Here is a 144,179-nt window from a genome sequence, read left to right as displayed (position 1 = left end):
GTACTGTATCTTCAATATTGCAAAAGTAATGGCAAATGTTAAAGTTTGTAAAGTTTGATGCAAACCAAAAAACCAACAGAAAGGGCAAAAAACAATATGTCTTCCACAAAAATATCTGCGTCTAAAAAAGCGCATTGATTCTCAAGAAAGACCAAATCTGAAAGATACTTGTCATGGCCCGTATTTTTCCGCATTTTATCGGAATGCAAAAGGTGATTTTTACTGTAACACCAGCTATATGTGTACTTCGTCATACTACATCATTCGTATCAGCGTTTCATAATGGTTCTCTTTGTGCATGAACTATAAAATTGAATAAGACGACATAGAACCATCCGAACGCTCGCATCTGCTTTCTGAACTGTCAAAATGCCACCAAAAAAATAAATAAAACCCTGTCAAGATCAATTATCTGTGAAGGCTGCATTTGGAGTTGTCGAAAGTAATGAACATGTAGCATCATCCAGAGCGTCAGCGAGGCAAGTACATCACGTAACCTTCAATTTCGTATTTTAACCAACTATAAGTTATTTGCCATTATGCAAAAACTTTTTCAAAATAGTAGATGTACTTGCATCGCTGATGCTCTCGAATGATGTTATAACAAACTCGAAACTCAGTCTGTTAATGTTATGTGTTTTTAGTTATAACAGTTACTTTTAGAAACAAAAATATTTATGAATCATTAAAAATGCGTTGATTTTTCAGTTTTTTTATTAAAAATTTGAAAACCAGCGGCAAAAAGCTCAATGTTTTTGGAAAAAGCTCATTGTTTCAGCACATGTGTACTTTAACAACTCATTGGTTAAAAATGAAAAATTATCACTGCCCATATTTCCAACTACATGCTTAGCATTACTAATGAATAAAATTTGACTCAAGAAACAAAAAGTTAGGGGTCATCCAGGTCCAAACCTTTACATTTTCATTTTTTGAAGATATATCAAGATGGCAAAAACAGACACTTAAACACAACAGTGCAAAGATTTCACCCATGTAGCCATCAAGAATACCGGTAATCTTTAAAAGTGTGTACACATTGTCCTCGGTAAATGGTTGTTTATTCATACTTAATACAACTATATTGAATGTTATTTTTGAAAGTAACTGCATAGCACATTTGGTTATTTTATGATTTGTGCCCAAATGCATATGAATAAACTGATATCAAATGTTCAAGATAAAGAAGTTGCTATTAATTAAAGTGTTTATAAAATAAAAAAGATTTGTACAAGAAGTTTTTTAAGAACACCAAAGTTTAAGTACAAATACAAACAAAGCTAAACGTCGACACAAAGGCACGAGAAAACCTTATAATAAAAATATTTTAAAGTATGCTATTTATACTTAGGTGTTAAGTCAATGAATTAAATATGAAGTTGCTAACTTGCTGCAATATTTAAAGGCTTACCTCAAATATTAACATTGGAATGACAAGCAGGGAATAGCCTATTGCAGTTGTCAGATTCCCCCTTCTCCGGTCCCGCAGAATGTTAGGTGTCCGTGACAACAGAATCGCCAGAATGATGGCATAGATGACGCCTATCAATGACACACACATCACGATCCATATTGGTATGAACACGATCTGCAGAAGGAAGGATGTCTGTTAAAGCATATTTTGTGCATACCGGTACATATTTTTTAAATATGAGTATACATTTAAAGTCTGTTCCTTGATATGTTCAAATGTTTAAAAAAAATCAGCTTTCAGGAAAGCATAATTTTCGTATCACTTTCTCAGAGTATATATATATTGAAAGCATTAATATATAAAATAAACAAACAAAAACAAACATTAGCAGTCCATCTTACTAAACATCAAATGATACATTTATCTTTTGACACATTTACAAACAAGAGATGTGTTTGTCAGAAACACAATGCCCCCTGCTGCGCCGCTTTGAAGCCATATATTTGACCTTCGACCTTAAAGGATGACCTTGACCTTTCACCACTCAAAATGTGCAGCTCCACGAGATACACATGCATGCTAAATATCGAGTTGCTATCTTCAATATTGCAAAAGTTATGACCAAGGTTAAAGTTTTGGGACAGAATGACAGACAGACAGAAAGGCCAAGAACAATATAACCCCGATCATTCGATCCGGGGGCATACAAATTTACCTAATGACGCATTTACCTGTGATACATTAACCTTACAAGATAAGTATTGATGCAAAGCATCAAAGGGCGTTGGGAATTTCAGTGTAAAAGGCACTCAATGAAGTTACATGGAAAGATTTTTGTTCTACTGTAAATATTCATATATTGGCCGATTATTTTATACAAAATAGAAAAAGATACAGGTATAACCATTATCTATAATGTTGTGTTATAACACCCAAATAACCATTATTTATGATGTTGTGTTATAACCCCCAAATAACCATTATCTATGATTTTGTGTTGTAACCCCCAAATATTTCATAGTTCATTTTGTTTACATTGGTTTCCTTCTTTTTACTGGCATTCGTGTGCAGTTTTCATTAATGGAACAGAACTGTGTAGGTTTTAAAAAATCTGCTTCATCTTGTACGCGTAATTTCATATTTTTCTCAACTTCAAGGGGAGATGATTCTGAACTTATTCTTACGTTGCTCATTTACCATAGGGGTTGAGTACTCATTGATATGAAAACACTGTAAAAGTTTGAAAAAAAAAATTTGAATGAAAACTGTAAATTGCATAAAGAAGCTGCATTTCACAATACTTCGAAATTCAGTAAAAGATCATAATAGATTTATTGCTCCGATATTCATCATTTTCAGTAGGGTTCGAGTAATACTGATATAAAAACACTTAACAAGTTTGGAAAGATTCAGTCGAAAGTTGTGAAATCTTTTAAACAAGTGGAAATTGTTTATTTTGTCAAATTTAATAGAAAAAAATTCTGGACTTATTGTCCCGATGTTTCTCATTTTTAATGAGGTAAAAATGCTCATTAATATGAAGACACTGTAAGTTTGGAAAGAATCTGATGACAAATGTTGACATAATCACCTAACCAAGCAGTTTTTCACTTATATTTTTAAATTCAAAGAGACATAATTCTGAACTTATGGTCCGATATTGCTCATATAGAGAGTTTGGATTGGGTCCTCATTGATAAAAAAAACTTGTGCAAGTTTGGGAGCAATCGGATGAAAATTTTGGACTTCGAACAACGATTTCAAAATTTCTCAAATTCTAAGGAAGATAACTATGGACGTAATGGTCGGATAATGCTAAAGGGCCCATACCACCTGGATAGTAATACTTGTCGCGCTTTGCGCTCTATATGTGATTCTTAAAAAAAACTCCAAGGAGTGCTTGACTCTAGGGAAACCGGTTGCTGGGACACAGCTCCTCCTTGATAAGAGGCTGCTTCCTTTATCGCAACTCTATATGTGGTAGGGATAGTACTTAGGGCCTATGATAGACAACCATAAAAATACACAGATAATAGATGTATTGCTTGCATTTATTTGTTAATATAAAAACACGTGTATTTTTGTATAAGATATATAAGTGATGTAAGAAATTTTAATTAACGTTGTCACCACGCGGCATCCATTTATTTTAATGAACATGTCTAATTGTAGTAAAATGGATTTTAAAATGTCTACATAAAATAAAGCTTTATTATATTTATTAACTAACAATTTATTAAAATTGTCAGCCGCCGGACATTTCCGTTCGTGCCGGAACCCGGGATTGAACCGGGGGTCTTTAGATGATTGTTGCGTAAACAACTTCAGTCTAACGCTCTCCCACCCGAGCTATTCCAGCTGACATCATTTATGTATTGCTATTTGGTGAAGTTGTGTATAGCGATCGTTATTATATGTCTATTATTAAACTAATACATTGTACTTTTTCGAACCACTACGCCTTCCAATAAACTTGCTTGCGCGATAGGTTGTCAAATATCGTACTACATTGATTCTCCACTAAATAAGCAAATTAAAAGAAAAACACAAAATAAATATATTTTGATTATGTTTTGTTTTTATACAAAACCAGAAAGTTTCGCATATTTGCCCAGTCCCTGTGATCTTTCCCCTGTGATCAGTTGTGGATCAGTTATTAATTAAAACAATTAGCTTTGCATTATTGGCAATAAATGTTGTGATAAATGTAATAGGCACAAATGCAGTACTTATCTTCACTAATTTACACACAAAAATCACCACTATGCAAGATATTCTTAAAACAAAAATGTATACATTGATCCGTAAAATAACTTCTCCTCCCATAAGCGAAAAAAAATGCATTACATACTAGTCGCCGCTCTCCAGAGCGACGCAAATGAAATATTTTCATTAAGATACAAACACATTATGAACAATTACTTAATAACATATTTACTTTATGACACATCAATATTATGACTCATTTATCTTATGCTATATTAACCTTATGACAATTTTATGACACACTAACTTTATGATACATTTACCTTATGACACATTAACCTTATGATACATATTTTATGATACATTTACCTTATGAACAATTTACTTAACGACAGATTTACCTAAAGATACATTTACCTTATGAACAATTTACTTTACGACAGATTTACCTAAAGATACATTTACCTTATGAACAATTTACTTAACGACAGATTTACCTAAAGATACATTTACTTTTTATACATGTACCTTATGGCACATTTTCTTTATGCAAAATTAACTTAATGACATATTCACCCTATGCTACATTTACCTTATGACACATATACTTTATGACACATTTACCTTATGCTACATTTACCTTATGACACATATACTTTATGACACATTTACCTTATGATACATTTTACTTATTACACAATTATCGTATGACACATTCACCGTACGACACATTTACCTTATGATACATGTTACATATGACATATTTACCTAATGATACATTTACAGTACAACACATTTACCTAATGATACATTTACGTTATGACACATTTACCGCATTTCACATTTAGGTAAAAGTAATGCTACTTACAACCCAGCTCCATGTTATCACATTGTCTAAGCGAAGGGCTAGGAAAATAAACTGCAGGATGTTCACAGAACAAAACAACTCCAACTGAAATGTACAAGTGTTGAACAGGGTAGTACTGGTCCTTGTATACAGTGTGAAACATTCTTTTTAATGCAAAAGATTTTTTTTATCAAAGTTGACAATTGAGAAAAAGTTAATAGTATTTTGTAGTCAGTCTTACAACAATTGTAAAATGACAACATGACTGTTCAACAAATTCATATAACAGTCCAATCTAATTACCTTTTAATATGTTGAAACAATGAAAAAATTTAAACTTATAATAAATTTAAGAAAGTCGTAGAAAAGGCAGCAAGATTTGCAGTTAAATAATGAACATATCATTCACCAGTCACTAGTCATTCTTTAATCGAGAAGTGCTGAAATTACTGCAATAGAAAACTGCAAATGAGCTTTACCCTGTGAAAAAGGGGTTTAATGCATGTGCATTAAGTGTCATCGCAGATTAGCCTGTGCAGTCCGCACAGGCTAATCAGGGACATCACTTTCCGCTGAAACTTGAAGAAGAGACTTTCTTGAAACATAAAATATCATTAAAGCGAAAAAGTCGTCCCTGATTAGCCTGTGTGTACTGAACACGCCAATCTAAGATGACACTTTATGCACATGCATTAGACCCCTTTTGCACAGAGCACAGCCCAAATATATTACGGATCCAAAATATGGAGGTGCAGAAGTTCACATTCTGGCAAAGATATTTGTACAGTTTGAGTCTTCTCATAGTGTTACTTTTTGAGTTAAGCCGAGACAAAAATCCAACATATCAAAGAAGGGACAAGGTCATATCTTTATGCACAAGACAAATATCCAACAGATCAAAGAAGGAGCATGGTCATATCTTTATGCACAAGACAAATATCCAACAGATCAAAGAAGGAGCATGGTCATATCTTTATGCACAAGACAAATATCCAACAGATCAAAGAAGGAGCATGGTCATATCTTTATGCACAAGACATATATCCAACAGATCAAAGAAGGAGCATGGTCATATCTTTATGCACAAGACATATATCCAACAGGACATCTTTAGGCATCTCCTTCCCCTCTTAAAAGTGGGGGCATAAAATGGAGTTAAAAACACTACAAAGGCTGCCCACCTCAAAAGAACGCTCATTTTTAATTGCCCATACACAAAACCCTATGGCCACAATTGACATGAACATCAAGGGTATGAAGACGAAAATCCATGAGTGTCCATTCGTCTGCAGGTTGTCACAGGCCAATACATCAAACACCAGTAGCATCAGGTGCAGACTTGTTGTGATGACCATTGCCTTGAACTGCACAAAACTGTCACCCTCTAACCTGGTATGGAAAACATTAACTGAATATAATTTTGTGAATGCACATGTTCAAAAATTGACAAAATGACTATTAAAGGTGCATAGCCATGGTTTACATATACATGTATACTGTATTGTTTTTTCAAACAATGCATGAAAAGGATGTGAGAATCAGACATGTCCTGAAAGTATACGCTTGACATGAGATGGGAGACATTAAATTAATAAACAATGTACAATAGTGTATAATATTCTCTTCTTTTTGGGGGCTTAAAAATACTTCCTCTTTTAAAATGGGTGCATTAAATGGTTGCTTCACAAAAAATTATCTTGTTTTCGTCAACTCTCGATTATTTATTAATTTTCATACTAAATGAAGATTGTCTTTGGTCGCTCTTTTATTGGGCACAGGAGAATTAGAAGCAGCACTTAAAGCGTTATGAATGAAGTGTACCAGCAGTATATAGTGCCCCATGCATGTGAACTATCAATGTGTACCAGCAGTATATAGTGCCCTATGCATGTGAACTATCAATGTGTACCAGCAGTATATAGTGCCCCATGCATGTGATCTATCAATGTGTACCAGCAGTATATAGTGCCCCATGCATGTGAACTATCAATGTGTACCAGCAGTAGTGCCCTATGCATGTGAACTATCAATGTGTACCAGCAGTATATAGTGCCCCATGCATGTGAACTATCAATGTGTACCAGCAGTATATAGTGCCCCATGCATGTGATCTATCAATGTGTAACAGCAGTAATGCCCCATGCATGTGATCTATCAATGTGTACCAGCAGTATATAGTGCCCCATGCATGTGATCTATCAATGTGTACCAGCAGTAGTGCCCCATGCATGTGAACTATCAATGTGTACCAGCAGTATATAGTGCCCCATGCATGTGATCTATCAATGTGTACCAGCAGTAGTGCCCCATGCATGTGATCTATCAATGTGTACCAGCATTATATAGTGCCCTATGCATGTGAACTATCAATGTGTACCAGCAGTAGTGCCCCATGCATGTGATCTATCAATGTGTACCAGCAATAGTGCCCTATGCATGTGAACTATCAATGTGTACCAGCAGTATATAGTGCCCTATGCATGTGAACTATCAATGTGTACCAGCAGTAGTGCCCCATGCATGTGATCTATCAATGTGTACCAGCAATAGTGCCCTATGCATGTGAACTATCAATGTGTACCAGCAGTACATGTATATAGTGCCCTATGCATGTGAACTATCAATGTGTACCAGCAGTAGTGCCCCATGCATGTGATCTATCAATGTGTACCAGCAGTATATAGTGCCCCATGCATGTGAACTATCAATGTGTACCAGCAGTAGTGCCCCATGCATGTGAACTATCAATGTGTACCAGCAGTAGTGCCCCATGCATGTGAACTATCAATGCGTACCAGCAGTAGTGCCCTATGCATGTGATCTATCAATGTGTACCAGCAGTAGTGCCCCATGCATGTGAACTATCAATGTGTACCAGCAGTAGTGCCCCATGCATGTGATCTATCAATGTGTACCAGCAATAGTGCCCCATGCATGTGAACTGTCAATGTGTACCAGCAGTAGTGCCCCATGCATGTGATCTATCAATGTGTACCAGCAATAGTGCCCTATGCATGTGAACTATCAATGTGTACCAGCAGTATATAGTGCCCTATGCATGTGATCTATCAATGTGTACCAGCAGTAGTGCCCCATGCATGTGATCTATCAATGTGTACCAGCAGTAGTGCCCCATGCATGTGAACTATCAATGTGTACCAGCAATAGTGCCCCATGCATGTGATCTATCAATGTGTACCAGCAATAGTGCCCCATGCATGTGAACTATCAATGTGTACCAGCAGTAGTGCCCCATGCATGTGATCTATCAATGTGTACCAGCAGTAGTGCCCCATGCATGTGATCTATCAATGTGTACCAGCAATAGTGCCCCATGCATGTGAACTATCAATGTGTACCAGCAGTAGTGCCCTATGCATGTGATCTATCAATGTGTACCAGCAGTAGTGCCCCATGCATGTGATCTATCAATGTGTACCAGCAGTATATAGTGCCCTATGCATGTGAACTATCAATGTGTACCAGCAGTAGTGCCCTATGCATGTGAACTGTCAATGCGTACCAGCAGTAGTGCCCTATGCATGTGATCTATCAATGTGTACCAGCAGTATATAGTGCCCTATGCATGTGATCTATCAATGTGTACCAGCAGTAGTGCCCCATGCATGTGAACTGTGTACCAGCAGTAGTGCCCCATGCATGTGATCTATCAATGTGTACCAGCAGTATATAGTGCCCCATGCATGTGAACTGTGTACCAGCAGTAGTGCCCTATGCATGTGAACTGTGTACCAGCAGTAGTGCCCTATGCATGTGATCTATCAATGTGTACCAGCAGTATATAGTGCCCCATGCATGTGAACTGTGTACCAGCAGTAGTGCCCTATGCATGTGATCTATCAATGTGTACCAGCAGTATATAGTGCCCCATGCATGTGATCTATCAATGTGTACCAGCAGTATATAGTGCCCTATGCATGTGATCTATCAATGTGTACCAGCAGTAGTGCCCCATGCATGTGATCTATCAATGTGTACCAGCAGTATATAGTGCCCCATGCATGTGATCTATCAATGTGTACCAGCAATATATAGTGCCCTATGCATGTGAACTATCAATGTGTACCAGCAGTAGTGCCCCATGCATGTGAACTATCAATGTGTACCAGCAGTAGTGCCCTATGCATGTGATCTATCAATGCGTACCAGCAGTATATAGTGCCCTATGCATGTGATCTATCAATGTGTACCAGCAGTAGTGCCCTATGCATGTGATCTATCAATGTGTACCAGCAGTATATAGTGCCCCATGCATGTGAACTATCAATGTGTACCAGCAGTATATAGTGCCCCATGCATGTGATCTATCAATGTGTACCAGCAGTATATAGTGCCCCATGCATGTGATCTATCAATGTGTACCAGCAGTATATAGTGCCCTATGCATGTGATCTATCAATGTGTACCAGCAGTATATAGTTCCCTATGCATGTGATCTATCAATGTGTACCAGCAGTATATAGTGCCCCATGCATGTGATCTATCAATGTGTACCAGCAGTATATAGTGCCCTATGCATGTGAACTATCAATGTGTACCAGCAGTATATAGTGCCCCATGCATGTGATCTATCAATGTGTACCAGCAGTATATAGTGCCCCATGCATGTGATCTATCAATGTGTACCAGCAGTAGTGCCCTATGCATGTGATCTATCAATGTGTACCAGCAGTAGTGCCCCATGCATGTGAACTATCAATGTGTACCAGCAATAGTGCCCCATGCATGTGATCTATCAATGTGTACCAGCAGTAGTGCCCCATGCATGTGATCTATCAATGTGTACCAGCAGTATATAGTGCCCCATGCATGTGAACTATCAATGTGTACCAGCAGTATATAGTGCCCCATGCATGTGAACTATCAATGTGTACCAGCAGTAGTGCCCCATGCATGTGATCTATCAATGTGTACCAGCAGTATATAGTGCCCTATGCATGTGATCTATCAATGTGTACCAGCAGTATATAGTGCCCCATGCATGTGAACTATCAATGTGTACCAGCAGTATATAGTGCCCCATGCATGTGAACTATCAATGTGTACCAGCAATAGTGCCCTATGCATGTGAACTATCAATGTGTACCAGCAATAGTGCCCTATGCATGTGATCTATCAATGTGTACCAGCAGTAGTGCCCTATGCATGTGATCTATCAATGTGTACCAGCAGTATATAGTGCCCCATGCATGTGAACTATCAATGTGTACCAGCAGTAGTGCCCCATGCATGTGATCTATCAATGTGTACCAGCAGTATATAGTGCCCCATGCATGTGAACTATCAATGTGTACCAGCAATAGTGCCCTATGCATGTGAACTATCAATGTGTACCAGCAGTATATAGTGCCCTATGCATGTGATCTATCAATGTGTACCAGCAGTAGTGCCCCATGCATGTGAACTATCAATGTGTACCAGCAATAGTGCCCTATGCATGTGATCTATCAATGTGTACCAGCAATAGTGCCCCATGCATGTGAACTATCAATGTGTACCAGCAATAGTGCCCCATGCATGTGAACTATCAATGTGTACCAGCAATAGTGCCCCATGCATGTGAAATATCAATGTGTACCAGCAATAGTGCCCCATGCATGTGATCTATCAATGTGTACCAGCAGTATATAGTGCCCCATGCATGTGATCTATCAATGTGTACCAGCAGTATATAGTGCCCTATGCATGTGAACTATCAATGTGTACCAGCAGTAGTGCCCTATACATGTGATCTATCAATGTGTACCAGCAGTATATAGTGCCCTATGCATGTGATCTATCAATGTGTACCAGCAGTAGTGCCCCATGCATGTGAACTATCAATGTGTACCAGCAGTAGTGCCCCATGTATGTGAACTATCAATGTGTACCAGCAATAGTGCTCCATGCATGTGATCTATCAATGTGTACCAGCAGTATATAGTGCCCCATGCATGTGATCTATCAATGTGTACCAGCAGTATATAGTGCCCCATGCATGTGAACTATCAATGTGTACCAGCAGTAGTGCCCTATGCATGTGATCTATCAATGTGTACCAGCAGTAGTGCCCCATGCATGTGAACTATCAATGTGTACCAGCAGTATATAGTGCCCCATGCATGTGAACTATCAATGTGTACCAGCAGTAGTGCCCCATGCATGTGATCTATCAATGTGTACCAGCAGTAGTGCCCCATGCATGTGATCTATCAATGTGTACCAGCAGTAGTGCCCCATGCATGTGAACTATCAATGTGTACCAGCAGTATATAGTGCCCCATGCATGTGAACTATCAATGTGTACCAGCAGTAGTGCCCCATGCATGTGATCTATCAATGTGTATCAGCAGTATATAGTGCCCCATGCATGTGATCTATCAATGTGTACCAGCAATAGTGCCCTATGCATGTGAACTATCAATGTGTACCAGCAGTATATAGTGCCCTATGCATGTGAACTATCAATGTGTACCAGCAGTAGTGCCCTAAGTATGTGAACTATCAATGTGTACCAGCAGTATATAGTGCCCTATGCATGTGATCTATCAATGTGTACCAGCAGTAGTGCCCTATGCATGTGAACTATCAATGTGTACCAGCAGTAGTGCCCTATGCATGTGATCTATCAATGTGTACCAGCAGTAGTGCCCCATGCATGTGATCTATCAATGTGTACCAGCAGTAGTGCCCTATGCATGTGAACTATCAATGTGTACCAGCAGTATATAGTGCCCCATGCATGTGAACTATCAATGTGTACCAGCAGTATATAGTGCCCCATGCATGTGAACTATCAATGTGTACCAGCAGTATATAGTGCCCCATGCATGTGATCTATCAATGTGTAACAGCAGTAGTGCCCCATGCATGTGATCTATCAATGTGTACCAGCAGTATATAGTGCCCCATGCATGTGATCTATCAATGTGTACCAGCAGAAGTGCCCCATGCTTGTGATCTATCAATGTGTACCAGCAGTAGTGCCCCATGCATGTGAACTATCAATGTGTACCAGCAGTAGTGCCCCATGCATGTGAACTATCAATGTGTATCAGCAGTAGTGCCCCATGCATGTGAACTATCAATGTGTACCAGCAGTAGTGCCCTATGCATGTGAACTATCAATGTGTACCAGCAGTAGTGCCCTATGCATGTGAACTATCAATGTGTACCAGCAGTAGTGCCCTATGCATGTGAACTATCAATGTGTACCAGCAGTAGTGCCCCATGCATGTGAACTGTCAATGTGTACCAGCAATAGTGCCCTATGCATGTGATCTGTCAATGTGTACCAGCAGTAGTGCCCCATGCATGTGAACTGTCAATGTGTACCAGCAATAGTGCCCCATGCATGTGATCTATCAATGTGTACCAGCAGTATATAGTGCCCCATGCATGTGAACTATCAATGTGTACCAGCAGTAGTGCCCCATGCATGTGATCTATCAATGTGTACCAGCAATAGTGCCCTATGCATGTGAACTATCAATGTGTACCAGCAATAGTGCCCTATGCATGTGATCTGTCAATGTGTACCAGCAATAGTGCCCCATGCATGTGATCTGTCAATGTGTACCAGCAATAGTGCCCCATGCATGTGAACTGTCAATGTGTACCAGCAATAGTGCCCCATGCATGTGAACTGTCAATGTGTACCAGCAGTAGTGCCCTATGCATGTGAACTATCAATGTGTACCAGCAGTATATAGTGCCCCATGCATGTGAACTATCAATGTGTACCAGCAGTATATAGTGCCCCATGCATGTGAACTATCAATGTGTACCAGCAGTAGTGCCCTATGCATGTGATCTATCAATGTGTACCAGCAGTATATAGTGCCCCATGCATGTGAACTATCAATGTGTACCAGCAGTATATAGTGCCCCATGCATGTGATCTATCAATGTGTACCAGCAGTAGTGCCCTATGCATGTGATCTATCAATGTGTACCAGCAGTATATAGTGCCCCATGCATGTGATCTATCAATGTGTACCAGCAGTATATAGTGCCCTATGCATGTGATCTATCAATGTGTACCAGCAGTAGTGCCCTATGCATGTGAACTATCAATGTGTACCAGCAGTATATAGTGCCCCATGCATGTGAACTATCAATGTGTACCAGCAGTATATAGTGCCCCATGCATGTGAACTATCAATGTGTACCAGCAGTAGTGCCCCATGCATGTGATCTATCAATGTGTACCAGCAGTATATAGTGCCCCATGCATGTGATCTATCAATGTGTACCAGCAGTAGTGCCCCATGCATGTGATCTATCAATGTGTACCACCAGTAGTGCCCTATGCATGTGATCTATCAATGTGTACCAGCAGTAGTGCCCTATGCATGTGATCTATCAATGTGTACCAGCAGTAGTGCCCTATGCATGTGATCTATCAATGTGTACCAGCAATAGTGCCCTATGCATGTGATCTATCAATGTGTACCAGCAATAGTGCCCCATGCATGTGATCTATCAATGTGTACCAGCAATAGTGCCCCATGCATGTGATCTATCAATGTGTACCAGCAATAGTGCCCCATGCATGTGATCTATCAATGTGTACCAGCAGTAGTGCCCTATGCATGTGATCTATCAATGTGTACCAGCAGTAGTGCCCCATGCATGTGAACTATCAATGTGTACCAGCAATAGTGCCCCATGCATGTGAACTATCAATGTGTACCAGCAGTATATAGTGCCCTATGCATGTGAACTATCAATGTGTACCAGCAGTATATAGTGCCCTATGCATGTGATCTATCAATGTGTACCAGCAATAGTGCCCCATGCATGTGATCTATCAATGTGTACCAGCAGTATATAGTGCCCCATGCATGTGAACTATCAATGTGTACCAGCAATAGTGCCCCATGCATGTGATCTATCAATGTGTACCAGCAGTAGTGCCCCATGCATGTGAACTATCAATGTGTACCAGCAATAGTGCCCTATGCATGTGAACTATCAATGTGTACCAGCAGTAGTGCCCTATGCATGTGAACTATCAATGTGTACCAGCAGTAGTGCCGTATGCATGTGAACTATCAATGTGTACCAGCAATAGTGCCCTATGCATGTGATCTATCAATGTGTACCAGCAATAGTGCCCCATGCATGTGAACTATCAATGTGTACCAGCAATAGTGCCCCATGCATGTGATCTATCAATGTGTACCAGCAATAGTGCCCTATGCATGTGAACTATCAATGTGTACCAGCAGTAGTGCCCCATGCATGTGAACTATCAATGTGTACCAGCAATAGTGCCCTATGCATGTGAACTATCAATGTGTACCAGCAGTAGTGCCCCATGCATGTGAACTATCAATGTGTACCAGCAGTAGTGCCCCATGCATGTGATCTATCAATGTGTACCAGCAATAGTGCCCTATGCATGTGAACTATCAATGTGTACCAGCAGTAGTGCCCTATGCATGTGATCTATCAATGTGTACCAGCAATAGTGCCCCATGCATGTGATCTATCAATGTGTACCAGCAGTAGTGCCCTATGCATGTGATCTATCAATGTGTACCAGCAATAGTGCCCCATGCATGTGATCTATCAATGTGTACCAGCAGTAGTGCCCTATGCATGTGATCTATCAATGTGTACCAGCAATAGTGCCCTATGCATGTGATCTATCAATGTGTACCAGCAATAGTGCCCCATGCATGTGAACTATCAATGTGTACCAGCAGTAGTGCCCTATGCATGTGATCTATCAATGTGTACCAGCAATAGTGCCCCATGCATGTGATCTATCAATGTGTACCAGCAATAGTGCCCTATGCATGTGAACTATCAATGTGTACCAGCAGTAGTGCCCCATGCATGTGAACTATCAATGTGTACCAGCAATAGTGCCCTATGCATGTGAACTATCAATGTGTACCAGCAGTAGTGCCCTATGCATGTGATCTATCAATGTGTACCAGCAGTATATAGTGCCCCATGCATGTGATCTATCAATGTGTACCAGCAGTATATAGTGCCCCATGCATGTGATCTATCAATGTGTACCAGCAGTAGGGCCCCATGCATGTGATCTATCAATGTGTACCAGCAGTAGTGCCCCATGCATGTGATCTATCAATGCGTACCAGCAGTAGTGCCCTATGCATGTGATCTATCAATGTGTACCAGCAGTATATAGTGCCCCATGCATGTGATCTATCAATGTGTACCAGCAATAGTGCCCTATGCATGTGAACTATCAATGTGTACCAGCAGTAGTGCCCCATGCATGTGAACTATCAATGTGTACCAGCAGTAGTGCCCCATGCATGTGAACTGTCAATGTGTACCAGCAGTAGTGCCCCATGCATGTGATCTGTCAATGTGTACCAGCAGTAGTGCCCCATGCATGTGATCTATCAATGTGTACCAGCAGTAGTGCCCCATGCATGTGATCTATCAATGTGTACCAGCAGTAGTGCCCCATGCATGTGATCTATCAATGTGTACCAGCAGTAGTGCCCTATGCATGTGATCTATCAATGTGTACCAGCAGTAGTGCCCCATGCATGTGATCTATCAATGTGTACCAGCAATAGTGCCCCATGCATGTGATCTATCAATGTGTACCAGCAATAGTGCCCTATGCATGTGATCTATCAATGTGTACCAGCAGTAGTGCCCCATGCATGTGATCTATCAATGTGTACCAGCAGTAGTGCCCTATGCATGTGATCTATCAATGTGTACCAGCAATAGTGCCCTATGCATGTGAACTATCAATGTGTACCAGCAGTAGTGCCCTATGCATGTGATCTATCAATGTGTACCAGCAGTAGTGCCCTATGCATGTGAACTATCAATGTGTACCAGCAGTAGTGCCCCATGCATGTGATCTATCAATGTGTACCAGCAAGAGTGCCCTATGCATGTGATCTATCAATGTGTACCAGCAGTATATAGTGCCCTATGCATGTGATCTATCAATGTGTACCAGCAATAGTGCCCTATGCATGTGAACTGTCAATGTGTACCAGCAGTAGTGCCCTATGCATGTGAACTATCAATGTGTACCAGCAGTAGTGCCCTATGCATGTGATCTATCAATGTGTACCAGCAATAGTGCCCCATGCATGTGAACTATCAATGTGTACCAGCAGTATATAGTGCCCTATGCATGTGATCTATCAATGTGTACCAGCAGTAGTGCCCTATGCATGTGATCTATCAATGTGTACCAGCGGTAGTGCCCCATGCATGTGATCTATCAATGTGTACCAGCAGTAGTGCCCTATGCATGTGATCTATCAATGTGTACCAGCAGTAGTGCCCTATGCATGTGATCTATCAATGTGTACCAGCAATAGTGCCCCATGCATGTGATCTATCAATGCGTACCAGCAATAGTGCCCCATGCATGTGAACTATCAATGTGTACCAGCAGTAGTGCCCTATGCATGTGATCTATCAATGTGTACCAGCAGTAGTGCCCTATGCATGTGAACTATCAATGCGTACCAGCAGTATATAGTGCCCCATGCATGTGAACTATCAATGTGTACCAGCAGTAGTGCCCTATGCATGTGAACTATCAATGTGTACCAGCAGTAGTGCCCCATGCATGTGATCTATCAATGTGTACCAGCAGTAGTGCCCTATGCATGTGATCTATCAATGTGTACCAGCAGTATATAGTGCCCCATGCATGTGAACTATCAATGTGTACCAGCAATAGTGCCCTATGCATGTGAACTATCAATGTGTACCAGCAATAGTGCCCTATGCATGTGATCTATCAATGTGTACCAGCAGTAGTGCCCCATGCATGTGAACTGTCAATGTGTACCAGCAGTAGTGCCCCATGCATGTGATCTATCAATGTGTACCAGCAGTATATAGTGCCCCATGCATGTGAACTATCAATGTGTACCAGCAGTAGTGCCCCATGCATGTGAACTATCAATGTGTACCAGCAGTAGTGCCCCATGCATGTAAACTATCAATGTGTACCAGCAGTAGTGCCCCATGCATGTGAACTATCAATGTGTACCAGCAGTAGTGCCCCATGCATGTGATCTATCAATGTGTACCAGCAGTATATAGTGCCCCATGCATGTGAACTATCAATGTGTACCAGCAGTAGTGCCCCATGCATGTGATCTATCAATGTGTACCAGCAGTATATAGTGCCCCATGCATGTGAACTGTCAATGTGTACCAGCAGTAGTGCCCCATGCATGTGATCTATCAATGTGTACCAGCAGTATATAGTGCCCCATGCATGTGAACTATCAATGTGTACCAGCAGTAGTGCCCCATGCATGTGAACTATCAATGTGTACCAGCAGTAGTGCCCCATGCATGTGAACTATCAATGTGTACCAGCAGTAGTGCCCCATGCATGTGAACTATCAATGTGTACCAGCAGTAGTGCCCTATGCATGTGATCTATCAATGTGTACCAGCAATAGTGCCCTATGCATGTGATCTATCAATGTGTACCAGCAATAGTGCCCTATGCATGTGATCTATCAATGTGTACCAGCAATAGTGCCCCATGCATGTGATCTATCAATGTGTACCAGCAGTATATAGTGCCCCATGCATGTGATCTATCAATGTGTACCAGCAGTATATAGTGCCCCATGCATGTGATCTATCAATGTGTACCAGCAGTAGTGCCCCATGCATGTGATCTGTCAATGTGTACCAGCAGTAGTGCCCCATGCATGTGAACTGTCAATGTGTACCAGCAGTAGTGCCCTATGCATGTGAACTATCAATGTGTACCAGCAGTAGTGCCCTATGCATGTGATCTATCAATGTGTACCAGCAGTAGTGCCCTATGCATGTGATCTATCAATGTGTACCAGCAGTAGTGCCCTATGCATGTGATCTATCAATGTGTACCAGCAATAGTGCCCTATGCATGTGATCTATCAATGTGTACCAGCAGTAGTGCCCTATGCATGTGATCTATCAATGTGTACCAGCAGTAGTGCCCCATGCATGTGAACTATCAATGTGTACCAGCAATAGTGCCCTATGCATGTGAACTATCAATGTGTACCAGCAGTAGTGCCCCATGCATGTGAACTATCAATGTGTACCAGCAGTAGTGCCCCATGCATGTGAACTATCAATGTGTACCAGCAGTATATAGTGCCCTATGCATGTGATCTATCAATGTGTACCAGCAGTATATAGTGCCCCATGCATGTGAACTATCAATGTGTACCAGCAGTATATAGTGCCCTATGCATGTGATCTATCAATGTGTACCAGCAGTATATAGTGCCCCATGCATGTGATCTATCAATGCGTACCAGCAGTAGTGCCCCATGCATGTGAACTATCAATGTGTACCAGCAATAGTGCCCCATGCATGTGAACTATCAATGTGTACCAGCAGTATATAGTGCCCCATGCATGTGATCTATCAATGTGTACCAGCAGTAGTGCCCCATGCATGTGATCTATCAATGTGTACCAGCAGTATATAGTGCCCCATGCATGTGATCTATCAATTTGTACCAGCAATAGTGCCCTATGCATGTGATCTATCAATGTGTACCAGCAATAGTGCCCTATGCATGTGATCTATCAATGTGTACCAGCAATAGTGCCCCATGCATGTGATCTATCAATGCGTACCAGCAATAGTGCCCCATGCATGTGAACTATCAATGTGTACCAGCAGTAGTGCCCTATGCATGTGATCTATCAATGTGTACCAGCAGTAGTGCCCTATGCATGTGAACTATCAATGTGTACCAGCAATAGTGCCCTATGCATGTGATCTATCAATGTGTACCAGCAGTAGTGCCCTATGCATGTGATCTATCAATGTGTACCAGCAGTAGTGCCCCATGCATGTGATCTATCAATGTGTACCAGCAGTATATAGTGCCCCATGCATGTGAACTATCAATGTGTACCAGCAGTAGTGCCCCATGCATGTGATCTATCAATGTGTACCAGCAGTAGTGCCCCATGCATGTGATCTATCAATGTGTACCAGCAGTAGTGCCCCATGCATGTGAACTATCAATGTGTACCAGCAGTAGTGCCCCATGCATGTGAACTATCAATGTGTACCAGCAGTATATAGTGCCCCATGCATGTGAACTATCAATGTGTACCAGCAGTAGTGCCCCATGCATGTGAACTATCAATGTGTACCAGCAGTATATAGTGCCCCATGCATGTGATCTATCAATGTGTACCAGCAATAGTGCCCTATGCATGTGAACTATCAATGTGTACCAGCAGTAGTGCCCCATGCATGTGATCTATCAATGTGTACCAGCAGTATATAGTGCCCTATGCATGTGATCTATCAATGTGTACCAGCAGTAGTGCCCTATGCATGTGAACTATCAATGTGTACCAGCAGTATATAGTGCCCCATGCATGTGAACTATCAATGTGTACCAGCAATAGTGCCCAATGCATGTGATCTATCAATGTGTACCAGCAATAGTGCCCTATGCATGTGGTCTATCAATGTGTACCAGCAGTAGTGCCCTATGCATGTGATCTATCAATGTGTACCAGCAGTATATAGTGCCCCATGCATGTGAACTATCAATGTGTACCAGCAGTATATAGTGCCCCATGCATGTGATCTATCAATGTGTACCAGCAGTAGTGCCCTATGCATGTGAACTATCAATGTGTACCAGCAGTAGTGCCCCATGCATGTGATCTATCAATGTGTACCAGCAGTAGTGCCCCATGCATGTGATCTATCAATGTGTACCAGCAGTATATAGTGCCCCATGCATGTGATCTATCAATGTGTACCAGCAGTAGTGCCCCATGCATGTGAACTATCAATGTGTACCAGCAGTAGTGCCCCATGCATGTGATCTATCAATGTATACCAGCAGTAGTGCCCCATGCATGTGATCTATCAATGTGTACCAGCAGTATATAGTGCCCCATGCATGTGATCTATCAATGTGTACCAGCAGTAGTGCCCTATGCATGTGATCTATCAATGTGTACCAGCAGTAGTGCCCCATGCATGTGAACTATCAATGTGTACCAGCAGTAGTGCCCCATGCATGTGAACTATCAATGTGTACCAGCAATAGTGCCCCATGCATGTGATCTATCAATGTGTACCAGCAGTATATAGTGCCCCATGCATGTGATCTATCAATGTGTACCAGCAGTATATAGTGCCCTATGCATGTGAACTATCAATGTGTACCAGCAGTAGTGCCCTATGCATGTGATCTATCAATGTGTACCAGCAATAGTGCCCTATGCATGTGATCTATCAATGTGTACCAGCAATAGTGCCCTATGCATGTGATCTATCAATGTGTACCAGCAGTATATAGTGCCCCATGCATGTGAACTATCAATGTGTACCAGCAATAGTGCCCTATGCATGTGATCTATCAATGTGTACCAGCAGTATATAGTGCCCCATGCATGTGATCTATCAATGTGTACCAGCAGTAGTGCCCTATGCATGTGATCTATCAATGTGTACCAGCAGTATATAGTGCCCCATGCATGTGAACTATCAATGTGTACCAGCAATAGTGCCCTATGCATGTGAACTATCAATGTGTACCAGCAGTAGTGCCCTATGCATGTGAACTATCAATGTGTACCAGCAGTAGTGCCCCATGCATGTGATCTATCAATGTGTACCAGCAGTAGTGCCCTATGCATGTGATCTGTCAATGTGTACCAGCAATAGTGCCCCATGCATGTGATCTATCAATGTGTACCAGCAATAGTGCCCCATGCATGTGATCTATCAATGTGTACCAGCAGTATATAGTGCCCTATGCATGTGATCTATCAATGTGTACCAGCAGTAGTGCCCCATGCATGTGATCTATCAATGTGTACCAGCAGTAGTGCCCCATGCATGTGAACTATCAATGTGTACCAGCAGTAGTGCTCTATGCATGTGAACTATCAATGTGTACCAGCAGTAGTGCCCCATGCATGTGATCTATCAATGTGTACCAGCAGTAGTGCCCTATGCATGTGATCTATCAATGTGTACCAGCAGTAGTGCCCCATGCATGTGAACTATCAATGTGTACCAGCAATAGTGCCCCATGCATGTGATCTATCAATGTGTACCAGCAGTAGTGCCCCATGCATGTGATCTATCAATGTGTACCAGCAGTAGTGCCCCATGCATGTGAACTGTCAATGTGTACCAGCAGTATATAGTGCCCTATGCATGTGATCTATCAATGTGTACCAGCAGTAGTGCCCTATGCATGTGAACTATCAATGTGTACCAGCAGTAGTGCCCCATGCATGTGATCTATCAATGTGTACCAGCAGTATATAGTGCCCCATGCATGTGATCTTTCAATGTGTACCAGCAGTAGTGCCCTATGCATGTGATCTGTCAATGTGTACCAGCAGTATATAGTGCCCTATGCATGTGATCTATCAATGTGTACCAGCAGTATATAGTGCCCCATGCATGTGAACTATCAATGTGTACCAGCAGTAGTGCCCTATGCATGTGATCTATCAATGCGTACCAGCAGTAGTGCCCTATGCATGTGAACTATCAATGTGTACCAGCAGTATATAGTGCCCCATGCATGTGATCTATCAATGTGTACCAGCAGTAGTGCCCTATGCATGTGAACTATCAATGTGTACCAGCAGTATATAGTGCCCCATGCATGTGAACTATCAATGTGTACCAGCAGTAGTGCCCTATGCATGTGATCTATCAATGTGTACCAGCAGTAGTGCCCCATGCATGTGATCTATCAATGTGTACCAGCAGTAGTGCCCCATGCATGTGATCTATCAATGTGTACCAGCAGTAGTGCCCTATGCATGTGATCTATCAATGTGTACCAGCAGTATATAGTGCCCTATGCATGTGAACTATCAATGTGTACCAGCAGTATATAGTGCCCCATGCATGTGAACTATCAATGTGTACCAGCAGTAGTGCCCTATGCATGTGATCTATCAATGTGTACCAGCAGTAGTGCCCCATGCATGTGATCTATCAATGTGTACCAGCAGTAGTGCCCCATGCATGTGATCTATCAATGTGTACCAGCAGTAGTGCCCTATGCATGTGATCTATCAATGTGTACCAGCAGTATATAGTGCCCTATGCATGTGAACTATCAATGTGTACCAGCAGTAGTGCCCCATGCATGTGAACTATCAATGTGTACCAGCAATAGTGCCCTATGCATGTGATCTATCAATGTGTACCAGCAATAGTGCCCTATGCATGTGATCTATCAATGTGTACCAGCAATAGTGCCCTATGCATGTGAACTATCAATGTGTACCAGCAATAGTGCCCCATGCATGTGAACTATCAATGTGTACCAGCAGTAGTGCCCTATGCATGTGATCTATCAATGTGTACCAGCAGTAGTGCCCTATGCATGTGATCTATAAATGTGTACCAGCAGTAGTGCCCTATGCATGTGATCTATCAAAGTGTACCAGCAATAGTGCCCCATGCATGTGATCTATCAATGTGTACCAGCAATAGTGCCCTATGCATGTGATCTATCAATGTGTACCAGCAATAGTGCCCTATGCATGTGAACTATCAATGTGTACCAGCAGTAGTGCCCCATGCATGTGATCTGTCAATGCGTACCAGCAGTAGTGCCCCATGCATGTGATCTATCAATGTGTACCAGCAGTAGTGCCCCATGCATGTGAACTATCAATGTGTACCAGCAGTAGTGCCCTATGCATGTGATCTATCAATGTGTACCAGCAATAGTGCCCTATGCATGTGATCTATCAATGTGTACCAGCAATAGTGCCCTATGCATGTGAACTATCAATGTGTACCAGCAATAGTGCCCCATGCATGTGAACTATCAATGTGTACCAGCAGTAGTGCCCTATGCATGTGATCTATCAATGTGTACCAGCAGTAGTGCCCTATGCATGTGATCTATCAATGTGTACCAGCAGTAGTGCCCTATGCATGTGATCTATCAATGTGTACCAGCAATAGTGCCCCATGCATGTGATCTATCAATGTGTACCAGCAATAGTGCCCTATGCATGTGATCTATCAATGTGTACCAGCAATAGTGCCCTATGCATGTGAACTATCAATGTGTACCAGCAGTAGTGCCCCATGCATGTGATCTGTCAATGCGTACCAGCAGTAGTGCCCCATGCATGTGATCTATCAATGTGTACCAGCAGTAGTGCCCCATGCATGTGAACTATCAATGTGTACCAGCAGTAGTGCCCTATGCATGTGAACTATCAATGTGTACCAGCAGTATATAGTGCCCTATGCATGTGATCTATCAATGTGTACCAGCAGTAGTGCCCCATGCATGTGATCTATCAATGCGTACCAGCAGTAGTGCCCCATGCATGTGAACTATCAATGTGTACCAGCAGTAGTGCCCCATGCATGTGATCTATCAATGCGTACCAGCAGTATATAGTGCCCCATGCATGTGATCTATCAATGTGTACCAGCAGTAGTGCCCTATGCATGTGAACTATCAATGTGTACCAGCAGTAGTGCCCCATGCATGTGATCTATCAATGTGTACCAGCAATAGTGCCCCATGCATGTGATCTATCAATGTGTACCAGCAATAGTGCCCTATGCATGTGAACTATCAATGTGTACCAGCAATAGTGCCCTATGCATGTGATCTATCAATGTGTACCAGCAGTAGTGCCCTATGCATGTGAACTATCAATGTGTACCAGCAGTATATAGTGCCCCATGCATGTGATCTATCAATGTGTACCAGCAGTATATAGTGCCCCATGCATGTGATCTATCAATGTGTACCAGCAGTATATAGTGCCCTATGCATGTGATCTATCAATGTGTACCAGCAGTAGTGCCCTATGCATGTGATCTATCAATGTGTACCAGCAGTATATAGTGCCCCATGCATGTGAACTATCAATGTGTACCAGCAGTAGTGCCCTATGCATGTGATCTATCAATGTGTACCAGCAGTATATAGTGCCCCATGCATGTGATCTATCAATGTGTACCAGCAGTATATAGTGCCCCATGCATGTGATCTATCAATGTGTACCAGCAGTAGTGCCCTATGCATGTGATCTATCAATGTGTACCAGCAGTATATAGTGCCCCATGCATGTGATCTATCAATGTGTACCAGCAGTATATAGTGCCCCATGCATGTGATCTATCAATGTGTACCAGCAGTAGTGCCCCATGCATGTGATCTATCAATGTGTACCAGCAGTATATAGTGCCCCATGCATGTGAACTATCAATGTGTACCAGCAGTATATAGTGCCCCATGCATGTGCACTATCAATGTGTACCAGCAGTAGTGCCCCATGCATGTGAACTATCAATAAAAGGACTTCAGTGTCGTAAAATTTATTTTAGTTGTTGTTGTATGCCTAATTCGTAATCCCACAGGAGGTTTTAAATAATTTTTTGATTTACATATCCCATTGTAATGAGCAAATATGAATTGTTTCAATACATAAATACATTTCGGGGGAAATGCCATCCCTAAGCCTGTTTATTATTCACGAGAATTTTAGTTGCATCAAAAGATGAATGGATACCATAAGTGTGCATGTAATTCAATGCTTTAAGTATTTAATTGTCTTCATAATAATACACATGTTAGTAGACAAATAATACGAAAAATTATTGTATACAGGAGCTAATACCGTTAACTACATTTGTATTTACAGGTACAATTATTATGAGAATGATGAAGAGATAATTGGCAAATTATCTGTTAAAACCTTAAATAATCAGTTGAAAATGTATTGTACATGTTACTATTTACAAGGGTTAATAATTCTTTTCAATAAACGAAATAAAAGATTTTTTTTGTAAGATTAAAATATAAACATATTAATCATTGACATTAAATAAAAAAGGTCCCGTTCATCCACTTGAATGATAGAAAGGTACCAACAAAAACAAAATTGGTGTTAAAAGGGTGATATTTTTAACACTGGAACTGTCACAGCAGTGTATTTAAAAAGGTTTACTCCATCTAATTTGTTGGCAAGTTATATAAAATATTTCAAAAGCTATCAAAGTCACCTACCTGCAACCAGTATTATAGAGAGGCAACACATTAGCCTTGTGTGTGAGAAAATGTGTATGAGAGAAGATGCATCTTATTAAGTATTAAAATGAAAGAAATCTTGTGAACTGTTTAAAATCATCCCACATGATGCCAATACCTGTAGAGAGGGTGCTTGAACCACACATAGCTGCCAACAATGGCGCCGGCAATCACAAAAAACTTCCATATCCAGATAGGTAAGAAGATGATCCAATAGTTCCATTCTATCGTATTGTCCAATCTCAGAGAGAACAGCAGTGAAAACACCAGCAGGCATGTAAATATCACAAATTTGCTGCAACATACAAAAAATACATTATTCAGTACATTTAAGAAAACTGTTTTTGTTGATAATTACAAATTGTGATGTTCAGGGTTATCCCCACTTTGTCACAAAGCAGACTCTCAAATAATAACAGTATACTAATTTGTAATTGTTCATAATTTATACAAATTGTTTTACCAAATGAAATACTATAGATAAATTGTATATTTGTTTATTTTCTGAATGTATAAATGCATGACATTTAAAGCAAATATATAAAGAACACATGTGAACAAGTTTGTTTCATTAAATAAATGATTTAATCATGTAAACAGCAGTAATATGGTAACCACCAAAATATTCAATTAAGCAACCTATATGTAGCAACACATCCACTTTCAGCCAATTACATTAATGAAGAAAGACAACAATGCATGTTTTCATTCTTTTCTGTTTTTTAGAGCATTTTTCACCTTTTTATTACCGATAACAAACAATACAATAAGCTATCATAATCACGCAGATTGTAAGAAAAAAGTCACATTGTTCGTTGGATTTTAGGAATTTAATACAATATAAGTGTTTTCCATCATGATAAAAAAGAACTTGTCCAGTCGGAGGACAAGACACAATATTTGGCTTACATGTATCTAGGAACAAAAGTCACTTGTCAGGAAGAGTCAAAGTGACCTGTCCCAAGAAGAACTATTAATAACAGCACTGCACAATGTCACCTTCTAATTATTGAAATGTTTGTCTTAAATTAAAATTACCAGTAAACAAATAAAAATGGTTAAATGTGTAAAAGAATCTAACAAGGTCGCACAAAGCAATCTTCCCAGTTTCCACAATTCATTCTACCAGTATTATGGAAACCCAAAGAGCACACTTTCCACAATTCATTCTACCAGTATTATGGAAACCCAAAGAGCCATCTCCATAAAAGCATCTAGAACATAGTAAATAAAATAAAAAATCTTACCACAATATTATTTTACAAATTTTCTTTTGGATATATTTTTCTGCATTTATTTGGTAATGTGTTCAGTATAAAATATTTCTGCCATGTTTTGTAAGTAAATAATTGTAGACTGCTGCTTCAAAGTACCCTGAATAATTAACACTTTTTGTTATTGCATCCAAAATAATACTATGTGCATAAGCAAATATTCTGACGTTAACCCGTTACCACTTTGATACATATTTTACCCATATGTAGTCCCAAAGGAAAATAAATTAAATTTAAGACTCAAGTTTTCGAGGCTTCATTTCCAACATTTAGATATTGGTGAGCAGCAAACAGCATAACACCTGAACCTGTTATTAGCAATAGACTGAGTTAACTGTGGAGGCATGTATATATATACTAACAGAGTGGCACTGGGTATGACTCATGCATTCAATTAAAGGCCTATACTGTTACAACCTGCGAGTTACTCGCAGGCTGTTCTGGTTTTATGCTGTTTGCACAGCTTCACTTTCTTCTAAGTGGGAAAGGGTTAAGTGCAGTAAAAGATTTATATATTTTAACTTTGTTGTAAAGCGCTGCCTAAATCCACCACATTGGAAATGTGTTTAAACAATATTTTTAAAAGAAGTGAACAGATTTCAAAAAATTGCATCAAAATCAAAAGTTCAAAAATAAAAGTGAAAGCCTGGATTTGCCAACCCTTAAAAGAAGTTTAAACTGCTAGAAAATACTATTTTTTATTGAAAATAGAAATGGCTTTTGAAAACAGATTACACGATGTACATTAATAATGTAAATTGTGTAATCTGTTTTCAAAAGCCATTTCTATTAAGTTTAAAAACAAAACAAAACATTTTTTAAACAGAGTTAATTTGCTAGATTTTTTAAAGGTTCGTTGTTGAGTAAAATCGTAACTCCATAATTGCTTTACCGCCATTAATGCTCCCTTTTGTTTTATTCAACCTTAAATAATAAGCAGCCTCCCATGTTGATTGACTATAAATACTTCAGAGTGTTTTGATTATAATTAATTTGTAGAGCTCTAAAATTGATGCCATAAGTAATCGAACAAACTCATGTGCTTCTAAAGCATGATGGTCTTGATTGATTTTTTTAATCAAACGTGCACTTATGTCTTAATTTGCAGTTTTCCTTATAAAAAGGAAATTACCGAGAGCGTTTAATATAAATAATGGTAAACACACATAACATGTTAAATAGCCTTTACAGGCTTGGCGAAATTGGAAAAAATCTGCCGGTCATCCGGACAGGAATTTCAGAAAATGTGCCGGTCCAAAGAAAATTTAGCCGAACCGAAAAAAAAACAACACAACTATAACTATACATAAATGAAGTACATTACAGACATAACCAGATCAAGGGTTAAGGTCGTAATTGTACGAATACACACTTTTTACCCATTTTCAGGAGTTCTAATTTGTATATGAATACAATGTAATCTGAAAGTTTGAAATGGAAACTTCCTTCCCATAACATTGACATCGATTCCCAACCAAAATACAATAAAAATGTAACAATAACTGCATGCATACAAATTTCACACACTGTATAAATTACTTGATAATCCTTGTCAATAATATGATCCAGAACTGTAATATTTGACAGAAAATTATGTCAGAAAATTACCGAATTTGTGTTGAAGAATTGCAAAAACTCAATCGGTTGCCATTTTTCTGAAGTGTGAAGGACATACATAACTTATTGCGTTATGGGAATCTACGATGACGCGTTAAGTAGACTGCTGTATCGATTTTAATAGCGGCGTGAAGGAAAAAGAAAGCGTGTTCGCGCACAGTCTATAGAGTTTAATATCGGGAATGGCATTTTGTTTGGAAAAAAAACGTTTGCCACGAATTTCGCCAAACAATGATTCTTATTCGCCAAGTTTTATAAATTTTAATTTGATTTTTCAACTTGGAAAAAATTATGATTGTTTGCATTCATTTCACATTTTCCCGGTTGCAAGGACCGACATTCTTGTTAAACCTGCGAGACCAAAAGGAAATCTGCCGGTCAGGACCGGCGGACCAATAATTTCGCCAAGCCTGCTTTTATCATGAAACTAATGAGAGATCTCAAAACTAATCAGCCACTGTATGATAAAAAGATTGGCCCCATGTAGTGCTGCAACAATATACCGGTTTATCGGTATATATCGCAATACGCAATCCGCATATTGTATTGCGATACGAATTTCATCATACCGGTACGAAAATTCTACAAAAATTCATCCACATTTCGTCAAGAAAATCCAAAAATAATTATATCATTATAAGGTAAACAAAACAAATTGGTGTTTAGTAAAAATAAATTGTTGCCTAAAAATAGCATTCTAAAAATTATATTATAAGTAGAAGCGTTGTTACATGGGAGTCCGCAAGATCTGCTTTTGCATTTAATACTGTTAAATTTAAGATGAAGCTTGTAGAAATACGTAAAAAAATAATTATATAATCCAAATAAAAATTGATGTCATTATAAACAGAAGTAATAATGATCAATTTTTTTTTTTACAGAATTCTGATAAGTTATACGACGGGCTTTTTAACAACCACAATTCTTGTTTGGTTGTTATTCTTAATGTAATGGGAATATCCAATGGACAAAATGGCAATACTAATATTTCATAGCAAAACGCTTTGTTAAGCCAAAAAAAAGAGTAAATTGTGTTAATAAAGCATTTTGTAAAAAAAAGGCTAGAATTGCCAATAGGATATAACTAGAACCTTAACATACAATACAAAGGTCATGTTCATGTAATTAAGTTGGTTTTGGTGGCAGGGCCCTCAAGCTGTCAAATCCACGGCCGAAATTCGGCCGCATTCCCCCCCTGAAAAGTATACATTTTTCCCTTTTTTGGGGGAAAATTCCCCCCCCCCCCCAAAAAAATAAAAAATTTTTTTAGATAGATGTTTCTCATGATTAATAATTCTATTTTAATTTAATCTTGTCAAACATACTAAATTATGAAAAAAGCAATCAATATAGTGCAAACATGTACATATGTTATAATTAGAGAGTAAGTAAAATATCCCCCCAAAAGGGAAACACCGCGAAAATTCCCCCTGCTATGGGTAGCAACCCGCTTATCCTAAAATGGATTGAGGGCCCTGGGTGGTGTTTAAGCTGGCGAGTTATAATTCTGGCACAAGCTAGCAATATATTTCAATATATTGCGGGTTATTGAAATGACAATAAATTGCACTACGGTTTTGGTGTATTGTTGCAGCACTTGCCCCATGTCATGTATTTACTGACTTAAAGTTAAATATTGTACAAATTGCAAAATTAATAAAAAAAATTGTCATCGTTATAAGTGAACTAATCTATATTAATAAAAACCAACAAACAATAAATAAAAGATATTTTTATCACAAATAGAAGTCTCGCTTTTATTTAATATTAAACAAGAAGTTTAATAGTTTAAAAGCAAGGCTACTCCCTGAGCTTTGGATTGGCGAAGCAGATTAAGGCAATAAGGACAGTGGCAGAACAAGGAACTGCATCAACATTTGCTTTCAAATAAACGTATATAATCGTATTCATTTCTAAAGTATACCTTGGATTAAAGTCTTGAAACAAATTTGTGAGATTCACCATCTTCCATCGTATTTGTATGATATTTTGATTGAACAAATCGATAATTAGTTATTATTATTATGTTGTTGTTGTTATTGGGTCGCCTTGTTATTGTTGCGCTTGTTATTACACACTAATTTATCGTTTACACCGCTTATTTGTTCGCAGCATATTCAGTGTAAGTTATTTTGATAGAATATTGCGTTGATTGTGCGAAAATTAGCCGGAATGGATCAATCTATGCAAGATTCATAAACTACAATAATATGCAATGCAACTTGTTTAATTTACATTAGCTCGCTTGTGTGCATTTTGTGCAAATATATTTCGGTTTAAGAAAGTGGGTGGGGAATGTAAATAAAAATAAACACTTATGGTCACAATATACCAAAAGATTTCCTACACAAATTCAATGTACAAGCAATAACGTTAAAGAAAAATAAAGTCAAACTTTTGCGCATAGAGACCCTCATAACCATACCTTTTCTCGAAGAGCACTCCAAGCCGAATTGATTTAAGCAATAAAAAAGATAGGTCACCGTCATGCTGTATGCAAGAAAGAACTCGTCACGAATCAAAATTCACTGTTTTACGGGCATCTATTTACCGGCTTCTATCCAGTTCATGAGGGTTTCCCGTCATCTGTATACAGTGTCCGACAAATTTCTTATTTTTCAGGTAGCCCACTGGGCTACCAATAAAAATATTTGGTAGCCCATAAAATTTTCCTACAAAATGATAAAAGGCAGGTTTTCATCTTTATTTTATTTCTTCATTTACATATACATAATATGTATACATACATATACATAAAACAGCAAGTAGTCTGATGTACACAGGCAATATCGTAAATTAATGTTACAGTACAGGCACCGTGTACTTAAATGTAAATGTACCAAAGAAAACCATATACTACATGTAGATATTACATGTACATGTATGTGCACGTGTATGTGTACTTAAATTCGGACAGCACGTTAAGTGGTAAACGTAAATAAAGCGTTTAGATGATCAATACTATTGACTCGTATGGTGTTAATCAATGCAATTGCCCTTTTTAACAACAAATACCTAGTTTCAAGAAATCAAGAGTATTAAATCATTTATTTACTTGTGTCCAACTTTATAAACTGTCCGAATTTACGTATTGCATCCGTATGTTACGACACTTGTGTGCAGTCAGTATACAATACAATAATTGTTTCAATAATGAAGGAACTGATACAGCGTAACGGTAACGATACAGCCTGTTTACATGATATTTTATTAAGAAAAAATGTCAATGCCAAATAAATCGCGAGATATCCCGGTACTTTAGTTGAAATTCACAACGAAACTTTTAATGGACATAAAATGATCTCAATGTTGTACCCGCTAAGAAAATTTTATTTACAAATAAATACATCCACGCCAATTTTCGCGCGCTTTTTATCAGGACAAAGAAATTCATTTCTTTAATGAAGAATTTTGTAACCTAAAATAGCTGTACACAACGCGTGCAAACCGTGGCAGGTTATTTACGCATGTTGCAATACAACGGTCCTGATTGGGAGCTTATTTCATCATATCTTTAAATAGAACCATATGCCAAAATTCATTTGACACTTTAGAAAATGTCAAACATTTGTGTTTATGACTCTTATCGTCTATATTACCCACCCATAATTTGGTTTTAAAAATATAAATCGGGCATATATGGGATTATTGATTAACAGTCGATTAATCCAATTATTAATTGACAATGCAAACTAATTAGCAGGTGTTAACCGCGTTCACAAAGTTGTAATTAACATTCATTTTCGGTTTCGTTACCGCTTTGAAGAATCCGCTATTGTTTTGATTTATTTAATGTTTGGCGTCCTTGGATATTTAAAGACATCAAAAACGTTGTCGCTATTACTCATTGTTGCTGTTAACAAAGAATTCCAAACTGCGAAATGATGTTGCATCATGTGCGCCAACTATCCAACCGGCTCTCATTATATTATTAACAGACGACAAATGTTGATTCTGATTAAATGATTACTAGAAATGGCGCGGCAGAGGCCAACGCGTATCCCCACGCCGAATGTTTGACCTAGGTGTGCCCCAGGGTTGGTAATGGGGCCATGCATAGCTGAGATTGACCGTATTGTCATAAGAGAAGTTCATCATCAATTAGAAGTGAATTGGTGTAGAAATGAAGAAGTTATAGTAAAAGGCAATTTTGGGTGGGTGTGACATATGTGGGCAGGGCGCCCCAGGGTTGGTAATTGTGCCATGCATAGTTAAGATTGACCGTATTGTCATAAGAGAAGTTCAGTATCATTTTGAAGTGAATCGGTGTAGAAATGAAGAAATTATAGTAAAAGGCAATTTTGGGCGGGTGTGGTCTATGTGGGCGGGGCCCCAGGGTTGGTAATGGGGCCATGCATAGTTGGGATTGACCGTATTGTCATAAGAGAGGTTCAGTATCAATTTAAAGTGAATCGGTGTAGAAATGAAGAAATTATAGTAAAAGGCAATTTTGGGTGGGTGTGGTCTATGTGGGCGGGGCGCCCCAGGGTTGGTAATGGGGCCATGCATAGTTGAGATTGACTGTATTGTCATAAGAGAAGTTCAATATCAATTTGAAGTGAATCGGTGTAGAAATGAAGAAATTATAGTAAAGGCAATTTTGGGTGGGTGTGGTCTATGTGGGCGGGGCCCCAGGGTTGGTTATGGGGCCATGCATAGTTGAGATTGACCCTAATGTCATAAGGGAAGTTCAGTATCAATTTGAAGTGAATCCGTGTAGAAATAAAAAAGTTAAAGTAAATGGAATTTTTTGGTGGGTGTGGCCTATGTGGGCGGGCGCCCCAGGGTTGGGATTGGGGCCATGCATAGTTGAGATTGACCCTAATGTCATAACAAAAGTTCAGTATCAATTTGAAGTGAATCCGTGTAGAAATGAAAAAATTATAGTAAATGGAAATTTTTGGTGGGTGTGGCCTATGTGGGCGGGGCGCCCCAGGGTTGGGAATGGGGCCATGCATGGTTGAGATTGACCGTATTGTCATAAGAGAGGTCCAGTATCAATTTGAAGTGAATCGGTGTAGAAATAAAGAAGTAAATGTAAAATAACCTAAAAAAATGAGTGATAATTTCTGACGCGGCCCCACCCCAACCGCTATAACTTTTGACCCAGGGGTCAGATCAAAATTCCAAATAGTGCAGGGTCGCACATATGCTCATAGCTACCATGTGTGTAAGTTTCAAGGTTCTAGTGCTTTTAGTGTAGGAGGAGATAGTGGCCAGGACGGACGGACGGACAGACGGACGGACGGCGGAGATAACCACAATATCCCCACCTTTTTTTCAAAAAGCGTGGGGATAAAAATACACTGTTACTGTTTAAGACATTACCGCAAGTGATCGGTGACTGATAAGATAATTGATTGCACTTTGTTATCGGATTATAAGCAATACACAGTGTACAAACACATGGTCAGCATGTTTACTCTACGCATGTCTGTCAATAAACCGGGCTACCGCTCTTATAGATTTATAGTAGCCCGGCGGGCGTCAGCTGGAAAATTTCAGTAGCCCGATGAAAAATTTCGGTAGCCCCCGGGCTCCGGGCTATGGATTTGTCGGACACTGTGTCTAAGTCTTTTGTAGTCTCCAATCTTCAGATAAAAGAGTGAATTTATAGTAAACAACAATGTTTTCCCTGCCACATGCTCACAGAAATATTATAAAATTAAGTCATGGCAAGTGACCAGATAGAGAACCGTGTCTTCAAATAAATGATGTTCATGTTTTAAGAGAGTATAGCATTGCACTCCAAAAAGATTTAGTATATTGTAACCTAAAGTTTAATATATCCATGTTTTTCCCGAGAGCTTTTAAGCTCCTATGCCTTATCTTCCATATATAGGTTGCTTGTAATTCCAAATGTTGTGATTATGATGTGCTTGTTTTAGCTCGGCAGTAATTTTAAAATAAATAAGGACACATGAAAAAAAGGAATTTCATTTCTTGATATTTTTCGGCCAGGATTTTCAAGAATCTTTAAATATTTTTGGTTAATTGATAACTTAAGGTAAATAACCTTTCATATAATTATACATAATTACCTTTTTGAAAATAAACAACAAACAATGAATGTTTTGACACCCATTATATTTGAAGTATGCAAAGCCGAAAAAATATCAAGAGGGTCCGCTATATACGCTGTCTCGTAATTAAATTAACACCCTGTCTGTGTTATAAACAAGTGCTGGTTGGGAGCATGCCATTAATGGGTATTTCAATCAAGCACTCACACCCCTGAAGAGGCTTAATCAAGGTGTCAAAGCTTCAAACAATGACTTCTCTATTTTTGTATTAATTCCAAGTGAAAGACAACTAAAATCAAAAATGATTATAACAAACATGTAATGGAGTACAGTGCTTTCCACAAGATTTTTGTCAGGCGCCCCGGGGCTGATAGGGGTGGTTCGGGAGGGGTGTACCCTCCTGACATTGATTTTTTTTAATTAACATGTCAATTCACGTTCTGTGATGCGTTATAACTCAAAGAAAAACAGCATCAAAAGATGTCATTTGGTACGCTATGACTCTTCAAGAAAATTCCCCAGTCATTTAAATATATATATATATATTTTTATATTGTTGAATTGTTTTTAAACTTTCCTGCACAGATAGTAAAATCCCGACTCTAACGATTCCCCAATACATCCGTTTCAACCCGATTCTATTACTGTATACTTACTAATTTTCAAGTTTCTATTTATAACCCGATAATCCAGTTTATTCCGTTTTTATAAATCACTTTCTGGTTAATATTTACGAAAAAAGCTCTAAATTATTTCTTTAACACAAACCTTGCCATTTTTCTATAGTATGAAATAAATTTAAAGTGACTATTTAACGTCTTTAATGTACTGTACTGTACTAGTTACCAGTTTTAACGGAAATGGTTTAACTTCTTGCTAATCAAGCTGCGATAAACTCTTACTTCATGCCTGACGTCAATAAAAAATAATGGTCGATAGTTAACCCTCATAAGCATTCGCGTAACCGATTGGACAATGAACATCACAGTTTGATGGCTGGAAAGTTACATCCTTGTCAGCATTTAAATGACTGTGTAATGTGGCTAGAATAATTGATACGCACGTCTTATCAGTGGATTTCCATTACCCCATGTGGGGTTTACTGCGATTACATGTACTTGTGAAAGTAGGTACTGAGTGCTCTTTTAAAACAGGGAATATTGATACACTGATAGAGAAACCTTGATTTTGTTTGACAATCTCCACTTTCTTTTACTGAAAAATACACTGATCGGAAAATTTCAAGCCCTCCAGGACTCTGATTTCGAAATTCAAGCGCCAACGAGGGATCGTTAAATGGCCTGTGGAAAGCCCTGGGGTAAAATCAATCTACCTTTGTCAAACTGAACAAGATCTGTTACTCTCTACCACTAGCAATAATGCGCTCCAATTCAGATGCAATCGATGAAATAAGCATGATGAAACAAAATTAATGAAATATTTACCATTCACTCTTTCGTATCCGTGCTTGGAAATCATATGACCCCGAAAACGAGACATTGTCTTGAAAGTTTTTGGGCACTCTGTACACTGGTAGACACCCATTGATTCGATTGCTTTTGTCACTTTTACTTTCTTACACGGTTTAACATTCTCAGAATCATCACTGCTACATGTGTAATCACCTAACAATTCGTCTAAAACCAAGTCGTCATCATCCCAGTGAAAAATAATCCGATTTTGAATAGTTGGACATGATGCACTGATGTCCAAATACGAAATGATCTGCGTAACACCGACCGTGATTTTTAAGAATCTCTAAATAAGATTAATTAGTTGATGATTTAAGGTACATAACCTTTCATATCATTATACATAATAACCTCTTTGATAATAAACAACAAAAGAATGTTGTTCACACCCATTTTATTTGAAGTGTGCAAAGCCGAAAATATCAAGTGGGTCCGCTTTATACGAGGTCTAATATAAATTTATCACCCTTTCAGTGTAATAAACAAGAGCTGAAATTGTTAATTTATTAAGCTTCATTAATAGTAAGATTTATTGATATGTTTCGTTAACAATATATTCTATAAAAAATATAATAATCCTGGCAACGGAAATTTAATGGTTGGTATCTAAGCAAAAGCATTATTGCCAAGACTGTAGCATCATTTCGGAGCGTTATGACCGCAAGCTGCTTTCGTACAAAGTCATTCCTTATTTACTTTCATTTTAAACCCATTGTTTTTCTATCGTATACAGAATTCTATTCTCCTAAGCAAGATGTAGTTTTAAAAACTGAACTCCTAATATAAACGTTACATATCTGTATAAAGTATGACCATGTTTACCGTAAATATAGATTCTAAAACGGTATGATATTTGCAAAAGTTAGAGTTATAACTCGCAGGGCTGCCCAAATTAGAAGTTAAACTTCATATATATTTATATATCTGAAAACTACGAAATGTAGGCTTTCTAATGATATATAATTTGTCATAATCAGCCAAGAAATAAAAGTAAAATTAAAAAAAAGACGTTAGTGGGTACATCAAAATGTATAACCTCGGCGCTTCGATGTACGCTAATCGATAGCTAATGGTTACGTAACAAAGTATTGACAAGGTTTAACGCGCGGGGGTAAAACATGAAATGTGTATTTCTCGTGTTTAACTCGCTATACATCCATTAATAACAACGGAAATATACTAAAAGTTATATTTTTTTGAAAGAGGAATTAATAAGCAACAAGATAATGTATAAACCAATAAAATCGGATGATTAGTTTTTGTATAAATTTGAATTGACTACAGTAAGGGTCAAATACCCGTTTCAGCTCCTGTCAATATACGCTCCGTGATTAATATAATTTCTTCATTTCTGTTCTCATTTTAGGTTGATTGTTCAAAGAGCAATATCTTGTTTATTATAGGCTGTCTGGTGTTGTTTTTTCTAAGGGGTTTCATTTATAGCACTCATTTTTTAATGTTCATATCCTGACAGGCATTTTCTCGCTTCATCTTTTTTAGTGCCCTTGACCTTCTAAGTTGGGGTAAACATTTAAAACCAAATGCAATTAAGTGTTAAATAAGTTAACAGTTATTTTCAATTACAAACAACTTTTGAGGTTTTGTTTCACAGTGGACATTGTATGGCATCTTAATTGGAGATCCTAAACTTTAATGTTATTTATGCTTTCCAAAAAATTGTGTTTACAAAATTCCCAAATTATATAACAATGAAAGCTCTAGATGTTGTTATGTTTTAACAAACTTCACTTCTTTGTGCAGGTTATGAGGAAATGGCTTCCCATGAACACCAAGAATACAGCACATATAGTGAGACAGGAAATCAGCAGAGTGCTTTTTATAGCAGAATAAAGCTTAATAATGATGATGAAATACGCTTGAGTGATCATCAAGCTCAGGAACTTGTTGGAAAGGCTGAAATTCACTCGCAAAATTTACAAAGTCAGCAGCTTTCAGATCAGCAAAACTTGGCATCACCTTCGCAAGTATCCTCAACAACTTCTACCAATCTTTCAATGGTTGCACGATCTGATGACATGAACTCCAGTGGGGATGATCTGGATTTGTCTGGTGACACTTCTAAGCGACACTCTGATAGGCAACATATCTGCATGACCTGTTTCAAAGCTTTCCGAAATAAACCTCAGTTGAGTCAACATGAACTTGTGCATAACAATATGCGTAAGCATGTGTGCAGCTATTGTGATAAGTCCTTCAAACAGATCTGTCATCTGAATCAGCATATGCGTGTTCATACAGGTTTGAAGCACAGTTTGACTCTGATTGTGAAATTAAGTGGTTTGTTGAACAAAGTTTTTTTAATCAATTGAAAATTTTAGTTTCTCGACTTACCAAGTTTTGAACAGCTGTTACGTGTTTATGTATAAAATAAAAGATTACAAGATATTAAAATAGTAAGGTCTTTTTATAGTGATTTTATTCCTCCAAATTAAGCACTTTCATAGAAAAAAAGTTTCTTTTTTGGCTACTTTCCTCAACTGAGCATTTTCTTTCATCTTGTGTTGTATTGCAACATGGTCCATTCCAGGGGAGCGCCCATACAAATGTGACGTGGAGGGTTGTGGGAGATCATTTGCCCAGTTATCAAATCTGAACCACCACAAGAAGAACCATGAGGAACATGTGAAGCGCGATATCGCCCGTCAGTTTAGATGTGAGGTGTGCGACCGTAGTTACGCAACTAAACAGAGTCTCAATACACATATACAGAAGGTGAGAAAGTGTTCAAAGGGTGATTTTATATTGTGGTCACCATATGACATAAAATGTTTATCAGGACCACATCTTGGCAAAGTTTGAATCAGGGTCCATTGTGTTAATTAGTCCCCTACCGGTTTCACCGGAGGGGACTTATGGTTTGCACTCCATCTGTCTGTCAGTCTGTCTGTCACACTTTTCTGGATTCTGCGATGACTTAAAAAGTTCTTAATATTTTTTCATGAAACCTGGAACATGGATAGATGGCAATATGAACAGGGCCTCAATCCAGGAGAAGTGGGTCACTACCCTCATGAGTGGGAATTTTCGCGGCGTTTCGCTTTTGGGGGGATTTTTTTTACTTACTCTCATTATTACATTTGTACATGTTTGCACTATATTCATTTCTTTTTTCATAATTAAGTATGTTTGACAAGATTAAATTGAAATAGAATTGAGATACAATAATCATGAGACACATTTTAATATTTAAAAAAACATATATTTTTTTTAATTTCAGGATGAATTTTTCTCTCCAAAAGGGGAAAAAGTATACTTTTCAGGTGGGAGTCTCGGCCGCAGATTTGTTAGATTGAGGGCCCTGATGGACATTATGCACATCATTTCATTTTGTTCCTACGTCTAAAATTCTGGTTGCTATGGCAACAAATAAACTAGAAATACTGCTGAAAATGGTGGTTTTCTGGATCCTGCAATAACTTTGAAAGTTCTTAATATGTTTTCATGAAACTTGGAAAATGGATAGATGGCAATATGGACATTATGCACGTCATTAAAATTCTGATTGATATGACAACAAATTAAAGAAAAATTGACAACGGTGGAATTTCTGACAATGGTGGAGCCGGTAAGGGACTTTTATTGCTTGGCAATAGTCTTGTTTCTTTTAGTTCACCAGGTCAAATCTTAAAAAAAATTGTTGCTACTATAAATGACACATTTATGATTCATTCATAATGATTAGTTTGACAATATGTGGCCTGATTTTTATCCCCCCGGATGGCGGATGGAAAGATCGGGGGCATATTGTTTTTGGCCTGTCTGTCTGTCATTCATTCATTCATTGTGTGTGTCCCAAATTTTTAACCTTGGTTAAAGTTTTGCAATAACTTTTGCATTATTGAAGATATCAACTGGATATTTGGCATGCATATGTATCTCATGGAGCAGCACATTTTGAGTGATGCAAGGTCAAGGTCATCCTTCAAGGTCAAAGGTCAAATATACGGCTTCAAAGGGGTGCAATTGTGGGCATTGTGTTGCTGACAAACACATCTCTTGTTTAATCTGGGTCAGTCAGGTCCAAATACCAGGTTACATGGTTGAATGTTGTAAAATCCTTGTAACCACTCTCGAGGCCATATTTATTACCCAATCTTAATAAAACCTGTATATATGGCTATAGTAAAATCTTTTTAACACTCTAGAGGCCACATTTATTGTCCAATCTTCATGAAACTTGGTCAGAAGATTCATCCCAATAATATCTTGGACGAGTTCGAAAATGATGCCGGTTGGTTGAAAAACATGACCGCCAGGGGGCGGGGCATTTTTCCTTATATGACTATAGTCAAACCTTGTTAACACTCTAGAGGCCATATTTATTCTCCGATCTTCATGAAACTTGGTCAGAAGATTTGTCCCAATGATATCTTGGATGAGTTCAAAATTGTTTTGGTTTCTTTAAAAACATGGCCATCAGGAGGCGGGGCATTTTTCTTTATAAGGCTATATATGGCTTTTGTACATGTAAAACCTTAACACTCTAGAGGCCACATTTATTTTCCAATCTTCATGAAATTTGGTCAGAAGATTTGTCTTATTGATATCTTGGATGAGTTTAAAAATAATTACGTTTGCTTGAAAAACATGGCTGCCAGGGGGCGGGGCATTCTTTCTAATATGTCTATATATGGCTATAGTAAAATCTTGTTAACACTCGAGAGGCCACATTTATAGTCCCATCTTCATGAAACTCGGTCAGAAGATTCATCCCAATGATATCTTGGATGAGTTCAAAAATGGTTTTGGTTGCTTTAAAACATGGCCACCAGGGGCAGGGCATTTTTCCTTATACATGTATGGCTATAGTTAAACCTTGTTGACACTCTTGAGGCCACATTCATTGTCCAATCTTCATGAAATTTGGTTGGAAGAATGGTCTCAAGGATATCTTGGATGAGTATTGTAAATAAATATGTTTGCTTGAAAAACATGGCTGCCAAGGGACATTTTTCCTTATATGGCTATAGTAAAATCTTGTTAACACTCTAGAGGCCACATTTATTGCCCAATCTTCATGAAACTTGGTCAAAAGATTCATCCCAATAATATCTTTGACGGATACAAAAATGATGCCGGTTGGTTGCAAAACATGGCTGCCAGGGGGCGGGGCATTTTTATGCCCCCGGTAGGGTGGCATATAGCAGTTGAACTGTCAGTCAGTATGTCAGTTTATCGGTCTGTCCTTTTTCCGAAAACTTTAATGGCCATAACTTTTTCAATATTGAAGATAGCAACTTGATATTTGGCATGCATGTGCATCTCACGGAGCTGCACATTTTGAGTGGTGAAAGGTGAAGGTCAAGGTCATCCTTCAAGGTCAAATGTCTAATATATGGTGTCTGTCCGTCCGTCCAAAAACTTTAACATTGGCCATAACTTTTTCACTTTTGAAGATAGCAACTTGATATTTAGCATGCATGTGTATCTCATGGAGCTGAACATTTGGAGTGGTGAAAGGTCAAGGTTATCCTTCAAGGTCATATGTCAAATATATGGCGTCTGTCCTTCCAAAAACTTTAACATTGACCATAACTTTTTCAATACTGAAGAGCTGCACATTTTGAGTGGTGAAAGATGAAGGTCAAGGTCATCCTTCAAGGTCAAGGTCAATGGTCAAATTTTGCAATATTGAAGATAGCAATTTGATATTTGACATGCATGTGTATCTCATGGAGCTGAACATTTTGAATGGTGAAAGGTCAAGGTCATCCTTCAAGGTCAAATGTCAAATATATGGCGTCTGTTCGTCCGAAAACTTTAACATGGGCCATAACTTTTTCAATACATGTAGGGGTATTGAAGATAGCAACTTGATATTTGGCATGCATGTGCATCACATGGAGCTGCACATTTTGAGTGGTGAAAGGTGAAGGTCAAGGTCATCCTTCAAGGTCAGAGGTCAAATTTTGCAATATTAAAGATAGTAGCTCGATATTTGGCATTCATGCATATCTCTTGGAGCTGCACATTTTGATTGGTGAATGGTCAAGGTTATCCTTCAAGGTCAAAGATTAAGGTCAAAGGTCAAATTTTGCAATATTGAAGATAGCAACTCGATAGAGGCCACATTTATTTTCTGATCTTCATGAAACTTGGTCAGAAGATTTGTCCCAATAATATCTTGTTATCTCAGGTGAGCGAATTTGGGCCTTTCAGGCCCTCTTGTTTATGAAGTGTTATCAATGATCCTTAAGTTTCATCACTTAGATAAATATAGTATTTCGCCACATAAGGTGAATTCAGGCTTATATTCCTTATGTCACGGGCATTGGTTATATTTCTGAAATGGTGAAAACAGCTCTGCTTGGTAAATGGTGAAATGTTAAGTGATTCAGAACATTTTAATTTTTGAAATTTGTATTGGTATGTCTGTTTTAGACTGACCAACTGGCAGCATACACAGTGATTCATTTTGAAATCTACATCAATGAGTCCCTGGGACTCACATACTAGTATTATGAAACAATGGATATAAACTAAAAACAATGGGTCCCAGATTGTGTCTTTGTAAATTTGTTACAAATAATCTTCTTAACATGATACGCCTTAGCCAGGGGCTCTTTTATATAATTTTACAGCTAAAAAACAGAAAAAGGTTTATAGCAAGTCAAATCTTTATTTGTTTTACTTTAAATAACAAACAGTGAAACATATGACATCTTAAACGGAGGACTTCTTACATCTTTAACATTTTGGACTGACTAATGTTTTAATAAATTGGATGACTAGTGTTTATAATTTTTTGGTCAAAATAAGCTCTTTCAAACAATATGACAAAATACAATTTCTGCTTTGATCAAAAGGTTTACACCTTCAATACAGATTTAGTGTAACAACACTTATACTGTATTTAAGGTGGATAGCCTTCTCGCCTTGTTTCTTTCCAAACAGGGACAGCTTTTTCCATAAATTCATTCCGGGCAAAATTGCACAACTTCACTCTCATAAGTTTGTCTTGTTTCCCTACACTTAACCTGTTCCTGAATTAGGTCAAGACCTTATTCTGTACAGAAAAACCCCTGTCACATCCTGCAGTATGAACAGCAGATGTCTGTGTTGCTATATGTACATGTACTTACATTCTACGCTACATGGGACGGAATACTGTACGATCTGTATTACTATTATGTATGTACTGTATAAAAATAAAAGATGCTTTTTATTTCAGAACTTCAAATTTTTAATTGTCACTTTAGAAAAAACAACTGATCAATTAATCCAGAAAAGTACATGTATAATAACATCGCTTTACTATATAACTGTCTGCGCTCACATTAGACGAACACAAAATGTGTTTTCCGCCATTTATTCTTCACATTTAAACCACATGGTTTACATCGAGGCTGCATTATCAATAAATATCTACACAGCGAGTTTAAATTGTTGAGGATTAATTTTGAAAAGCTTTTTGGGTGGCATTTTCTTTGTTTATCACCCGGGACAGCCAATTAAATGTCCAACAAACTTTTAATAAAACGCCGTAACTGATTGGATAATTGATATATTTCAACCAATCAAAATACGTGTATTACATTTCGAATGTAGAAATGTTACTTCTGTTCTACTTTTCAAAACAGTCTTTACATGTGTTTCGCTTATCTCCACAAATCGAACTCTGTATCATGAACAACTTTGACGATGTTGAAAATCGTAGTTTTTTAATAATGCGTCCCGAGTACGCACATGTTTGAGAATGATGCGGCCCCAGAAAAAATGTGCGTCTGGCACGCGAGGACGCACATCAAAATGAATCACTGCATACAATTTTTTTGCGGCAAATATTTGAGGAAAAAACGTTTATGACTGAAAATTATCTTCAGGTTCATAATGTCATTGATAACTAAATCATTTATTTATATTGCAGCTCCATACAAATTTGAAATCCCCTGAGGGCTCTATCACCAGTCCGATAGTTTCACCATCACCTGTTAAAAAGCGCAAAAGTGTCTCAAAAGACCTGCAGGCTTCCGAAATCCAGACTAACCTCCCAGAGATTGAAGATGCCTTCATGTTGGAATGCGAAAGCATAAGTGACCATGACCCAGACGATGACCTTCCCACACAGGTCAAGGTCAAGCCACGGTTCATGGCAACAAAGTCCAACTTGATGGTGAGAATCGGAACGCCTTCAGGGGAGAGGGATCGAAACCAAGGACCCCGCACAACTCTGCCACTACCGTTCTCCCTCAACCAAGGATCTCCCGTCTCTACGGGTCAAAAAGGTCAAGATAGTTTTGTTCCATCTATGTCGGGTGTTCAAATGTCTTTTTCGCAGCTTGCTTACTCACAGTCTAACGTCATAATGAGCCCAAGTGAGCAAAGGGCATTGCGCATGGCATCGGAGGCTGAAAGAAAGGTAATCCAGTCTAGGCTTCATGGTAAGGAATCAGACGGAGCGTACTTACAGTCGGATCAGAGATTGCTTGCAAGGCACGGAGAGGGCATTGATGAAAGAATGCAAAAGTTTTCTGATGAGGGTTTTCTGCATTCCTCGGAACATCCAACTCATAATCTTTATGACAAACTGCATAACCTTCATGAGAGTAGGTCCATAGAAAACTCACAGTTGCCTGTGTCAGCTCATATGGCCCCTAATGAGGTCCCTTCACGGGTCACTCATCACTATCCTAAAATGTCCAATCAGGACCACGAACAAAGGGTTTCTGACTCGCCCCATTCTTTCAGTCATTCTTTCAGTACTAACGATAGGCAGGGTGAATATCAGTTAAATCAATACTAACATCCATGTATTTATGCGAAATGCTTTTGCATGTAGCATCATAATGTGCTTTTAGTCCTTTAAAAAGTGCTATTTTCTTATGATTTACGTATATATATGTATACCCTTTTTGTTGTGTTGTGAACTATATTTCATTTTATGATAGCAGATATGCAGCATTTCTGGATAAAAATAGCAAGCTTTTCTACCTGTCACTGAATTGATGTTGTTGTCTTCGTTATAATTATAAACTTTTTTGGGAGGAAAGGTAAGATATTCTAACCCATGAGAACAGTACAAAAAGGCCTGATCAGCATAAGGTTTTTACTTTCATGTTTATAGATTCTATCATGGGAAACATTGAATTTATAGAATTTCAGTTTAAACAAATTCAATGAAACCTGTATATCTGAAGGCCACCCTTATTAGTTAATATGTTGACTAAATGCATGTAGATATATAGCCCTTAGTGCATGGAGAGTATATATCTATAAATATATATGTTTTATGTATAGCAGAATCCTTGTTATGGTAACAAAATACAGATGCAAAATAATGTGTTCTTACCTGGTCTAGTTTTCTCAAATATACTAAAGTCTGTTTTAATCGGATAAGCTGACTTTTTCTTTTAAGTTGTGTCGATGCTTTTTCAGTCTGCAGGAGTTGATAGCTGCTTTTGGTGTTGTTGCTTGCGTGCATTTTGCCTGCATCGTCTTTCTGCCACGCTTCATCTTGATCATCGCATTCAACATCACCTGACTTCTGCTTGCTGCCTGCATGTTGATGTATTATCAGGTCTGCTTGCATGCAGATGTATTATCAGATATTGGTTTTGTTTTATTTCATAAACAATGGCTTATACACCATGTAGATATGATATATGCTGTCTTTCTACTAGCTGTTTTAATTAACTAATCAAAATAATAATAAATGTATAATCATACTGCATGAATATACCATGATGTATTCTTTTATATTTTAGTTGACACAATAATTGTTTGGACAGATGGCTTGTCTAAAGCTCAATTCAGGGTGTAAATGTTTACAGGGGTTTGATACTTGTGGCTTGATTGAGTAGTAAAACAAAAACAGTATAAAATTGTCAACAAAGGGTTAAGGAACATAAAATAATCCCTTTCTCTTAGATAACATTGACTTTTTATGCTTAGTGATCAACATACTTTACTATTTGCATGTTTGTTGGAATCATCAAATTATATTTAAGCATGTGCATAGCTTCGCCTTTCGAATCTTTTTCGTACAATGAAGGTAAATGTAAGGATAAAGGGCAGTGTCAGATTCACACGCATTGAATACTTAATTCACACATGATAAATCATGTTTGGCAATCATAATTATTGTGCCTAACTTTGACAAGATGTGTTAGTTTACCTTTGTTGAATTTAAGACGAGCCAGACGGTATATATTTACAATACTTAATTTTTATTACACCCCTGGTAAACTGATTTATGATTTCCTAAAAGGAGTACATGGGAAATCTTAAGGTGTACTTTTGGGGACACATACTGTATACTGCCTAGGAAATATGTGGCCTGTGAATGGTGAGTTGTTTTAGTGCCCCTTGCTCTTGTGCAAATCATTCCGCTATTGTTCCCTGTGGGTTACATTTGAACAGTAAACATGACAAGGGGCTTCAGAATCTTTTCACTGATTAATAGCTGTCAAATAGTATTGAGCAATTCTTTTAAACAAGCCTCGAGGTATAGCCCAGATTGAAAAATCAAAAACTATTTCAATGCTATTCATGCTTTTTGAATTCCATTTTGTGTATCAATCTATGTATACCCCAAAGTCCAACCTATGATTTTAACTTTATTCCTTTTGGGGAGAGGCATAACAACTTTTACTAACCTGGCCTGGTGGATTTCTTGTGAAAGCTGAATGTATGCAGTATAATTATGGTACCTAATTATAGCTTTCTTATTATCTAGTCTGTTAAGTGTTATATTCAAATTTAATCATAATGTGTAAGGAGCTTATTCATAGATAGTTATGTTAGTTTGTTTTTTAAACAAAGTAGGTGCGCTATTGCCAATAAATCAAAAGTTAGGTTCTCAAAGGTTTGCATGTTAAAAAATATTAAGTGCTTATACGTACATAAATGAGCACATTTTACATAAATATATACTATGAAACAATGACTGACAAATATTTTGTTTGATTGTAAATGTTGAATGATATTTAGCTTCTTTAATATTCCAATACATGACTCAATCTAAAACACACAGGCAATGTCTATTTTTAATGAATCATTTTTAATGATAATATAGTAGTTTGTTAACGAGTTTTTTTTAGTGAAGTGAAGTTTTAAACCCTGGTTATCTCAGATGAAAGTATGGTGCAATGTCAAACAGAGATGAAAGTATGGTGGGCGGGTGTGCAATGTCAAACAGGTTAGATGAAGACCTAGCTTTTCATCACATTTGGGGCAAATTAGATCGCGGTTAAGGTTACTTAAACAAGATAACCTTAAAACAGATTGTTTTCCCGTCAATAAATTTTGCTCGCACCTTTCTTGCTAAAACATAGGATAAAGCAAGCTTGCATTAGGACCTAGTTTGGGATTGTACACGAGACTTTTTGGCCTAAGGTCAAGGTCACTTTTCCTAAAAATAAAAAATTGGATTCTTAACCCTTTCCCATTAGATATTTATTTTGATGTGTTTGTAGTCTCTTATAAAGTTATATTCTTACTAGATTCAAGTTTTAAAGGCTTCATTTCCAACCCTTAAATACTGACAAGCAGCAAACAGCGTAAAATCTTAACAGACTTTGAGTTACTCGCAGACTGTTTTGGTTATATGCTGTTTGCACATAGCAATTTTCACTCTGACTTTGAGTGGGAAAGGTTTAATAATTGACAGCCTGGTTTTGTGGTGTTGCCATGGTTCTATTTAAGTTTTTAATGTATGATATAAGATCATGCTTAAATTTTTAGCTCGGCTGTTTTCGGAGAAAACCCAAGGTATTGTCATAGCCAGCTTGTTGTGTCCGTCGTCGTGTCGTCCGCTGTCCGTGACGTGCTAAAACCTTGACATTTTGTCAAGGTTTTGAACATTGGCTCTAAAATCAAAGTGCTTTAACCTACAACTTTGAAACTTCATATGTTGCTGCACCTTGATGAGTTCTACAGGCCACACCCATTTTTGGGTCACTAGGTCAAAGGTCAAGATAACTGTGACCTCTAAAATAAACAACAACAAAAAACTGACAAGCTTTCATTTATTGAAAACTGCACCCGCAGCCGAGCGTGGCACCCGTTATGCGGTGCTCTTGTAAGCTCACCTGAGCACAACGTGCTCATGGTGAGCTATTGTGATCGCCTTTTGTCCGTCGTGCGTCGTTAACATTTACCTTGTTAACACTCTAGAGGCCACATTTATTGTCCAATCTTCATGAAACTTACTCAGAACATGTGTCCCAATAATATCTTGAACGAGTTTGAAAATGGTTCCGGTTGATTGAAAAACATGGCCGCCAGGGGGCGTGGCAGTTTTATATATAGCAAACCTTGTTAACACTCTAGAAGTCACATTTATTGTGCGATCTTCATGAAACTTTGTCAGAACATGTGTCCCAATAATATCTTGTACGAGTTCGAAAATGGTTCCGGTTGGTTGAAAAACATGGCCGCCAGGAGGGCGTGGCAGTTTTCCTTATATGGCTATAGTAAAACCTTGTTAACACTCTAGAAGTTACATTTTTAGTCCAATCTTCATGAAACTTGGTCAAAACATGTGTCCCAATAATATCTTGGACGAGTTCGAAAATGGTTCCAGTTGAATGAAAAACATGGCCGCCATGGGGCGGGGCAGTTTTCCTTATATGGCTTTACTGTATGGTTAAACCTTGTTAACACTAGAAGTTACATTTGTGGTCCAATGCTCATGAAACTTGGTCAGAATATTTGAACTAATAATATCTGGGCTAAGTTCAAAAAATGGTTGAGATCAGTTAAAAAACATGGCCGCAAGGGGGCGTGGCATTTTTTCCTTAAATGGCTATTTACTACAAAACCTTGTTAACACTCTAGAAGTCACATTTATTATCCAATCTTTATGAAACTTGATCTGAACATTTGTTCTAACAATAGCTTAAGTGAGTTTGAAAATGGTTATGGTTTGTTGAAAAACATGGCCACCAGGGGGGGGGGGGGGGCAGTTGTCCTTATATGGCTTTAGTGAAAACTTGTTGACACTATTATCCACATTTATTGGCCAATCTTCATGAAACTTGGTCAGAACATTTGTCCCAATGAAATTTTGCCAGAGATTGAAGCTGGGTATATGAGCTCAAAAACTAGGTCACAAGGTCAAATATAAAAAAACATGTTAAAAGTCACTTTTTTGGTCCAAAATAATCTTCATGAATCAGCTTGCATTTTTTTCAGAATAGTCTAGTTCCTTTGGCTTTCAGGTGAGCGCCTTAGGGCCTGATGGTCCTCTTTTTTTTAAATATCATTACGAGTTTTTCTTTTAAACTTATGTATAATAAGAAAAAGCTATTGGTTTTTATTGAGGTATGTGTTGTTTAAGATTTTTAATGTTTCTATAGCTCATTGTTCTACTGCTTTTAAACTATTGAGACTCGAAACATTTATTTTGAAAGAATCAATGGTAGTAAAACAACTATAAAAAGAAAATTGATTTTAATGTGCTACATTTTAAAGTTTAATGGCAATAAATTGGTTTATCACTGTACATACATATCATGATTGTGGTTTTGCAAAGTGGTTGCTTCAAATAAACATTCTAACATTATGTCAAGCTTCCTAAGGAAATGTCAGTCACACCATTCATGTTCAAGGATTATCAAAGAAAATGTGTACGTACTTTGGTATTCCAGTTTTGTTCTATCATTTTACTCAGTGTTCCTCTTTAAATTATTAAGTGTACCTACGATGTATGTTTTTAGCAAATGACTTTAAGGTGAGAAACATATGTGCAATTTTCGTTTTAACTATTTATACGATCATCACTTGAGTAACACGGGGCCATGTCTTTGCTCCTTTATTTGTGCTTGCTCTAACATTCCATTCTTGCATTTTAGTGGCATGTGCATTTCTGTGTGGGTCCGTATTTTTAATTTTCTTCCTTTTAGTATGATTTTGTACACATAATGGTCATATCTTCTTCCATTGATAAAATTAGCCTTTTTCGTTCTCCAAAGCAAACTTTTTTGTCCTGGTCAGCATAATTTAAACTTTTGATTTTTTTCTTGTACATTTTTACTTTCAACAATTTGACCTTCAGTTTGTACACTTTAGAAAGATAAATTTAAACAGGTTGGACTAAACAAGTGGGCCTATGAACCTCACATTCATTATCTTTGGGCCATTTCATGAGAAAATCGATCTTATGCCATATGTGGGCTAGCTCCATACCAGCCTGCACATTGGCAAACAGCATAGACCCAGATGAGACGCTGCATCATGCGGTCAGGGTCTGCGCTGTTTGCTTAAAGGAATATCTGTAATAAATATTCAAAATATAGAAATAAATATACTAGACATCCCCAATTTTGGAAATAAATTGATCCAATTAAGAAGGATGGGAGAGTCCACTATGCATAAAGTCCCGCCGACAGATTAGCTCCTTACAAGACTGAGAATAAGAAGGCATGTAAGGAGCTTAGCTTTCTACATATTTCATAAGACCCATTTTTGCATGATGTCACTAAAATGTTCTTCCCAGTAACAGTAGAATTTGGGGACTTTGTTAGGAAGGAACCATTTCTCTTGTCGGGATTGTAATTTTGATCACCTTATGAATCAAATTAATTTATTGTGTTTTGATTCTTGAAATAATGATGAGACAGCTAATAATATTTATTGTTATACATTTTTTTTTATTCCCCCGGTAGGGTGGCATATAGCATTTGAACTGTCTTGTCAGTCCGTCCTTCTGAAAACTTTAACATTGCCCATAACTTTTGCAAAATTGAAGATAGCAACTTGATATTTGGCATGCGTGTGTATCTCATGGAGCTGAACATTTTGAGTGGTGAAAGGTCAAGGTCATCCTTCAAGGTCATAGGTCAAAAAAATAAATCCAAGGGAAGTAACAAGCTTTAAAGGGAGATCATTTTGATTTATCATTTGGCAGGTACAGATCATTTTTACAAGGGAAGTAATGTTTTTTTTAAAGGGATATAATCCAAAACATAAATCAATCAATCAAAGCAGTGCAACAGGGGGCATTGTGTTTCTGACAAACACATTTTTTGTTTTGATTTTAAAATACAATCACATTTATTCTTTGCCTCAATTTTAAACTGACTTACAATATTTGATATTGTTTAGACTTTGAGTTCGTATTATTTATCTTTTGTTGTGAATTAATTGGAAAATCTGCATTGTCTTCAAAAGTTATAATTTCATTTAGGCCAGGCTCGGTGGCAACATGGCTTAATGAAATCTGCACAGGTTAATCAGATACAACACTCTCCACTTTATGGATTTGTTTGTTTGAATTAAGACTGTTCTGAACAAAAAACCAGTCTAGGCAGAAAGTGTTGTCCTTGTTTAGATGGTGCGGACTGTGCAAGCTGATCTGGGACAAAACTTTATTATCATGCATTAAGCCCCATTTTCCCAGAGAGTGGCTCAGAGATTCTGGAGCCTTGTCTTTTCAAAGATATAATGATAGATTCAAGTTGCAACAGAATTGTGTAGTTTCAAAATAGTAAACATGTATCGTTAATATGATGCTTAATTGTGAAAGATACGAAAATCAGGCTCCAAGTGAGCAGCTTAGTATGTACGATTATTTTGATTTTGAACATAAATTATGTTCTGTTATTTATGGCCCCATTTGAAGAAGATGGGATATAGCATTTGCCCTTTTAGTCTTTGCCTATGTTTGCATGTGCGAATGTTGGTTTTTTAATTCTGAGCCATAACTTTTCTATAACTGGCTTGATTTTAAAATAATTTAGCACAAAATGTAAAGACAACCTGTCACAGGTAGAGGTCACAATAGGATAAGGTCACGCTCAGGGGTCAAGTCATATTTGAAAAAAAAATAAAATGAGGGAGCATCTGTTAGATATGGACACAAGACTTGTTTGCCAGTATTTTCAATTTGTTAATTTTTCAAATAAAATATTTTTGCACCATGTGATTTTGAAAGTGTTATTTTTTAAATTGTTAGCCATCATCCCCCTTTAAAGTGAATAATACTTGTTTATGTCTACATTTGTTGATGTTAAACTACAAATGAATAAACTACAAATGAATATGTACATGTATGAGGAATGTTAAAGGAAACAAATGAATAATATTTCAATGATACAGGTTTACTTCAATGGAATTCATAAGGACAAACTTTTTGACATAAAGAACATGTAAGTAATATTTGTTGCAGACAAACAAATTGTGTCTTTGTGTTGTTTTTACAAACCGCACAAAATAGTAGGGATAATCAAAAAGTGTTCCTGTCTTTTGTTAAGGGATTACTTCCATTAAAAAAATAATTTGCAAATTAAAAAGCTCGTTATTTCTTTAATAATTTGGTACCATTTAAAGGAACTTTTATATTTTGTAATTTATTTATCAAAGTGTTTTTTTTTAACTTTTCAAAAAATGTATAAGAGTAAATACCGACTTTAAAAGTTTTGTTGATAAGGTATTATTCATGTTCTCTTAATCTTTGAAATTTGTATTATAATTTACACTGCTTTTCTCATATGACATATGTTAAGTGTTGTGAATTGTTGTAATTTTCGATGGAAATTCCATTTTGTAAGGCATACACTTATTCTTAAATTTTTATATAGTAATTCATTTGTAAAGGCGATTTGTACCACTTTTATCACAAACAGGCGTATATATATTTTGTTTATACGATTTGATCATATACAATTTTGCCTATGATTCATAGCAATATCATTAACAAAATTATCCCTGTCCCATTTTTAACCAGAATTTCCGAAGGAAAAAACTGGTTATTAGATTGGCGAATGTCGGCTGGCGGGCGGAACAAGCTTGTTCGGGCCATAACTTTGTCGTTCATTGTCAGATTTTAAATTATTTGGCACATTTTTTTTGTTCACCATCATTAGATGGTGTGTCGCGCGAAAGAATTACGTCGATATCTCCAAGGTCATGGTCACATTTTGAGTTTGCAAAATGGCCATAAATGAGCTTGTCCGGGTCATTACTTTGTAATTCATTGTGAGATTTTAAAATCAATTGGCACATTTGTTCACCATCATTAGACGGTGTCACGCGAAAGAATCACGTTGATATCTCCAAGGTCAAGGTCACAATTTGAGGTTGAAGGTCAAAAATGGCCATAAATGAGCTTGTCTGGGCCATTACTATGTCATTCATTGTGACATTTTAAAATCATTTGGTACATTTTTTTAACCATTATTGGATGGTGTGTGGAGCGAAAGAATTACGTCAATATCTCCAAGGTCAAGGTCACCACAACTAAAAATAGATTTTGAAACAACTATGTAACTATGAACAATCAGTAACAATGCACATTTTGATTTTGAGTTGTCTCTCTTTATCAGACTTTTTATGCCCCAAGTAGGGTGGCATATAGCAGTTGAACTGTCCGTCAGTATGTCAGTATGTGTGTATGTCAGTCTGTCCGTCCGTCCGAAAAAACTTTAAACGTTGGCCATAACTTTTGCATTATTGAAGATAGAAACTTGATATTTGGCATGCATGTGTATCTCATGAAGCTGCACATTTTGAGTGGTAGAAGTTCAAAGTCAAGGTCATCCTTCAAGGTCAAAGGTCACAAAAAAAATAAAATAAATAAAAATTTCAAAGCGGCGTTCTCATGAATATGCACATTTTGAGTGATGGAAGTTTAAGGTCAAGGTCATCCTTCAAGGTCAAAGGTCAAAACAACAAAAAAAAATAATTTAATTTCAAAGCAGCGCAATAGGGGGCATTGTGTTTCTGACGAACACATCTCTTTTTTTCTAATTGAAATCAAGGTCAATTTTACACAAGGGGGTTAACAATACACATTTTGAATTGTCTCCCTTTATCAGACTTTTTTCAACTGAAAACCTTGTTTTGTGACAATTTTGTCCCTTGTTGAAATTTGTATTTATGTGTATACATCTGTCGTGTTCAAAATTCAACTCTGGGTTTTTACTCAGAAAACTGATTATCATTAAAAAAACACTATTCAAATACACGTGCTTACACATGCACTTTTGATACTATTTTCGATGTATGAAATGTGTTAATATTTAACATTTTTAGAATTAATAAAATTTGTTTTGTGTAAGCAATGTATGTAGATTTTCTTTTGCAGACAACATACTATCACCTTTTAATGATTCAGACAAGTTTGTTTTTATTTTTATATGCCTGTTCTTTATGTAGAAATTATAGGCGAGTGCAATAAACGTGTTGGTGTTTTTAGTGTTGAATAAAATAAAGATGCTTTATATAGTAGTTTAGATTTAGACCGTAATTTGCATTTACTTGTATCAACGATTTTGGAACAAAGTTAAAAAGAAATTGCTGTGTTATCTTGATGTGTTATGTGATTAATATAGGTATATCTTTCCAATGTGCACTTCCAAGGAGTTACTTAAACAGCAGATACTACAAAACTGAACACAACTTCATTGCTTTACTATTATGATGTGTTACAACGTGGATTTTCGTAAGGATCCCTTTCCAATTTGTGCTGAAAAAAACACACAAGAATATCTAACGAAACTCAAGTTTAAAACGTCGAAATGTATTGATTATTCGTTGATACAAATGGCAGAAATAATGTGGTATAGGTGTATCACAATAAAAGACTGATCACCGAAATATGACCAACAACATGATAAACATACATATCAACTTGTAAGCTTAAATGTTGACAACAACTAATACTACTTGTAGATTGCTAATGGTACTTTTATTCTCGATTCGCAGAAGGAAGTGAGTGAGGGAGGGGAGGTTGTTACAGCCAGTATTGGAACCACTTTGTCTAATCAGTATGGCTATCGGAACTAAAACGTTTCCGGACTTTTCCATGCATTTGTATTGTTTTTTAAGGTCTCTGCAACACTGTTATTCATTTTGTAGCATTTTTTGGGGAAAGTCGACATGACTACATGCATAGTAAAAATGAAATCAGTATATTAATATTTCTTGTTATGTATGATTATTTTAATGTCTTGTATGGTCCCATTGGATCATGCGATATGATTAAATGCAATAACAACTAAAGATGCCTTAAGTTGTGTGCCAATATTCGAATGTTTATGTGAACTATACCGTTAACATTTTATTTGTACAAAGTTCAAGCTAGTTTGAAGACTATCGACAATCGACAACTAATCACATTACATGTTTGTTTGAATATTTTGTGAAGCAAAGCCTCTTAAAAACAAACTATGCACACAACACATTATAACAAAATCACTCTTTTTCACTTTATATCTGCGATAAGTAATGTATTGCGCCGATAATTGTATGAAAAACTGTGGTTTCGCAATTTTAATATGTGTTTCAGAAGGCCATCATTTTTTATATAAATTTTGACCATAATTCTTTTGGCACGTGCACTTGCAACAATTATTTGTTTTTGATAGAACGTTTAAAACGATATATAAATATTAAAACGAACACTAACACATGTATTATATGTTTATCTCGGCACGTATTATTCTGGCTTTAATCATTGCAGATTCTTCTTATTATTACGGTCTAAATGTGTTGCTTTTAATGGACTATAAAACATTAATAAATAATGTTGGTATGTTAAATATGTTTGTATGGAGGAAGTTATTTTGTTTTATGACTTGTTTAGAGAAAAACAGTGGTTAGTTTTTTAACGATTTTTTAAAGAGTCATTGTTGTTGTTTTTTTGTTTTGTAAACCATTCGGTGTAAGTTACCTTTATAAATAAAAGAGTCTGCAATCCTCCTGATTGAGATGTGTAAAATTTTAGATGTATATGCCTAGGAACTGCAAAGCGCAGAAAAAAAGATATTGCATGGGTGACTGTCAACTCGTACCTAAGTCAACTCGCACGGTAGTCAACGCGCACTTTTTATGGTCAATTAATTGCATTTAATCTATCGAACTGTTTGAACAAAGTTTAAAAGGGTTATATTGATTTGATCACACAAGTTATTTTCAAAAACCCAGTTCCTTCTTTTTTGTCTCGATATTACATTTAACATTAATTATGTAAGTGCATGGATTTAATCGAGTACCAATATTAAAAAAAGTCAATTACCAGTCTATTTTAGTCTTTCTGGTTTGTTCGTACACGTCTTTCACGAGTCAAATGATAAACAAGAACCGTATTTTAGGTGAATTATTTTTTATTTTATCGATTCATGATGTACAAGAAGTAATACATTCATCGTATTGATAAGTTGAAATATGTTCACGTATTATTGCAATTGTCATGTTAACGTTTACGGGTTACGTCTGCTGTGACATACAGGCATGCATCGAAATTGTAAATGCGAAAACCATCCAACATAATTGCACATTCATGAATTACGCGTGAACTTTAAGCTTTAAAGAATTAACATTTTCTGAGTATACCCGCTTTTAAGAAACAAACTGAAACTGGCAACACATGTATATATAACAATAATAAAAACAGTAACAACAAGTACAACAACAACAACTGTAAAGGTATCCTGCTAAACGAAACGAAACTTCGAAGGGTGCATCCCTTCATAGAGAACAAAACAAAATTGATATACAATTACCCTTAACCCATTTATGCATAGCGTCTGGAAAAAAAGGCACTGGCAAACAGCGTAGACCCAGATGAGACGCCGCACGATGCGGGTCTCATCAGGATCTGCGCTGTTTGCTTAAAGGAGTTTCTGTAAGCAATATTCTAAATATAGAAATAAATATACTAGGCACCCATACTGTTGGAAATAAATTGATCCATGTTTGAAGGATGGGAGAGTCCAATAGGCATAAATGCGGTTATAAGCTCGCCATTCAGCGTTAGGTTTTAACAAATGTTAAACATTTTGCGTTGACTTACGCATTTTGAGAATGCATCTATTAATTCAATGAATGGAAACTCCTTTCTGTGGATACCACAGAACCTGCAACATTATTTGGTTTGTCGTAAAACACTTATATTGGTGATACAATCCGGAATTGAATATGTTGTCCAGTTAATAAATATATACAATACAGCCAACTTAAATCGTTATTCAAGCAGCTTGGTCGTTTTCATCGTTATGGTTCATGAACAATTGTTCAAAAACACAATTGTCAGTGTCATTGGCAAAATTTCATAGCAAAGTACAAAAATCTATCATTAAAACAACAACATTTACCATAACGATTCACACGGGGAAGTGGGTTTCTGAATACATATGCTTCTAAGTACAAAATACGCACATATATCACGTCTCCGGCGATCGCCGCAATAGCGACTAATAAATGAAATTTATTTATTCTTGCCAAATTACAAACAGTCAATGTGCAAAACACACGAGTTTAAGATTACAACTAATAGCTATAACTATTCATTGTCTAAGTTAACAACTGTTATTTAAAAGTGAAATCGAATTGCTTTCTATAAGTCAATTTGAAATCGTCTCAAATTTCCACAGGAAAGCTATGCGCGTGGGCGTCATTTAATTATGCCAGGATAAAAATAACTGGAATATAAATAACAAGGTTAATTTGAATGGGTTGTACTTTAAAGAGCTGGAATAGTTATCGAAATGCCTTACGAAATATAACGAACTCTAGTGGGGATGTTGATATTGAACTGAAATGCACTGATTTTTTAAAAAATATCAATGCTTACAAGGTTGGTCAAAATACTTGAATACGATGACTATTTATGTATACTACTTAAATATTTGTGCTATTATGAACACATTATGACAACTGCTCTCTGCTTTGTTTATAATTGAGTCGTGTTCTGAGAAAACTGGGGTTAATGCATGTGCGTAAAGTGTCATCCCAGATTAGCCTGTGCAGTCCGCACAGGCTAATCAGAGACGACACTTTCCGCCTAAACTTGATTTTCGGTAAGGAAGAAGGACTTCCTTGAAACTAAAATTACCATACAACCGGAAAGTGTCGTCCCTGATTAGCCTGTGCAAACTGCACAGGCTAATCTGGGACGACACTTTACGCCCATGCATTAAACCCAGTTTTCTCAGAACGCGACTCAATTGTTTAATTCTCCTGTCCCCATAAACTTCTCCCACATTGGTCATCGTGGAGATTATCATAAATTTGTGTATTTGCCAAGTATTAAAGAAAAAGGAAGTAAGAAAAAAATAATGAAGGAAAACTAAAACAATCATATAATAAAATGTGAAATCGATAACAAATAGCCTGGAGATAAAATTTCTTAAATTGGCTCGATCTTCCACCTTCTATCGAGCAACAAAGTATATAATTTAAATTATGCTCTACAGTTTCCGCCATTAAAGGCATTGTCGTCTACCGGTGCGTGATATTGTCATTATCACCAGTTATCAAATAATAAATAAATAAATCATCTGCCGTCTAGCAGATTTCGTTTGGAAGCATCTCCACGACGCTTTACACTTTGCTCTACGAAATGAATCTAAGAATGTCTTACGTGCTCGGCACTTTTCGACGTCATAAATGGGGCCTTGATTTTCCTTCCAAGGCGATCTTTGTCCAATTTTGTTTACATCAGTGTACGTCCATTCACATAGGAAGCCATGTAGTAAAAGTCAACATTATGTCGCTTCGCCTTTCTACTGCCCAAAGATTTATAAGATTATGTGACCAAATTTTCTATAATTAAACAGTCAACACTTGCATTAATCCAGAGCTTGATTTTCAATAATCAGCAAGTCGATTGCCAAATTGTTAGGTATAAATTTGTTTGCATGGAATTAACTTATGATAAAATATGATTGTCTTTCGCGAGTTGTGTTGTTGTCAGTCGCTCCTAGATTCGCTTGTCATAAAACGTTATTTGACAACGTTAACTCTTTCAGTGCTGGAACCGAATTTTCAAGGCCTTTGCAAACAGTTTGGATCCAGATGAGACGTCAAAGAACGTGGAGTCTCAACAGGATCCAAACTGTTTGCTTTTTTTAGAGTATTCGTTGAAAAAAAAATCGAAGAAAATGCTAATTTCAGAAATTCAGCTGACGACATTTTAGCAGACGACATATTTCCCAGCATGAAAAGGGTTAAGGTACCTGGTATCGAGCTACCTGACGCACACAAAGGTGATGTGGCAATTCAAATAATGTGTTGTCGCAGAAGTTGGCAGAAGTGTAATGGCGGACAGTCACGTGACTGACAACATGGCGGCGGTCTTATTATACATTTTGGAATGGTCTATTACTAATAACATATCTACGGAGCTTGATGATGCCTGTCTCGATAAGGCAGTAGGTAGAAGGAGTTCCGAGATCTTCCGGAATGAGTCGAACCAGTGATAACACAAGTTCGGGCATTTCCGTGTCGTATCACGGAGCCTATCGGACACGCTTGTACACATTGACCGTCCCATCGGAAGAATCTGCAATCTATGCAGTTGGATATTCCTGCGCCAGTACATGTTTTGCACAAGGGGTGACACGGTTTGCATACCTGATAAGAATACAAAAAATGTGCGTTCATATGGGATGACGTCGAAAGCAACACTTGGCTAGCTGCGGGTTGCACAACCATAATAACAAATAGTAATATTACATAAAATTACACGTATTATGTCAACAACTTCAACAATTGAAAAAACAGTTTTAACTGGACAACAAGGTTCACATTTCAAACATAAAACCCTTACGAATATGGTCAAAGGCTGCATTCACCAATAAGTTTCTTACACGAACATATTTATTGCCGATGAACACGGACTTATGCATGTTTGCAAGCCTGCGTTTCTCAAGGTCCATGATAAATGATTTACTTTATTTAAAGCATCCGACAAAAAAATCATCAGTTCTCACCTTGAATAATAGTTATATAAGTACACTAAAAAGTCAGTCTTATGTTTCTTAGTACTATACTAACATTCATTGGGTATTTAGTTACTGAGTATATCAATGTATATATACAATATAATGTTAATTATTAATATCGATTGTCAAAATGTTTATTTCAGGAAACACACGAACTATTTCAAAGTAAGTATTAACTTTACAAACAGGTAAATACTTTTATATAAGTTATTCTCTTAGTTAGGAAATAAACATTTTATAATACACAACATCAATAACATATTTATGAATGCAAACAATTATTTACATTCATAAAATATAAATCTATACAAATTTACAAATTGTTTGAAATATTAAAAGTATTTCATGAACATGTAAAGTTTTCACAAATTAATATATGAAGAGGCCAACTTACAGTGGTGATTTGATCCCCATGCGTATATGTTTTTCTATAGTAACCGTCCGGGCATGCGCTGAAAGGTGACATGCATTCCACGTTGTCATGGTGATGTTTAAGCCCAAGCCAACACGACGTGCATCCACCGGGACCCAAGTGCGAGCCAGGCCCAGTACATCTGGAACACACGAAACACCATATAAAACCCTGCATAATTCACTCATTAATGGAAATTACTGTGTGGCTGATAGTAAATTTGTCATATTGAAATGTCAGCCTGTGCTATCATTATTTAAGTAATACGCAGATGTGTGTTGGGGAGAGTTAACGCAGTGGAGCTTCTATAGTTATAAATCAAAAATTAATCATAAGTTAACATGTTTCCGAACAAGTGTATAACAAATGTACAACTACTGTGGTTCTACTGTGTTTCATAATACAAACATTTTTTGTTTGACAAAAGTTTGTCATACATTGCGTTTAGCCACGTGAATTTAACTCAACATTTTCTTATAATTTTCGGGATTACTTTCAAACATTATCCCTGCCCGTGTTTTTAAGCAAAATAACCCAAACGTATTTTCTGATTGTCTATGTAAAACAAGACGCGAATTTTGATAGAATAAGAATAAAATATACAAAAATGGTTATGTATTTATAACGTAGTTTAGTTTACTATTTATAGAGATGTTGAGAATCGTTATTGTCATAAAGATAAAAAAATATAGAAAAAGGGACGCGTTCGTAATTATTGTCCGGGACCTCGCAACAATACTATACATAACAAAATATATACACAAATACATAAAAATGCATCATAATGATACAATTGTTACTCACCCTAGTTCTCCGCAATTTTCATAGCATATTTCACAGTGTCCGTCGGGCAGAGGAAACCTTCCTACTGGGCACCAAAATGTTGGCTTGCTTGTCCTGTAAAAAGGAACATAATGAGTCGCGTTCTGAGAAAACTGGGCATAATGCATGTGCGGAAAGTGTTGTCCCAGATTAGCCTGTGCCGCACAGGCTAATCAGGGACGACACTTTCCGCTTTTATGACATTTTTCGTTTAAATGAAGTCTCTTCTTAGCAAAAATCCAATTTAGGCGGAAAGTGTCGTCCCTGATTAGCCTGTGCCGACTGCACAGGCTAATCTGGGACGACACTTTACGCACATGCATTATGCCCAGTTTTCTCAAAACACAACACTAATGTATATCCAATCGTCCTTATTGAAACTATGTTCGCATGATGTTTTCAGATTCAGTTTAGTGGACAGCATTTTTCTTACTTGTGGAAAAGTAATTAAAAAAAAGCAACTACATGTAAGCAATAAAACATAATAATAATTATTTAAAACGAAATGTATGAGAAACTTACGATAACAATGCGAACATTATCATTATTATTGTTCTTTTGGTCGCGTGTATTACAGCATATTTATCAGAAATGATAGTCAGGTTTTTAATTAACCCTTCTCAATCAATTAAAACTGCATTAAAGAAACTTGAACAACAACAGTCTTCCACACGTACTCATTTTTGAAATGCATTCAGTGGAAAAAGATGTTCATGGACTTGTTGAATATGCGAGAGAAAATTAAAAAGATTTAATATTTTGAATTATTTTGTTTTTGAAGCTATTTCGGAATCTATGTTCTACTCTCATTTGTGATAAAATCGTACAACTAATACAATACTAGTATTTATAACTTTAATAATTTATCGGTATAATTTGTTATATTTATATTCTATAGAAAATTATAATAGGAAATGCTGTCAATTAAATCATATTTCTGCCAAAAATGTGTATTATTTTCGAACAGTAATAAAACACTCAAAAACACATATAAACCAATTTTACTTGCAAGTGAATTAATTTAAATAAAAACACAGTATAAGTATCATATACTAGCATTTAGCGATGTGTTGATAATAATATCCATAACAATACTTACACATATTCAAACACAAAAGTCATCGTCAAATAAATGGCACACATGTCATGTTTCAGCACCATCTTGTCCGTTAACGTTCGAGCGTGTTTCATGTAATGAGGCTTTCCAATGTAACAGCCGATCTTATATCTATTTCGGCAGAGATGTTTCGTAGTTACATTTTTGATTTGTTAATCAGTCAAAGTTCGCAGCCGCTAAGCAAACTGGGCGCGGTATTACTTTACGTCGAACAATCAAATCCACGATTGTATCGTTTTCACACTTGTTTGCTCAACACTTAGTCAAATAATACATATTCGCTAATAGAATCAATCGTTATTAAGTATTTTAGACGTGTGTCAATATTATTGGTGTTATAATACGTTCTTCAAATTTAATTAGAACAGTTAAGATACCAAAGTACAGCTTCTGATTCAGAAAGTATGCGTTTTATGTCAATATTTCGATAATCTAAGATCTTAAACTGTATTTTAGGATTACCACGCCTATCTGGCGCTTGTTTATATCACCAGTATTCGAGTTCGAGTAAATATTACTACCAGTTCAAATAACTACCGACCTGATACATTCAAGTACATTCTTCCATGACTTGTGCATGTTTTATTCGTTGAAAATTAAATTGCCCCGCACGAAAGCCCTTTTTGACGCTGTTCCTAAGTGACACACTGCATCAACAAATAGAGTATTTCATTAACCGGTATGCTGTAATCCAAAATGATTTCAGAATTCTACTTTATTGGTTAATGTATTTGTTTAAAATAGATATCGCCTCATGCACGCACTTTTTTAAGAAAGCTTTTTGAAAAACTACATGAAACTTATTATAATAATTACGTTTAAAATACGATAATTGTGTTTATTATTACATATTTGGTTTACATGACATATACGTTTTAATTACAAATCGCTTACATTTAAAAAAATGCAAACAATATAATTTTATCAGTGCGAAATATTTTTTCTTTATGACTAATTGAGTCGTGTTCTGAGAAAACTGGTCATAATGCATTGCGTAAAGTGTCGTCCCAGATTAGCCTGTGCAGTTCGCACAGGCTAATCAGGGACGACACTTTCCGCTTTTATGGTATTTTTAGTTTCAAGGAAGTCCATCCTTACCGAAAATCAAGTTAAGGCGGGACGTGTCGGCCCTCGGCTTCGGTCCATATACTATTTTGGGCTGCCTGGCTGGTAACTATTCTGCCATAGGGCCCTCAGTGAGGTTTTCTATTTCTTAAGTATTGTTTAATGTGTTGCTCCCGTTCGTTTCCACATTAACAAATGCTTGCACAAACTGTTAAGCCGGGATACTTGTATTGGGTTAATATTTCTTGATTGTCCTTTTATAGGATAATAATAGGAAAACATTTGAATGACAATGAGTAAAGGACTTAAGTGACCATGAGTAAAGCACACAGCTACATGTACTATGAAGCGAAATGCTGTGGTGTTTGTTATCAACCAGCGGTTACATATCTCTTTTCTCAGCCGATTCTCTCCTATTCTATCCAGATTACTTAACCCATTTATCCCTGGTGGACTCTCCCGTCCTTCTAAATTGGCTAAATTTATTTCCAAAATTAGGGATGTCTAGAATATTTATTTCTATATTTAGAATATTTCTTACAGAAATTCTTTTAAGCAAACAGCGCAGACCCTGATGTGACGCCGCATCATGCGGCGTCTCATCTGGGTCTACGCTGTTTGCCAAGGCATTTTTCTAGACGCTAGGCATAAATTGGTTCAAATAAGCAGTCCGATCGTTACGTTCATGGATCTGCTTCATAATGACGATTTTTGTTGAATCCAGTAAGGGGGAGTGTAGAGTCCTTCTATATAGTCCCGCCTACGCCAACCTTTTCAAACAGTAATGACTGTACTAGAATGTAAATCTGCGGTTGAAGCTTTCTGATTGGCCGGCTCCTTAATCGATTCGTATGGTCTAATGATCGACGTTTATATACTGCTGTCTTCGAATGAAACAAAACCTTAAAACCATCAAGTCCATAGTATGAGCAAACATGGACTTAAAATTTACCGAAAATATTTTACCTAAATATAGACAAAGTTCATATTTGCTTTGTGTAAATGTTTGCAATGAACTGTACTTCTTTTTTACTGACTCAATGGGTTAATGATTCGAATTATATTTACCAAACCGTTGTGTGCGTTAAGTGCATATGTCATAACGATGTACTAAAATAATGAAATATTTAAGTGCGCAGCATTCGCAGAAAATGCATAGTAGCTTTCGTCTTCGAATATAAACGTTTATTCCATTAACACTTACGACCGATAAGACAGACTGAACCTAAAAGAAATATGAAAACTAATAGCGTATATACCAATATGATAAGTTTCAATATTCCAATCCAAAATTCGCGAACTGCTAGAACTGCTATATAATTTGCTTAGTAATTGTCGGCGAATTGTACAAGAATAATTTAGAAAAGGGTACACACAACAGCTTTATTCATTTGGATGCCGCACAATCAAGGTGATTCATGTTGTGAAACAGCAATTACTGAGTGAAATTTTATGAATGGAATTCTGGATCATATTTATAACACGATACTACAAAGATAATGAAACGTAAGGAATTTGATTTACACCTATAAAATCTGTGTATGATTATTTTGTATCTTGATATTTCCACGAAAATAGCATCCACTGTCAATAATTTCAATAGGTCTAGATAGATAAAAACTATTTATGCTTAACATATTGGTGGTACCTTGTTAGGCACCTGTGATCAGGAGCATGTATCAAAGGAGCAATAGATATTCGTGGATTATTTTTGAAACTTATGACTCATCATGAAATACGTTTACCTTTTTGAATAGTATAAACACTTGTTCCAAGTACTCATAAATAATAACACAACCTCTTACATCTAAGCATTATAGGAAAATTGGTAGTTTGCTTTGGGTGTGTTTATAACAGTCCTCAATTGTGCAACAAATTACCAAATACATGAAAACATTACGCAGTAAACGTTTTGATTTCATTTTGTTACACATCTCAAATTAGTTTATACGAGCGAAATACACAATCCGTATTCGAATAAAATGATAAAACTGTAATCAACCCACACCGATAAAAAGCAAGTGTAATTTTTATAGTAAACATAAAAGATATTTATTGCTGAAATTAAGCAAAATGTGTTAAAGATAGTACATGTTTGATGCCTAAAAAGATAGCTTTTTGATCCTGAAATGTAAATTTTTCAGCAACAAGCTTTCATCTTTACAGATTTTTACTTAAACATTTGAGTTAGTGTGCTTAAATCTGCCAAGTTTAAGAAGTATTCTTTAAAAGTATATACAGCTTAACCCATGTATGCCTAGCGTCTAGAAAAAAAAGGCCTTGGCAAACAGCGCAGACCCAGATGAGACGCCGCATAATGCTGCGCTGTTTGATTAAATGAATTTCTGTAATAAATATTCTAAATAAAGATATAAATATACTAGACATCCCTTATTTTAAAAATAAATTGATCCAATTTAGAAGGATGTGAGAGTCCATTAGGCATTAATGGGTTAAATTCATTATAAAACTCGTTTTTATTTAACAAGTGTGGAATGTTACGACGTGGTTGCTTTCTGAATGTGTATAACTTTAAATGGCTGTGTATGCTTGAAATGAACCAACTACACGTGTATAAGCAACTGTAAAATTTACTTGTTTATTTCAGCTGGTATACGCGAAATAAATAAGACACTGTTCTGAAAATGTGTTTAGCATAACGATAACGTAATTATGACTCGTCGGTATTCGCATTTATAAACATCATAAAAACTTACGTCAAATATAACAATTCAACGTGCAAACTTTAAAGCCTGTATATACAATCTTAGTAAGATAATCATGAGCCGTGTTTCTAAAACACAATGCCCTCTTCTGCCCTTGGAAGTGGTCAGGAAAACACAATGCCATCTTCTGCACTTGGAAGTGGTCAGGAAAACACAATGCCCTCTTCTGCACTTGGAAGTGGTCAGGAAAACACAATGCCCTCTTCTGCACTTGGAAGTGGTCAGGAAAACACAATGTCCTCTTTTGCACTTGGAAGTGGTCAGGAAAAAAGACCAGGAAACTGTTATTTGAGAGAAAATGCCAAGGCTCGTAACTTCATGAAATATCAATGGACTAGAACAAACTCACGATTGATCTGAAAGTAATGCAGGTAGACTCACACACTAAAAATCAAGCCAGTATCTGAAAGCGCTTAGGATAAACTACCGGAAAATGTAGTAGTTTTTACAAAAAAGGCCAACCCCGTAATTTCGTAAAAAATCCATAGTCTGGCTAGAAAGTTAGTCATGTAGGTAGGCTCACATATAAAAATCAAGATTCATTTGCCAGCGTTTTGGAACGCATTTCTGAAAACTGTTATTCTGGAGAAAAAGTTCAAGGACCGTAACTTCGCCAACAATCAATACCAGTGGACCGGAACGAAACTCGAACTTGATCTATAAGTCATGCTTAACGGATGCAAACGCTCGGCTGCGGGTGCAGTTTTGAATAAATGAAAGCTTGTCAGATTTTTTTTTATATAAAAGGTCACAGTGACCTTGACCTTTGGCCTAGTGACCCAAAAAAGGGAGAGGCGTGTAGAACTCATCAAGGTGCATCTTCGTATGAAGTTTTAAAGTTGTAGGTGGAAGCACTTTGATTTTAGAGCCAATGTTAGAGTTTTAGCACGGCGGACGACGAGCTGACTATGACAATACCTTGGGTTTTCTCCGAAAACTGCCGAGCTAAAAAATCAGGCAAATATTTGAAAGCGTTTAGGCAAAAAAAACTTCCGGAAACGGAATGCCGGACGAACACACAGACGGACAGTGCGACATACATATGCCATCCAACTGGGGACATAAATTATTAACAAGATACTAGCATACAAATAATTGTTACCCGAGCATCAACGAAGTAAGAGTTGTGTGCAAAATTAATTTCGTTACAGCCATAAATAATTCAGTTACATAAGACATGCACACTACCCTACACTAATGTGACACCCACACTATAAATGTGAAAATGTGTAATACGTCACAATGCGACGTTTTAAGTTATACAGCAAATACGATTTAACTTGTTGGTATCGTCGCAAACCTGGTCGTTTGGATTCTAATTTGAAAACATTCCTTGGTCATACATATATATTGGTTGATGTTTTAGACAATGAAAATCTGCCATTAATATCGTACATACTCGCTTTGGTGACAGATGTTTGATAATATTCATAATACTTTTATATTATACAAATTTAAATAGTGTAGTCACTGTGTGATTTGTTTCCTTAATATTTTGAATTCGATCTAATCTAAACTCAGTGCGTTGTGGGGTTAAGCTAATCGAATATGAAGCTACCGACAATATTAGTCTTATTTATGCAACGCGATACAACTACGATATCGATTGCAACACAAATTTCACGATTTTTGTTCATCATACAAACTTTTTTTATTTCTATGTAACAGACTTCGACAGATCGTTTATTAAGTTAAGCAACGTCTTATCAGGACCAACGTTCACACGTTCTGTTTAGAATATATCAGGAATTTACTTGAACCACGAAGTTAGTCCTTCAGAGTTTGCAAATACTTATACCTATGCTTTTCAAGTGATGCAATAAGAGGCGGAACTGAACATTTACAGATTGAAATGTCAACAGTTTATGTTCTCAATTACGTACCAGCTGATACATATAAACGAGTTAGGCTAAATAAAATATTAATTTATTAATTGCGTGTGGATCCATATATCAAATCTTGATCACTTTCCTGAAATTCAAAACGTCTTATTGCAAGTGCTAAGCCGACCAAATTATGTTCACTCGTATGTGTGGCATAACTGCACAGAATTGTACAAAACTTCAATTTCATAGATCTGTTGGTTCCACTATTTGAAAAATGTTATTCTAATGTGTTAATCAATTACGTTTTCTGTTGTTGTTTTTTATTCGTATAAGAACGGTCATTACCTGCTTAAATATGAGTATCATCGATTTTAATTAAAATATTTTATGTTCTTAATCCAATACATGAACATCAACGGAGAATGTTACATGAATATGAAAGCTAACATATCTCAGTATTATACAATAAATAACATATTTAGTACATCAATTAAATTCATAACGACAACGTTCAAACCGACATGTTCCCCTGTATTTGTTGCAAAACAAAAAAAATGTGTACATGTGGTAGAATCAAATCTGAATTAATTAGTGCGAAATTCCAATTATTTTACATGCAGTTTGCACGATTGAGTAAACGGCTGACAACAAAAAGTATTAGCAATTGTATAAAGTGCCAATTTCTGTTATCTTCTGGCATCGCTTACTCAGAACAAGATGTGTTTGTGAAACACTATGTCCCCGTATATGACGTTTGACCTTGAAGGATGACCTTGACCATTCACCACTCAAAATTTGCAGCTCCATGAGATACACATGCATGTCAAATATAAAATTGCTAGCTTCAATATTGCAGAAGTGACATTACATGAGCAATTTTGACCCATATATTTAACCTTGAAGGATGACCTTGACCTTTCACCACTTAAAATGTGCAGCTCCATGAGAAACACATGCATGCCAAATATCAAGTTGCTATCTTCAATATTGCAAAAGTACTCATAAAATGAACGATTTTGGCCACATATATTTGACCTCTGACCTTGACCTTTCACCACTCAAAATGTGCAGCTCCATGAGATACACATGCATGCCAAATATCAAGTTGCTATCTTCAATATTGCAAAAGTACTCATAAAATGAGCGATTTTGGCCACAAATATTTGACCTCTGACCTTGAAGGATGACCTTGACCTTTCACCACTCAAAATGTGCAGCTCCATGAGATACACATGCATGCCAAATATCAAGTTGCTATCTTGAATATTGAAATATTGCAAGTGTACATAAAATGAGCGATTTTGACCCATATATTTGACCTTGATGGATGACCTTGACCTTTCACCACTCAAAATGTGCAGCTCCATGAGATACATATGCATGCCAAATATCAAGTTGCTTTCTTCAATATTGCAAAAGTTATTGCAAATGTTAAAATTGGCACAAACCAACAGACTTACCAACCAACAGACAGGGCAAAAACAATATGTCCCCCACTACTATAGTGGGGGACATAAAAATTATTCCAGTTATTTATCACCGTATTATAAGATTTATATTTTGATATTTATAGAGTCCAGAGTCTCAGCAATAAATCTGAGTTTGATTTCTGATACAATTTTGTACTTTAATTTTAATTATTGATCCATTACTGCAGTAGCTTTCCTAGAATTGTGCACTATTAATGTTATTTGTTCAGGTAAAACAGAACGATGAACAATTAAAGTGACTGTCCTGTTTAATGGATGGGAATTCGCTTTTCATGTTCAAATCTTTAAAAAAAATATCTACCACTATTCGCCCTGTTTTTAAGAAGAAAACGTAACTCAAACAAATTGTTTAGTTTTATTTGTATATGCGAACTTCTGTGCAATAATTTGCTGAAAGAAAGAAGGACAAAAAGCAACACAACTGAAGAGAAAGTACAACCCAATAACCATGCAACAAAAACTTCATATTCATATTAGAGTATTATGCGAAATTTACAAAGCAGTATCGTCTTATTAACAATGTTGTTAAATTATGCAAATGATAATATATACTTAAATTTAACAGGCCATTCGTTTGAATGTCTGCAACAACAAAATATATACTAGCCCTTATAACTACAGTGTTATTTTTCCAGTATCAGATTTATAGATTTCAAACATTAAAGAAACATGAGCGCACAATGTGATAGATAGTGGTTTTCAACATGAAACAAAGATGGTAATTCATTATGTGACATAGAGATTTCCAATATGAAATAAAGATGAGAACAGTGTGATATATAGGGGCATCTGCCATGAGACAAAGAGATCAGAGCATACATGTTACTTGAGAAATATGGTTATCCAACATGAAACAAAAAATGATAACAAAACAAGATGTGAATGGTTATCCAACATGAAACAAAAAATGATAACAAAACAAGATGTAAATGGTTATCCAACATGAAACAAAAAATGATAACAAAACAAGATGTGAATGGTTATCCAACATGAAACAAAAAATGATAACAAAACAAGATGTGAATGGTTATCCAACATGAAACTAAAAATGATAACAAAACAAGATGTGAAGGGTTATTCAACATGGAACAAAAAATGATAACAAAACAAGATGTGAATGGTTATCCAACATGAAACAAAAATGATAACAAAACAAGATGTGAATGAATATCCAACATGAAACAAAATGATAACAGAACAAGATGTGAATGGATATCCAACATGAAACAAAATAACATGTGTAGGAATATCCAACATGAAACAAAATGACAAAACGATGTGAAATAAATGGGTTTACAGCATAAAACAAAAAATGAAAACACCGTGTTTGATATTTATGGTTTCCAAAATGGTATAATGAAGAGGGCAAAACGTGCATAGAGTAGTTGCAAAATGAAAAACACATTAGAAATAAGAAAGTGTAAGATATTGGTGTTTTCAAAATTAGACAAACAAAAGAAAACCAATGTGACATACATAAAGGTTAAAGGTGCGGTTTATAGTCTGCTCGATAACGTATGCATCTTCAGCCGACTTCGACATAAATCCCAGTTGTTGTTTACATTTTGTGACATAATTTGATGTTGCAATGTCATTTCAGCAAAATAACAAAATGCGATTGGTCAATCGAACAAAAATAAGCCCATGAAAACACTTAACAAGAGCTGTCACCATAGGATGACTTATGCCCCCTACAAACGCTTGATAGAAGTTATGAGCTTTTTTCGAAACCTAAACGCGGACCCTAAGTTCAAGGTCAAGGTCACAGGGGTCAAAATTTGTGTGCGTATGGAAAGGCCTTGTCCATATACACATTCATACCAAATATGAAGGTTATATCTCAAGGGACATAGAAGTTATGAGCATTTTTCAAAACCTAAACGCTGACCCTAACTTCAAGGTCAAGGTCACAGGGGTCAAAATTTGTGTGCGTATGGAAAGGCCTTGTCCATATACGCATGCATACCAAATATGAAGGTTATATCTCAAGGGACATAGAAGTTATGAGCATTTTTCGAAACCTAAACGCAGCTTTCGAAACCTAAACGGGGGCCCTAAGTTCAAGGTCAAGGTCACCGGGGTAAATTTGTTTGTGCTTATGGAAAGGCCTTGGCCATATACACATGCATACCAAATATGAAGGTTATATCTCAAGGGACATAGAAGTATGAGCATTTTTCGAAACCTAAACGCAGATTTCGAAACCTAAACGCGGACCCTAAGTTCAAGGTCAAGGTCACAGGGGTAAAAATTTGTGTGCGCATGGAAAGGCCCTGTTCATATACACATGCATACCAAAGATGAAGGTTATATCTCAAGGGGCATAGAAGTTATGAGCATTTTTCGAAACCTAAACGCAAAGTGTGACGGAAAGACGGACAGACAGACAGACTGACAGACAGACGGACAGTCCGATCACTATATGCCTCCTTTTCTTTGAAAGGGGGCATAAAAAGTATATTACACATGTGTACGTTAAAATATTCGTAATGGTTATATTAAATGGGAAACAGGGTATGGCATGTGATAAAAAAGGTTTTCAAAATAAACCCATGAAAAAACACATCTGGTAAACACAACAAAGTCTTATTCATTATCAATAAGCAAAACAACCAATAACATGAGGTCCGCGGTCAGAGACTTGTACCCCCCAAACAGGGCCTTGACACTGGAATTTGTGTGTCACAGTGACCTTGACCTTTGACCTAGTGACCCCAATTTCAATCGGTCTAATCTACTGTCCAAGGCCATTGCACATGTGAAGTATCAAGTAAATCAGTCAATTCATTGACGAGTTATTGATCCAGAACGATTTTCACACTCATTGCGACAGTGACCTTTACCTTTTACCCAGTAACCCCAATTTCAATAGGGTTCATCTACTGTACAAGGCCAATGCACATGTGAAGTGTCAAGGCAATAAGTCAATTGTTGACCATATATTGATCGTAAATGATTTTCACACTTATTGTGACAGTGACCTTTGACCTAGTCACCCCAATTTCAATAGGGGCCATCTACTGTCCAAGACCTATGCACATGAGAAGTATCAAGCCAATTGGTTTATCAGTTGACGAGTTATTGATCAGAAACGATTTTCACACTTATTGTGACAGTGACCTTGACCTAGCGACCCCAATTTCGATAGGGGTCATCTACTGTCCAAGGCCAATGCACATGGGGCGTATCAAGCAAAACGGTCCCTCCGTTCACAAGTTATTGATAAAAAACGAACTAGTCTACCAACAGACAAAACGACCAACCGACTGACAGACCGACCAACGTCCAGCAAAACAATATACCCCTTCTTCTTCCAAGGTGGGCATAAAAAAAGAAAGAAGCCAAACATACAGCTGTAAGGATTTTAATAATATAATATAAAAAAGTAAAACTCCAGCTGCTGGAGCAGTATTGCATTCTAATTACATACAATTAGTTGGTCCTTTATTTAAGACAAGTGACCAATTGCCAAAACAGTACAAACAGCACAATACATAACAACATAAACACATGTAAGAATAAAGCGGGGGTCACCGCCTTGAAACAGTCAATGCAAAGCATTGGGGGTATAAAACGGTTTTAGAGCGCTCAATCTCTCACTTGGCCCAATAAGGATGCTGTATTCATCCTTCATCGTCCTCCGTAGCATCTGAAAAAGCATAGTAGGACTCTTAAAAATGAAGTATTTATCTGTCACAAAACACTGTAAAACAAGGGCTGTTTGTAAAACATGCATGCCCCCCCATATGGGCTCTCTGTTGTAGTGATAGCCATTGTGTGAATATGTTTTTTGTCACTGTGACCTTGACCATGGACCTAGTGACCTGAAAATCAATAGGGGTCATCTGCCAGTCATGATCAATGTACCTATGAAGTTTCATGATCCTAGCCATGAGCGTTCTTGAGTTATCATCCGGAAACCATTTTACTATTTCGGGTCACCGTGACCTTGACCTTTGACCTAGTGACCTGAAAATCAATAGGGTTCATCTGCGAGTCATGATCAATGTCTACCTATCAAGTTTCATGATCCTAGGAATAAGCGTTCTTGAGTTATCATCCGGAAACCATTTTACTTTTTCGGGTCACCGTGACCTTGACCTTTGACCTAGTGACCTGAAAATCAATAGGGGTCATCTGCGAGTCATGATCAATGTACATATGAAGTTTCATGATCCTCGGCATAAGGGTTCCTGAGATATTATCCGGAAACCATTTTACTATTTTGGGTCACCGTGTCTTTGACCTTTGACCTAGTGACCTGAAAATCAATAGAGGTAATCTGCCAGCAATTATCAAACTACCTACGAAGTTTCATAATCCTAGGCATAAGCGTTCTTGAGTTATCATCCGGAAACCATTTTACTATTTCGGGTCACTGTGACCTTGACCTTTGACCTAGTGACCTGAAAATCAATTGGGGTCATCTGAGAGTCATGATCAATCTACCTATCAAGTTTCATGATCCTAGGCCTAAGCGTTCTTGAGTTATCCGGAAATTATTTTACTATTTCAGGTCACTGTGACCTTGACCTTTGACCTAGTGACCTGAAAATCAATAGGGGTCAACTGCGAGTCATGATCAGTGTACCTATGAAGTTTCATGATTCTAGCCCCAAGCGTTCTTGAGTTATCATCCGGAAACCACCTGGTGGACGGACCGACCGACATGTGCAAAGCAATATACCCACTCTTCTTCGAAGGGGGGCATAATTACTTAGAAATTATTAACACACAAGATTAAACAAGAGGGCCTTAAAGGACAAAGGTTGCTCACCTGAGATACAAAGGAACTGACCTGCTCAATGAAGACCCAAGATATCATTAGAACAAATGTTCTGACCAAGTTTCATGAAGAGTGAACAATAAATATAAGAAATGACATTACATGAGCAATTTTGACCCATATATTTGACCTTGAAGGATGACCATGACCTTGACCTTTCACCACTCAAAATGTGCAGCTCCATGAGATACACATGCATGCCAAATATCAAGTTGCTATCTTCAATTTTGCAAAAGTACTCATAAAATGAGCGATTTTGGCCACATATATTTGACCTCTGACCTTGAAGGATGACTCTGACCTTGAAGGATGACCTTGACCTTGACCTCTCACCACTCAAAATGTGCAGCTCCATGAGATACACATGCATGCCAAATATCAAGTTGCTATCTTGAATATTGAAATATTGCAAAAGTGTACATTAAATGAGCGATTTTGACCCATATATTTGACCTTGAAGGATGACCTTGACCTTTCAACACTCAAAATGTGCAGCTCCATGAGATACATATGCATGCCAAATATCAAGTTGCTATCTTCAATATTGCAAAAGTTATTGCAAATGTTAAAGTTGGCGCAAACCAACAGACCAACCAACCAACAGACCAACAGACAGGGCAAAAACAATATGTCCCCCACTACTATAGTGGGGGACATAAAAACAAACGTTCATACCAAGCATAATGAAGATTGGAAATAAACGTGACTTTAAGAATGTTAACAAGTTATTACTGTATCCATATAAGGAAAAATGCCCTGCCTCCTGGCCGCCATGTTTTTTGACCAACCAGAACCATTTTCCAACTTGTCCAAGATATTATTGGAACCAATCTTCTGATTAAGTTTCATTAAGATCAGACAATAAATGTGGCATCAAGAGTGTTAACAAGGTTTTGAGTATAGTAATATATATAGTCATATAAGGAAAAATGCCCCGCCACATTGTGGCCATGTCTTTCAACAGACCAGAACCATTTTCAAACTCGCCCAAGATACATGTATCATTAGAACAAATGTTCTGATTAAGTTTCATGAATGTGACTTTAATAGTGTAAACAAGTTTTTACTATAGCCATATTAGGTAAAATGCCCTGCCCCATGGCAGCCATGATTTTCAACCAACAAAAAACATTTTCGAACTCGTCCAATATCATTGCAACAAATCTTCTGACCAACTTTCATGATGATGGGACAATAAATGTGGCCTCTAAAGTGTTAACAAGTTTTACAAACGCCATATATAGCCATCTGCAAAAAAGGCCTGACCCCATGTGTCCATGATTTTCAACAGACCAGAATGAGTTTGGAACTCAATCTAGATGTCATTGGGACATCTGTTCTGACCAAGTTTTATGAAGATCGGACCATAAATTTGGCCTCTATGGTATTAACATGGTTTCACTATAGCCATATAAGAAAAAATGCCCAGCCAATTGGCAGCCATGTTTTTCAAGCAAACGTAACCATTTTCAAACTCGTCCAAGATATCTTTGAGACCAATCTTCTGACCAAATTTCATGAAGATTGGAAAATAAATGTGGCCTCTGGAATTTGCACAAGGCAAATGTTGATGAAGCACAACATACAACAGACTAAAGGCGATCACAAAGCTCACCATGAGTACATTGTGCTCAGGTGAGCTAAATACAAATATTCTGACCAAGTGTTATAAAGATTGGACAATATTTGATGTGACTTTTATAGTGTTAACAAGTTTTTACTATAGCCATATTAGGAACAAGAGGGTCAAGATGGCCCTAGTTCGCTCACCTTTTTTTACAAGGCCTTGTTCATTGCCTAGTTGAAAATTCAGTACTCAAGAGCATATTAGATTGGTTCTGTTCTGTTTGCTTTTGCAGTGTGAGCATATGATTAATTCTGATTGACTACAGTCCATTTGCATGGATCTTTTGCAATGCAAACATTTGCAAGTAATGCTAATTCTACATGTGTTTACAAGGTTTTTGTAAGATTTGGACCTTGTGACCAAGATTTTGACCCCACATGACCCAATGTCAAACTTTGCCTAGATATCATCAAATAATTACAACTTCTGTCACATTCATATAAATGTTGATTCTGATTGGATAATTTGTTCATGTGACCGGTTTTTCATTTTCCGATGAACCCACTTCGTATGCAAATTTAATCATGAATATTCATGGCGCTACTTTCTGGCCATAAACAAGTTGCCAAAATGACGTTATGTTTTGCGCGAAACTGAATGATGTTTTTTATTGGACAATAGAGAAATGACGTTATATTTTTTGCGCAACCTTCAACAATATACTGTTTTACGGAGATGAAACCAAAACTGAAAATAGATTCATACGCTAGATTAAAAAGGACTTTTATGACCCTTACCTCGATAGTATTTCAGCTTAAAGATCATTTTCTGCTGTAATTATAAGAATTGAATAGCATTTTTCTGCATTTCATCGGTGTATGAACTGTCGGGGAAAATACACCTAATTTATGCATTAACGCCGTTGGCGTTTATGACAATTAGGCGTAATTTTCCCGACAGCTCATACACCGATGAAATGCAGAAACATGCTATTCAATTCTTAAGTAAAACATCCTGGTCAAGTATCATCATTATTGGACCAAAACTATGGCCTCTAGTGTGTTTACAAGGTTTTTGTAAGATTAGACCCCATGAACTAGATTTTGTCCACACATTATCAAACGTCAAACTTGACCTAGATATTGTCCAGACAAACATCCTGGTCAAGTTTCAACATTATTGAACCAAAACTATGGCGTATGGAGTGTTTACGAGGTTTTTGTAAGATTTGACCTGGTTACCTATATTTTGACCCTCATGACCAAACATCAAACTTTGCTTACAAAAATAAATATTATGACCAAGATTCATACAATCTGAAACAAAATTGTGACCTCTTGAGTGTTTACAAGGATTTTGTATAATATAATGAAAATTTTGACAATCTATAGGCAATAATTCTAGCATTTATTATGCGATTTTGCTCATTATTAACCTTGACAGAGATCTTAAGGTGATATAGCTTCTCAGCAATTTTGATAAAGAATGCTTGAGAAATGTGAATGCTAGAGCGTTTACAAACAAAATGTGGACGGACGGTGGGACGACAGACAAAGACTAATCCTAAAACCTCACCTGAGCAATCAGGTGAGCTAAAAAGTGTGTGTTTTTTCACCAACCTGAGCCATTTTCCATCTTGTCCGAGATATCAATAAAACCAATGTCTTGACTAAGTTTCACAATGATTAAGCAAAAAATGTGACTTCTAGAGTGTTCACAAGGTATCTCTATAGTCATATAAGGAAAACTGCCCAATCCCCCCCTGGCGGCCATGTTTTTATACCGATCAGAACCATTTTCGTACACATCTGAGATATACATAAAACCAATGTTTTCACAAAGTTTCATGATGATTGGGCAAAAAATGTGACTTCTAGAGTGTTCACAAGCTTTTTTACTATATAAATATAAGGAAAATGCACCACCACCCCTGGCAGCCATGTTTACGGACCGGAACCGTTTTCAAACTCAACTCTTGTATCTAGGAAACAAATGTTCTGACCAAATTTCATGACGATTGGACCAAAAATATGACTTCTAGAGTGTTCACATGTTTTCACTTTATACATATAGAGAAAACTGCACCACCCCCTAGTGGCCATGTTTTTTCACTGATCTGGACCATTTTTGAACTCGTCCGAGAATTCAATGAATCAAATGTTTTGACTAAGTTCCATGATGATTGTGCAAAAATTGTGACCTCTAGAGTGATTACAAGGTTTCTCTATATCCAAATAAGGAAAACTGCCCCGCCCACTGGCGGCCATGGTTTTCAACTGACCGGAACAACTCAACCAACATATCATTAAGACAAACATTTTGACAAAGTGACATGAAGATTGGGCTTGAAATGTGACTTCTACAGTGTTTACGTTTTTCTTTTTTTGACCTAGTTTTTGACCCAGCATGACCAAGTTTAAAACTCGATCGAGGTATCATTGGGACAAATCTTCTGACCAAGTTTCATGAAGATCGGACAAGAAATGTGGCCTCTAGAGTGATTACAAGGTTTCTCTATAGCCAAATAAGGAAAACTGCCCCGCCCACTGGCAGCAATGGTTTTCAACAGACTGGAACCACTTTTGAACTCTACAAACATATCATTAAGACAAACATTTTTACAAAGTAACATGAAGATTGGGCATGAAATGTGACTTCTATAGTGTTTACAAGGTTTTTCATTTTTTTGACCTAGTGACCTAGTTTTTGACCCTGCATGACCCAGTTTCAAACTAAATCGAGGTATCATTGGGACAAATCGACCAAGTTGCATGAAGATCGGACAAGAAAATGTGGCCTCTAGTGTTGACAAGGTTTCTCTATAGCCAAATAAGGAAAACTGCCCCGCCCACTGGCGGCCATGTTTTTCAACGGACCAGAACCACTTTTGAACTCAACCAACATATTATTAAGACAAACATTTTGACAAAGTTACATGAAGATTGGGCATGAAATGTGACTTCTACAGTGTTTACAAGATTTTTCTTTATTATGACCTAGTGACCTAGTGTTTAACCCAGCATGGCCCAGTTTCAAACTCGATCGAAGTATCGTTGGGCCATTGTTTTTCAACCAACCAAAAACATTTTGGAACTTGTTCAAGATATCATTAGAACGAATGTTCTGACGTAGTATCATGAGGATTAGACAATAAATATTTCTTTTAGAGTGTTAACAAGTTTTTACAATAGCCATATATGGAAAAATGCCCCTCACCCTGGTGGCCATGTTTTTCCACCAACCGGACCCATTGTCGAACTTGTCCAAGATATTGTTGGGACAAATTTTCTGCCCAAGTTTCATGAAGATCGGACAATCATTGTGGTCTTTATAGAGTGTTAACAGGGTTTTACTATAGCCATTTACAGCCATATTAGGAAAAATGCCCCGCCCCTGGTGGCCATGTCTTTCAACCAATTGGAATCATTTTCGAACGTGTCCACGATATCATTGGGACGAATCTTCTGACCAAGTTTCATGAAGATCTGACAATAAATGTGGCCTCTCGAGAGTTAACAAGGTTTGACTTTAGCCATTTCAGGAAAAATGACCCGCCCCCTGGCGACCATGTTTTTCAAGCAACCGTGACCATTTTCAAACTTGTCCAAGATATCATTGAGACTAATATTCTGACCCAATTTCATTAAGATCAGACAATAAATGTGGCTTCTATTAACGTTCTGTTAACAAGGCAAATGTTGATACCACACAACGCACAACGGACATAAGGTGATCACAAAAGCTCACCATGAGCACATTGTGCTTAGGTGAGCTAAAATAAAATAAGAACTGTACCGTGATTAAGATTCACATTCAAGTCACTCATGTCGGAGCCTTCGCTTTCCTCTCTTTGAGTCTTTACTTGGTTGATATCAACCAAATCGACGGTATTCACTGGTTTAACAGAAAGAATACACATCTGTGTCTCAAAAATACATGTATTTAATATTAGTTAAAGATGCAAACATATAAAAGAAACAAATACCCCTGATGTTGTTAACATATAAGCAAAATTTCTCAAATTTCTGAAGTTCTTAAAAAAAACTTTGAACTTTATGGACCCTAAACAGCATTAAAGAATGTACCTGAAGGGATAAGGCTGTGACACAAGACACAGAGTAAATGTGTTTTAATTTATTTTCTTACGTTGGCTCCGCAAGTTTACTTCAGGTGGAACCCCTCTTCTGCTTGGCCTTGTTGCTCCTGTCAAGGATTGCACTATGGGGTCTGGCCTCTCTGCGTCTATCACCAGGTCATCAGTGACTCTGTTTTCTGTCACTGCCCTTATTGCCAGGTCAGTAGATGGTACTTGTTCTGTACCTATGCATAGAATTAGGCCTGAAGTGAGATTTGTTTAAATCACAGTATACATGTAGTCTGCATCATTCTTTATGTGTAGTTATAGAACTGATGTAAGTTATGCCAAAGAAATTTCTTGAAGAAAGTGTGCAAGCTGAGTTGGTCTTATAAATAGCATAGGACACATTAATGTTAGGATACAATTGTTGTCAGAGCATATCTGCTAAGCCTCAACATTATTGTATGCTTACTAACAGTCAGTAATTGTGTTCAATTGTATTTGTTCAATCATCTTCAAACAAATCACATTCACATAAAATTGTTACAGTCAACACTCCTTAACAATAGAGCTCCACCACAGGTACAACTACAAGCAAACCCAGTCTGCTAGAAAAATTGGAGCAAATAATAAAAGAGAGAACTTTGGGCATCAAGAAATTTTACAGCGAGACTGTTAATTAAGGAACTTGAAACACAACCAATCATAAAGAATAATAGCTGATTTATTGTATAGAGGATTTAATATATCAGTAAAGGACCTGATAACAAAATCAGACGACATTTTATGAGACTAAAACATGAGAATAAAAACGGTTTTAGAACGAAACAACAACGAACTGAGGAAAAGCAAATAGTTTATTATCATTTTCTAAAAATGTTGTGCTTTGATAATTAAGGATTAGGGTCGTTGAATCACATATCATATAGTAGTAAAATAGAGGCTGAAGAAGTATTTCTTCATACCAGAAAATTATAGACAGAAACAGAAAAAAACACCCTATGCCAATACCATGTAAAATGAGGACAATACCTATTATGAATACATTATGCTACACGTCTTATTTTATTTGAAATAATGCATTATAATGCATGACTAATGATTGCCATTTAGTTTTTTAAACTAAAATGTTCATCATGACTATTATTGGTTTTGATAAGAAACATGCTCATACCATCCAACACAACAGGAGTAGCAGTAGATGAAACCACAATTGGTTCAAGTATCGATCTGTTTTCCCCAGTATCACTCACTAAAAATCCAGAACAAAACATACTGCATGGTCAACACATGTTTATGTTATTATTCAGATTATTAACTATCAAGTTTATAAAAATACATGTAAAAAGCAGATGGCGCGAGGCCAGCTTTTGCCCCAGAGGTCAGATGTACACCAATATTTTATAGGACTTACATACACTGTTACACACCAACTATAAAACTTCAGCCCCTTTTAGATTCAGAGACTTTTTAAATTTCATTTCAGCACTAACAATTGTGCCTGTTCCCAGTTGCAAAATTGCAAAACTTGCCAATTTTGATACAAATGAGTGTTTTTATCATACTACCTAATGCTAGATATAACAAGACTATTGCCAAGCAATAAAAGTCCCCTACCAGCTCCACCATTGTCAGAAATTCCACCATTGTCAGAATATTTTTTTATTTGTTGCCATAGCAACCAGAATTTTTGATGTAGGAACAAAATGAAATGACGGGCATAATATCCATATTGCCATCTATCCATGTTCCAAGTTTCATGAAACATATTAAGAACTTTCAAAGTTATCGCAGGATCCAGAAAAACACCATTTTCAGCAGTATTTCTAGTCTATTTGTTTCCATAGCAACCAGAATTTTAGACGTAGGAACAAAATGAAATGATGTGCATAATTTCCATATTGCCATCTATATATGTTCCAAGTTTCATGAAAAAAAAAGAACTTTTAAAGTTATCGCAGGATCCAGAAAAACACCATTTTCAGCATTATTTGTAGTCTATTTGTTGCCAGAGCAACCACAATTTTTGACGTAGGAACAAAATTAAATGACTTGCATAATGTCCATATTGCCATCTATCCAAGTTTAAAGTTTCATGAAAAAAAATTAAGAACTTTTAAAGTTATCGCAGGTTTCAGAAAAATACACCATTTTCAGCAGTATTTCTAGTCTATTTGTTGCCATAGCAACCACAATTTTTGACGTAGGAACAAAATGAAATGACGTGCATAATGTCCATATTGCTATCTATCCATGTTTCAAGTTTCATGAAACAAGGGCTGTTTGTAAAACATGCATGCCCCCCATATGGGCTCTAAGTTGTAGTGACAGCCATTTTGTAAATATGTTTTTTGTCACTGTGACCTTGACCTTTGACCTCGTGACCTTAAAATCAATAGGGGTCATCTGCGAGTCATGATCAATGTACCTATCAAGTTTCATGATCCTAGCCATAAGCTCTCCTGAGTTATCATCAGGAAACCATTTTACTATTTCGGGTCACTGTGACCTTGACCTTTGACCTAGTGACCTGAAAATCAATAGGGGTCATCTGCCAGTCATGATCAATGTACCTATCAAGTTTCATGATCCTAGGCATAAGCGTTCTTGAGTTATCATTCGGAAACCATTTTACTATTTCGGGTCACCGTGACCTTGACCTTTGACCTAGTGACCTGAAAATCAATAGGGGTCATCTGCTAGTCATGATCAATCTACCTATCAAGTTTCATGATCCTAGGCATAAGGGTTCTTGAATTATCATCTGGAAACCATTTTACTATTTCGGGTTACCGTGACCTTGACCTTTGACCTAGTGACCTGAAAATCAATAGGGGTCATCTGCTAGTCATGATCAATCTACCTATCAAGTTTCATGATCCTAGGCATAAGGGTTCTTGAATTATCATCTGGAAACCATTTTACTATTTCGGGTCACCGTGACCTTGACCTTTGACCTAGTGACCTGAAAATCAATAAGGGTCATCTGCTAGTCATGATCAATCTACCTATGAAGTTTCATGATCCTAGGCATAAGCGTTCTTGAATTATCATCCGGAAACCATTTTACGATTTCGGGTCACAGTGACCTTGACCTTTGACCTAGTGACCTCAAAATCAATAGGGGTCACCTGTGAGTCATGATCAATGTACCTATGAAGTTTCATGATCCTAGGCCTAAGTGTTCTTGAGTTATCGTCTGACAACCACCTGGTGGACAGACCGACCGACAGACCGACCGACAGACATGAGCAAAGCAATATACCCCCTCTTCTTCGAAGGGGGGCATAAAAATATTAAGAACTTTTAGAGTTATCGCAGGATCCAGAAAACAAACATTTTCAGCAGTATTTCTAGTCTATTTGTTGCCATAGCAACCACAATTTTTGACGTAGGAACAAAATGAAATGACGTGCATAATGTCCATATTGCCATCTATCCATATTCCAAGTTTCATGAAAAAATATTAAGAACTTTTAGAATTATCACAGGATAAAAAAAACCCCACCATTTTCAGCAGTATTTCTAGTCTATTTGTTGCCATAGCTACCACAATTTTTGACGTAGGAACAAAATGAAATGACGTGCATAATGTCCATATTGCCATCTATCCATATTCCAAGTTTCATGAAAAAATATTAAGAACTTTTAGAGTTATCGCAGGATCCAGAAAAGTGTGACGGACTGACGGACGGACTGACGGATACAAAACCATAAGTCCCCTCCGGTGAAACCGGTAGGGGACTAATAAATGGAGGGAAATCAACAATATTCGCTCATGGTCATTTGCACCTAAATTTCGCTTAAACCACATCCAAACACCGTTCAGAGGTGTCGGATATAATGATTCCATACAATGAGGTAGGAAATAATGTTAAACAAAAGTTAAAATTATCTCAGTGTTAGAAGTGTGATTGAGTGCACTGTAGGCTCGGTAAGTTGGTACACTTTAGAGATGACAGTCCCGAGGTATATGATCTTACTCTTCAGTTCAGACACTGTTCTAAAGACTCCTTGAGAACCCACAATGCTATTACTATTCTCCTCTTCCTCTGAATCATGCAAGGTACTTGTTAATGACTGGCATATTTATGTTCTATGATCTACAAAAAGTACTGATTACATCCTCTACAGATCACGTTATTTTGCCCCAAAAAGGACGCAAGTTTACTGACATACTTATATAATGTTTAGTAGAGGAAAACCCATAAAAGATGACCACACAATTATAAAGAAATATACCCTCTGAAAACAAATTTTTCTAGTAAAATTCATTTTAATTAGTAATTACTTACCTGCTATCATATTTCTACTCACTCGGAAGGATCGTAATTAATCCGGAAACTTTCTGTCCAAAGAATCCCACACTTTTCATAAACCTGTCGGTCATGTCAGAACGGTCACATAGTGCCGTGTAGCCGTATAACCAAAACGGGATATTACCCAGAATCACTCTTATTCCAATAAACAATATGAAAATATTAGACGAAGAGCAGGGTGGGAGGTGGGACTTAACGATAGCAGGTAAGTAATTACTAATTAAAATGAATTTTACTAGAAAAATTTGTTTCAATAGCTTAATTACGTTACCTGCTATCATATTGCTGACTTTGCAGCTGCGGCGGGAAGGTTCGCGAAAATCTCCCCATCACAGCGGAACCCATATCTCGGGTTCTCAGCTAATCTTCGTTATTACGGTATTAACTTAATTCACGGATAAGCGTAATATACCTATGCCGTAGAAGATACCACCGTTTGTGCAACCACAAGGGGGCCCAACAAATACAAGTTGTCCTGTTGGCACTCCAGAGAACGAAGATAAAAAGATGAAAAAGTGGTCTGATTCCTCCAGAAAGCAGCTTGAAGCACGTCAGAGAGTGGGGTATGATTAATATACGCCCACGAAGCCGACATTGCTCGTAATTCATGCGGTCTAATCTTAAAAAGGGATGAATCCCTTGAAGAAAGAGAAGAGTAAGCCCTTTTTATAGTCGAGGCTACCCAACGGGAAATAGAAGCCGCAGACACATCACCCCCCCCTTTTTAAGGGAATGAAGAGTCTCTTGCGCGAACCTCGAATAGACTTAACTCTACTAAGATAGAACTTCAAAGACCTGACAGGGCAGAGGAGTCTATCTTCATCTTCATTTCCACAAGTTCTAGAAAGACTTGGGACCTTGAAGGGTTTAGAAGCCATTGAGGGGAGTTGATTTTTAGCAAGGAATCCTGGCTGACACAACAAAGTGACAGAGCCATCGGAGGAATTAAAACGAAGATGGCTTTCTTCGATAGAAAGAGCATGAATTTCACTTCTACGTTTGGATGAAGCCATGGTAAGAAGGAAAACGGTCTTCCAGGTTAGGAACTGTTAAGAAGCCTGATTAAGGGGTTCATAGGGAGCTTTAATAAGCGATCCAAGAACACAAGCCAAATCCCATTTGGGGGTAAGAGAACAAAACACAGGACGTTTAAGTTCCATGGCTCGGATCAGTTCCGAAATGGCTGGGTCAGCACAGACTTGTGATGACTTACGAAAAGCCAAGGTATGCGAAAGCACAGATCTGTATCCTTTGATGGAGCTAAGAGAAAGTTTCTTATCATCAAAGAGATAGATTAGAAAATCCGCTATGCATCTAGCAGAGGGATTGAGGGGATCAATTTTCCCTCGAACACACCAATTAGAGAAGAGTTTCCAGCAAGCATCATAGACTGCTCTGGTGGACTTTCTCCTTGCAGAGGCAACGAGCGTTGAAGCCCAGACAGAAAAGCGTTTCTTCTGCAGGGATTGCCTGATAACGGCCAGACGTGTAAGTGGAACATGTCTGGATCCACTTGAAGTCTGCCTCTCTGAGATAGGAGATCTGACCTGTGCGGGAGTTCCCTGGGAAATTCGCACAGGAGACCGAGAAGGTCGTTGAACCAGGATCTCCTGGGCCACCAAGGGGCTATCAGGAGGATCCGACAAGAGCTCACACTGATTTTCCCTAAGATTTGGGGAATTAGAATGGGTGGGGGATAAGCGTAAGCGTCCAGTTGATCCCAATCGAACGAAAGCGCGTCTACCGCCCACGCTGCTGGTTCGTACACTGGACTCACATACAGAGGAAGTCTGTGGTTGTCTCTGGTCGCAAACAGGTCGACCAGTGGATAACCGAATGTGAGGAATATCTGTTGGCCACTTCCTGATGAAGTGTCCACTCCGATGGAAGTAACTGGTGTTTGCGAGACAAACCGTCCGCCAGGGCGTTGAGACGACCTGGTATGTGTTTGGAAAAGAGAGAGACGTTGAGGCTCTTGCAAAGAACAAGTAAGTTCATTGTTTCCAGATACAGGGAGTGAGAGTGTGTACCGCCCTGTTTCTGGATGTAAGCCACGACTGATGTGTTGTCTGTCGATACCATCACACACGAGTCCCGAAGATGTGATTGGAATTAAAAAACAGCTAGAAAGACTGCTCGCATTTCGAGATTGTTTATGTGCAGGAGAGACTCCTGAGGAGACCACAATCCTGATAATGTCAGGCTGCGGGGTTCCAGGTGAGCGCCCCAACCTTCCATGCTCGCATCCGTTATGAGATATACAGAAGGTTGCGGGGGGAAGAAGCGGTACTCCTGCCAACAGAGTCTCCTCGTCTAGCCACCATTGAAGGTGGGGGACTAAGGACGGAAGAATGGGAATCTGTGTTAGCAGATTGTCTGGAGACCATTTCCATCGAGCTGAGAGATAGTGCTGAAGAGGACGTAGGAAGAGACGTCCCAACTGCACGAAGTCTGCTACAGAGCTCAGGATACCGTTGAGTGAGAGGAAATCTTGAGCTGTGATATGAGATTGGGACAGCACCCCTCTGACCTTCAAAAGGAGGTCTGATACACGTTGCGGTGAGACCCTGACCCGATTGATGTGGGTCAGAAAATTCATTCCCACGAATATGAAATCCTGAGAGGGAATGAGGTCTGACTTGGCTACATTGAGAAGGAGTCCTAAAGAGAGGAGCTCCTTCCAAGAGAACTCTAGGTGTAGCAGAGCTGGTGTAAGAGCCAATCGTCGAAATACTGAAGCAGTTGAACCCCGTGTAATTGGAGGTGTGCGCCCACTGCGGCCATGAGTTTGGTGAAGCTGTGGCCAATCCAAAGGGCATCGCCCGAAACTGGTAGACCTGGCCTCGAAAGGAGAAGCGCAGGTACTTCCGGTAGTTGGGATGGATAGGAACATGGAAGAATGCATCTTCCAGGTCCAAGGAAACCCCCCAGTGCATGGGTTTGATGGAGCGCCGAATGAAGGCAGGAGTCTCCATCTTGAAAGTAGGTTTGACTAGAAACGTGTTGAACACTTTTAAGTCTATGACTGGTCTCCAGGAGCCGCTTTTCTTTTAAACAAGGAAAAGGCGACTGTAAAATCCTGGAGAACAAGGGTCGTGAACCCTTTCTACCCCCTGTTTTTCCAGGAGTCCGAGAATGGAGTCTGGAAGTTGTGAATGCGGAGATAACAGATCTATTGGGACGTGAGAGAGTGGGGGCCTTTTTTCGAATTGAAGAGTGAGGCCTTGTGTGACAAGAGAATGAACCCACGCGTCTGAAGTTATTTGGAGCCATCGATTTGCGAAGTGCATAAGTCTGGCCCCGACTGGTACCTCCGGCATCGGAGGTTGTGGCGGTAGAAAGGGGTATGACCTAGGGCTGACCTTTTGGAGGTCCACCCTTGCCGGAAGAAGGATTAAATGACTTCTTGTCCGCATTGGGTTTGCCCTTACTCCAATTTTGGTTTACAGAAGGCTTCCGATAGGAAGATGTTCTGTTCTGAAAAGGAGGCCTATTTGTGGGCTGACGTGGAGCAGACGGACGCTTAGTAGGGAAACTGTCCCTTTTAGCGTTCTTGGCCGGTAGGGCTCCTGGGGGCTTAGAAGCAGGGCGCTTAAAAACCACAGGGCGCTGGCCAGAGTTGCTCCTAGCTAAGGAGGCATGTATCTGATCTTCACGATCAGCAGTAAGTGCCGACTGTATCCTCCCTCCGAAAAGAGAATCTGCTGTTAGTGGAGCAGTTTGAAGGGAGTTAACGCCCGTTTCCAAAAGGAAATTATTGGGCAAGGAAGAGAGGATGAGGTCTCTCCGAAGCCTTAACATCTCAGACATAGACGACGCAGCATTGTGAGATAAACACTGCGTAGTACGTGAAAGATGTATCAACAAGGCACGGAGCTCCTCTGGGATTGAATCAGAGAGCTCCCAAACCAAGGTTAAGGCTGTGGCTGCCATGAGATCTAGCTGGCTAGCCAGACCTATGGAACAGCGTTCTCTCAGCTCCCAATTTTCCAACAGGGAAAGAGGGACTGCTGTATGGGTAAATGATGAAGGCATTGTAAGTGACAGCTTACTAATGTCAGCATCAGGAACCGGAAGTTTGGAAAGGTCCAAACCGGTAGAAGGGTCGGGTACCCGGGCCTTATAACTTTTCCCGCCGTCCATCTGTTTAGGCTCCATCAGCTCTTTAGGGGCTTTCCATGGAGATGGCGAAGGCTTATTGGCTGGCTCAAGTGGAAGAGCCAATAGGAAGGCAGAGATCCACTCGGAAAGTCGCCTTACTTATCCTGCCGGGCTCTCGTCTGCGGGCTACCTGTTCTGTAACGGTAACTGCAGATCCTGTGAGAGACAAGGAAGGGCGGGGGCAGAAGTCCTCATCTAAGGTATTGAACATTAGTTCGTAAACCTGATTGATGGAGGCCAAATAATAAAGTTCGGCCTCATTAGACTCCGAACCCGCCTCAATCGAACCGTTTGCGGGAGCATTGGATTAATTGAAACCGGTGGATACAGAAGTAGAAATACTAGATTCATTCGCTTCTTTCATGAGAGAATTGTTTTCCGGCACCATCAAAGATATAGCTGGTGAGTTAGGTCTATCAGAGATCAAGTCAGCAGACTCACTTTGAATACCAGCGGTCGCTGGTAAAGGATCAGTCGAAAAAGGGACAAAGATTCCCGGCGACTGTTGGATCCACAAAGTATTGGGATTTGATGGTGTAGTGGCAGCCCAGGGTATACTTCTATGCAATGTGGAAGAGACCCGTGGGGCTGAAAACACAGCCGAAGTGGTTAGATTAACCCCTGTACCTTGAGCCTGATATGTATGCAAACTAGTGTTTGAATACAAATTATGCTCAGTGGTTGTAGGAACGGCTGAAGTGTGTGTTGAGGCCAAATAGAGGCCGACACACGTGGAAGGGTGTCAATAGATTCCTCAGAGAAGGATCGACTAGGGGACCTAGGAGTCCGAGAGCGCCTAATAGAGGAAGGTCTATGTCCCTTATCCCTGCGATGCCGAGACACTGTTCGGCGGCGCTGGGAATGATGTTTCCTGATCGAACGTCTCCCAGAGCGCTGGCGTGATCGCTCTTTACGAGGCAATCTACGCCGAGAAACACTCGGTGAGCGTGAACGACGTCCCCTCCGATAATGATGAGGGCTAGTTGAAGTAGACGATGAGTCATACGACGACAAGCCCGAGGTGGAGGAGTAGCCGGAAACATCAGACACTACGCGTTTACGTCTGTGACTCACAGTAGAAACGCGGCTGCGTCTACCTTTGTGGAGTACTGACAAGGTAGTGTCAACATCTACGGTGACCGGAACGGTCTGTGGCACAGACCGGTACCCGACCGGTGACCGGACCGGTCAATGACCGGTGACCGGAGCAGTCATAGCATGACCGGTGACTGGACCGGTTAATGACCTGTGACCGGATCGGTCATAGCATGACCGGTGACGGGACCGGTCAGTGACCGGTTGACTGGTGACGACACCGGTCATAGCATGACCGGTGAAGTCTCCGGACCGGTCAACTGGTCGTTCCCGATGAACGGACCTGGCAAATTTTGTCTGGTGTCGTCACCGGGCAAGGACGGATGCATGGCATCTCCTGATGGCATATGGTCAAGATCGTGTGGTGAAAAGTCCCGACAAACGGAACTTTCCCTACTTTGATCTGAACTATGCATGTTGCTTCTACGACTCTTGAAAGGTCGACGCTTGATGGCCCAGGTATCTGCAGACCAATGCTCACAGAAAGGGCAGCAGTTATCCTGGGTACATCCGGCACACGACAGGCAGCTACCATGGTTGTCCCATGCTGCCCTTATGTGTCCACATGAGCCACGTGTTTGAGGCATATTTTGCCTTGAACAAACAAACAAAAACACAAAACAATACAGAAATAAACGGATGTATATACGGAGAATGCTTTAACACAATACAAAAACTTCTCTATTCTGTTAAACAGAAGAATCCAGCGAAACAGAAGCAACAAATAAGTAAATAACAAAAATGTCGGCCTTTGTATAACGCATCCGGAATAAGAGTGATTCTGGTTAATATCCTGTTTTGGTTATACGGCTACACAGCACTATGTGACCGTTCTGACCTGACCGACGGGTTTATGAAAAGTGTGGGATTCTTTGGACAGAAAGTTTCCGGATTAATTACGATCCTTCGGAGTGAGTAGCAATATGATAGCAGGTAACTTAATTAAGCTATTAAAACATGTCAGTCAACTGTTCTGAACCTGCATCAAACTGGGCTGGAAGCTGTCTTGTGGGTTCGTTAGCCTGGTTATCCATGGCTCTTAAAGATGGATCTGGTTCTGAAGTAAGAATAATAAGAATTTTAAAATATAAGATGGATAGGGCAACACAATTGCATTCAGTTTCCCTAATCTTAAACAATCATATGAATATGCATGACCAAAGTCCATTAGAATATAGTAATACCTTTTAATGATACTGTAAAATAAAATGTGTGCTCAATGAAGTTTTCCATGACCAAGTTGTTTAAATCACTCATAGTAGATTCACAGTATGGAGGATTTAATAAATAAAGTAAAGGACCTGATCTGATAACAACATCAATCATTATTTTACAAGATTAAACTAGAGCTTTGTCACAGACTTGACGTATACCTCCACATGCTGCATTGACACAGAATATTTTGCATGCTGTCTTCACAAAACAAGAGAAGCTAATTTATGGCGATTTTTAAGAATTATTATGTCATTATCATTTATTGCAATTTTGACCTTTGAACTCTTGAATTATTTTGTATGACACGCCGTCCAATGACTGTGAACAAAATTAATGTGCAGAGTCATTTTAAAATCTCAGAAAGAATGGCATAGTTATAGCCTGGACAAGTTCATTTATGGCTTTTTTTACTTTTGAACTCCAAGTGTGACCTTGACCTTGGAGATATCGACGGAATTCTTTCACATGACAAACCGTCCAATAATTTTCGAACAAATGTACAGAGTTATTTGAAAATCTCACAATAAATGACATACTTATGTTCCAGACAAGATCATTTATGACCATTTCTGACCTTTGAACTCAAAGTCTGACATTGATGTTGGAGATATCGACGTAATTCTTTCGCATGACACACCGTCAAATGATGGTGAACAAATGTGCCACATGATTTTAAAATCTTACAATGAACAACATAGTTATGGCCCAGACAAGCTCATTTATGGCCATTTTTGACCTTTGAACTCAAAGTGTGACCTTGACCTTGGAGATATTGACATACTTCTTTGCATGACACACCGTCCCATGATGGTGAACAAATGTACCAAGTCATTTTAAAATCTAATGATAAATGACAGAATTATCTGGACAGACAGACAGAAAGGCTTTACTCCTATATAGTCCCCATTACCAATGGTAATGGGGGTATAAAAACTAATGAGATAACAAATGGTTTCAGAAATGAAACAAAATCAAACTGAGGAAAGGCAAATTATTTTTATTAGTTTCTGAAAATGTTTAATACTATATTATAGTAAAAAAGAGGCTGAAGAAGTAATTTGTTCATACCAGACACCCTATGCCAATACCATGTAAAATGACGACAATACCTATTATGAACACATTATGCTACACGTATTATTTTATTTGAAACAAGACTTTTGCCAAGCAATATATGTCCCCTACCGGCTCCACCATTGTCAGATTTTTTTTATATATTTTTATTTATGTTGCCAAAGCAACCAGAATTTTTGACATAGGAACAAAATGAAATGATGTGCATTATGTCCATATTGCCATCTATCCATGTTTCAAGTTTCATGAAAAAATTTGAAGAACTTAACTTTTAAAGTTATAGCAGAATCTAGAAAACCACCATTTTCAGCAGTATTTCTAGTCTATTTGTTGTCATAGAAACCAGAATTTTTGACATAGGAACAAAATGAAATGATGTCCATATTGCAATCTATCCATGTTACAAGTTTCATGAAAAAATATTAAGAACTTTAGAAGTTATCGCAGGATCCAGAAAAGTGTGACAGACTCACAGACAGACACACAGAGCGAAAACAATAATGCATTATAATATATTGACTACTGATTACCATTAAGTTTTTGAAACTAAACAGTTCATCATGACTATTATTGGTTTTGAAAAGAAATGTCTCATACCATCCAACACAACAGGAGTAGCAGTAGATGAAACCACAATTGGTTCAAGTATCGATCTGTTTTCCCCGGTATCACTCACTAAAAATCCAGAACAAAACATACTGTATGGTCAACACATGTTTATGTTATTATTCAGATTATTTACTATAAAGTTTATAAAAATACATGTAACAAGACTATTGCCAAGCAATAAAAGTCCCCTACCGGCTCCACCATTGTCAGAAATTCCACCATTGTCAGAATATTTTTTTTTATTTGTTGCCATAGCAACCAGAATTTTTGACGTGGGAACAAAATAAAATGACGTGCATTATGTCCATATTGTCATCTATCCATATGCTAAGTTTCATGAAAAAATATTAAGAACTTTTAGAGTTATCGCAGGATAAAAAAAAACAAACATTTTCAGCAATATTTCTAGTCTATTTGTTGCCATAACAACCACAATTTTTGACGCAGGAACCAAATGAAATGACGTGCATAATGTCCATATTGCCATCTATCCATATTCCAAGTTTCATGAAAAAATATTAAGAAATTTTAGAGTTATCGCAGGATCCAGAAAAAACACCATTTTCAGCAGTATTTCTAGTCTATTTGTTGCCATAGCAACCACAATTTTTGACGTAGGAACAAAATGCAATGACGTGCATAATATCCATATTGCCATCTATCCATATTCCAAGTTTAATGAAAAAATATTAAGATCTTTTAGTTATCGCAGGATCCAGAAAAGTGTGACGGACTGACGGATACAAAACCATAAGTCCCCTCCGGTGAAACCGGTAGGGGACTAAAAAGACGGATGGCGTGAGGCAAGCTTTGGCCCCAGAGGTCAGATGTACACCAATATTTTATAGGACTTACATACACTGTTACACACCAACTATAGAACTTCAGCCCCTTTTAGATTCAGAGACTTTTTAATTTTCATTTCAGCACTAACAATTGTGCCTGTTCCCAGTTGCAAAATTGCAAAACTTGCCAATTTTGATACAAATGAGTATTTTTATCATACTTCCTAATGATAGATATAATAAATGGAGGGAAATCAAAAATATTTCCTCATGGTAATTTGCACCTCAAGTTCGCATCCACATCCAAACACCGTCCAGAGGTGTGGGATATAGAGAATACTAGGTCGGTGCCGAATAAAGCAAAGTTTATTTTGCGAGGCTTAGAAAATCTGAACCACGAGCCTTGGCGAGTGGTTCAGATTTTCGTGCCGAGCAAGATAAACTTTGCTTTATTCGGCACCGACCTAGTATTCAATTTATCCCATCAATTTTCTTAGTCGTAAATTATTTCTTTAAAAATAGATTAGGAAAATCGAACTAGACGGAAAATCCCAAAGATATTTTAAGCAAACATTGTTTCATTTTTTTAATCGTGTCGAGCCTAATACATTACAAAAAGATCAGTAACTAACCTGTTTTTCTGTTTATCATACCTCTACGTCCCCGATTTTCAAGAAATAATGAAAAAAGACACTTAACAACTGTATCTTTAGCGTGAAACAACATGCATTGTGTCGTATGACGTGTTAATAATGACGTCACGAGTACGCGCACTTAATATTTATAAATAATGTTAATTTGCTTTTTGAGTTGCATTATGTGTTAAAAATATATTACATCTTGGTATCAAATTGTTTGTTTTGTTGAATCTGATTCGATTTTACTAAAAATGATAACTTTATAGTTGATTCTGAGTAATATGAACATTCTTCACCGCGCGTGACAGCTATATTTCAGCACTGCTGAAATACAGGTAAATTTATTCCACAGTGGTTTATTTCGACAATGCACGTCTGATGATGGGATAAATAATGATTCCATGCAATGAGGTAGGAAATAATGTTAAACAAAAGTTAGAATTATCTCAGTGTTAGAAGTGTGATTGATTAATGTACAGAGTCATTTTAAAATATCAGAATGAATGGCATAGTTATAGCCCGGACAAGTTCATTTATGGCTTTTTTTACTTTTGAACTCCAAGTGTGACCTTGACCTTGGAGATATTGACGGAATTCTTTCACATGACAAACCATCCAATAATTTTCGAACAAATGTACAGAGTAATTTGAAAATCTCACAATAAATGACATACTTATGTTCCAGACAAGATCATTTATGACCATTTCTGACCTTTGAACTCAAAGTCTGACATTGATGTTGGAGATATCGATGTAATTCTTTCGCATGCCACACCGTCCAATGATGGTGAACAAATGTGCCACATGATTTTAAAATCTCACAATGAACGACATAGTTATGGCCCAGACAAGCTCATTTATGGCCATTTTTGACCTTTGAACTCACAAGTGTGACCTTGACCTTGGAGATATTGACGTAATTCTTACGCATGACACACCTTTGAATGATGGTGAACAAATAAGCCGAATGACTTCCAATTCATACAATAAATAACAAAGTTATAGCCTTGACAAGCATTTGACCTTTGAACTCCAAGTGTGACCTTGGACTTGGAGATATTGACATACTTCTTTGCATGACACACCGTCCCATGATGGTGTACAAATGTACCAAGTCATTTTAAAATTTAACGATAAATGACAGCATTTTCTGGACAGACAGAAAGACGTGATTCCTATATAGCCCCCATACCAATGGTAATGGGGGTATAAAAACTAATGAGAATACAAATGGTTTCAGAAATGAAACAAAAACAAACTGAGGAAAGGCAAATTTTTTTTATTAGTTTCTGAAAATGTTTAATCACATATTATAGTAAAATAGAGGCTGAAGAAGTATTTCTTCATACCAGAAAATTATACACAGAAACAGAAAAAAACACCCTATGCCAATACCATGTAAAATGAGGACAATACCTATTATGAATACATTATGCTACACGTCTTATTTTATTTGAAATAATGCATTATAATGCATGACTAATGATTGCCATTAAGTTTTTTAAACTAAAAAGTTCATCATGACTATTATTGGTTTTGATAGGAAACATGCTCATACCATCCAACACAACAGGAGTAGCAGTAGATGAAACCACAATTGGTTCAAGTATCGATCTGTTATCCCCGGTATCACTCACTAAAAATCCAGAACAAAACATACTGTATGGTCAACAACAAAACATACTGTATGGTCAACAACAAAACATACTGTATGGCCAACACATGTACTTCATCATGCAGATTATTTACTATCAAGTTTATAAAAATACATGTACTGTGACAGATTGCCTGAGGCCAGCTTTCACCCCAGGGGTCAGATGTTGATCAATGTTTTAGAAGACTTACATACATGTACACTGTTACACACCAACTATAGAAATTCAGCGCCTTTTAGTTTCAGAATTTTTTTTATTTAGATTTCAGCAATATAAATTGTATTTTGTTACCAGTTGCAAAATTGCAAATCTGTACCTATATGGAAACAAATGAGTGTTTTTATAATACTACCTAATGATAGATATAACTAGAGCTTTGTCACAGACATGACGTAAACCCCTACATGCTGCATTGACACAGAAAATTTGGATGCTGTCTTTACAAAATAAGAGAAGCTACTTTATGGCAATTTTTAAGAATTATTATGCCATTATCAATTATGGACATTTGGATCTTTGAACTCCTGAATTCTTTTGCATGAGACGCCATCCAATGACTGTGAACAAAATGAATGTAAACAGTAATTTTATAATCTCACAATGAATGACATACATGTAGTTATGGCCCAGACAAGCTCACTTATGGCCATTTTTTACTTTTGAACTCCATGTGTGGCCTTAACCTTGGAGATATCAACATAATTCTTTTGCATGACACACCGTCCCATGATGGTGAACAAATGTTAAATCTAACGATAAATTACATAGTTATGGTTTGGAAAAACGTTCAGTTTAAAATGCACAAAGTGACCCCGTGACCTAGTTTTTGACCCGGCATGACCCATATTCAAACTTGACCTATACATTATCTAGATCCAACTTCTGACCAAGTTTGGTGAGGATCGGATGAAATTTTCAGGACAGACACAGTGTTCGAAATTCGCACTAGTTCTATAGCCCGGGGCTAGTTCATCTCGTTTGGGCTACTGAATTTCCCTATGTACTAGACCAATCAGGCTAGTGATTTTTCTATTTTTTGAAAATCATATGCACAAAAATATTATTTTCATCCATCGTTTGAACCATATCTAGCGTTTATTTAGCGTCGTATCGGGTTAAGATCGGATGAGAACTACTTGAATTAGAGAGCAGACATGAAAAGTGTGACTGATGGACATACAGACTGACCTACCGACCGACAGTGCGATAATTATATGCCGCCTGTTGGGGGCATAAAAAACTAAAATATCTTGAGCTTTAAATATTATTTACAAATGCCACAAATTTGGATGGACAGTGAATTAACTTATGAATTACTGTTGATCTGAACATATTCTTGAAAGTACACAAACAAATATCAACACGCACAATCTAATGAATTTTGTTGTTTGTTAAGTAACTTGAATTTAAAAGAAACAATATGTGTTACTAAATTTGAAAGAGACACTATAATGTGTTACTACATTTACATGATATGTTCGAATATCAATTTAGATACCTGGTGTTGATTCTATTGGTAAAGATGGGGTCATCAAGTACTTAGGCTCTGTATCATGCTGATCAACAACATTGGCTGGAATTACATAATAACACAAAGTAAATTTATGAATATCAACAAAATTTAATTGGTCATTATTCTTCAAGTACAAAGCACAATAAAAATGTGCTTTATAAGTGAGTTGTTTTAATAATAACGGAGTATTATAATTCATAAGTGATAATTGTTTATGAATAATTCTAACACGGCACTCGACTTGTTTTCTATAGACAAAGAAGGAAATCAAGTGTGGGTTATTCTGCAATAACTTATGGGCGGAGCTTAATGTTTCAAAAATAGGTCCGAAAAACTAAAGAAAAAATTTCAGTAATATGCATGTGCTAAAACCCGCTCTTAAATAAATGTAATAAAATGTAGCATGTATATAAATGTAATGAAACAACAAATTGTATATTTGGTGATAAGTGGCATAACCTTGCCTACAAAGAATGTTATTTGTTAGGAAACGTAATTCAGAAAACATGTAGCATCAATAAACATGACGTCATTAACTTTCTACGATTGTTGTTTTCATTAAAAGTGACGTCATTTGCAAAATATTTATGAATGAAAACGACGCCATATGTTTGTACAATTCAATGACGTCACTAAATAGTGAACTTTGTACTTAGAAGGGAGGAGTATTGAAAAATATAGTTCACGTCCTAAAGCTTGAACCACATCAATCAGAATCGTGTAAGAATCGAAATAATATTTTTCTATGATGGTTTGTTGTCGAATAACCCACAGTAAGTTGTATAGATGCGTGTTATCAAATCACTCGTGCTTCGCACTCGTGATTTAATACTTACTCATCTATACTCCTTACTGTGGGTTATTTGACAACAAACCATGATAGAAAAATATTATTTCTTAAACATTAACATCTTCATAACATTTACATTATCAAAAATTTACTTTTCTTTTTGTTTTTATGTATTATGGAATGATCCCTGTGATAAATGTGAATATCAATAGAATGAGTTAAGTTTATGTCATAAACATTATAGGATGCTCTTTTAGTTTTGTCTCGGGAATCTCTCAAAGAATTGGTTTGTGCATCAGGGCAAATGTAGGATGGATTAACTGCCATCTTGATTTTTATCTTAAACAATTCCACTTGAGCAGCATGTAATGACCAGATTTTTTTTCTCAATGTCAATAAAATCAAAACATAAAGTTTGCTCAATTATTTGTCAACGTTGCGTAAGAGGTCATTGTCAGTTGACATTTCATTTAAATCATTTTCATTTAAATTGATTGGTTATTGAAAGACCATCTGAACATGACCCCTAATAAAATGCCATCAGAACAAGTCAGTGGATAGTATAGAAACAAGAGCACCGCATAACAGGTGCCACGCTCCGCTACGGGTGAAGTTTTGAATAAATTAAAGCTTGTCATAATTTTTCTTTTGAGGTCACAGTGACCTTGACCTTTGACCTAGTAACCCCAAAATGGGTGCTGCGTGTAGAACTCATCAAGGTGCATCTAAATATGAAGTTTCAAAGTTGCAGGTGGAAGCACTTTGATTTTAAAGCCAATGTTAAGGTTTTAGCACAACGCGGACGGTGGACGTCAGACGACGAGCTGGCTATGACAATACCTCGGGTTTTCTCCGAAAACGCAGAGCTAAAAACAGACTGGACGATATATAAATGAGATTGAATTGTTGATGTCCCAAAGTTTGAATATATGAACGTTTTGTATATAACACTACTCTAATTAAGATTCTTTATCCTTTAAAACCAATAGTTGGGATTGTGTGCCGAAATGTTAAAACAAAAATGTTTTCATTCCAAGACTACGTGCTCATTATACAGATCATTTCATTACGATTTCTTTCCAAAAGATAATTAATTTTGCAGAAGAGAATGTTTTTTACAATCTTTGTAAGAACTTTTTATTTTGCAGCAGTAACAATCATGTGCTGTTATATACCTGTGGAATTTACACTTTCCTGCACATCATTCATTTGCCCATCAGAGGTTGCCCGGTGGAGAGGTCCATCAATATAGATTCTGCGTTTCCCCTTCAAATCAATAACCTCTCCTAAGGAAAGATACCGTATTAGTGCATTATTAACCCTCACTGTTTAATTGTACATGTTTGATGACCAATGTGAAGAAGACCTACATCATTATAATCTAGCAAGGCCACATGTAAAACGTTTCTTGCTGTTATGACAAAGGTTTTGCTTCGCAACATAAATACTCTCAATTTTATTGTTTCACAATAAATTTCTAATTTGGAGTCATCCATATCTCTACCATCGCTTGTCATGAACAACACAAATTGTTAGAAATTGACAACACCAATTGCCTTTCTTAACAATTTAAGCTGTTGAAACATGCAGTTTTGCTAATATCCTATATAGTGGAAGAGTTTCAAGTAAAACAATAACAAATAACAGCCCCAGAGATGCTTGGTAAATTATAAAACAATAGTTTTATTTGAAGAACCTACAATTGTAATTAATTGAGGCCATCCTTAAAAAATTGTTTGTTTGGCATAACCTGACCCAGGTAAATTTGGGTGGGTAGGTAGGTAGGGATTTTTTTTTTTGTATTTTTTTTTCTGACATTGAACTCCGACATATACCAAACTGAAAGGTAATTATCAAATAAAGCTCCAAGTCTTCCGCCTCTGGTAAAGATTTTTCTGCACCGTCCGTATCATCGCACGTGTATTCGTATGTCTTTTTTTTCTATAAAGAACTTTGAAAATATAATATAATCGACGAAAAATACTTTATCTGAAAACGACAGTCCGAAAATTTTTATGCATTTTGCACATGAAATAAAATGTGCATATCGTTTGACTACAGAAAATGAAAACAAGTAAGCTAGCAAATATGTAATTAACATACTATTTGGTTGACATATTACTTTACAATAGCATAGTTTGTGAGTAAAAAACAACAAAGTAATTACTAGTATAACATTTTAATTTCAATCAAGAACAGAAAGGTGCAACATCTTTGACATGTAACTTATTATTTAATTATCATCCTTTAATTCAGATCGATAGTCGGTAGAAATTGTAAAGTGATCAGCTTAAAAATAATTTATTGAGTGTTACGCTTCTTTTCATTTGCTTATTTTTTATACGACTTTTGCCATCAGCCGTTATATTGTAGGCAGATGACAATATCAACTGTGTATTCCATTATCTGCGCATAAATGACCCAATATTACCCGATAGCGAACTCAATGTTGATTGGCCAGCTACCATATACGCTTCAAATTGTTCATGTAAACAAAGAGAAAAATAGTTATAAAAAAACACTCCGGATTAAAATGGCAGATGTTTTCAATGAAATTTAACGAGATTTAAGCATATTCGCAAATTATATTTTTCTTGAGCCCAATTCGCTATACTTCCGCTTTGGCGAATGACAGCGCAAGCGCTGTAATAGTGAGCATTTATTCCAATAATAACACGTTTGCAATGCTCACGCTGTTGTTCGCCATTTGAGTCATTTGCGAAAATATTGAGAATTTGGCTCAAGAAAAATCTAAATTGCGAAAATGCGAAAATCTAGTAAAATTTCGTTGAAAACATCCCCCATTTTAATCCGCACTGGTTTTCTATATTTGTCTCTTTGTTTCAATGAAAGTATTTGCAATTCGAACAGTAAACAAAACCCGGTCTGTACCCAATTAGACATTGCTTGACCTTATTGTTAATGAAGTGCAAATGATAGCTGGCCAATCAGCATTGAGCTGGCTTACTCATGACCTGACGTCGAATGAAACATGAGGACGGGTGGAGCTATCAGATAATATTGGGTCATTCATGCGCAGATGTTGTATAATTTAAATACACATTTAATATCGCCGTCTGCCTCCAAAATAGCGACCCTGTTAGAAAGTCGTATAAAGAGATAAGCAAATAAAACAAAAACGTGACAATACCCGTCAATAAATATTTCTAAGCTGACCACTTTTTATCTTTCTACAGAATATTTACCGATCTGAATTAAAGAGTGATAATTAAATAATTAGTTGTATGGCGATAATATTACACATCTCTGCCGATTGCCGAATTGAATTGAACGGTGATAATTAATTAATTTGTTTTTTTACTACCGAACTATCCTGAACGACAGCAGCGTATTTTAATTGAAGGGATAAGAGAAAAACAGGAGCGGTTTAATTGTATTTAAAGTCTAATTTATCGCATATGCATATGTCAAATAAATAGGCGATTCAAATAAATACCGGTACGCGTTTTGTTCATTACTATTCTAGATATCCTTGAAAGAGCATTCAATTAAATGACGCAAATAACCGAAAAGGATAACAGTTGGAAAGGAAAAATTTAGCGGAAAGAATTTTCGGCGAGCAAAAAAAAGTTTATTTTTGGAAAGTAACAAAAAATAAAGTCAGTGGGGCCGATTTTAGTGGGTCGGTCGGGTTATGCCAAACAAAAGAATTTTTAAGGATGGCCGAATGGTTAAAATATATGAAAAAAAAAATGAATTATTGCATACCATCACACACTCTTCTTTGCTCAGAAAGGCTGATAACCTTTTCTGATGTGTTGTTTTCCATTTCACTCATGAATATTTCCATTATACAGCCGAACATATATGGAAAAGTTTCCTGCATCCAATTCCTTGAATTCATATAAAATGAAGCTATTAATAGAAGCTCAGCCCAGGATGAACATCTTGAAATCATTAAAATTAACTGGTCAATTATTTTTTTCAAGTTCTTGAGAGCATGACAGTTCAGTATACATGTTCCAGGGATTCCGCATCTGCCTTTACTTTCATCTAAACAGCGTATGCTTTTATGCAATATACTGCTCAATATGGACAGAGCCATCACAACAAATCTTCGGAAATACTCCATAATGGTGATGGGCTTATCGTATACTTCTAGAGTCTTTTGGCTTGTTTGCTTGCGAAAGCTTAAACACAAATGATAACAATAATTGAATAAACAAACAACTTAAAAATGATATGGTTATCGACTTAGGCTACATCAAATATTGCGATGTGCAAAAGATTGGTGTTTTACGACCAAACTGATAGCGACACTCTAAGATGGAAACATAAAAGTTTCCAATATGGTGGCTAGAGCTTAGGAAATAATAACAAAGTAATTTATACTAAATAACAAGATATGTGTTTGTCAGAAACCATGTCCCCTTTTGCACCGCTTTAAAGCTATATATTTGACCTTTGACCTTGTAGGATGACCTTAGTTTAAACCTATTTATTTTAGCTCGTTTGCATCGAAAGCCAAGGGCTTATATAAACGCTCTCGAGTCCGTTTCCTGGGCCTAGAACCAGTACTTGGGTGTCTTTGGGGAAAATCTAAAGAACGCTCCCACGGTGGGGATCAAACCCTTGACCTCCCGGTCGCTAGGCGGACACCGTATCCATTACACCACAGCGACCTTTAAGGATGACCTTGACCTTTCACCCCTCAAAGTGTGCAGCTCCATGAGATACACGTGCATGCCAAATATCAAGTTGCTATCTTCAATATTGCAAAAGTTATTGCAATATGTTAAAGTTTGACCAAACCAACCAACCAACCAACAAACCAACACACAGGGCAAAAACAATATGTTCCCCACTATAGTGGTGGGGGACATAAAAAACAATTATTTCTTGCTTTAATGGTTTCATTTGCATTATTTGTCCTTTAGACAGGTAAACGTTGATAAGTTTTTTTTAATTATCAGTGTTCCTTAGCCTTTGCAGTAAAGATACAATTTTGGACCTTTGGACAAAAGACAGTGCATTGCAACTCGCAAAAATCCTTTGGGTTATAAAGCTGAGAGTTGAATTATTGCAACAAGGACTCCCAGAGCTGCAATAGCAAAAATTATCAAAGGCTCTGGGAGATACAGTACCTGTAGTCAGGGGGGGGTGCATTTTTGCACCCAACATTTTTTGACGAGTACAAAAAAAGTGTACTTTAAGTTGCACTCAACTTTATTCAAAGCAAAAACGGTTATTTATCTTTTCGAGGAATCCAGTGAGTTTTCCTATTTGAGTGCTACAATAATGTTGATTTTAATAGGCTTCCGACAGGTCACCAAATAATTAATTTCTACATGAAGTCATTACCAATATAGCGGGTGATTTTTATTAACAATTTTTAACCGTAGAATGGTTGAAATCAACAGACGTTTTGACAGCAAAATGTGAGAATCCAGTCCTGAAAAAGGTGGAAGGTAGGTTAGCTTCAATAGTTAACAAGCAAATTTGTTGAATTGATATCCCCCGCCAATATGCTTCTGGACACAAAAGTGCTCTATTTGAAACTCAGCTAAAAAACATTTTTAAGATACAAAGGGCCATTACTCCATTATGAACAGATGGTGTACAATGCCATTTGGCGTGCACCATCCTCTTATCCATATATATATACTCATACCAAGTTTCAATGAAATCTGCCAAAGCACTTCCAAGATATGGCTCCGGACACATTAAAAGAGCCGGCCGGACGGAAAGCCGGCCGGACGGTAAGATGGCTGGACGGAAAGACGTACTGACAACACCAAAACAATATCCCTCCGCCTATGGCACGGGATAACAAAGAATTAATTTTGTCTTAATTCATAGATAAAAAGTTAAATGATGATTTTCATATCAGTACTGTATAGTGTTTTCTAGTTTGATAATGAAAAAATGTACCATTTTCAATAGTATTTTTTTTTATTTAATTAGAAAACATTATACAGTTTAACCACTGAGTCAACTTTAAACTGTCTGAAAGCTAGGACAACTATAATTGTAAATAACAAGAGGGCCATGATGGCCCTGTATCGCTCCACTGCTGAAAAAAAGGCTGAAACAAATATTCTTGGCATGTGCAAATATTTAAATATAGGCCCTATTTAAGCACATGTACACTTTTGTGACCCCCTGGGCTGGGTCAAATTTAACCCCAGGGGCATAATTTGAGCAAACTTTGTGTAGAAAAACTATATCTCACTACATACAAAATGTGGTAGCCTTACTGGTCTTAGAGTTAAGGACAAGAATATTTTTAAAGTTTTCACAAAATAAGCAAGATATAAGCGTATATAATGTTTAATTTTGTGACCTGCGGGTCAGGGTCGATTTGATTCAAAGGGCATAATTTGAACAAACCTGGTAGAGGACTATAAGATGTTACTGCATACCAAATTTGGTAGCCATTGTCCGAATGGTTTTCGACAAGATTTTTTAAGATTTCACAAAATAGTGCTTTCAATTTGCAATTTAAAAGAAACGACGTTATCATCGACATCATCAGCATCAATATTAATATCTTGTAAATCACGCGAGAACGACTCTTTGACAATTTTTCTTAAGTCTCTTTTTGTCACTGATTTTCGTATTATAATTGTTTTCCTTTTCTATGTCGAGAGTAATTTTCACTGCAAAATGATGATTTTTTAAAAGTAACACCCTGAACTGACTCAGTGATGACCAAATCTAAAATATGCCCACCGATATGAGTCATAAAATCTACATACTGGTCTAGACCCAAGGCAACAAGACATTCCTGAAATTCCAACACGATAGAGCTATTGTTCTCATAGATGTGAATATTAAAATCACCAGATATGAGAATATTGGAGTATGACGGGAGAATTGTTTCAGAAAAGTCGCAAAAATCTCTGACAAACTGAATAACTGTTGATAATGACTGGGGCCTGTATACGCCAATGACATGTATTGTAATGTTTTTCAATATTAGCTTCCATATGCCGAACTCAAAACTTCTTTTACAGCCGCGTTTCAGTAAAACCATATGTATATTACTTTTACATAAAACAGCAATGCCACCACCTATTCTGTTTTGTCTATTTGCAACACTTATTTTGTATCCGTTTTGATTCAAATCTGAACATTCAAATTTATATTGTTCATCAGCTGTATACCATGTCTCGGTTAAAAGTGCAAAATCAATTTTATTCTCTCTCAAGTATTGACCAATTTGCACATCTTTATTTACCACTGACCGGCAGTTTAGATTTACACAGTTCATCTGTTCGAGCTGTTTGCTAACAATACTGACCGTTTTTGGGTAGATGAGATTTAGATGATTCGGACCGTTAGGTTGCAATATGACCTTTTTAATCCCTCTGCATTTGCCTCTCCGACGTTTCTTGCTCCAGGTGATGTTGAGATCACAAATAGCTTTGATTACATGGGGTTGAAGGCGACTTAATCCCTTATTGTTTGCTATGAACTGACCAATGTTCACCAAAAAATCTCTGTTATATGTCCGTAACGTTGTATCCGAAATGATGATATTTGGAGAAGTATTTTGTTTCTAACGACATGAATCTTTCTATTAATGACACAATAGAAACAAAGAAACACAATACAACAGCAACTATGTTCTTCATAGATACATAGGTAAATTCCATAATTGTCACCGTTTAGTCCACACTAAAATCAAGAAAAACAAGAGCACATAAAGCACGTCTGCCTCAGATGGCGACAACTTATAGTCTAATTTGCTAGTTCCGCAGTGCATTTACTTTATTCAGATATTTGTATGGACAATTTTGTATCATGTTATGACATCATTTTTTTCAGGCTGCCTTTAAGAGCAAACCTTACATGTTAGACCTGGATGTCGGTGATTCAGACAATGTCCATGATAGAATGGAGATGTCTTGAGAACTTGTGTTAAATTTGTTGTCAACAATTAACTGTGAATAAAAACAGAATCAAGTGTTTATTTGTTTAATCTTCATTGTTCTATTTTTCTTCAATACAAAGATAGTTACAAATGCAACAAAATTATAACTTTAATTAGGGCTAGTTAAAATTGATTCGGGCTAGTGAAATTTCCAAGCTGGTAGCCCGACCGGGTTAGTGCCTAAAAAAAATTGATGCCAAGACTGCCTAGTGATCTGAAAATCAAAAGGGGTCATCTGCCAGTCATGATAAATTGATCCAATTTAGCTGGATGGGAGAGTCCACTAGGCATAAATTGGTTTAAGTTTTAGGACAGAAAAATACAATGATATTTGACCTTTGACCTTGAAGGATGACCTTGACATTGACTTTTCACAACTCAAAATGTGCAGCTCAGTGAGATACACATGCATGCCAAATATGAAGTTGCTATCTTCAATATTGCAAGTTATCAAACTCTAACCAAGGTTAAAGTTTTTGGACACACGCATACAATGAATGAAATATGGGATGTCAGTTGTAGTGGCAGCCATTGTGTGAATACATTTTTTGTCACTGTAACCTTGACCTTTGACCTAGTGATCCTAGGCGTAAGCATTCTTGAGTTATCATCCGGAAACCATTTTACTATCTCGAGTCACTGTGACCTTGACCTTTTACCTAGTGACCTGAAAATCAATAGGGATCATCTGCCAGTCATTATCAATGTACCTATGAAGTTTCATGATCCTTGGCGTAAGCATTCTTGAGTTATCATACAGAAACCATTTTACTGTTTTGAGTCACTGTGACCTTGACCTTTGACCTAGTGACTTGAAAATCAATAGGGGTCATCTGCCACTCATGATCAATGTTCCTATGAAGTTTCATGATCCTCGGCGTAAGCATTTGTGAGTAATCATCCGGAAACCATTTTACTGCTTCGAGTCACTGTGACCTTGACCTTTGACCTGAAAATCGCTAGGGGTCATCTATCAGTCATGATCAATGTACCTATAAAGTTTCATGATCCTAGGCTTAAGCATTCTTGAGTTATCATCCGGAAACCGTTTTACTGTTTCGAGACACTGTGACCTTGACCTTTGACCTGAAAATCAATAGGGGTCATCTGCCAGTCATGATAAATGTACTCGTGAAGTTTCATGATCCTAGGCCTAAGCGTTTTTGAGTTATCATCCGGAAACCATCTGGTGGACGGACCGACCGACATGTGCAAAACAATATACCCCCTCTTCTTCGAAGGGGGGCATAATAAGCATATGTTCCATTTTGTGACCCCCCAGGGCAGGGTCAAATTTGACCCCAGGGATAAAATTTGAACAAATTTGGTAGAGGACTATTAGATGGCACTACATACCTATTTTGATAGCCATGGGCCTGATGGTAATGGACGAGAAGATTTTTAAAGTATGCACAAAATAGGCTTTATATAAACATATGTTTATTTTTGTGACCCCCAGGGCAAGATTAAATTTGACCTCAGGGGCATAATTTGAACAAATTTGGTAGAGGACAATTAGATGTCTCTACATACCAAAGTTGATAGCCCTAGGCCCAATGGTTATGGACGTAAAGATTTTTTAAGTTTGCACAAAATAGGCCTTACATAAGCAAATTTTCAATTTTGTGACCCCCGGGGCAGAATTTGAACAAATTTGACAGAGGTTCACCCCAGGAACATTCCATAGAAATTTTATCAGAATTGGACCAGTAGTTTAGGAGAGAATGTTTAAATGAAAGTTAACGCACGGACGCACCCACGACGGACACAGGACCATGACATAAGCCCCACGGGCCTCTGGCCAGTGGAGCAAAAATCAATGAATCTCATTTTATCTATGTTTTATTAAATGTATATCTATAGTATTGGATTTAAGTTATAATATATACTTAAAAACAAGCATAATATCAGATCAGTGTCATTATCTTATAAAATATTATCATGGCTTTACAATAAAGAATACAATCAAGGTTGTGGATGTGACTTAACAAACCAGACATCAGCTACAGTTACATACATGTATACTTTGTATATTACTTTGTGCAATAAAGTCAAACTGCCTTTGGTCTATGTAAGTTAACTATAAATTACATCTTTAAAAGTTAAAACTGAAAGATTTATCTCTCTTGGCATATAGTAATATACAGTCACCTCCTGCAAGAGCCCCTGTTTGCTTGAAACAACATGATGGGCCGCCATTGAGATTACACAGTTCTCTTGATTGACTTACTTTAATTAAAAGGGAAACTTAGACTTAACACTAAACTGGATTCTTGGTTAAAGCCGTTATGCAGTTTATTCAATAACAAATAAGTACCAAGATTTGTGTTGCATAATGTAACGTACTCTAAGGCCGATTTTTAAAGCGTTTTTTTAATTCTCAATGCGTAAATACATCAACAAAATAATTACAAAAAAATTAAATCATTATCACACATCAAGAAATGTCCAAGCAGACAACAAACAGCAGTAATAACAGGGATATTTAGTTGATGACAATAAAATAATTATTTCATCAATCAATCAGCGCCCTCACACTACTTTGGTGGAAGGGGTCCGCAGCCCTTAGGAGGGGGAATTTTCGCGGCGTTTCCTTTTTGGGGGATTTTTGTACTTACTCTCTCATTATTACATTTGTACATGTTTGCACTACATTTATTGCATTTTTCATAATTTAGTATGTTTGCAAAGATTAAATTGAAATAGAATTGAGACATAATAATCATGAGACACATCTTTCGATTATATTTTTTTTTTTTTTTTAGGGGAATTTTTCCCCCCAAAAGGGGAAAAAAGTATACTTTTCAGGTGGGGGATTGCCGCCGAATTTCGACGGCAGATTTAATAGATTTAGGGCCCTGTCAATGTTCAAGGTAATCTAAAAGCAGAAACAAGAGCACCGCCTTGCGGGTGCAGACCGCTCATCTATTTTCTTTTTAAAGGTGAAGGGACTCTCATTTTCAATCACAAAGGAGGGAGGGGTGGAGTGAAGAGGGGTGTATAGTGTGTGGGTGTGGTGGTCATTTGTGAGATGATCTAAAAAAAAAAAAAAAAATTAGGGGGGGGATTCGGGTGGGGGGAGGTGGGTTGGGATTCTTGGGTGCGATGGTTGGACGATATTTCAAATATAAAATAATAAAAATAAATATTTGTGTTTTTTAACCGTTTCAAACGGGTGGGGGGGGGGGTGGTGGGTTTATTGTGAGGGTGTGGTGGTCATTTGTGAGATGATCTTAAAAAAAAAAAAAAAATAGGGGGGGGGGGGGGATTTGGGGGGGGTGGGGGGGGGGGGGGGGGGGGGGGGGGGGGGGAGGGCACGGGGGATGGTTTGGGTGGAGTCTATTGTGGTATGTCAGGTAAGAGTAGTTTTGTCAAAGTATCAATAAAATCTAATCATAAATAAAGAAGTTATGGCAATTTTAGCAAAATTTAATAATTTGACCTTGAGAGTCAAGGTCATTCAAAGGTCAAGGTAAAATTCAACTTGCCAGGTACAGTAACCTCATGATAGCATGAAAGTATTTGATGTTTGAAAGCAATAGCCTTGATAGAAGTAAAGTGGATCGAAACACAAAATTTAACCATATATTCAAAGTTACTAAGCCAAAAAAGGGCCATAATTCCGTAAAAATGACAACCAGAGTTATGCAACTTTTCCTTTTTACTGTACCCTTATGATAGTTTTGTGAGTGTTCCAAGTATGAAAGCAATATCTATGAAACTTTAGGGGTAAAGTGGACCAAAACACGAAACTTAACCAAATTTTCAATTTTCTAAGTATAAAGGGCACATAATTCCGTCCAAATGCCAGTCAGAGTTACATAACTTTGCCTGCACAGTCCCCTTATGATAGTTAATAAGTGTTGCAAGTATGAAAGCAATAGCTTTGATACTGTAGGAATAAAGTGGACCTAAACACAAAACTTAACCAAATTTTCAATTTTCTAAGTATAAAAAGGGCCCATAATTCTGTCAAAATGCCAGTCAGAGTTACATTACTTTGCCTGCACAGTCCCCTTATGATAGTTAGTAAGTGTTGCATGTATGAAAGCAATAGCTTTGATACTTACAGAATAAAATGGACCTTAACACAAAACTTAACCAAAATTTTAAATTTTCTAAGTATAAAAACAGGCTTTTTCCGCTCCATTTTGGGAATACGCCACACTGGAATTTTGGGAATTTCGCGTCGTGAAAACCCCCATTTTGGGAAAAAAATTATTCGCAAAATTGGCTCATTTGGGAAAAATTATTGCATGTAAATAGTGTTTCTTATATTTTCAAGAAGCCGTTAACTGGTAAGTAACGACAATTTGAAAACTTATTATAAAAATTTTACAAAGTATTATGAACATGTGAGATAAGTGCAGGTTTTTTAATCTGAATTCGGGGAAAAGGCCTGGCCTTTTTGAGGTGAAAAAAATCGTGCGAAGCGCCAGATTTTGACGAAAATAAGGAATATCTTAAATAATCATTAACATATTTTACAGTTTTTTAAACAAATTCAAGGCAACAGATAATTTAATTATGCAACACTTTCTATTTTCTACACTGGATCAGGTTAACTTATATATTTTAAGGTAAAAAAAAAAAAAAAAAAAAAATTTTGTTTTTGTTTTTTTTTGGAATTGGGAAAAAAAAAAATTCAATTGGGAAAAAAACAACCAGATTTGCATTGGGAATGGGGCCGAATTTCGGACCCGTGGCATAGGGCGGAAAAAGCCTGAAAAAGGGCACATAATTCTGTAAAAATGCACGCCAGAGTTATCTAACTTTGCCTGCCCAGTCCCCTCATGATAGTAAGTAAGTGTACCAAGTTTGAATGCAATAGCATTGATACTTTCTGAAAAAAGTGGACCTCAACGCAAAACTTAACCAAAATTTTCAATTTTCTAAGTATAAAAAGGGCACATAATTCTGTCAAATTGCACGCCAGAGTTATCTTACTTTGCCTGCCCAGTCCTCTCATGATAGTAAGTAAGTGTACCAAGTTTGAATGCAATAGCATTGATACTTTCTGAGAAAAGTGGACCAAAACGCAAAACTTAACCGGACGCCAACGCCGACGCCAAGGTGATGACAATAGCTCATAATTTTTTTTCAAAAAATAGATGAGCTAAAAAAAGGTATGAAAAACAAAACCAGCCAACAATATTCTTGGCGATTTTAAATAATGACGATTAAAGAATAATTGGGGAAAAAGTAACGAAGATATCACTTCTGTCGGACACTGATTGAGAAAAACGCTCTAGGCCATGATGTCAAAGACGTTAATTAACACATGTATGACAATACATAGGGTCGAGTGTGTACACAGGTAATCTTGTTATCGATTTTTCCAGTTTGATGACCCGATTTACACGCCTTTCACACTAGCCAAAAAACTTGAAGAGGCAATTTTTTTATGTAGACAGATAAAATAATCGCCATTTTTTAACGACAATTTTAAGAAATAATAGTCAGTTGGATAAAATAATCGCCATTGGCGGTAATGTCTGGCAGCAGCGTGAGCCCTGTCATATTCATGTTGATCAGTGGACGACTATGGGTAAATGAAAGTGAAATTTTATATAAAAATGCCATATTACTTCAGTCTCTATACAGATAAAAAGTCACCAGAATGCAGGATTTTACGTTTCATTTTCAAAATTGTCTAGGTGTAGGACTTCCAAATCCCCCCAATTGCAGGAGGAGGACACCCGCTCCCCCACATACCCCCTTCCCCACTTCGTTGGTCAATAACAATTGTTGATGGGAAAATTTGCATCCCCCCTTTCAAAACTCTTGCTACGGGCCAGTGGGACGTTTATATAGATTACCTAGTTGCAATAATTCAACTCTCAGCTTTATAACTCAAAGGATGGCTGAGAGTTGTGATGCGCCGTCTATTGCCCAAAGGTGCAACATTTTAAAACCACTGCAAAGGTATAGGTACTGATACTGCAAAAACTTATCACCGTTTACCTGTTTGAAGCAAAACTCATGCAAATGGTACCATTAAAGCAAGAAATAATTGCTTTTTATTATCCCCACGCTTTTTGAAAAGCATGGGGATATTGTGGCTATCTCCGCCGTCCGTCCGTCTGTCTGTCCTGGCCACTATCTCCTCCTAAACTATAAGCACTAGAACCTTGAAACTTACCCACATGGTACAGTACAGGCAACGTGTACTTTGACAAAAACGCGTGTCTGCGGTGTTCAATTTTCCCGATGGGTGACATTTCGCGGGGGGCGGACACGCTACTGACCGCGGTGTTCGGCGAACACCCAAAATCGCCGCGATTGCACGCTATCATTAACTGGAACACCCGTGATCACCGCAATGCCGCGCGGCCATTGATACATGTAATACCTGTCTGCGATGGTCATTCAAGAGTTTTAAATTTACATGTACAATGTACAAATGAACATAATAAACTACATGTATGTGCAAATGTATGCGTTCTTAAAGTGATATTATGGGCAACTAACAGTATTTGCAATATACAATGTAGGTGTGTATCGTAACCGTTGTTTGTTTTTTGTGTTTTCGCTCGATATACACTTGTATTTGTTAATGCAGCATCAACATAATTAAACAATATCCCGAAAAGAAAAATAATCCATTTGAATATCAACCGTACTTTCGTTTTGACAACTTACGACAGAAATGAATCGATGTACGATGCGAGTCTAAATGTAGTTTTCATGCAGATTCTTTCATACCACACAATGACACAATTTGGTTTTACGGATCATTTCAGGTTAGAGGGATGGGTGAGTCATGTAACATATCGAAAATAATATAATTTTTTTATAAACAACCGGTAACAAGATGAGTTGTAGATAATTTCAGATACCACATTCATTATAACTTATTGTTTTCACCCGTTTCTTTTCAGCTCAATTCAACAGTAACAAAATGCCCATCACTTTAAATTATCTACAACTCGTCTTGCTTCCAGTGGTTAATAAAAAAATATAATATTCGATATTTTTCATGACAGTTCAGTCCTCTAAGCCGAAATGATCCGTAAAACAAATTTGTGTCTTTGTGTCGTATGAATGAATCTGCACTAAAATGAAATTTAGGTTAACATCGTACCCCTAATCATAACGAAAGTACAATTGATATTCAAATGATTTTTTTATTTTTCCGGGATATCGTTTTAGAATGTTGATGATGCATTCATAGATATAAGTTTATGTAAAGTGACAACACCAAAAAATAACCGACGGTTGCGATAGACACCTATAAACATTGCATATATTGTTAGATGCGCATAATATTACGTTAAATACTTAAAATATCCTTCGACCAGCATGTACATAAAAATAGACTATATTTACTTGTATTCATTATCGCTTAAAGCGGGTATATACGATTTTTTATATGTGTTTAATTGTAATACATTGATAAAATATGTTACAATAACATAAAATAGGCAAGAAAAATTACACATTAAAGCCGAATTTCATAAAATGCAGCAAAGACAAATTAGCGCCCCGAGTCGATTGTGACGTACATATTTTCCTACAATAACCGAAGCATTCGTCTTTGCATTAGGATCGGAGTTAGTGTTCGTGTGTCTTATGAATAGATATCGTTGCAGGAATTCAAATAAACCGTTAAACTAAGTTTAGATTCACATCGTACATGTATGGTTTACATGCTAGCGAATTCGGCTGCACAGCCGTTTTAAATTTCAGAATTAAATATCTGGCTTATTTCGCATTTTTCGACACGTTCTTCTTAACTTTTATTTTAATTTATATTTAAATATATATATAATAAGTTTATTACACATTTTATATAAATTCATAAATATTTGACAACAACGTATATACCCGCTTTAAATGAAAGGGATCAATAATTTACGTTTATATTTAATTATTTTTTTTTGCGAACACGATGAACACCGCGGTAGATATAATGGGTCCGCGGTGATTCGCGGTGTCCACCTTATTGAAAACGGTCGTTTGGTAAGCGAACACCGTAAAATGAACACCGCGACGAGTGGCGTTTGTCAAAGTACACGTTGCCTGTACTGTAGCTATGAGCATATGTGCCACCATGCACTATTTGGAATTTTGATCTGACCTCTGGGTCAAAAGTTATGGGGGTTGGGGCGGGGCTGGATCAGAGATTTTTACTCATTTTATAAGTTTTTTTACTATAATTTCTTCATTTCTACACCGATTGTCTTTAAATTGATACCGAACCTCTCTTATGACAATACGGTCAATTTCAACTATGCATGGCCCCATTACCAACCCTGGGGCACCCCGCTTACATAGGCCACGCCCACCCAAAATTGAAGTTTTGCTATAATTTCTTCATTTCTACACCGATTCACTTCAAATTAATACTGAACCTTTCTTATGACAATACGGTCAATCTCAGCTATGCATGGCCCCATTACCAACCCTAGGGCACCCCGCCCACATAGGCCACGCCCACCCAAAATTGAAGTTTTACTATAATTTCTTCATTTCTACACTGATTCACTTCAAATTGATACTGAACCTCTCTTATGACAATACGGTTAATCTCAACTATGCATGGCCCCATTACCAACCCTGGGGCGCCCCGCCCACATAGGCCACGCCCACCCAAAATTGCCTTTTACTATTATTTCTTCATCTCTACACCGATTCACTTCAAATTGATACTGAACCTCTTTTATGACAATACAGTCAATCTCAACTATGCATGGCCCCATTACCAACCCTGGGGCGCCCCGCCCACATAGGCCACGCCCACCCAAAATTGCCTTTTACTATAATTTCTTCATTTCTACACCAATTTACTTCAAATTGAATCTGAACCTCTCTAATGACAATACAGTCAATCTCAACTATGTATGGCCCCATTACCAACCCTGGGGCTACCCGCCCACATAGGCCACGCCCATCCAAAATTGCCTTTTACTATAATTTCTTCATTTCTACACCAATTCACTTCTAATTGATACTCAACTTCTCTTATGACAATACGGTCAATCTCAACTATGCATGGCCCCATTACCAACCTTGGGAGGCGCCCCTGGGTCAAACATGCTGGGTGGGGATACGCGTCGGTCTCTGCCGTGCCATTTCTAGTTTACTTTGTTATTCTTTCATATGCTCTATCCACCATATTTGGAACTGTTGTAATGTTGCTGAAAAAATTTGTCGTTATCGCTTAGGTCGCATTACACCAATTAATATTTTCCACATTGTGATATTTGATGTAGATCTACCCGTTAAGTCGTTAATGATGTTTTGAGTCGTCAAATATTTACACTATTCGAAATTTCAAAATGAAAATGACAGCAAGAATAGTGAGTTAAATATGCATGCAAAGGATGACGTCCATAGGCTGCCATCCAGGCGAATTTAATGTGTTTTTATTTGGACGTGATAGTGTACAAATAGTGTAGCGAGTTTTGCAAGTCAGTATGAGCTTAGCTACGCTGGGCGGAGCATCGTTGTATGCAATCGATATTGGCCAATGAGAGTGCACGCTCTGCACATAGGCCTGCATTACCTGCAGTAAAAATTATGCAGACTGCAAATGAGTCGGAACAGTGGTGTAATGGTGGATCGCTGGCTTAGTAAACGAGAGGACCCTGGTTCGAATCCCGCCCTGACCACTGGAATTGTCCATTTTGGGAATTTTTGCTTCGATGAAACCGATCATTTTGGGAAAACATTGTTAATTTATCATGCTTAAATAAGTCAGAGATTTAACAAATTAATTTGTTTTTATTTGTTATTTTGACCTTAAATGCAGGTAAGCATCAGATTGGTAAGTTTGGTTTGTGTGAATGTGCTGTGAAATGGGGAGCACAGCAGGTTCATGGTGCTGAATACTCACTCAACCACATTAGTGCTTGTTGGTATGATACACATCAGCTGGACGAGTTGGAATTTAATAATCATAAGTCATAAGACACTTCTTTCTAAAAAAAAAAAAAATTTTTTTTTTTTTTTTTTTTTGGAAAAAGGGAATTTTTGTTATAATTTCGGTTTGGAATCAGGTCTGTTTGCATTGGGAATGCCTCCATTTTCCGGAGGAGCAGACAGTGCTGAAAAGCCCCTGTTATTTCATCACATCTTTTAATTGTCACATATGCCAAAAATTAATTTGCTACTTAAGTAAAAAGGCGAATGTTAATGTTTATGAAATTATTGAGTTTACTATTTAAAATGGAATATACGGGATAATCTGGCATTGAACAGCGACGAGAAAAGAAGTATGCAGTGATTTTTTTTGCTCAAATTTGCAGCCCAATTTCGGCTGCTTCCCAATCGCAAAAATACACGTTTTTTCCCAAAAATCTGACCAAAATTTCCCAAAAAAAAGCCCAACTTCCAAAAAAAAAAAAAAAAAAAAATTTTTTTTTTTTTTTTTTTGAAAAAAGTCTCATATAACTTAATTATGATTTCTTAAATCTAGGTCTCAACTTTATTTTTAAAACATCTTACAAAATATATAACTTGAATTTAGTCATTTTTGTCCATAAATCATTCCAAAACTTGCCACTTTTATTGATTAAAAAAAATAAAATTTGACCAGACTCCTTTTCTAGAAAACTCTCTGAACATGCACTTAAAAACAATATCACTTTTGTTACTTATAATCCTATTTATTATGCTTAATTTTTCCCAATTTCATGGTTTATAGCGCTATTTTTCCCAATTTCACGGTTATCGCGCTAATTTTCCAAATTCAAATGGCACAGGCTGTAACAAATTAAAGCAAAAAAATTCACTGGTATGCAGTAATTGATAAGAGTTGCGCTGATACGGATGCAATGGAGAATCGATCCAGTAAGGATTATGCGAGTCTATGCGTGAGAAAAAGTGTTCAGCAATGAAATAAATGTCGTTATCCATGACTTTTTGTTTTTTCTTAAAGAGTCATAACGGACCAAATTGCAGGAACCAATTGCGAAAGAAAAAGAGACATTGTTGTTATTTTGTCTAAGTTATCTCTATAACATAACTAGAAATGGCGCGGCAGAGGCCGACGCGTATCCCCACGCCGAATGTTTGACCTAGGTGTGCCCCAGGGTTGGTAATGGGGCCATGCATAGCTGAGATTGACCGTATTGTCATAAGAGAAGTTCATCATCAATTAGAAGTGAATTGGTGTAGAAATGAAGAAGTTATAGTAAAAGGCAATTTTGGGTGGGTGTGACATATGTGGGCAGGGCGCCCCAGGGTTGGTAATTGTGCCATGCATAGTTGAGATTGACCGTATTGTCATAAGAGAGGTTCAGTATCAATTTGAAGTGAATCGGTGTAGAAATGAAGAAATTATAGTAAAAGGCAATTTTGGGTGGGTGTGGTCTATGTGGGCGGGGCGCCCCAGGGTTGGTAATGGGGCCATGCATAGTTGAGATTGACTGTATTGTCATAAGAGAATTTCAATATCAATTTGAAGTGAATCGGTGTAGAAATGAAGAAATTATAGTAAAGGCAATTTTGGGTGGGTGTGGTCTATGTGGGCGGGGCCCCAGGGTTGGTTATGGGGCCATGCATAGTTGAGATTGACCCTAATGTCATAAGAGAAGTTCAGTATCAATTTGAAGTGAATCCGTGTAGAAATGAAAAAATTATAGTAAATGGAATTTTTTGGTGGGTGTGGACAAAGTAGGCGGGCGCCCCAGGGTTGGGATTGGGGCCATGCATAGTTGAGATTGACCCTAATGTCATAACAAAAGTTCAGTATCAATTTGAAGTGAATCCGTGTAGAAATGAAAAAATTATAGTAAATGGAAATTTTTGGTGGGTGTGGCCTATGTGGGCGGGGCGCCCCAGGGTTGGGAATGGGGCCATGCATGGTTGAGATTGACCGTATTGTCATAGGTGAGGTCCAGTATCAATTTGAAGTGAATCGGTGTAGAAATAAAGAAGTAAATGTAAAATAACCTAAAAAAATGAGTGATAATTTCTGACGCGGCCCCACCCCAACCCCTATAACTTTTGACCCAGGGGTCAGATCAAAATTCCAAATAGTGCAGGGTCGCACATATGCTCATAGCTACCATGTGTGTAAATTTCAAGGTTCTAGTGCTTTTAGTGTAGGAGGAGATAGTGGCCAGGACGGACGGACGGACGGCGGAGATCACCACAATATCCCCACCTTTTTTTCAAAAAGCGTGGGGATAACTATTAGGATAAACAGTGCACTCACAATTCGACCCGTGCTTTAAGACACACTCTTTATCAATTTGAATGGGTTTTGTTCATTTCAAACGTGCGATACAAAAAAAAAGTTGTAACATAATTTTGAAAACTGAGTCGTGTCTAAGATTATGCAATAGCGTACAAATTCAGTGCCTTCAGCGCTTTGATTGAAGTTGTATTCATAGCTTTCCTTAATTAGTACGTTTATATGGACTAGATCTACACTCATACATGCCATAATTTTTTAGGTCCAAAGCGGGACATTCCATAAAAAATTGTCGGGACATTTGACCCAAAAGCGGGACACCTAAAACGATCTATCATTCCACCTTTACTGTAGTCAGTATAGTACTAACAAATACTCTTGATACTTTTATTCAATACATAAAACATCTGATATGAAGCGTGGAATAGAAAACATAACAATAACAGTTTTATAAAATAAGGCAATAGCAAACAATGAGGATAATATTCATCTTTTTAGAGTACAAAATCGAGAACATTACGACAACAATACTCATTATATTACTTTGAATGGCAAACATTAACGCAGGGGAGGCTATCCAGTACACTGAAAGTACGGGTTACAGTAAACTATCTACCGAACAGTTACATCAGTTACACACGGAATGCGCGGCCGTACACATTTCAGAGGTAGGTTTTTGGTGGAAGCAAACCGTCTTTGTGTTCATTTTAACTCTCAACAACGCCTCAACCGTTTTAACGCCAACAAAAACAAAAGGACAAAAGAAGTCTATGGATGCTTTACTCGAATTATTTTTCTCTAATGTTAATAATCATATTTTGTTTTCTTCTTATATACACAGATTAAACTGAATTGTGAATTGTCAGGCGCTGTATTGGGATAGTGTCAAACTGTCATGAATAACAACACGTTGTTTTTATTACAATAACACAAGACAAGATGGGCACCACTTTTACTGTTTGTTGCGATGTTTTTAAGCATGTATCCATGCGCAGTTTGTTACTTGTCAATTGTCGCGGCTTAATTGGAGTAGGGTCAAACTGTCATGCATAGCACCTCGTGGTTTTTAGCTTAATTGGAGTAGGGTCAAACTGTCATGCATAGCACCTCGTTGTTTTTATTACAATAACACCCAATTACACTAGACAGGATGGGTATCACTTATTGGACTGTTTGTTGCGATTTTGGTATATTGCACATTCGGATTATCCCGCTATTTATGAACTAAACATTGAATGTAAAATACTCATTAATGACGTAGAGTTAATTTTACAAAACAATTGTTTCAAACAAATACAAAAATAAACACATTTTCAACATTTATTTAATTATAATAAAACTATCGATAGCAATAAGCGACCACTATCTTGAAGACCACCATGGTGTGAATGCCTGATGAAATCAATAATTAGCCGATAAATCGCTGATAAGGTGTCATAAACAACACTGGTACACACGATAAGTAGAATCGGATTGTTAATTGGGGGCAATAAAGGGATTAGCGGGGGTAAGTGTTAGCGAAACAGAGCTTGAATAGCGAATTTTATTGGGAACCTATAGACCTGACATCGTTTTTTACGAATGTCGGGACAAATCGTCTCATATCGGGACGGCGGGACAAAGGGCCCAAAAGCGGGACTGTCCCGCCGAGATCGGGACGTATGGCATGTATGTCTACACTGCAAAGTGCTTTTCGAAGTATATAACTTACCCTTGTTGATCTGCGGTGTGTGTATCACCCCCGGAAAAACTTCCGAGAAGGAGATCCACACAAATACTTCTTAAGTTAAACAGCAAGCACGACAGGAAGTTAACTAGATCTATACTTTATTCCCGCCAAACTCTGTATGCCCGACAATTACATTAAACAGTATTTGACAACATAGGACGACAGCTATGCATGAAGATCGGATTCCTGCGTTCTTTATTCACTGCTCCCACGTTGAACATAACCGTTGACTCCGTTGACTATAATATAAATACAATTTTGTACCGGTTAAATAAACTTGTACCGATCTCCATAGATAAGGGGAGGTAACCAATCTACGTTCTTCGCTGGGTATAAACGGTACTAGTCGCAACGGCCTCACGACGGTGCGGTTTATTTCAGTGTGTGTTTGTTTCGAAATATAGGACGTTTCACCCCTGAGGTTGCATTATTTGAGGACGCCGTTTGTCCCAGCACCTTATTAACACTTAAGAGTACCCGGGGTACATGTAAGTAGTACCCGAGCCGACAATGACCAATCGAGCCTTATTAACATTACAAGACACATGAAAGTTGGGGCAAATGTTAAAATATAGCTCCAATTTCAATCTTTTAACTTTTACTGAAAGTTCTTCAATTGTGGTGTGGTGGTTGTGCTGTGGGGGGAAACCGGAGTACCAGGGGAAAACACCTACCTGTCCGGTATAGTGACTACTTACCAAGCTCACTCGCGTCGGGAGCGGGGATTGAACTCGGGTTGCCTAGGCGAGTCGTACGTATACCAACAACTGCGCTAACAGGACAGCCACGGTAAATTTCAAAGCATATTTCTGTCAATTGTATAGACCTCCATTTCACTTCTATGTGCGGACCCAGATTTTTTGCTAGGCATATGGCCCCGAAAAACGACTGTTGTCCTTTTCCGGTCTCTCCCATGCCTCTCGGTCAAACGCAGCCGGTTAATGCCGTACCTACAGACGTATAAGCAACACTTTACATTCACAGTCCACAGGACACTCCATGGGCGTTTTCCTCATAGTTCTGTTCACCTTATCTAGTTGAGACCGGAACCTATTCCGGGTCTCGAATCCTACCTCCCACTCCGTATTCATCTAACGACGCCTGGGACGTCTCTTACACCGGTCAATACCTACCTCTCCCGGAGACATCGCCGATGCCCCGTTTACTTCCCTCTACTGCACCCCATTAGTTTTTCACAGTTTAAATCCCCGGTTCACCTCACTCACCGGAACCTCAAACCGTCTTTTACAACAAAGCCCTACACTCATACTAGTATCAGAGTATGCCGCGCCTCGGTTTCCCTCCCTGCTACTCTCGAACGACATCACCCCTACTGGTCCGTCATTCCTACTTAACCGAGCCATTCCGGCCTCATCCGCCATACAAAGGTCAAGTGTAACCATAAAAGGAGCTTGCACCAACATTTATTTGAGATAAGAGACGAAGACGGCCTCTCGTTCGGGGCTCGTCTTGACCATCGCTACTGAATTGTCTGGCGACGTCGTGAGTTTTTTAGCGCCGTCGGGACCGGGGTCAGCGCAAGCCTTGGCTCAGGCACCCTAGTATGGCCTAAGGGCAACTTGGTCCTAATCTCGATAACCAGGTGCCGCCTCAACACCCAGAGTGTTTCCTGCTTATTGGCTGTCATAGCGACATACCACATGTAACCTCCTACAAGTCATGAAGGATGGAGTAAACCAGTTTAATTTCACCAACTACCGACATGTGCGATTAGTGTCACATATTATACATGACCTGCACTTACTGTTGAACGTGTAAAAAGATTAAGTTTCTCAAACTCTCCATTCGGGACAACCACGCATCTTTCGTGGAACCACTCTTCATATACGTCGCTAGCTATCATAAAGGGGCCTATTTAATGACTTAAATTGACTCACGAAAGGTTAGACACATTTTGAACAATAGCTCAACATTTCAGTTAAATGTTGTTACTGAAAGATATTTTATTATCGGCGTGGTCATGTGCTATTGGGTGCACCGGAATAAACGTGAGAAAATCCCTATTCCGTGATTGTGACCATTAAAGAAACCTACATGCTGCCGGAAACAATGATCAAACCCGGGTTACCTAATTTAGAAGCGCTTGAACCAACCACTGCGCTAACCAGAGAGACTGCAAGAATATTGTCCACTTTTCAGCCGGTCATAATTCACACTGACTCTTGTCCCTTGTTATCGGACGTGGTACAGGGTATACGTGTGTTTCTTCTCTGCCACCTGGGCCTATTCCACTGTGACAGCACCGTGTTATTCTTGCCTTTCTTTCCCGCCGCATTTAGCACATATACCAAGTATCCCACCTGATATGTGTTCTGGTATTACATCAAATCCTGATCTCTATTAATGTGAGCTTGATACCCGCCTTATCAGTTGCAACCGATTGTATGAACCGACGCCGTATTTTTTTCCTACTCCTGGACATACTAAGTCACATATTGTGTCGTAACGAGGTGACAATCGGTAAACCATCTCGGTGATAGTATACAAATCCATCTCAAGCATCATAAGGTTTGCGGCGAAACCAATACTCCTAAAGCCGAGTGATTTGTCCGGGAACCTACAAAGCAGCGGACCGATTAAATGAGTAAGCGGTTGTACCGTTGCACCGCACCTGTTCTGCTTGGTCGATAAGCCTTTGCTTAGGTCTTATAAATTTGCAATAATGCACACACATGTTTAACAACAATTTCTCAAAGTTGGCTCCCCTGTTATAAATTATTCCCCTGGGTTTCCAATAAAAACAAAACACTTGATTCACCACTGTATCCCTTGTCACCTGAGCAGTCATCTCGCTCTTCGACTCTCGGTTTTACGTACTGCTAACAGCACAACGTGTTCAACTACATAAATGGCAACGCTTTGTGGCGTGCGATGGTACGCTTCTCAACCTGATGTCCTTACATTGGAATGCCATTGTTCATGACAATAACAACCTGGCACATTTCCCATGGCACCGATAATCGTTGATAACAGTTGGTAATTATTGGAATCAAATCATTTAGCTTGAAAAGGTTTTAAAAAACTTCAATATATGCTCTCCCTTTTTGTGATCCTAACACTCTTTAACATGGGTTTATTTTGTCATGCAGCACATTTATGGATCGACTGTTAGCACAAAAACAAGTTCATTTTGCAAACAAGGGAAATCTGGACATATGCCGTGTTCTTAATAACGGAATTATAATATAGTTACACAAGAATGGAACTGTAATTAAATTAATGCCGTTTACGTAGAACACGCAAATCCTACAATACTTGCGATTGATTTGAAGCTCATTCCTCGATTTTTATGTCCCCCACCACTATAGTGGGGGACATATCGTTTTGCCCTGTCTGTTGGTTTATTGCTTTGTTTGTAAGTTTGTTTGTGCAAACTTTACATTTGCCATAACTTTTGCAATATTCAAGATAGCAACTTCATATTTGACATGCATGTGTATCTCATGGAGCTGCACATTTTGTGTTGTGAAAGGTCAAGGTCATCCTTCAATGTCAAAGGTCAAATATATGGGTCAAAATCGCTCATTTAATGTACACTTTTGCAATATTGAAGATAGCAACTTTATATTTGGCATGCATGTGTATCTCATGGAGCTGCACATTTAAAGTGAAAGGTCAAGGTCATCCTTCAAGGTCAAATATATGGGGGCATAGTGTACCACAAACACATCGCTTGTTTTTAATTTAAAAGAACGCCTTCAAGAAAAAATATTAATTTTACAACCGGCCATAACAGTTATCAGAAGTTGGCGAAATAATCATGTAAATGATAATGCAAACATATTTCTATGCCCTTTTCTGTCTTTCATAAAAGGTTCAGACAGGTTATTTTTGTGATGAAATAGATATTTTATGCATAAAACACGCTGCTTAATATTTTAACACTAAACGCAGACAGGTAAAGGATTTAACCTTTTCATCTTGATACTCAGTAACTTATGACGTCTTTACTGGTTTATTAAATAAACAAAACGCGTTTTCATCCTTCGTTACTGTTCAATTAGAAGTCTCATTTGAATCTAACTATCACATTTTTAAAGTGATATTATGGGCATTTTTCACCGTTGAATTGAGCTGAAAAGAATTAACAGACCAAAATAGTTAGTTAAAATGTGGTTACTGACCAATAATCTGCAACTCATCTTGCTAACAGTTGTTTATAAAAAATATATTTTATATACGATATCTTACATGGCTCACCCAGTCCTCTAAGCCGAAATGATCTGTAAAACAAAATTGTGTCTTTGTGTCGTGTAAACGAATCTGCACTAAAACTAAATTTAGGTTCACATCGTACATGCATGATCAGTTGTCAAACGATAGTACGGTTGATATTCAAACGCATTGTTTTTTCTCTCCGGGATATTATTTTAGTATGTTGATGCTGCATTAACAAATATAAGTGTATATGAAGTGAAAACACCAAAAATAAACAACGGTTGCGATAGACACCTATACACTGTTAGATGCACAAAATATCACCTTTAAAATATTGAAATAGTAACACAAAGATAACTGTTTTATTTAATTTTATGTAAGCAAAACACTACATGATTATATATTCATTTAAACGAATGCAAGAAAATAATCAAAAAACAGCATAAAACACAAACTACAGGATCACGCAGCAACTTAACAAGTGCATAAAAATCAATAATACAGTGAATTATCTACATGTCATTGCTTGTTGCCATTAATTACAATAATTCATATTTTTTTATTTTGTCTGGGTTAAAAAATATATAATATAAAGCGTACTTTAATAATGTATATTAGTTATAAGTATTCGTTTTAAACTTCACAAATGGAAAGGATAATATTGAAATACAAGAGGGCCTGAAAGGCCCAAAGTCGCTCACCTGAGATAACAAGATATTATTGGGACAAATCTTCCAACCAAGTTTCATGAAGATCGGAAAATAAATGTGGCCTCTAGAGTGTTAACAAGATTTTACTATAGCCATATAAGGAAAAATGCCCCGCCCCTTGGAAGCCATGCTTTTTAAGCAAACATAATTATTTTCGAACTCATCCAAGACATCCTTGAGACCAATCTTCCGACCAAATTTCATGAAGATTGGACAATGAATGTGGCCTCGAGAGTGTTAACACGGTTTTACTATAGCCATATAAGGAAAAATTCCCCGCCCCTGGTGGCCATGTTTTTAAAGCAACCAAAACCATTTTCAAACTCATCCAAGATATCATTGGTACAAATCTTCTGACCAAGTTTCATGATGAACGGAAAATAAATGTGACCTCTAGAGTGTTAACAAGGTTTTAATATAGCCATATAAGGAAAAATGCCCCGCCCCCGTGGTGGCCATGTTTTTCAACCAACCGGTATCATTTTTCAATTCGTTTAAGATATTATTGGGATGAATCTTTTGACCGAGTTTTATGAAGATCGGACTATAAATGTGGCCTCTAGAGTGTTAACAAGATTTTACTATAGCCATATATAGCCATATTAGGAAAAATGCCCCGCCCCTTGGCAGCCATGTTTTTCAAGCAAACGTAATCATTTTCGAATTCATCCAAGATATCAATTAGACAAATCTTCCGACCAAGTTTCATGAAAGAGGCCCAGGATATTTTAAAATTAACAACAGCATCTTATTAGATACACAATATCAAACACAAATAAAACAGGAAATATTAAATACAGTTCAAAATAACAAAGATGCAAACCCAAACACCTTATGGGAAGTAATTAAAGGAAATACACGTAATGCAACAATTAGATACACATCATTTAAACAAAAAGAAACACACAAACTTGAAACTGAAACCATCAAAACCATTGAAACACTTGAAAAACAATTGCATCAAACAAAAAAAAACAAATGATACCGCCGACATTGAAAATGAAATAACACTAAAAAAACAAATATTAGATGGAATCTATCATACACATCTCAATGGAATACTACTAAGAGCGCGTGCACAACATGTTGAACACAATGAAAAAAATACAAAATACTTCGCAAACATCGACAAACGAAGAAGTGAACAAAAAACTGTACACAAATTAGTAGTCAATGGCGAAGATATAACAAACAGAACTCAAATACTAGAAGAACAACGTTTATTTTTCGAAACCCTCTATAAACGAAAACATGTTGAAAATAACACCCTTTTTAAAAATACACATCACACTTTAAATCAAGAAGAAAAACTATTGTGTGACGGATTACTAAATAAATATGAATGTTGATTAGCACTAAAAGAAATGCAAAATAACAAAAGTCCAGGATCTGATGGCATCACCATTGAGTTTTATAAAATATTTTGGAATGATATCAAAACGCATTTAATTAATTCACTAAACCATTCATATAATAATAAAAACCTAACAACGCTTCAAAAACAAGGTATAATATCACTCATTCCAAAACCTGGAAAAAACTTAGAATCCTTATCAAACTGGCGCCCAATTAGCTTACTAAATAATGAGTATAAAATTGCAACAAAAAGTATAGTAAACAGAATAAAAAGAATATTACCATCAATCATTTCAAAATCTCAATCTGGTTTCATAAAAGGACGTTACATTGGTGAAAACGTTCGTCTTATCCAAGAATGCATAAACTATTTCAACAATTCAAACAATCCTGGTCTAATATTCTTTGAAGACTTTGAAAAGGCATTCGATTCGCTTGATCATTCATTTATGTTCTCTTGCTTAGAAAATATGAACTTTGGTGAAAGTCTCATTCAATGGGTCAAACTATTCTATACCGATATTAACAGTATAATCATTAACAATGGCTTTTTTTCAAACAGTTTTAATATCGAACGAGGGGTTCGACAAGGATGTCCACTCTCATCATCGCTATTTATTATTTGTATCGAGTACCTATCACATCACATCCAATCAAATAAACACATAAAAGGCATATCACTAGAACCTGATGAAGATATCAAACAGTCCCTATTTGCTGACGATGCAACTTACATCTTAAACGACAATTACGATTCTTTCCATAACCTTATAGAGTCACTAACCCTTTACGGAATGAAATCGGGTCTTAAACTAAACAAAAGTAAATGTACTGTGCTACGAGTAGGTAAATTAAAACAAAGTAATGTCCTATATAAAAAAGAAATGAAATTTAATTGGACATCCGATGAAGCCACAACGTTAGGAATTACTTTCACAAATAATGAAAAGGATACAGTTCTTAAAAACATATTACCTAAATTACAGAATTTTAAAAACTGCTTAAAATCATGGCATCATCGTAAACTTACACTGATCGGAAAAAACACAGTATTGAAAACGTTTGCACTTCCTAAATTAATTTATGTATTAACAGTTCTCCCAAATCCAACAAATGATATTATTGACGATATACAATCAGCAATATTTAATTTCATATGGGACGGTAAGCCTGATAAAATAAAACGAACTCAGTTAATTCAATCTGTAGAAAATGGAGGTATCCAATTAACGAACATTGACTCATTCTTGAATGCAATCAAATGCAGCTGGGCTAAAAGATACCTAGATAAAACCAATACGAGTAAATGGAAATTATTCTACCAGAAAATCCTAAAAAAATATGGTGACTCCTTACTCTTTGAATGTAACATCAGCAATACTATCTTACATGAAATTGCAAACGAAAACATATTTCTATCTGATGTTCTATCAGCATGGAGTGATGTCACTCATAACCTAGAAACCAAAACTAACAGTAAAACAATTTTATGGAACAATAAAGACATAACTTCAAACAATAAGACGTTTTTCTATACAGATTGGTTTGAACGAAGCATTAAATATGTCGACCAATTATACGACTACAGAATTAAGGATTTCTACTCTTTTGATGATATATGCTACATATACGGAATACCTTCAAATAATTTTCTGAAGTACTACACACTAATCATACATATTAAATCTTAAATAAATACAAATAATACACCATGTACTCAAACAACATTTGTAGAAAACATACTTGGAAGAAAAAACAAAACAAATAAAATATTTTACACACTACAAATTAAAAACCCTACAGAAAACTCCAAAATCCAAAATAAATGGCAAGTCCTTTTTGGAGAACATGAACTTAATTGGAAACACATATTTACCATGCCATATAAAGCAACTATTGAAAGCACACTGAGAAATTTTCAATATAAATACATCCATAGAATTATAGCTACAAATAAATATCTCTTTAAATGTAAATTATCTAACTCCAATCTGTGTGACTTCTGCAGTGAAAACATTGAAACTATAGAACATCTTTTTTGGGAGTGCAAACACATCCAGCCTATTTGGAATCAATTAATATCTTTTCTTGAACAACAGCAACTAAACGTTAAACTATCTTTCTTAAATGTAAGTTTCGGCATTAACTCATTGAAATCAATAGACTGTAATAATATTGTGAATTTTATTGTTATATTGATGCAATATTTTATCTTTAACATGAAGTACAAAAAACAAGTACCAAATTTTAATTGTTTTGTCCATAGTCTTAAACTAAAAATCCAGATTGAGAAAGAAATAGCCCTCAGTAATGACACATTACAAATCTTTGAACAAAAATGGAATCGGATTAAATTCTCATAATGTTTTGTCCACTTATATACATTTCACTATAATGTCAGTTTATCTTTCTAAAATAGTTTTTTTTATTTATTTTTTTTTTTCAGTCTGACAAGATCATTGTGAATATACAATAAAACACATAGGTCCAGTATGCTTTCTTTCGACTTTATACAACTCATTTTTTTCATAACTATTCCTCTGTTGTTCTTTTCTTTTCTCTCTAAAAAAAATATATTAGCATATCTTGTATAACATGTCTGAACTTTATTGCTTTGTACAATCACTATGATGTATGATCATATACATGTTTACATCGTATGTATGATATTGAATTAAAAAAAAAGTTTAACTAAACAAAAAAAAAAAAAAAAAAAAAAAGATTGGACAATAAATGTGGTCTCTAGAGTGTTAACAAAGTTTTACAAAAGCCATATGCAGCCATATAAGGAAAAATGCCCCGCCCCCGATGGCCATGCTTTTAAAGAAACCAAAACAATTTTCGAACTCATCCAAGATATCATTGGGACAAATCTTCTGACCAAGTTTCATGAAGATCGGAAAATAAATGTGGCCTCTAAAGTGTTTACAAGGTTTTACTATAGCTATATAAGGAAAAATGCCCCTCCACCTGGCGGCCATGTCTTTCAACCAACCGGCATCCTTTTCGAACTCGTCCAAGATATTATTGGGATGAATCTTCTGACCAAGTGTCATGAAGATTGGACAATTAATGTGGCCTCTCGAGTGTTAACAATATTTTACTTTAGCCATATAAGGAAAAATGCCCTGCCCCTTGGCAGCGATGTTTTTCAAGCAAGGGTTACCATTTTTGAACTCATCCAAGGTATCATTGGGACAAATTTTCTGAGCAAGTTTCATGAAGATCGGAAAATAATTGTGGCTTCTAGAGTGTTAACAAGGTTTTACTATAGCCATATAAGGAAAAATGCCCCACGCCCTGGCTGCCATGTTTTTCAACCAACCGGCATCATTTTTGAACTCATCCAAGATATTATTGGGATGAATCTTCTGACCCAGTTTCATGAAGATCAGATGATAAATGTGGCCTCTAGAGTGTTAACAAGATTTTACTATAGCCATATATAGCCATATAAGGAAAATTGCCCCGCCCCTTGGCAGGCATGTTTTTCAATCAAACGTAACCATTTTCGAACTCATCCAATATATAATTGAAACCAATCTTCTAACCAAATTTCCAAAAAATGTGGCCTCTAGAGAGTTAACAAGGCAAATGTTGACGCCGCACAACGGACGACACACGACGGACAAAAGACGATCACAAAAGCTCACCACGAGCACGCTGTGCTCAGGTGGGCTCAAAACAATAGGGAAATTATGAACCAAAGTTCATTAACACAACTGTCGAAGATTTGACAAGCAGGTAATCTAGTTTTTGCTTCACGTAGCTTCAGATTTGCCTATCAAGAACAACATGCAGATTAAGTGGTTTAGTAAGAATGTGTCATCTGTATCATGATTCTATGATTTCACATAATAACATAATCTCTGAATCAATGTGACCTAAATTCTATGTTTTTATTGCGTCATCAATTAGGGGTCTTAATTAATAACACGATTTAAACCGGCGACATTGTTTTTGACCCCACTAAGCTAAAATTCAGACTCGGCCGATATATTCAGGGTGCAGGATCACGTGACTTTATGAGGTTTACAATTGAACGTTAATCGATGAAAACACACAGGTAGTTGGTGCTTTTCTTCAAATAACTATTGAAAACAATTTTTCTTAAGAATTTCAACTATTGCATAGAGGACAGTTTTTCTCTGCTTATCGCAATGTGAAATACATCAGAATAACTTATTTATTTTTTATTTGGTTTACAGAAACTGTGCGGACTGCATAGGCTTATCTGGGGTGGCACTTTACGCACATGCATTTAACCCCCTTTTCACAGAGAAGGGCTTAAATTGTTTTGCCTTATGTACAAGATAATGGAAACAACGTTATTGATTTTCCAGTCGACCAGATGGGCAATTACGCATATTGTAAAAGTCTGTTCAATTATCTACAACTAAATGACATGATTATACGAAGGAAACGTTACTTAATAAGGGTGTTTAGATTTATTGTTATATGCAAATAACTAGACAATCCGTTATTGTCTTTATAACCGTTTTGATGTACAAACGGTTATTTAACATGCTAACTAATTTAAGAATTTCTTATAACAAAATATACACTAGGAATCAGAGCTACGCGGTTTTTAAATTAAAACAAACATGAACAAAAACATGTTTAATGGGTTTCGGAAATACATCAAACATGATAACACAATATGATACCAATTAGTTTTCAACTTAAAACAATCAATATGGTTATGCGACATTACGATTGCCATCATTAAATTTAGATAAGAAAACAATGTGTTATATAGAGGTATCAAACATGAAACAAAGATGCGAGCAAAACATGATTTACATAGGTGTTTAACATGAAACAAAGATGAGAGCAAAAAGTGGTTTATAGTGGTATCCAACATGCAACAAACATGATAACACAATCTGATATGTAGGGGTATAAACATGAATGAAAAAGATAAAACTCTGTTAAAAAAGGGTTTTATAACATAAAACAAAAATGAGAAAACTGTGTTTGATATGAGAGTTTCCGATATGAAACAAATGAGAAAACAATATTTAAAGGGGGGGGGGGGAGAAGGATCCATAATGAAACGAACATAAAAACAAAGTAAGTGTAAGGATGTTTTTCAAAGTTAAACAAACATAACGAAAAAAATAAAACTACATGTATATAATTTTTGTAAACGCATGAAAACACACATCTTTTCAACGTGTTGAGCGAAAATCAAATAAGAAAAAGAAAAGTCGCAAAATCTACAGCTAAATAGTTTGTACACACAACTATAGCAAGCGAATTATAAAACAACCATACATAATAATATTAGAATATTACGACCATCATAATCATCAAGCATTATAATGGTTCAATATTGTAATAATTATAAAAAGAACAAAACGAAACACAATTTAGTCGTCTTTACTTAATTAATTTAACAATAACATTAACTAAAGCAGTATACAACACCCAACCTATAACGATAACTCAGTGAGATATAATCGGCCCGTTCATATATTTTTTCAATGTACTTGTATAAGGATGTCGTATTCATCCTTCATCGTTCTCAGCAGTATCTGAAAAGCATTATATTACTCATTAAAATGAAGTGTTGTAACAAAACGACATACACTGTACATTTAAATATTGAATTTATTAAAACACGAGAATGATATAACAAAACTATACCGTGATAAATCTTCACGTTCAAGTTCTTGACACTCGGGTCGGAGCCCTCGTTTTCTTTTTTGGCGATGTGAGTGTCGCTTCGAGTTTTTAGTTGGATGTTTTCATCAACATCAACAGTATTCACTGGCTCTACAGAAAAAATACAGATACGTATTCAAAATATATCAATTTAATGTTGGTAAAATATGCTTAAATACTGTTGGAACAAATACGCATGTTTTTAAAATATAAGCCAACTATTATCTCGATTTGTAGGAAGCACTTAAATTAAATTTACACATAACCACAAACTGCATAATACAGGTAGCTTGACGCAATAATGCTGTGCCACAGGACATAGAGTTTTAACTTGTTTTATTAATTACAAGCGCCTTACGTTGGATCCGCCAGTTTACTCCAGAGGGCACCCCTCTTCTGCTTGTCCTTGTCGATTCTTCCATTGACAGCTCATTTGTCTCTGCCATGTCTAAATGGTTTTCTGATGTCATGTCGTTTGCTTTATTTTCTTGCCCTCTCGTCATCATCACGTCATTCGTGTCTGTTCTTGGTGCCGCTCCGGTTGTTGCAAGGTCAACTACATTTATACATATATCTTCCAATTTACAATTCAAATAAAATACACTTTAAATCTGGATAGTTAACAAAATTCAATTTAGTTCAGTACTGCTTTTTCATTTGATGCCATATATAAATAAACTGAATATATATTTTATAAAGTGCAACAACTGAATCCATCTTATAAATAGGGTAGGGAACATTAACGTTACGATACAGTGGAACAAGAGCACCGCCTTGCGGGTGCAGACCGCTCATCTATTTTCTTTTTAAAGGTGAAGGGACTCTCAATTTAAATCACAAAGGAGGGAGGGGTGAAGTGAAGAGGGGTGTATAGTGTGGGGGTGTGGACATTTATTACATTATCTTTCAAAAATTTGTTCGGGGGGGGGGAGGGGATTCGGGGAATCTTGGGTGCGATGGTTGGACGGTATTTCAAAAATAAAATAATAAAAATAAATATTTGTGTTTTTTAACCGTTTCAAAAAATTTGGGGGGTGGGGGGTATAATAGTGTGAGGGTGTGGTGGTCATTTGTGAGATGATCTTAAAAAAAAAATTAGGGGTGGGGGTGGGGGGGGGGAGTGGATTCTTGGGTGCGATGGTTGGACGGTATTTCAAAAATAAAATAATAAAAATAAATATTTGTGTTTTTTAACCGTTTCAAAAAAAATTGGGTGTGGGGTGGGGAGGGGGGGTATAATAGTGTGAGGGTGTGGTGGTCATTTGTGAGATGATCTAAAAAAATAATAAGGGGGGGGATCCGGGGGGGGAGAGGGGGAGGGCAAGGGGGATGGTTTGGATGGAGTCTATTGTATATGTCAGGTAAGAGTAGTTTTGTCAAAGTATCAATCAAATCTAATCATAAATAAAGAAGTTATGGCAATCTTAGCAAATTTCAAAATTTTACCTTGAGAGTCAAGGTCATACAAAGGTCAAGGTAAAATTCAACTTGCCAGGTACAGTAACCTCATGATAGCATGAAAGAATTTGAAGTTTGAAAGCAATAGCCTTGATACTTTAGAAGTAAAGTGGATCGAAACACAAAATTTAATCATATATTCAAAGTTATTAAGTCAAAAAGTGCCATAATTCCGTAAAAATGACAACCAGAGTTATGCAACTTGTCCTTTTACTGTCCCCTTATGATAGTTTGCGAGTGTTCCAAATATGAAAGCAATATCTATGATACTTCAGGGGTAAAGTGGACCAAAACACAAAACTTAACCAAATTTTTAATTTTCTAAGTATAAAGGGCCCATAATTCCGTCCAAATGCCAGTCAGAGTTACATAATTTTGCCTGCACAGTCCCCTTATGATAGTTAATAAGTGTTGCAAGTATGAAAGCAATAGCTTTGACACTGTAGGAATAAAGTGGACCTAAACACAAAACTTAACCAAATTTTCAATTTTCTTAGTATAAAAAGGGCACATAATTCTGTCAAAATGCCAGTCAGAGTTACATAACGTTGCCTGCACAGTCCCCTTATGATAGTTAGTAAGTGTTGCAAGTATGAAAGTAATAGCTTTGATACTTAAGGAATAAAATGGACCTAAACACAAAACTTAACCAAAATTTTCAATTTTTTTAAGTATAAAAAGGGCACATAATTCTGTCAAAATGCACGCCAGAGTCATCTAACATTGCCTGCCCCGTCCCCTCATGATAGTAAGTAAGTGTACCAAGTTTGAATGCAATAGCATTGATACTTTCTGAGAAAAGTGGACCTAAACGCAAAACTTAACCGGACGCCAACGCCGACGCCAAGGTGATGACAATAGCTCATTTTTTTTCAAAAAATAGATGAGCTAAAAATGAAGGCAATATCATAAGCACAAACAAAAGCTTTCTTAGATTCAGTTATACCACTCATTTCTACAAACAAACCGATTTAAACAAGATGCTAAAGGAAACAAACAGAGCCAGTTACAAACAGAAAAAGTGAACATTCATCTGCAATAACGATCTACTACTATGGAAGGGTTTATCAGTACATACTTGTTGGTAAATCAAAATGTCATATTTCCAAAAAGACAATTGTTATTTCGCATTTCAATTCTGTAACATTACAATTGTTTGTTTGTTTCTTGCATTTGTTGCAAAAAACATTTATTGTTCAGGCGCCTTGAGGCTGATGTTCAGTCCCGTTATGAATAGCATTTGTTTTTAGTGTAATGAAATTTACGTTCAGCTCTTCAATATTGTTTACTTGTGTGCTTGCCTAAGTGCATTTGACTTTGTTGCTGATTCGATGATCTTTCAATGCATGCACAGCGTAATTTTTTGTTTACATGTATATAAACCAATAATAAGTTTGACGTTCTAGCGCAATTTATTGTATAAGGAGACATCTCTGGCAGGTGTCCGATAATTTCCGGCGTGGATGTTACATTTTAACAAATAATCGAGTAATGTACTCTCTAAAAAATACCATAGTTTACTGGAAGGCATGGTTTACACTTTAGACTATAGTTCTGTTATGAAGACAGTGATATGGCATTAAAATGTGCACTTCTAAATCCCTGAAGTACGATACAGTTAAAGACTATAATACAAAATTGCACCGAAAAAAGTTACATTCCACTAAAAACGACCGGAAAAAAAAGGTGCAAAAACAGCCAATTTTTATTTGTGGCAATCTATGTATTACTTAAATCGATTCAGCTTAGAATGCCCTTTAAGAAAAGGTATGGTTATGGGGGTGTGCAGAACTTATGTGCAAAAAGTTTTTTAAACAGTTTTTTAACTTTCCTGGCTAAGAAAAATCATTTCTTCATAAATGGAAACCCATCATTCGAAATCGGTATAATAAAAAAGCTTTTTTTAATGCTTTTGCCCATAATTTGTAAAATACAAGTATTACTAACATAGCGTTTATAAATCGTGATAATTTATAACAGAGTGCTTAGCGCAGTGGTAAACATCTTTCTTTTGCTTCCAGAGGATCCGGGTTCGAATTCCAGGGAAACATTATAGATTTGTTTGAAAACGTATTAAATGAGATTTTTTTAATTACGAAAATCTTTGAACAAGTCCCTTTAAATGATTTCTAAGATTTATGAAAAATGAAAATGACTTGCAAATCTTAGAAATTATTTAACTACGTAATGTAAACAAAATATCCATTGACGATTCCAAAGTGCGCAGCAGCGTTCATAATTTACGTTATGTGTGACTGAAACGCATAGAGGAATGTACGAAAGTACTGACAATCAGACGTTTTTAATCATGCCTCGATTTGCTTGGGCACACGCAACTAACTGCTTCTGGCGTTGACTGAATCGCGGAGACAGGGTTTTTTCTACAACAATAGCTCGTGGTTTAACATTAAAAAACAACTTGGAGTTTAATGATCCCAATATTTCTGGTTCTCCGCTTAATATGAAGTACATATTACAAATTGTTATGTCGCATTCATTGTGTACACACCGGTCTTCCTGACCTGTGTACTAACGCGAAAGGAATTGTGGGTAGCACTTCTTTTACGAGTGAAAATCGAAAGCGAAAGTAGGTCAGGTGATCGTGCCTCTGATAATCGTTATCAGTCTTAACAGAGACTCAAAATCACATTTAAACATACTTAAATTAACATTTCTTTAAAAAAACAGTCCGTTTTTAACACGCAATTCAACACGATTTTTCTTTCATTATTAACATTTTCATTCCTACGCAGAACTATTTTTGCGTCTTAGTATAGAGGTGACAATAACGTAGTGACGTCACCATCTATGTATAGAATGATGTCGCATTTGATTAACTTCATGTTGCGTCATGCCTAGTAACATGCTAAGTGCATTTTGCTTCGTTTTGTTGAATTGCTAGTTTTATTATTAGTGTGGTGTATAAAAAACAACAACAGTATGCTTGTAACGAATAGCACAATACAAATGTGTTTTTTTTCATTTATCAAAATACGATTGTAATATTTCAGCATGGAGTTGTCATTAAGCAATATGTCATTGTCATTTATCAACATGAATGGACTTGTGGACATTCCCTTCCATATACTAGAGCTACTACTCTGGGAGAAACCCCAACATCCGGGCATCATTTCAAAGTAATTACCTCCCAATACTAAGTCATAAGTCATTATATTAACAAAGACGCACAAGTCATTATATGACAGTCTTCCACTGTGACTTTCCGGTCAAGCCATAATATTTTCTTTAAGTTACATTGTATGCGAGTACTTATTCTAATACTTTGCATTTCAACCACATATACTAACTTGATAAAAGATACCGGTGAATTCTTAACATAATTTAGGCTCTTTAATGACATCAAAGCGTGTCGTCAAGGATGTGACATACGCACTCAAAGTTTTTCTTGTAAGGCGCTTTACACTCCTTACTTTAAATGGGACCATTTTTAACATTTGTAAAAACATACACAGAAACAGAAAGAAAAATAGCCTATGTCGACAAAGGTATTGTGTCTATTAATATGTCAATTCGCGAAACTACCTACTATTTGCATAAACACATAATGATTATCATCGCTATTTTAATTAATAACTTAAGATTTATGATTGCAAATCATTTTCAAAACAACAAGGTCAATCCACAGGTGGGTAGCGTGTGGCTATGATATTAACAAGTGAAAACATCATTTTGAATGATAAATAATCATATTATAACGAAACATTAACTTTTCTGAAAAAAAATATTTCACTATCAAATATATATATAACAAGGTATGCAACTCAAAATCACCCCAAAACGGGGTGCATCGCTTTGAACAGCCATATCTTCATCAATTGTGCAGCGATTTTCACGATCTCGGTCTTATTCAAAGCAGAAATGAATTTCCTTTCTGGAAATGTATATGTCTTGCAATATTTTTACAAATGCTGGGTCAACTTTTAAGAAATACCAAGATACACAAGTTCTTCATTTCCGGGACTGTCCCGGACAATCCGGGACGTATGGCATGTATGTATTATATAATTATCTATTTTAAAAAGAAACGTTCGCATACCATCCGACACCACAGCGGTAGCAGACAACTCAACACCGATTGATTCCAGTGTCGATTCGTTTTCAGATCGTAAAGGATCGATCGCTAAAAAATAGCGAAAAAGATACAACACATATGACATTAATAAAAAAAACACAACACCGTTAAATGTTTAGGTTACCATTACTATCACTGGATGTATAACAATTATGCTAAAAATAACACGACAATCAACAGGCTTATCTGATTCAACCAAGGTTACACGCTGTCATGTCGCCATAGTAGCAAGATTGCTCACATGCGTGCTTTTTGTATTGCTTATAAGTTATTAACCAAGGCATACATAGTTTTGACCCATGTGGCAAGATCGGATCAAAATAGTCACACATTAATTACCTCTTTGCAATTAAGAACACGATAAATTATTTTTTAGACGCGACCTGTTGGACCAATGGGAATGATCAGAACAAACTTTGTAGATGACCACTAGTTGATGTTATAAATCAAATACGAAAACTCTGGCACATGTTGTTTTAAGGAAGAAGACTTTTGTGTTATTTAAAAGTTCATATAAATCTCATGACCGTTGGGTTGTGGCAATTTGCGATCGGGTGAATAATGCGAAAAAAACGTTTTCGAGGCCTACAATTCGATAATAACGACCAAATATTTAACATCTGAGTCTATGAATTTCAGAGATTTTTATTTATACAAAATATTTTGTTTTGTTCTTTCTTTCCCAAGTAGGGAGTGAGGAAAAAAGTAAACACATTTGAACGAGAATCAACAAATATTCATTCTTGTGTAGTTTCATAAAAATCAATGGTAAATTAGCTTATTAAAATTTAAACAGACATTCTATATGAGTTAAAAAATGTGATTTCGATATGGATACCTTGTATTGGTTCTAAAGGTAAAGCCGGCTGCATTAAGTCCTTATTCTCCTCATGGTCTGTTTGTTCAATATCGGATTCTACGATATTGGCTGTAATGATACAATTCAAATTATGCAAATCAATGTATGCATTATAATGATATGAATCGATACATTATTCTGCAAGAACAGTGAACAATGAAATATATCTTTTTAAGTGAGCTGTTGTCATATAAATGCAATCCTATAAAGTTTTAATGTTTAATTGTTTATGGATAGATATTACTATCTTCATAATACTTAAATAATCCTTACTGCACACTTTGATTTTTAAGGAATTAAAGCCTGATCCTACTGATTAATGTAAATACCTAACGGTAGGGTGCTGCTGATGTCATCAACATAATGGAGCGTTTTTTTAGTGGTGTCGTCTCTGGAATCTCTCAAATAATCGGTTGGTGCACTGGGGCGAATGTCAGATGATTTAACTACCATCTTGATTTTCATTTGAAGCAGACATTTCAATTGAGCAACTGTTAATAAACACGAAATTAAATTATATTCCACTATAGTAAACATCGAATCCTAACGTTCTCCGCTTAATTTGTCGTGATATGATCAGAGGTCACATTCAGTTGACATTTCAATCAAATCGTAGGGATCCTCGTTTCTACCAATCAAATATCACTTCAAGTAAAAGCGTTTCACTTTTATTCTTAAAGAGCGAGCAAAAACTTTTATAAATAATCAAAAATAACGCTTTTTCATTTACAATTTGCATTTGGAATCGTCTAAGAAAATATGAAAACAAAACTGCTTTATTTACATACATTTTGTAATGATAAAAATCATGTTAATACATTTTCTTCCCAAATGAGATGGGTGAAAACATTTCATTCTAAACAAAACTTTTTACTTTGCAGCAATAATAATGATGTGTTGTTGTATACCTGTAGGATCAACAGTTTCCTGCACATCATTCACCCGCCCATCAGAGATTGCTCGGTCCAGAGGTTCGTCCATATAGATTCTGATTTGTGGTCTTCGTGTCCGATTCAAATCAATAACAGGCCCTAATCAGATATGTGTGCATAATTAAAATTTACATTCAATTGCATATTTTAGATTACAAATATGAAGAATACCTTCATGATGTTCAGTCTAAGAAGGTCGCATTTATATTGTTTCTTACGGTTATTACCACGTTTTTGGTGTTTGCGACTTACACACTATACATTAATTATTTAGCACGAATAAACTTGTTAGTTGAAGTTAATCTTCTTTTCAACATCTACTGATATAAACAACGCCAAACTTGAAAGTATGTTCTCTTGAGACATTAAGTCATTCTGCATTATATCTGTATTCGACAAAATGGAGAACTGTTAAAAATTAATACGTTAATACCAATTTTCTTTCAATTTATAATTCTACTTCATGAAATTTTGTGTATAAGAAATGAACTTTTTAAGTATAAGAAATATATACAGTATAAAAGACATATACAGTGATAGAGTTTTCAAGTAAAATAAAAAAAGAGGCGTTTTTAATCCTTCTTAATTGAAAGATCGAAATTATTTATTCATAGAACCAACCAAATTAATTGGTGGTTAAAATATAGAGTGCGTTTTTCTACCCTTAGCAATATTGTAAGACATACATCAACTTAAACAGTAAAGATCATGAAGACTATTAAAAGATTACATATAATATGGATAAGCAAAATATAAAGAACTATGTTTATGAATTCAGTAGACATATCTAACTTACAAGAACATAACCACATAGAGCTTACCTTCAAATGAAGCACCTATAATAAACGAAAATGTTGTTAAGGTATTTAACATAACAAGCGAAAAACTATAGGGACAAACTTTAAATGTTCTTCTACTATAATTTATAATAGTTATTGAAATCAATTCCTACGCATAATAAAGGAAAACAAAGTTCACATAATGAATAAACGAGAACATATAGTGTACAATCAACGTCTATTGTAAGTATTCAAATCGTTATTGTATTCAACTCCTGCTCATTTCATCTTCGAAAATAAAAAAGAAGCAAACACACGTTTTTATATTGCAGTAAATCACCCGACGTTTGTATATGATTGAATATGATATAATACTTTATACATTAATGAGAAAAATACTTATTACGTACCACCACGCACTCTTCTTTCATCTGAAAGGCTGATATCACGTTCGCACGAGTTGTTGTCCATTTCACGAATGAATATTTCCATTATACATGAAAAATTCTCCTGCAACCAACGCGTTGAATTCTGAAGCAAAGCTATAAGTTGAATCCAAGCCCCTGAGGACGAACATCGCGAAATCAGCAACTTTAATTGTTCAATATGTTTTTTAAAGATCTGGAGTACATGGCAGTTAAGTGTATATGTTCCAGATCGTCCGCATCTTCCACTTATTTCCTCTAACCGTATTTTGCTTTGAACCAAAATATGGCATAGTATGGACAACGCCATCAGAAAAACAATTTGGAAAGGCTCCATATCCGTTTTGTCACTCGAATGTCGTCTTGTCTAATGATTGTTTTCTCGCGTGTTTCTTTGCAGGAACTTAAACATAAATCATAACAAGAGCTGTTTGTAAAACATGCATGCCCCCCATATGGGCTGTCAGTTGTAGTGGCAGCCATTGTGTGAATACGTTTTTTGTCACTGTGACCTTGACCTTTGACCTAGTGACCTGAAAATCAATAGGGGTCATCTGCCAGTCATGATCAATGTACCTATGAAGTTTCATGATCCTAGGTGTAAGCATTCTTGACTTATCATCCGGAAACCATTTTACTATTTCGAGTCACTGTGACCTTGACCTTTGACCTAGTGACCTGAAAATTAAAAGGGGTCATCTGCTAGTCATGATCAATGTACCTATGAAGTTTCATGATCCTATGCCTAAGCATTCTTGAGTTATCGTCCGGAAACCATTTTACTATTTCGAGTCTTTGTGACCTTGACCTTTGACCTAGTGACCTGAAAATCAATAGGGGTCATCTGCCAGTCATGATCAATGTACCTATGAAGTTTCATGATTCTAGGTCTAAGCGTTTTTGAGTTATCATCCGGAAACCATCTGGTGGACGGAGCGACGGACGGACGGACCGCCGGACCGACCGACAAAACAATATACCCCCTCTTCTTTGAAGGGGGGCGTAAAAATAGTAAAATACACAAACATTAATTATAACAACCGCTAAATACATAACCTGTCTAAATATACATTATAGTGTATTTCGTATGGTTGATAGTACTGTGAAACATAATAAAGATGTGTGCTGTTCTGTTCTGGTTAATAGTACGTTCAATTAAAATTATATTTGTTTTTTAGTATTTACACATTAGGTAAGTGGTGGGGTCACGTTTGTCAATCTTATGATATTTTTCACGTTCCATTTCTACCGGGTCCAGCGCTTTTGATTGAACCACTTGTTTAATGTCATACCAAATAAACAGATAAGTTTTGTTTTGAACTTACAAACTAGTTTACTTATTGGTAAAAAACCTCTTTAGCGTTGAACTTCCAACCGATTGCAAGCAAGTTGAGCAAAGTACTATTTGATATGTTTTACATAAATACATTCAAATTTTTCATGTGGTGAACACTAGGTTAAGGATTAAAGCAGGGATCCGTTTCTTCAACGATCGTACGACAAAATTGGAATACGATACATATTTCAATGAAGCATTTTAACTAAACACCAAGGAATGATACTATTATTTTTCCGTATATCTATTCATTTCTTTTTTTTTTCACATATAGTTTAAATTTTGAATGCATATTGATGAAAACTTTTGTATTTTCAGTCTCCAAAATTTGGTCTTAAATTAAGATTGTCGTACGATCTTTGATGAAACGGCCAACAGGTCCTGCTTGATGGTGTAAGTTTCTCTCTTTCGATAGCAATATACATTGTATTCCTGTACTTTAATGAAAGCAATATACATTGTATTCCTGTTATTTAACGATAGCAATATACATTGTATTCCTGTTATTTAATGATAGCAATATACATTGTATTCCTGTTATTTAATGATACCAATATACATTGTATTCCTGTTATTTAATGATACCAATATACATTGTATTCCTGTTATTTAATGATAGCAATATACATTGTATTCCTGTTATTTAATGATAGCAATATACATTGTATTCCTGTTATTTAATGATACCAATATACATTGTATTCCTGTTAATTAATGATAGCAATATACATTGTATTCCTGTTATTTATTGATCTGGGAAAAGAACATTTGCTTATATTATTGTGTATGAATGGAAATGATCTCCATATATAAGAGAAGAAAATGTGTGTAAAGGACCAATAGTTAAACACAAGGTCATAGTTTGACTTTTCTTTTTATACCATTTTATGGGTTTATTTAAATATAACCATAGATTTTATTCATTTTTATTGACTATTTAATCTGTTATGACAGTAAGTCTTTCTTTCGTTTTAAAGTGTTTCCTTAATTCTTATATATTTAAATTGAATTCAGGAATTATCATTATTACAATGTCCTTTTATTGTCTAATTATCTTTAGAAGCATTTACATAATTTTGAGAATAAAATCACTAGTAGGATTCACGGTCCCCCTATTTTCAATTTATATTTACACTGTATTATATAAAATGTGTCATGGACGTAATAATGATCTTGTTTGTGTTATCCTACACCAATAGTGCTGAATAACATGCCATTATTAATACGTTCACTGTTTGTTGCATGCTTAATATATTTTTATGAAATAAATCTTAGAAAGAAAGGTTTGAAATCAAGGTAAAATCTCGTGTTATATCGTACTCTTGTTCTTACGATTTATTGAACTAGTAATTGTACGACAATTGTTCATGTTTAATGGCTACCTTGAAGGAATTGTCCAGAATTATAAAGTTGTGCATCTGCGCTTGCTTATTTATTGGAAGTATTCCTACTCAATATGGTTACATAGTCTGGTAACAAAGTAAGTTCCAGAAACATGTCTCTATAGCCCAGTGCTATTAGCAATCAAATACACTTACACGTTTGCAATCAACAACCACAGAATGACAGAATATTATCTAACTGTCAATATTTATAAAACTACCATCGACGACAATCAGTATACATTGAAGTACATGTACACAGACCATATGTGGTAAAATCATGCTTCAACGAATAATATCATTATGAAAAAGCTACCAAACAGTAAGTTCACAAGTTCAATACGAACTAGAAATGGCGCGGCAGAGGCAGACGCGTATCCCCACGCCGAATGTTTGACCTAGGTGTGCCCCAGGGTTGGTAATGGGGCCATGCATAGCTGAGATTGACCGTATTGTCATAAGAGAAGTTCATCATCAATTAGAAGTGAATTGGTGTAGAAATGAAGAAGTTATAGTAAAAGGCAATTTTGGGTGGGTGTGACATATGTGGGCAGGGCGCCCCAGGGTTGGTAATTGTGCCATGCATTGTTGAGATTGACCGTATTGTCATAAGAGAAGTTCAGTATCAATTTGAAGTGAATCGGTGTAGAAATGAAGAAATTATAGTAAAGGGCAATTTTGGGCGGGTGTGGTCTATGTGGGCGGGGCCCCAGGGTTGGTAATGGGGCCATGCATAGTTGAGATTGACCGTATTGTCATAAGAGAGGTTCATTATCAATTTGAAGTGAATCGGTGTAGAAATGAAGAAATTATAGTAAAAGGCAATTTTGGGTGGGTGTGGTCTATGTGGGCGGGGCGCCCCAGGGTTGGTAATGGGGCCATGCATAGTTGAGATTGACTGTATTGTCATAAGAGAAGTTCAATATCAATTTGAAGTGAATCGGTGTAGAAATGAAGAAATTATAGTAAAGGCATTTTTGGGTGGGTGTGGTCTATGTGGGCGGGGCCCCAGGGTTGGTTATGGGGCCATGCATAGTTGAGATTGACCCTAATGTCATAAGAGAAGTTCAGTATCAATTTGAAGTGAATCCGTGTAGAAATGAAAAAATTATAGTAAATGGAATTTTTTGGTGGGTGTGGCCTATGTGGGCGGGCGCCCCAGGGTTGGGATTGGGGCCATGCATAGTTGAGATTGACCCTAATGTCATAACAAAAGTTCAGTATCAATTTGAAGTGAATCCGTGTAGAAATGAAAAAATTATAGTAAATGGAAATTTTTGGTGGGTGTGGCCTATGTGGGCGGGGCGCCCCAGGGTTGGGAATGGGGCCATGCATGGTTGAGATTGACCGTATTGTCATAAGAGAGGTCCAGTATCAATTTGAAGTGAATCGGTGTAGAAATAAAGAAGTAAATGTAAAATAACCTAAAAAAATGAGTGATAATTTCTGACGCGGCCCCACCCCAACCGCTATAACTTTTGACCCAGGGGTCAGATCAAAATTCCAAATAGTGCAGGGTCGTACATTTGCTCATAGCTACCATGTGTGTAAGTTTCAAGGTTCTAGTGCTTTTAGTGTAGGAGGAGATAGTGGCCAGGACGGACGGACAGACAGACGGACGGACGGCGGAGATAACCACAATATCCCCACCTTTTTTTCAAAAAGCGTGGGGATAATAACATTAAAACTCACGGATGCTACTCAGTACCTTTTTTTGTTTATTCTAGGAATTTGCATTTTGAAAATAAACTGTATATGTTGAGAAACAGCCAAGACAATAGTGCACTATGAGCTGATTCCAGAAATATACACAGTGCCACAACTCATATTAAAACATCAATCATTAAAGTGAAACGTACGAGTAAGTTCAATTGAAAACAACCATAATATGTCCGTCTTCATTAACATTACAATCGCACGTTAACGATACAAAGCTTATAAGGTAATATAAATCACACGATTGAAGCTTAAACTTAATGACATCACCGCTGCTCCTGTTTTTTTATAAGTAATGGAATACAAAGTCCCTATTTTTTACATTAGATACTTTATATTGGTAGCGTTTGCTATTTGTTAAATATTTAGTCACACAATATGTTAATAATATAATTAATGCTATTTTTCATGTTATAATTACACGAGTAATCATAGTCGGACACTCACATTATCATAAGCTTATCAAGATTATATGTAGATACAATATAACATGATTTTACAGCAAATAACACAGACTGGTTACTTTTCGCAATATAACTAACAGCCCGAAATATAGGCAAATGGTATAAAGATGTATGAGTTGTATTAGCCATACTTTTGTATATTGCCCTTGTTTACCGGTAAATATATTTCAATAAGTTTATTATTCAGAATTTAACTCTATTATTATTTGGTACGT

General features: G+C 36.9%; 4 protein-coding genes across 7 annotated transcripts in view; 1 reads left to right on the top strand and 3 right to left on the bottom strand.

The window, feature by feature from the left end:
• Positions 1 to 29,985, bottom strand: part of LOC127881318 (transmembrane protein 185A-like) — a 39,717-nt gene extending 9,732 nt beyond the window's left edge. For 2 of the 3 annotated variants that reach the window (XM_052429073.1, XM_052429074.1), the window contains exons 1-5: positions 27,907 to 28,021; positions 25,143 to 25,319; positions 6,149 to 6,356; positions 4,989 to 5,072; positions 1,412 to 1,588 (exon numbers count right to left, since the gene is read on the bottom strand). In XM_052429073.1, coding sequence (XP_052285033.1) covers positions 1,412 to 1,588; positions 4,989 to 5,072; positions 6,149 to 6,356; positions 25,143 to 25,319; positions 27,907 to 27,971 — 711 coding nt within the window. In that variant the 5' untranslated portion in view covers positions 27,972 to 28,021. Of the gene's footprint in view, positions 1 to 1,411; positions 1,589 to 4,988; positions 5,073 to 6,148; positions 6,357 to 25,142; positions 25,320 to 27,906; positions 28,022 to 29,839 lie in introns of those variants that run through there. The other variant, XM_052429075.1, reaches the window with a different exon arrangement.
• Positions 29,986 to 30,005: 20 nt separating this feature from the next.
• Positions 30,006 to 44,663, top strand: LOC127881312 (transcription factor IIIA-like). Its single transcript, XM_052429066.1, has 4 exons — positions 30,006 to 30,037; positions 37,172 to 37,669; positions 37,959 to 38,143; positions 43,299 to 44,663. The coding sequence occupies exons 2-4, from the start codon at positions 37,183 to 37,185 to the stop codon at positions 44,172 to 44,174; spliced, it is 1,548 nt and encodes a 515-aa protein (XP_052285026.1). The 5' UTR covers positions 30,006 to 30,037; positions 37,172 to 37,182; the 3' UTR covers positions 44,175 to 44,663.
• A 24,235-nt stretch (positions 44,664 to 68,898) lies between these two features.
• LOC127881316 (uncharacterized) lies at positions 68,899 to 118,904 on the bottom strand. Its single transcript, XM_052429071.1, has 13 exons — positions 118,591 to 118,904; positions 100,570 to 100,991; positions 98,016 to 98,126; positions 96,036 to 96,110; positions 94,441 to 94,518; positions 91,448 to 91,525; positions 89,541 to 89,618; positions 80,161 to 80,238; positions 79,055 to 79,228; positions 78,704 to 78,802; positions 70,741 to 72,204; positions 69,646 to 70,431; positions 68,899 to 69,597 (listed from the first exon to the last, which is right to left on the bottom strand). Exons 2-11 carry the CDS (start codon positions 100,931 to 100,933, stop codon positions 72,179 to 72,181), a joined length of 1,161 nt encoding a protein of 386 aa, XP_052285031.1. The 5' UTR covers positions 100,934 to 100,991; positions 118,591 to 118,904; the 3' UTR covers positions 68,899 to 69,597; positions 69,646 to 70,431; positions 70,741 to 72,178.
• Positions 118,905 to 129,908: 11,004 nt separating this feature from the next.
• On the bottom strand, positions 129,909 to 143,900 carry LOC127881314 (uncharacterized). 2 transcript variants are annotated; one of them, XM_052429069.1, is made up of 10 exons: positions 143,644 to 143,900; positions 139,052 to 139,469; positions 138,684 to 138,698; positions 137,839 to 137,961; positions 137,260 to 137,421; positions 136,910 to 136,999; positions 136,036 to 136,119; positions 130,879 to 131,076; positions 130,503 to 130,631; positions 129,909 to 130,390 (listed from the first exon to the last, which is right to left on the bottom strand). In XM_052429069.1, the coding sequence occupies exons 2-10, from the start codon at positions 139,401 to 139,403 to the stop codon at positions 130,365 to 130,367; spliced, it is 1,179 nt and encodes a 392-aa protein (XP_052285029.1). In that variant the 5' UTR covers positions 139,404 to 139,469; positions 143,644 to 143,900; the 3' UTR covers positions 129,909 to 130,364. The 2 variants fall into 2 exon arrangements, with proteins under 2 accessions (XP_052285029.1, XP_052285030.1); XM_052429070.1 differs by lacking the exon at positions 143,644 to 143,900 and having other exon boundaries at positions 139,048 to 139,796.
• Positions 143,901 to 144,179: the final 279 nt, after the last annotated feature.

The sequence above is a fragment of the Dreissena polymorpha genome, chromosome 5, assembly GCF_020536995.1.
Source record: "Dreissena polymorpha isolate Duluth1 chromosome 5, UMN_Dpol_1.0, whole genome shotgun sequence".
Classification (NCBI taxonomy): domain Eukaryota; kingdom Metazoa; phylum Mollusca; class Bivalvia; order Myida; family Dreissenidae; genus Dreissena; species Dreissena polymorpha.
Note: the sequence above shows the minus strand (reverse complement) of the source record. Positions and strands in the feature narration are given on the sequence as shown.

Coding starts and splice junctions, on each gene's coding strand:
- LOC127881312 (XM_052429066.1), top strand. CDS start 37,183: ATGGCTTCCCATGAACACCAAGAATACAGCACATATAGTGAGACAGGA. Junction 37,670..37,958: donor GCATATGCGTGTTCATACAG/GTTTGAAGCACA, acceptor GGTCCATTCCAG/GGGAGCGCCCATACAAATGT. Junction 38,144..43,298: donor TCAATACACATATACAGAAG/GTGAGAAAGTGT, acceptor TTTATATTGCAG/CTCCATACAAATTTGAAATC.
- LOC127881314 (XM_052429069.1), bottom strand. CDS start 139,403: ATGGAGCCTTTCCAAATTGTTTTTCTGATGGCGTTGTCCATACTATGC. Junction 137,000..137,259: donor CAGCAGCACCCTACCGTTAG/GTATTTACATTA, acceptor GTATCATTACAG/CCAATATCGTAGAATCCGAT. Junction 130,391..130,502: donor GAACGTGAAGATTTATCACG/GTATAGTTTTGT, acceptor AATGCTTTTCAG/ATACTGCTGAGAACGATGAA.
- LOC127881316 (XM_052429071.1), bottom strand. CDS start 100,933: ATGGAGTATTTCCGAAGATTTGTTGTGATGGCTCTGTCCATATTGAGC. Junction 91,526..94,440: donor TACTCCTGTTGTGTTGGATG/GTATGAGCATGT, acceptor CTGGATTTTTAG/TGAGTGATACCGGGGAAAAC. Junction 89,619..91,447: donor TACTCCTGTTGTGTTGGATG/GTATGAGACATT, acceptor TTCTTACTTCAG/AACCAGATCCATCTTTAAGA.